This window comes from Schistocerca americana, chromosome 8 (genome assembly GCF_021461395.2).
Source record: "Schistocerca americana isolate TAMUIC-IGC-003095 chromosome 8, iqSchAmer2.1, whole genome shotgun sequence".
Classification (NCBI taxonomy): Eukaryota; Metazoa; Arthropoda; class Insecta; order Orthoptera; family Acrididae; genus Schistocerca; species Schistocerca americana.
The window spans coordinates 516,018,718-516,162,896 of record NC_060126.1 but is presented as its reverse complement, the minus strand read 5'-3'; the positions used below and the strand labels follow the sequence as shown (position 1 = coordinate 516,162,896).

Genomic DNA, 144,179 nt, shown 5'->3' with positions numbered 1-144,179 from the left:
TACGCAAGGCGCGACGTGTCTTTGCGGTTCGGTGCGCCCGAGTCCCGCCCCCGCAACCACCGCTCTAGGAACACGGCCTACGCCGTGTGATATACCTGTAAGATAGATAAGGAAAAAAATTAATTTAGTGATTTATATTTAAAAGAGCGATAAATAATAACAATAAGAGTAGATAATGGTGGTTATGTGAAGGAATGTTAATGTTCAAAATTATTCACCTTCTCCGCTCTGACTCCATGGTTTGAGCAATTCATTGCCAAAATCAAGTAGATCCTCAAACCACTCAGGTAGGTTGATCTCCTCCTCAAACGGGTCAGGCAGGTTGGTCTCCTCCTCCTCTAAACACTGAGTGTCCTGTGTGGCGGGCGCCGTTTGAACGCTACCGTCGCCTCCTTGAACGTTTTGGGTGGTTGAACCGAATTCTGAATTAGGCGCATCTACAAAGAAAAGACCGGCTTATGAGGACTAAATGTATACAATCAGGAAACGGGTATATATTAGATGAAATTATTTAAGTTTAAGAAGTATGATTGTATTATAAATGTACTTACATTCGAGCTGCGCTTGAGCCCTTTCCATCTCGATCTGGTTGTCTAGATCAACCAAGATTTGCTGGAAGAAATCTAGAAAGATGGAGAAGACTGAATAATATCGCATATGGAAAGGGAAGTGTGCTTTCAGTTAAGTGATAGAGAAATAAGCGGACCAGCAAATTTAAAAAAAAAAGGAACGAAATGAAATATTTACAAAGAGCACTGCACAACGAATATAACAGATACACAACACGTGGAAGCTCTATCTTTATAGCGGATACGGTAAATCAATTATAACACATACAACATGTGGAAAGTCATTCTTTACATTGAGATGTGCAAAACGGTTATAAGACTTAACACATACACAAACATAGAATCCGTTAAAAGACTTAGTAAACTTTACAGAGAGAGATCGAAAACGGGTATAACACGTAACATATAACACATGGATGAACAATATTTATAGAGAGCAGTACAAAACAAATGTAACGGTTAAAATAAAAGATTCAGACACCCAAGTTAGAGGTAAAAAAAAGGCGTGGATAAGCAATTTTTATAGAGAGAGAGATTCAGAAGGGTAAAAAACGTAAGCCGGAACACACACAGAACAAGTGGAGGAGCGATCTTTATAGAGAGCATCATAAAAGATATGTAGCACTCATACACAGAGTTAAAGGGTGTAGATATCAGAATTCTGAAAATGTACTTACCAGGGAATGGAACTTCGTCCACATGAGCACGTTTGCTGCTGCTGCTGCTGTCACTGGCGGTTCGTGATCGTTTCATTTTTACACGTTTAATTACGAAGACGTGACAAGTATTGGATGAATGAAGTATACGAGCAGTGTGAGAGTGAGGTAGGTCGGGCATTGATTTATATAGGTCCTGCCTAGCGCGTGTATGTATGCGCGGGGTTGCGACATAGAGAGAGATGGCGCTAACTCTCTCTCTATGTCACAACCCCGCGCCGGTAATAAAGACTAGAGAGTCAACACATGCCGGATACTTTGCGTGCGTAGAGAGAGATGGCGCTAACTCTCTCTCTGTCACAACCCCGCGCCGGTAATAAAGACTAGAGAGTCAACACATGCCAGATACATTGCGTGCGACCTTGTCGACTAACGATTCTTTGGAAAGGTGACGGTGTTATGAAAACATTTCATGTCTAGCGCGTATACGTAGGCGGGAGGGGGGCGGGGGGGGGGGGGGGGGGGTTGGTGACGGTATTTTGGAATGGTACCGGCCCTGTTCCAATACTGAGGTGTAGATGACAGTGGAGGGGGGAGCACTCATAGCAGACGAACGGCGACGGACGGACGGACGGACAGCAGGCAGCAGCGGCGGCGGCGGCGGCAGCGGTTACGGCGACGGCGATGGGCAGCGAGCAAGCAGGCGGACGGACGAACAGCTGCAGCAGCAAGCGGCGGGCGGGCGGACAAACAGGCAGACACAATCTTCGAAGACGGAGATTCCACCCTGAGAGTAGCCCAGGCTTTGCAATCTGACGCTTTCGAAGGAAGGGATCCAACCTTCTAGATTCGAAGACGTTCTCCGCTCCAGCTTATATAGTGCGCTGATAGCACTACCTCGCATGCGGTTCAATTGCGGAGACAGAAGGGCCACACCGACCAGCGGCAGCGCCCTCGCTGGTGGAACTGCAGTAATCAGCTGCCGTCGGTATTCTCGCTGGCCGCAGCTGTCGAAGTCTTCTGGCGTCTTCGTCTCGAGCAAATTTCGGAGATGACGGGATTCCATGCGTTATTCAATAGGTAACCACTGTCACGGTTCATTAGATTTCCCGCAATGCATATTTTAACGGATTCTTTGATAATGGAGTCCCAAAATGTTTTTGCAGTGGCCTAAATCGAAGCTTTGTCGTACTCCATTGAATGTCCGTTAGAAATACAATGTTCCGCAACTGCGGACTTACTGGGTTGCAACAGGCGAGTGCAACGTTGATGTTCTGTACAACGCTCTTCCGCTGTACGCGTTGTCTGTCATATATAGGCCATACCACACTGACACTGTATTTTGTAAATTCCCGCCTTCCGCAGTAACAAATCATCCTTCACCGATCCCAGCAAATCCGAAATCTTAGAAGGCGGACGAAAAACCACTTTCACATTAAAACGATTAAGAACCCTTGCTATGTTGAAGGCGATATTTCCGACAAAGGGAAGAAAAGCTAGGGACTTGGCTGGCGCGTCCTCCTCTTTATCCACTTCCCGGTTCCTGGCTCTAGTTGAGAAGGCCCTGTTTATTTGCTGGGTCGAGTACCCATTGTCTCTGAATGCCGTCCTCAAATATGCCAGTTCCTTAGGCAAATTCTCTGCGTCCGACACTGTGTGTGACCTGTGTACAAGGGTTTTAAGTACACTCATGGTCTGGGATGGGTGATGGCAACTTGAAGAATGTAAATACAAATCAGTGTGAGTGGGCTTGCGATAGACAGAATGTCCCACAGTGCCGTCACTCTTCCGTTTAACCAAAACATCCAGGAATGGAAGGCAGCCATCTTTCTCTAGTTCCATAGTAAATTAAATATTCTCATGGATGGAGTTAAGATGATGGAAAAACTCCATTAACTTTTCTTCTCCGTGGGGCCACACTACGAAAGTGTCATCGACGTATCTCCAGAAAGCAGTTGGTTTACAGACCGCTGATTCAAGTGCTCTCTCCTCAAAATCCTCCATAAAGAGGTTAGCCACCAGAGGAGAGAGAGCGCTGCCCATGGCGACACCGTCAGACTGTTCAAAATATTCCTGGTTAAACATAAAATAAGTTGAGGAAAGAGTATGTCGGAACAAAGCAGTAATGTCCGATCCAAACTGTTGACCAATTAGAATCAACGAATCCGCAAGAGGTACTTTTGTGAAAAGGGAAACTACATCAAAACTCACCAGAAGATCCGAACTACTTAAGTGGAGAGACCTCAGTCTGTTAATAAAATCAGCAGAGTTCCGTATATGGTGTGGACATTTGCCAACAAATGGTCTCAACAAAGAAGCTAGATGTTTGGCTAAATCATATGTCGGTGCGTCAATATTACTCACTATAGGCCGTAAAGGCATACCTTCTTTATACACTTTAGGAAGACCATACATTCTTGGTGGTAAGCTGCCATGTTGTCTTAATCGCTTGATAGTCTCTGGAGATAGCGAGGAAGAGTTCAAAAGTGCACACGTCTTCCGTTGCACACGAGCTGTTGGATCTTGATCAATTCTCCGATACATAGTATCACTAAGTAGGCTATACATCTTCTCCAGATACAACCCACGAGGTAACAAAACGGTAGAGTTACCTTTATCAGCCTTCAGCACCACTATTTCCGGATCTTCACGAAGGTTCTGTAGTGCAGCCCTTTCTTCAGAATGTTCAAATGGCTCTGAGCACTATGGGACTTAACATCTGAGGTCATGAGTCCCCTAGAACTTAGAACTACTTAAACCTAACTAACCTAAGGACATCACACACATCCATGCCCGAGGCAGGATTCGAACCTGCGACTGTAGCGGTCGCGCGGTTCCAGACTGAAGCGCCTTTAGCCGCGTGGCCACACTGGCCGGCCTGTTCAGAATGTCCCAATGGTGGCTTTAGAATGGATCCTGATATTGTTATTTTACCTGCAGACAAGGGTAACGCCACCGTTTTGTTTTTGGAACATCTGAATTCAATCCACCCGAATATTCAGTTCACTATGGAGATGGAGAATGGATGCCTTTCGTTCCTTGATGTGTTGGTCAAAAGGAAGACTGATGGTACGTTGGGACATTCTGTTTATAGGAAGCCCACTCACACTGACTTGTATCTGCGAGCTGATAGTTGTCACCATCCAGCTCAGCGTGAAGTAGTACTTCACACCTTGGTTCACAGGGCCCGCGTTATCTCAGACCCTGAAAGTCTGGCAGCTGAGCTAGCACATCTCGAAGTCACCTTTCGTCAGAATGGTTATAGTGAGAGGCAGATCAAACGTGCGTTGCGCCATCAGCCTTCTGTGCAACGGGTGAGTGGCGATAGCAACGAAGTGGCACCCAAGTCTACGGCCTTTTTGCCTTACGCAGGAAGCATTTCCAACAAGATTGGCCGTATTTTGCGGAAATATGTGAATTGTGTTTTTCGACCACCTTCTAAGATTAGGGCCCTGTTGGCGTCCGTAAAAGATGATCTTGGTTTGCGTAAGGCTGCAGTTGTGGCATGTCATATATTGGGCAGACAATGAGGACTGTGGAAGACCGGTGCATTGAACGTAAGCGTCACACACGCTTACAACAACTGAGCAAATCCGCTATTGCAGAACATTGCCTTGACACCGGTCATCCTACGGAATACAACAACATGGAGATTCTGGCTTGCACGTCCAGCTATTGGGATAGTGTTGTTAAGGAAGCTATTGAAATCAAACTATCAAGCAACCTTATTAACAGAGATGCTGGATTTTGTTTAAATGCTGCTTGGAATCCGGCTCTGTCTCTCATCAAAAAAACAGAGGGACAGAATTAGTGCTACCTCACCTGTTGTTTAATAGTAACTATCGATATTTCTGATGTTGCTTATCGTTGGTTGTGTTGACACTTGTTCTGTGTGTGGTGTCTTCCTTGTTTCTCCTCTGTGAACCGAAGTATTAAATTTGCTTGCATGTTTTTTCTTCCTTGCATTTGTGCCTTGAGAATGGCAGGGTGTGCTCCTGTCGAAATATCGGCAGTGTTCGATGACGTCACCCGGCAGCAAACCCGTACGTTATTTGAACAGCACTGTCATACATTATACACAAATCATATACAGTTAATGTCACAACATATATACATATAGTAGTTGCACAGTACAATAGAATACGCTAATTCAGGTGAGACAGGTTCAAAGTGTTTAATGAAGCCCTCCCACTTCAAATAGCTAGATAAAGGGACCTATTTTGTTACCTATATCTTTCCTTTTGAGTATTATTTTCTTCCTAAAAATAGAATAAAACTTGTTTTTTTTTCCTTCCTTTCCCATATTGCACTTTATGCACCTTGTGTTTTTTGTTTTCTTTTTCTGTTTTTAATTTACAATTTAATTCATATAAAAAACAAGAAAAGTACTAAAATTCTAAAAATTGTCAAGTTTGTGGTAGCAAACGGCCGACTGTGGTTAACAAGGTGGTGAGTCACTCTGTCATGTTGATAAATAAATTAATAAATGAATAAATATCTTCTATAAAACAGGAAAAGTGCTTTTTTACCACTTGTACATATATAATTTTGAGTTTTTAAGACACTATTTACACATTTGCAAACAGGCATCATTTTGAGTATATACTTTGTAACAACATTCTGTGGATTTTCTAGATTTTATGTAATTTAATGCAGTTGTTTTGTTTCAACTTTGTCATCTGAAGTCATATAGAACTAAATATAGAACAGTTATTTATTTCGAAAATGTGCAAGTGGGCATATTATGGTTATGCCTATGAATAACTAATACTGTGTGGAAGACTGTGTGTGTTTGTAATATGTTTCACTTACTTTTGCTGGTTTCACTGTGAAAGCCTGCACTAAATAACTTTTCATGTCACTGTTTACAAACTACAAAAACAAGATGGCAGATAACAGAACAATTCAATCTTTTCTCGGCGGAAGTTTTGAATCTTTGTGGGGTGTATATGTCATTTTCTCAGTTTGTGTGAGTGCATATGCATGTGTGTGTATGTGTGTGTGTGTGTGTGTGTGTGTGTGTGTGGGTGTATGTGTGCTGGCTGCTGTGGCTGAGTGGTTCTAAGCACTTCAGTCCAGACCCGCACTGCTGCTGTGGTCGCAGGTGAGAAACCTGCCACAGGCATGGATGTGTGTGATGTCCTTAGGTTAGTTAGGTTTAAGTAGTTCTAAGTCTGGGGGACTGATGACCTCAGATGTTAAGTCTCATAGTGCTTAGAGCCATTTGAACCATTTTGCGTGTGTGTGTGTAAGTGAGTGGGGTGGATGGGTCAATGTGTGTGAGTTTTATTTATCTAATTATACTTTTTTATTTTTATTTATTTTTTTTATTTGTTGTGCATATGTTTGTGTGTGTGTGTGTGTGTGTGTGTGTGTGTGTGTGTATGTGTGCTGGCTGCTGTGGCTGAGTGGTTCTAGGCACTTCAGTCCAGACCCGCACTGCTGCTGTGGTCGCAGGTGAGAAACCTGCCACAGGCATGGATGTGTCTGATGTCCTTAGGTTAGTTAGGTTTAAGTAGTTCTAAGTCTGGGGGACTGATGACCTCAGATGTTAAGTCTCATAGTGCTTAGAGCCATTTGAACCATTTTGCGTGTGTGTGTTTGGAAGTGGAGTTTGGGGTGTTTATGGGCTGGTTTTGTGTGATAGCTCTTTGAGGAAAGAGATCACAGTTAGGGCTTTTTGTATTTGATACAAAGGTAGCATTTATGGACTGGGCACTAAATTCAGCCCTTCAACAAGATTCTTCGCTGTATCCTCATCAAGAAGTTTGTCAGTGAGATTAATTACTGCACCACTCCCTGCTTTTTGTCTCGATTTTTAACGGAAGTGATCTAATTTTGTTTTCCGACTCGCACAGAATTGCAGCTGCATTCATTTTTCTTGTGAGCCCATTGTATTGTCATCTCATTCCAAAAAATGTACAGAAGGTGTAGCCGACATGTAAAGATGGAGATGGCATGGCACTTTGGCCGCTGGTGTGCTAATAGACTCTAAGACCAAAGAAAATGGACACACAACGAAGGCAATATTCGAATTTGACAGTTATTGGTATATGTAATGTATGTGGACAAACAAACCAATGACTACGATTTCAGAAAAATCGGATGACTAATTCAAAAGAAAGAGCTTCACAAATTGAGCATGTTAACAATCTTTGGCCCACCTCAGGTCCTTGTGCAAGAAGTTATTAGGCTGGCCATTGATTGATAAGATTGTTGGATGTGTTCCTGAGGGATAGCGTCCAAATTCTGTCCAGTTGGCGCATTACATCCTCAAAATTCCGTGCTGGTTGAAGTGGTGACCTTTCTGGCAAGCACGAAGACAAGCAGTAGAAACCCTCATCATTTGCGGTCAGGCATTATCTTGTTGAAATGTAAGCCCAGGATGGCTTGCCATGATGGGTAACAGAACAGGACATAATGTCGTCGACATACCACTGTACTATAAGGATGCCGCTTATGACAACCAAACAGGTCCTGCTTTGAAATGAAATGGCACTGTAGACCATCACTGCTGGTTGTTTGGCCCTATGGTGGGTGACAGCCAGGTTAGTATCCTATCGCTGTTTAGGTTGTCTCCAGACACGTCTTCGCTAACCATCGGGGCACAGTTCGAAGTGGGACTCACCACTAAACACAGTTCCACCGCAGTCAATGAGATTCCAGGCCAAAGACGTGTCTGGAGATGCCCCAGGCAGCGGTGGGATACCGACCTGACTATCGTTCACCATACAGCCTGTATGCTATAATGAATCTTCAAGAGGAGATTGACATCCAGATACATAAGAATACCTTCCCTGACCTAATTCTCAATGCCCAAGCAGAGTCATCAGTACCAAATTTCTAAATAACAACTCAGAGGTCTTCTATCTTTTAAACCAACATAGGACATTGATACTGAACACAAGAAAAGGCCACAGCAGGAAGAAAAGAAATCTTTAAGAGGTATCAGAAGATGGATTTTACTGTAGGCAATACCGGTAATTGTAAGGGGTCTTCGACCTCTTACTCAGAGATAAACACATTTTGCTTAACATAGGTTGATGGTAGGCAGAATCTACTGTCAAGTGCTACAAGCACTCAGCAAGTTAATGTGATAATAGACTGGATCAGTGAACAACGCATGGTGTCATATCCCCACTGGCACAGGATGGCCCTCAGTAAAACACTGTACCAAAGTGTGACAAGTGGTATTACAATCAGGTGTTCCAAAAGTTCATGTAGTGCCAGAAATCTATGTTCACATCAACCATGCTGGCCACACACTGGATTTCAGTGAGTACTGTGTATGCTAATTATTGTTACAGTGTGATATAAAGTACCAAAGTACTGATCTCTCTTGAAATTGACCATATATGACGAAAGTAGTGTCTTGTGTATAGCGAATTATCCAAATAAAAAAAGAGCTTTTCTTTGGGTGGGATCAAATACTTAACCTATGCTGTCAGCTTCGAAGAGTTGATCTTGCTGCACTTGCTATAGAAAACAATAATAAATCGACGTCCTAGAGGTACAAATGGGTGTCAATGCCCACATTAATTCGTGCCACACTTTCTTTTGAGCTTCAAATACGTTTATTTCAGAGTACAACTGTTCAAAGATGGCAGACTGTGTGTTATTTAGAATCGACTGCATGTTAACTGATCAGAACAGGTGCTGTGTTGATACTTCAACCAAAACTGTGCACACAACAGTGACTCCACATGAGCCTTGTATAGGTTTAGTTACACTGATGTAATTCTTAAAAACGGAACTTTGACACATAACAGTTCATTATGTAATATTGAACAAATCATAAAATAAAATTATATTACAGAACATATGAAATTCATTGTAAGGCATTCTCACTAAGAATGCAAATAGTCAAATCCGTAATTATGACAATACATATTACATTTTAGTGGATTACTCGTAAAATACAGAATATAAATTATTCCTAGCATGTTTCCTGGCTTTAATAAAAATGTACCTCTTTTTAGTAAAACAATATTTTCAAAATTGTGTCTGGCAGACATGAAATGTTTTGTAATTTCATAATTACACTTGTATTTTGATTGGGCACTGTTCTTTGTTTTTAATTACATTAGTTTTAAACTATATATATCATCAATACTAACTATGACTAATTTTTCTGCTTTTAATTACTTTGAAATTACTTCTGTTTTAAATATGTTATCAACAGTGATGGTAGCAGAAAGACAAAAATGTTAAGGGAGTAGAAGGCTTTTAAACATTAATACCACTTACATTGTCTACTTGAGGCCTAAGAAATACATTGAGCACGTTTATTTTATGATAACAGTTCCCAAAGTATGGTATTACTAATATTGCTCATGTATGGCTATGCTTAGGATTACTATTGACACATTATTAACTTTTCAGTTAATTAATTTGAATGTGACATTGCTGGTAACAAACCTTAAAAGAAGGGGAAGGCCGTAGCTGCTACATTTCACACCTCCTTCCCCTCCCCATACCACCTGCAGCAGTTATGTACAGTTTTACATTTTTGTAAGTTACAAGTGAAAACGATAATATGAATTTACATAACCAGAATACCACTGGCATAAACATTTCTTTGAAAGTTTACTGTTTTAGCAAAATATGGAGTGTATCCTTCTAACTTGGCACAAAATTGTAAAATATGTAAGTATGCAAAACTCTATCTACGAATTTTGGTGATCAGGCACAGCTCTCCATATTTGAAGGCAAAATTAAATCAATTTTTGCATTTGCAGTAGACCAATATTATACAAAATTCAAAGAAGTAATGATAACATTTAAACCAAATTAAATACTAAGTATGATTAGTGGTACTGTTTTATAAGTTCATGTTTGCATGTAATAATGCAATACAGTTATAAAAAAGAAGTAATAAGTTTTACAAAATGAATATTACAATATGCATTTCTAAACACATGCCACTGTAGTTTAGGTCAAGACATGTCAACGTGCTAATAAGTACAAAGATATTATTCATAGTAATGAATATTACAGCACAAATATTCATTATCTACATACTGGTGTCAGAGGCCATTTAGTTTCTACAACTAAATAGTGTCTTATTGTTTTCTTTTAATCTTTGCAGTCTGAGGAAGTAGGTGACAAAAATTCCAAGTTTGACTTTAGTCACTGATCATTTGTAACATATTCAAGAGTTTAACTCAAAGTTTTCTATTATTGTTTCATCATTTCATTTCATAATTTTTATTTGATCAAGAGGTACAGTACTGCTACTTGCTAGTGTTTTACTCTCAGTCTGCATTTTGCCAAGAATCATAGCATGCGACATGGTAATAGTAATTTTCTGTTGTCCAAGTAAAACTCCACAACAGACATTACTAGACTGGCAATGTTGTATACAGTGTCAGTGTTGTCACTGAAGCCAGTACTTTAGAATAGAAACATGGCAATGAGGGCAAAAGACATATAAACAGCTGATTATTTGCTGATAAAACAGTCACAAGAACTGGGAATAAACTGATACAATTACATTACCTTTAGAGTTTAGACACAATGGGCAATATATTCATCTTATTTGGCTGTAACGTTTCGTACAGAAACTGAAGGTACAAGCAAAGGAACATGTCTCAAAGCAAGCATGACCAGAAACATCTTACATATTTTTCGTTTTGTTCATTGTATAAGCCCAGATGATTGCATTATAGTTTTCTTATCTGAAATACTGGCAGTGTTGAAATAGTTCTGTATATTTGAAAGATTTAATAAATTCGTATTAACAGACATAACTTAATTTTGTGTTTTCAACTAGTTCTGATCACTTTGGCTGTTTCTCGAATAGTATGCTCGCTGTAAGTAGAATATGCTATTTGTCATTGATACCAAGTATCTTCATTCATTTGAGTGTTCTTATGGAAACTACAGTCTGTTTTAAATGTATATATGTGTAACTTAATGTTGTTGTCATAACACAATTCTACATTGTATATGTTAAATTGAAACAGTATGCAAATATCTGCTCAACTGCAGATCTTCTGTGGACCACCTCATAACGCTTATAACGTAATTCATTTCAGAAACTGGCATTAGTCCTGACATGACTGTCTTACCCCACCAAACGTCAGGCTTCAGTAAAAGCTGCGTCTTTGCCAGTCTAGTATGATAAATCTGTGTAAAACTTAACTTCAAAAATCATTTATCTTTTTATATTACTATAATCGACTCTCTTGCTAATGAAATGTCTAAATGTTAGCTTATACACTTATGAAGTATATTTCTCACTTAAAAATTATTGTCCATAAACAAACGAAAGAATATATATATATATATATATATATATATGTGTGTGTGTGTGAATCACAATATTCTCAAGTGAGACTACTAACCTAAATATGTACATACTTTAACAGGGACTTTTTTATCATAGGAACCTAATATTTCCTTATTCAAAAGTGATGCTGTTCCATAGACAAATCTTTATTTTCAAATAAAGCAAATTTTTCCTGTCATGGGCAAAATTCAAAGCTACCCCTACTTCTGTCTTTATGATAATTATTTTTGGTCATAAATAGGGCAAGCCAAACAAAACTTTACTTCTTTCAGTATTATACTTACATCGCAGTGATTATCTCAGTTAGCACAGAAACAAAACACTTAATGTTTTTCCTTTTCCAATAGTATTTCCACCTCTCTTCATACAATGACAAATGTCGAAGTGCAATGATATGTTTTAGTCAAATTTGCATTACGCAAGAATAATCATCAAAATAAGACTTCCACAAGTAAATCTAAAGTTTCTAAAGGGCATGTGTGCAAATTATGTTGCAGTTCCTCTCATATCTTCTTTCTTCACTCACAGCTGTGTAAAGTTACTAAATATGAATCTCTTCCCAGGTATCATAACAAATTTTTCGTTGCAGCATGGCAAGTCTTTTCTTGTCAAATTCTATACGTCTGTATAGCAAATCACGAATGTGTTTGTTTACATGTGTAGTAATTCTTCAGTCTCTCATAACAGTACAAATATTTCAAGTTGTCATAATAATAACCATAATGTTAACAAATATACAAAGTGTGATTCAGAAGTTTCAAGACTTAACTCAGAACTAGAAATTTATTGGACATTTAAGTACAGGAGACTAAGATTCTTCAAAATATGACCCTTCATCATCAACACAGCACTGCCAGCGCGTTTTCCACTGTTTGTAGCCCTTCTGGAAGACCTTGGGCGTCATGCTGTCAAGGACTCTCGTCGAAGCCTGCTGGATGGCGTCGATGGAGTCGAATCGCTTCCCTTTTAGGCCTGTCTTGAATCAGGGGAAGAGGAAAAAATCACTTGGAGCCAAGTCGGGGCTGTAGGATGGCTGCGGCAGTGTTGTCACATTGAACTTTACCAAAACTTCGGCAGCGGTGCTCGACGTGTGAGCAGGCGCGTTGTCGTGGTTGAGAATCCAATCACCCTTGATAGCCGGGCGGACACAGCGAACTCGATCCCTCAAGCGGTGGAGCACTCCAGCGTATAAGTCATCTGTGACAGTCTGTCCACGAGCAACAAACTCCTTGTGTATCACTCCTTTACCAGCAAAAAACACAGTCATCACGCACTTCACACGGAACTTGCTCATACGAGCTTTCTTGGGCTTTGGCGAGGAAGCAGTGTGCCATTCTGAGCTTTGACGCTTCGACTCAGGATCATACTTGCAGACCCAGGTCTCATCACCAGTAACCACTTTCTCCAGAAGGTTCGGATCAACATTCAACCGTTGGAGCATTTCCTGGCAAACAGTCTTCTGATCGACAGACAAAACTTTTGGCACCAGTTTGGGACACACTTTTCGCATCATCAAATTCTCCATCACAATCCTCCACACCATACCCTGACTCAGTCCCAGTTCATCAGCAATTAATCTAGCACTAAGACAACGGTCATTCTTTAAAAGTTACCACACTCTCTCCACATTTTGATCCGTTCAGCTTGATGATGGCTTCCCAGAGCAGTCATTGTCTGGAACATTCCCATGGCCATCTTTGGAACGTTTGTGGCACATGAAAACCATTGCACAGGACATGGCTTCTTCCTTAAAGGCCCTTTGAATCCTACTGAGAGTCTCCGTGGCGGTTTTGTTCAGTCGCAGGCAAGACTTAATCGCATAATGATGCTCCAAGTGCTGCTCCATTTTCGCCTCTCCCACTTCTCGACCAGGGTCAATGACACGCTGTAACAGGATGTAACAGCGGGAGACGTGGTTGGGGTTGTAGGGAGTAGCTGGGCAGAAGAAGGTGGCTGTTTTTAGAAATCTTCCTCTTTATTGTCGGTTCTCCCAATACATTTTCCGGTAGCTCAGCGCCACCGCTAGTGTCGTAGTGGAGACGTGCTGATGTACGCAGCCCAGAGAACGCGCCGCCGCGCTCGGTCAGCAGCTGTGCAGGTGGTAGGAGGTTAGCGGCACGAGGCCCGGCCCAGCACACCTCCTGCAGAGGCTGCGGCTCGTGACGACGCCGGGAGTCGCAGGTGCAGCAGTGGGCAACGCCCTCCGCCGGCCGACTCGCCACGGGGTCAGCGTCACTGATGACGACGACGTGACAGCGACCGAACGCCCAATCGGTCGAACCGAATGCCGACACCCACCTCTGATGCCCTTAAATAGTGCAGGCCGCTTCTGAATCCGCCGGTTACGTGGCAGCGTGTTTATTAGAAGGTTCTCGATGAGTTGGCTAACGCAACCGCGCCACACATGGCCTGCGCCTGCATAATTCTGCTAATGCTGCGTTTTGATGGCTGCCGCACACGTACACAGATACCGATGCTCGCTGCAAAACTGTATCACCTGCATAACGCGCCAGCCAGCCTTCGTCCACCATTTGCCGTGAGGCTGGCACATCACCCACTGAAACACACTGAATCACAATTTCGCACCATATTTCCTAAAAATAATCCCTTGTCTTCTACAACGCACTCACACTGCAAGCAATTCGCATTTTCCAGAGTTCCAGAGGCAACTGCCACAGCGTCTGTTTGTTCCGTGAGTCCCCCCACTACTTTCCCCACCCGGCGGAACCGGTCTGCTCGTGCACTCCTCTACTCAGAAATGAATTAGTCTTGAAACTTGTGAAGCACACCTTGTATGTCTGCACACATTAGTACAAAATTTCTTCTTTTTGTCAAGCAGTTGTGTGTACAGAGTTACAAAGCACATAGTATTGTGTAAGTAAAATCTCATCACTTGAGAATGTCATTACTCTTAACTTCGGTCTTTGTAGTTGATCATAGTAAGAAAACAAGTACGTCATCACAGCTTATATTTCATCCATTGGCAGATGTTTAGACATTAGGTCAACACAATGTGTAAGGCATTATATTTCAGTGTATATACAGTGCAGTCCGATGAGAAAGCAATAATATATTTAATTCTCCCAGAATAGCAATCATGTATGTATTGCAATCGTGTGTGTGTATATATATATATATATATATATATATATATATATATATATGTGTGTGTGTGTGTGTGTGTGTGTGTGTGTGTGTGTGTGTGTGTGTGCGTGTGTCTGTATCTGTGCCTGTGTCTATGTGTGGGTCACATGCATAATACGTAAAAGCAAAATTTGAAGATTCATAAATGCAAACACATAATAAAGGAGGAAATGCCCAACCATATATTCAAACTGATAATGGGTATTCCATATAGATCAAAATTTATGTACGTTAAATGAATATCTATGCATCTTGACCAGTGCAGTTTTTGTGCAACAAAGCGTGTAATTAATGGAGTGATGTTACAAAGAGACACAAAAACAGGTCCGTATAGACAGTTCTTAGTGACAAATGTAGATCTAACCACCCTAGTATGTTTACTTAAGGAAGCTCTCATAATAATATGGATAATAAGAAATTAGCTACTGATATCATATAATGACATGAAGAATTAATTGAGAGACTGATAAACATAACTACAAATGTTATTTTATAGAGGCAAGTGAGCAATAAGCAATGTAGTAAAGAATTCATATACTCATACATGTAATATGTTGATAAGCAAGGCTACAAATGTTAGTTTATAGAGATAAGCATCCAGTCAACATTGTAGTAAAGAATCCACTCAATTATGTGTCTAATATATTGATAGACAAGGCGCAAGTGTTGGTTTATGATGGCAAATGTAAGCATTGTAAACAACAGACATTGCAAATAGACATTCATAGAGTTGGGTAGAGATGATTTTTTTTATTTACACGTCACGTTCTGTAGGACCAAATTGTGGAGCAAATCTCCAAGGTCATGGAACGTGTCAGTACATGAAATTACAACATAAAAGTAATAACAGATAAAAATAAATGTTTATGAACCTGAAAAAAGTCACTCCATAAGCATAAGTAAATGCAATCAACAATACAATAAGAATCAGCTTAACTTTTGAAGGAACTCCTCGACAGAATAGAAGCAGTGACCCATGAGGAAACTCTTCAGTTTCGATTTGAAAGTTTGTGGATTACTGCTAACATTTTTGAGTTGGAGTGGTAGCTTACTGAAAATAGATGCAGCAGTATACTACACACCTTTCTGCACAAGAGTTAATGAAGTCCAATCCAAATGCAAATTTGTATATATATTGAGAGGCCAATGTCAAAATACCCAGACTCGAAAACAGGAGTCGACAAGAGGTTCATGAACTTACACCGCTTGTTGACCCAACCGCCTGTTTCTGAGCCAAAAATAACCTTTTAGAATGAGAAGAGTTACCCCAAAATATAACACCATACGATGTAAGTGAATGAAAATAAGCAAAGCAGACTAATTTTCATGTCGAACAATCACTCACATCAAATACCATTCCAATAATAAAAACTGCAGTACTAAGTCTCTGAACAAGATCCTGAACATCGGCTTTCCACGACAGCTAACTATCTATCTGAACATCTAGATATTTGAACTGTCCTGTTTCACTAATCATATTCCCATTCTGTGAAATTAAAACGTCAGGTTTTGTTGAATTGTGTGTTAGAAACTGTAAAAACTGAATCTTACTGTGATTTAGAGTAGGTTTATCGTCTACAAGCCATGAACGTATGTCATGTATGTACTACACTGTTTGAAACCGAGCCACTGTTGCACACAAGATCCTTTACTACCAACCTAGTGTCGTCAGCAAACAGAAATATTTTAGAGTTACCCATAATACTAAAGGGCATATCATTTATATAAATAAGGAACAGGAGTGGCACCAACACTGATACCTGGGGCACCCCCCACTTGACAGTACCCCACTCAGATCCCACATCACAGCAGTTATCGACATTGTGAATAATGATCTTATGCTGCCTGTTGCTAAGGCAAGAGGTGAAACAATTGTGAGCTACTCCCCATATTCCATAATGGTCCAGATTCTCGAACAATGTTTTGTGATCAACACAATCAAATGCATTAGTTAAATCAAAAATATGCCAAGCGTTAGAAACCTTTTGTTTCAATCATCCATTTCCTCACAGAGAAAAGAGAATATAGCATTTTCAGTTGTTAAACGACTTCTAAGGCCAAACTGTATATTTGATAGCAAATTGTGTGATATAAAATGATCAATTATCCTTACATCACAGCATTTTCAATAACTTTAGCAAACACTGATGGACATAGAAATAGGTCTAAAATTATCTACATTATCTCTTTCTCCCTTTTTATAAAGTGGCTTTAATACTGAGTATTTAATCACTCAGGAAACTGACCATTCCTAAAGGAAAGATTACAAGTATGGATAAATACAGGGCTAACATGTGCAGCACAGCACTTTAATATTCTGCTAGACACTCCATCATAACCATGAGTGTCCTTAGCCTTCAGTGACTTTATTATTGACTCAGTCTCCCTCTTTTCTTTATCACAGAGGAGTATTTCAGACATCCACCTCAGAAAGGCATTTGCCAAGAAAGTTGTATGATTTCCTGTAGAAACTAAATTTTTATTTAATTCGCCAGCAATGCTCAGAAAATGATTGTTAAATAGCATACATATATCTGATTTATCAGTAACAGAAATATTTTTACTGTGAACTGACTTTATATCGTCAGCCTTGTGCGGCTGACTAGACACTTCCTCGACAAATGACCATATGGTTTTAATTTTATCCTGTGAATTAGCTATTCTATTTGTATATCACATACTCTTTGCCTTCCTAATAACATTTTAACACCTTACAATACTGTTTGTAATGCGCAACTGTAGCTTGATTGTGACTACTTCTAACATTTTGATATAATTCCCACTTTGTTCTACAAGATATCCTTATCCTACTAGTCACCCACCCAGGCTGCCTATTACTGCTAGTACTCTGTTTAGAACGCTCTGAAAGAGCATGAGAAACATGTTAAGGAGAGCATTGTATTTGTCATCTATGTTATCCACACTATAAACATCCTGCCACTCTTGTTCCTTGACAAGGTTTAAAAACTCTCTATTGCTGTTGTATTAACTTTCTTACATAGTTTGTAATTAAATATGACATTTGTTGGAGTACAAAAGCCTTTTAGAGTTAAGATTTGTGCATCATGGTCTGAAAGGCCATTCACGCTTTTACTAACACAATGCACATCTAGTAATGAAAAATGAATAAAAATATTGTCTACTGTTCCCCTGCACCCTAGTTGGAAAAAAAATAGTCTGCATCAGATCCCATGAATTTAGGAGACCTACCAACATCCTTTTTCTTGCACCATCATATACAAAATTGACATTGAGATCACCACATATTACTAATTTCTGGTACTTCCTACAAAGTGAATCAAGGGCCCTCTCTAGTTTCAGCAGAAATGCTCTGAAGTCAGAGTTAGGGGACCTATAAACAACAACAATTAGAAGTTTAGTTTCACTAAATTCAACTGCCCCTGCACAACATTCAAATATCTGTTCAGTGCAGTGTCATGATACATCTATGGACTCAAATGGAATACTGTTTCTTACATACATAGCCACTCCCTCACCCCACAAGGAACTCCTTGAGAAACAGCCAGCTAATCTGTATCCTGGTAAAGGAAGCCTCTGAACTGCCAAATTATTTAAGTGATGCTCTGATATACCAATAATTTCAGAGTCAACACCTATAAGAAGTTCGTTAACTTTATCTCTAATACCTCTTATATTTTGATGAAATATGCTAATTCCTCCTATACTTCGAAACATTACATCCACGGAAGGTGAGCCCTTAGAGGGACTTCTTTAAGCAGGTATTCCTATCAGCTGACTTCGATCTAAAAAAGGTGCAGCTCTAACACCAACTACTACAGGTACTTTTCCATGAGTGATCCCACCACCACCACCCACTACACTGTCACCTATAAGCTTAGCCAGCCGCCCCTTCCCATACCTATTGAGGTGCAGGTCATTCCTAATGAAACCATATCTACTGATAGATCCAACTGGCACCACTGAGATGTGACCCATGCCCTCTGCCATCTGCGCCCTCCCCAGCCCCATGTTAGGGCGCGTAACAGCCGCATTAAGGTGAGGCCTATCATGACACTGAAACAGTTGCATGAAATGCACATTAGTGCCACCAGTTTCAGTAGCTATCTTTACCGGGTCAACACCTACATAATATTCCCCGTCCCTATCAAGACTGTACCCTGCTCCACCCACTAGCAGTACCTGATCCTCCTTCGTAAAATTCCTACATAACTCCCCTATGCTGTCAGTCACTTGGGCCATCCCTGCACAAGGCTTCGCAATGATGGTGACCTGGTACTCACTCCCCAATACCTCCTGAAACTGCTGGCCCACGTTTCTACTGTGTGAACCTGGCAGCAGAACCTTCTTCTTTCTGTTGGACACTGCAACTCGTTTATGCCTCCTAACTGCTGAGGACTGCTGCATGTTTCCTACATCTACAGCTACACGAGGCTCCTCTCCACTCAACTCTGACAGTTGGTCAAATCTATTGCATATATGCAAAGTGAAACTTTCTGAATACCTTCTCTTCCCAACTGCCTTCTTGCCAACTGCCAGTTCCCATTCCCGACCACCCTTCACAACCTATCTAGTTCCTCCTTCTCATGTTGATCTATGATCATTTTTCTCAGTTTAAAGTAAAGAACATAGGTATGGTTTTCATCCATGCCACAATCAGTATGCAGGCAGTTCATATCCAATAGTAACATAAATTTTGGTATAATATGCAGGTAGATAGCATATGGCTCAAAATAAATGTTATGAGTTCTGTATAGGTATGTGAATGATGAAATAGTACACATATCCTGACTGTATATTGAAATTTATACATGAGTACATGCTTTGTTGTGTTTGTATAGAAAGAGTATAAAGAATAGGAAAAGAGATGAATGTGACATCAGAGACTGTTTATTTTCAAGAAAATGTCAGCAGCTATGGCCCTATGTTTGCCACATGCATAATGCGTAAACAGCTTGCATCCCCCTGAGGGTAGTAATGATCAAACATGACAAAAGAAAATTCCAAATTGGAATAAAATAAAAATTTCAAAAGGAAACAAGGAACTGATTGATGTGTAAAATGAATCAACTCAGTCAGAATGCTTGTATGGTTTCAATTGTGTTACATTTCTAAGTCCATATAGCTTCCTGGATTTTGGGCAGATGAGCCTTTAAGCTTTAGGGTGTGGATTTTCATAAATTTCAAGAGATTCTATGTAAATATCAAAAACTTTCTTAATTTCACTATTTACTGCTTTGGGTTTAGTACAACTTTTCAGAAGAACGAAATCTCCAATTTTAAACTGTTTTGGTTTTGTTTTCCTGTCATGTCTATGCTGTAATGCTGATTCATGGTTTCTCTTACAATATCCTCTCTCTCAGTGATAAATATACTTTTGCATAATGTAAATTCAGTTGGTTCACTAATGAGATAAGTGGGTCTCTTGTTAAATAAAATTTAGCATGATGAGGATCCTATTGTATTATATTATAATCTAGTCAATACCCTTTCAAAACTACTGATATACTATAACCCATTTGAACGACACTCAGTGCAATAAGTCTCCATAACCATTTTATTTATCCCATGTATCGTTCAGTCAGGTTACAAATTGGCGAGTAAGAGAAAATAAGTATATGTTTTATGTTTCAGTCTTCGATTAACTGTTCCCATACTTTTGCTGTAAACTGACTTACATTGTCAGATGAAATTATAATTGTCTCACAGCAAATCGATATTTTTTCAAGAGGTAATGTCATTCCCCCTAATGTCATATTTTTCTCAGTTTTCTTCGAGGTGTCCATATGCTCTTCGTGGGTTCTACTTGACAATAAAATATCATCTACATATATGGACAATTTTTCCAAAGTTGCCCTCCAAAAACAGAATCTAATCCCCTGACAAATTCTGCTACAGAAACATTTAAACCAAATGGTACAACGCAATACTGAAAGCTTTTCCCACTATAAAAATGCTATATATTTTATGGAGTCGTATTTTAGTTCAGTTTGGTGGAAACTAGATGTTAAGTGAAGACTAGCCATAAAATTTACAATTTCAAGCTTATTTAGCAATTCATCAATATTCTACATCACTATTAGATACCGTTTTTAATGGTTTTCTATGCTGAATTCTATGTGTCCCTATTATTTTCCACTTCTGCATTTTTGCAACACTCTTTCTACTTACTTTCTTTTACATATTGCCCACCAGGGTGGCCGAGCGGTTCTAGGCGCTACAGTCTGGAACCGCGCGACTGCTACAGTCGCAGGTTCGAATCCTGCCTCGGGCATGGGTGTGTGTGATGTCCTTAGGTTAGTTAGGTTTAAGTAGTCCTAAGTTCTAGGGGACTGATGACCTCAGAAGTTCAGTCCCATAGTGGTGCTCAGAGCCATCTGAACCATTTTTTTTTACATATTGGTAAGGTATAAGGCTTAATAAGAAATGGAACATGAGCCTTTAATTTAAGTCTACACTGATAACCTATTACTCTACTTCACAAATATCACTCTACTCCAATAGAAATTTCTAGTTCCTCTGTTAAAGTCTCTACTTCAGATAGTTTTTAGCTACTAATTTGCTATACAAATTAATATTTATTTCATCATTACAAAGTTCATCATCTCCCTCTGTCTCTTCAAATTATTCCAGCCACATGACCAGATTACTTTGGTTATTGTTTCTCCAGAAACCCCGCTTTTTGATTCAGTGAAAATTATTTTCGTATCTCTCCAATTAAAATTTATCTTTGGTTTAAGGTAATGTCCATTTGAAATCTCTGATTTTAATCTAGATAGCTTAATTTCTGACCAAAATTTGTTCATGAAACGTCTTTCAAAGTCTAAAGAACTAATAGTGGATTAATAATTCGATTTGCCCATTATAGTTCATCTGCATGTAAATTATTTTTTTACAAATTCAATTTTCAAGTTATCTGACATGTTGGCGTAAAAATTGTCTTTGCACTGACAAATGAAATCTACAGGATGGATTTTCTTATCACCTGGAAAAATTTTGAAATTGATGCTACTGCAAATATTATTCTTATTACTGCAAAAATTTCTAGCTATAGTACTCTCTTCAGGCTCATCTATTGTTGACCCTTCTTTTAAAATATTCGTAACACATGCTTCAATGTCACTTTTACTTCCAGAAAGGCTGTCATCAAAATTTTTAGTTGTTTCATCTCCTTTTTAAACAATAATGTGTGTTTCATTTTCGACTATTGAATGTAGCAACTTGAAATTTTTGGCATTACTTTCAATTTCATAAACTAGGGTTGTTTCTGACCTTTGTGTCTTCACCTCCAATCCCTCAGTCCTGTTACTGACTTTTTGGTGTTCATTTAAACTAACTATATTATTTTCAAGCATTTTTTGTTTTTTTTCTGATTTCAAATTTTTTTGGTTTTAGTTTTATCCAGGGTAAATGTAGCAAAGAAATATGTTATAGAAGTTGTGTGAAGAAATACTTTATTTCCAGAGCGAAACAGGTAAGAATCACGTTTCAACCCTCTTGATGTAATTCTGGTACTCTGTTGAAGAAGCTATTCACAGTATATGTGAGCAATAGCCTTGAATTCTTTACTGTATTTTGAAAGGCCAGTTTTCAGTCTATACCATACTTCATCGACATGTTTTCAAATGTGATATGTGCTGCCATCTGTTGACTTTGCTCAGAATCATTGTTACTGTACTAAAGAGCGCGCATATAACGCCCTCAAAGAGATCATGCATGCTATTTTGTATACAAGGGTAGTTCTGTACTGCCATGTGTGTGTTGTGGAGCCTGAAGGTTAGGTTTCATTTCAGAAGGATTACAGATTATGTACGAAACACGAACTGAAGAGGTTCTCAGTCAGGCCAGACAATGAATCGAAAATTGAGAAAACAAACAGAAGGTTGCTGTGAGTAGAGAACATAGTTTTTGGCGTTTCCTTGTTAAATGTTCAATATACAGATACACAGGCTATGTTCAAAAAATTCCAATTTTAGGTTGCATTTCGTTTTAGGGCACTGTACCAGTGTCACTAGGATGTTTAAAAATGATTTTCTTAGATGAGTAGGGAGAAGAATAAGCACACTACGTCAGGGATCTTGATGTTAGAGTCTACGGTATCAGCAGGAAGCAGCTCACGCAATTGGCATGTGAGCATGCAGAGGCTAACAAGTTAGATCGCCATTTCAGAAAGACACAAAGACAGTTGGATATCAGTGTGTTCAAGATTACTGCAAAAGTCACCATCTTACTCTTATGACTCCGGAGAAATGCAGTGTAAGCAGGAGACCTGGTCCGAATAAATTCCAAACTGAGTGATTTTTTAAAAAGATTTGAGGCATGTAGTAGGAGAGACCCCCCCCCCCCCCATGAACCATGGACCTTGCCGTTGGTGGGGAGGCTTGCATTCCTCAATGATACAGGTAGCCATACTGTAGATGCAACCACAACGGAGGGGTATCTGTTGAGGGGCCAGACAAACGTGTGGTTCCTGAAGAGGGGCAGCAGCCTTTTCAGTAGTTGCAGGGGCAACAGTGTGGATGATTGACTGATCTGGCCTTGCAACACTAACCAAAACAGCCTTGTTGTGCTGGTACTGCGAACGGCTGAAAGCAAGGGGAAACTACAGCCGTAATTTTTCCCGAGGGCATGCAGCTTTACTGTATGGTTAAATGATGATGGCATCCTCTTGGGTAAAATATTCCGGAGGTAAATAGTCCCCCATTCGGATCTCCGAGCGGGGACTACTCAGGAGGACGTCGTTATCAGGAGAAAGAAAACTGGCATTCTACGTATCAGAGCGTGGAATGTCAGATCCCTTAATCGGGCAGGTAGGTTAGAAAATTTAAAAAGGGAAATGGATAGGTTAAAGTTAGACATAGTGGGAATGAATGAAGTTCGGTGGCAGGAGAAACAAGATTTTTGGTCAGGTGAATACAGGGTTATAAATACAAAATCAAATAGGGGTAATACAGGAGTAGGTTTAATAATGAATAAAAAATAGGAGTGTGGGTAAGCTACTACAAACAGCAAAATGAACGTATCATAGTGGCCAAGATAGACACGAAGCCCACACCTACTACAGTAGTACAAGTTTATATGACAACTAGCTCTGCAGATGACGAAGAAATTGAAGAAATGTAAGATGAGATAAAATAAATTATTCAGGTAGTGAAGGGAGACGAAAATTTAATAGTCATTGGTGACTGGAATTCGAGAGTAGGAAAAGGGAGAGAAGGAAACATAGTAGGTGAATATGGATTGGGGCTCAGAAATGAAAGAGGAAGCCTTCTGGTAGAATTCTGCACAGAGCATAACTTAATCGCAGCCAACATTTGGTTCAAGAATCATAAAAGAAGGTTGTATACATGGAAGAATCCTGGAGATACTAAAAAGTATCAGATAGATTATATAATGGTAAGACAGAGATTTAGGAACCAGGTTTTAAATTCTAAGACATTTCCAGGGGCAGATGTGGACTCTGACCACAATCTATTGGTTATGACCTGTAGATTAAAACCGAAGAAACTGCAAAAAGGTGGGAATTTAAGGAGATGAGACCTGGATAAACTGAAAGAGCCAGAGGTTGTACAGAGTTTCAGGGACAGCATAAGGGAACAATTGACAGGAATGGGGGAAAGAAATACAGTAGAAGAAGAACGGGTAGCTCTGAGCGATGAAGTAGTGAAGGCAGCAGAGGATCAAGTAGGTAAAAAGACGAGGGCTAGTAGAAATCCTTGAGTAACAGAAGAAATATTGAATTTAATTGATGAAAGCAGAAAATATAAAAACGCAGTAAATGAAGCAGACAAAAAGGAATACAAACGTCTCAAAAATGAGATCGACAGGAAGTGCAAAATGGCTAAGCAGGCATGGCTAGAGGACAACTGTAAGGATATAGAGGCTTATCTCACTAGGGGTAAGATAGATACTGCCTACAGGAAAATTAAAGAGACCTTTGGAGAAAAGAGAGCCACCTGTATGAGTATCAAGATCCCAGATGGAAACCCAGTTCTAAGCAAAGAAGGGAAATCAGAAAGGTGGAAGGAGTATATAGAGGGTCCATACAAGGGCGATGTACTTGAAGACAATATTATGGAAATGGAAGAGGATTTAGATGAAGGTGAAATGGGAGATACGATATTGCGTGAAGAGTTTGACAGAGCACTGAAAGACCTGAGTCGAAACAAGGCCCTGGTAGTAGACAACATTCCATTAGAACTACAGACAGCCTTGGGAGAGCCAGTCCTGACAAAACTCTACCATCTGGTGAGCAAGATGTACGAGACAGGCGAAATACCCTCAGACTTCAAGAAGAATATAATAATTCCAATCCCAAAGAAAGCAGGCGTTGACAGATGTGAAAATTATCGAACTATCAGTTTAATAAGTCACAGCTGAAAAATACTAACACGAATTCTTTACAGACGAATGGAAAAACTGGTAGAACCCGACCTTGGGGAAGATCAGTTTGGATTCCGTAGAAATGTTGGAACACGTGAGGCAATACTGACCTTATGACTTATCTTAGAAGAAAGATTAAGGAAAGGCAAACCTACGTTTCTAGCATTTGTAGACTTAGAGAAAGCTTTTGACAATGTCGACTGGAGTACTCTCTTTCAAATTCTAAAGGTGGCAGGGGTAAAATACAGGAAGCGAAAGGTTATTTATAATTTGTACAGAAACCAGATGGCAGTTATAAGAGTCGAGTGGCATGAAAGGGAAGCAGTAGTTGGGAAGGGAGGGAGACAGGGTTGTAGCCTCTCCCCAATGTTATTCAATCTGTATATTGAGCAAGCAGTAAAGGAAACAAAAGAAAAATTCGGAGTAGGAATTAAAATCCAAGGAGAAGAAATAAAAACTTTGAGGTTCGCCGATGACATTGCAATTCTGTCAGAGACAGCAAAGGACTTGGAAGAGCAGTTGAACGGAATGGACAGTGTCTTGAAAGGAGGATATAAGATGAACATCAACAAAAGCAAAACGAGGATAATGGAATGTAGTCTAATTAAGTCGGGTGATGCTGAGGGAATTAGATTAGGAAATGAGACACTTAAAGTAGTGAAGGAGTTTTGCTATTTGGGGAGCAAAATAACTGACGATGGTCGAAGTAGAGAGGATATAAAATGTAGGCTGGCAATGGCAAGGAAAGCGTTTCTGAAGAAGAGAAATTTGTTAACATTGAGTGTGGATTTAAATGTCAGGAAGTCCTTTCTGAAAGTATTTGTATGGAGTGTAGCCATGTATGGAAGTGAAACATGGACAACAAATAGTTTGTACAAGAAGAGAATAGAAGCTTTCGAAATGTGGTGCTACAGAAGAATGTTGAAGATTAGGTGGATAGATCACGTAACTAATGAGGAGGTATTGAATAGGATTGGGGAGAAGAGAAGTTAGTGGCACAACTTGACTAGAAGAAGGGATTGGTTGGTAGAACATGTTTTGAGGCATCAAGGGATCACAAATTTAGCATTAGAGGGCAGAGTGGAGGGTAAAAATTGTAGAGGGAGACCAAGAGATGAATACATTAAGCAGATTCAGAAGGATGTAGGTTGCAGTAGGTACTGGGAGGTGAAGGAGCTTGCACAGGAGAGATTAGCATGGAGAGCTGCATCACACCAGTCTCAGGACTGAAGACCACAACAACAACAACAGTAGGAGAGAAAGTTTCTTGCTCATCATATCTATAACATGGATGTGAGAGAAATATTTTCTGCTCCAAACAAGATCCCAAAGGTCCATAAATCCAAAAGGAAAACAATTGGATGAGAAGGTTGTGTCAGCAGAAAGAGGCCAAGCTGTGACAGTTGTCTCTGCAATGAATCCCATCGGTTTCTTCACACCACCAGCCACGATCTTTCCACAAAAAAGGATGAATCCTCTTCAAAGATGGACCACAGGAACTCTTCCCATGGTCTCAGGCAGTGGTTTCGTAAACACTGATCTCTTTGTTGACTGAATAAAGCATTTCAGTGACAATGCCAGACTAAATAAAGATGGCCCAGTCCTTTTGATACTTGACTGTCAGCCATAAACTCCAGCCCCTAGACAGCGTACTCTTTAGGCCACTGAAAACTGTTAACACTCCTGAAGCGGACAAAGGAAGATGCATAACCACTCAGGGACTGTAATTACACTTAGTGACACCTTGCTGGTATTTATTTGTGACATTTGCTAATTTCATACTCTTTGGGTATGTTTTGCGTAGTCTTAAGTGCAGGTGAACCAAACAGTACGAATTTCCCATTTCTTACATTTTTGAAAATTTCAGTAAAAATATTACCTCCCTGCTGTTGTTGTTTACTGAACCTGTAGATATTGAGTTAATACATATAAACCTAAAACGATTTCCTTTTGGTATTAATGATAACCCAGATACTTAAGGTTATTCCTCAACTGCACTCTCTTAGGTATGTCCTTTTTCACTGTGTCCATTGCTTCTCCTTGCCTCTTAACATAATTTTCTAGCTTATTTAAACTGTTATTGAACTGTTTACTCTGTTTTTCTGAGTTTTTTTGTTAAACTAGCTCATCTTTCAAACAAACTATTGTTACTACTACTTCTCATGCCCTCTCTCTCCTCAAACTTCAATGTCGACAGGATGTTAAACTGAATCTTCTTTCCTTCCTTTTCCCTCCTCAGAGCCAAGTAAAGATGTACAGAATTACTCACTCCGTGATCTATCACTTCATCCTCAAACTCTACACTAATATGACTCTCATCAATACTCTGTGCTACATCCTCCACCCTTCTTTCATTAACGTCTTCTATCTATACATCATTCATCTTTCCTCAGACATTTGACCAATCAGAAATATCATTCAAAATAAAATTCTAATTCTAACCAAAAAGTTTTTCACACGATCTACACTCATTATCACTTTGAAGAAAAGTAGAAACAACTGACATAACCCATTGACGGTGATGTGTGCTGCTGGCTCAATTGTAAGATGTTGTAGTTTGGCTGAATTTTGCATTGTATTTTTGTCCAAACAGTTGTTTGTCTTTTTTTTATTCTCTCCTTTGTCCAAATTTTGTTTCCAATCTTGATTCTCCAAAATATGTTGTCGAAATATACCTCAAACTTCAAAACTGTGTAAGCACTCTGCTCAAAAATTTACACTGAACCCAGCTCTGCTACCAGATCAGAAGTTTCCAAATAAAAAGTGGACTCTTGTTTGGGTGGGAACAAATACTTAACATATGCTGTCAGCTTTGAAGAGTTCACCTTGCTGCACTTGCTATAGAAAACAAAAACAAGTCGACATCCTAGAGGTACAAATGGGTTGCAATACCCACATTAATTCGAGCAACACTTTTTTTAGCTTCAATTTTGTTTATTTCGCAGAACAACTCTACAAAGTTGTTAGAGTGTGTGTCATTTAGAATCGATTACATGTTAACTGATCAGCATAGGTGTCATGTCGATACTTCAACCAAAACTGGGAATACAATAGTGACTCCACATGAGCCTTATACAGGGTGTTACAAAAAGGTACGGCCAAACTTTCAGGAAACATTCCTCACACACAAATAAAGAAAAGATGTTATGTCGATGTGTGTCCGGAAACGCTTAATTTCCATGTTAGAGCTCATTTTAGTTTCGTCGTCCACCTATGCTCAATGGAGCACGTTATCATGATTTCATACATACTCTCTACCTGTGCTGCTAGAACATGTGCCTTTACAAGTACGACACAACATGTGGTTCATGCACGATGGAGCTCCTGCACATTTCAGTCGAAGTGTTCCTACGCTTCTCAACAACAGATTCGGTGACCGATGGATTGGTAGAGGCAGACTAATTCCTTGGCCTCCACGCTCTCCTGACCTCTACCCTCTTGACTTTCATTTATGGTGGCATTTGAAAGCCCTTGTCTACGCAACCCCGGTACCAAATGTAGAGACTCTTCATGCTCGTATTGTGGATGGCTGTGATACAATACGCCACTCTCCAGGGCTGCATCAGAGCATCAGGGATTCCATGCGATGGAGGGTGGATGCATGTATCCTTGCTAACGGAGGATATTTTGAACATTTCCTGTAACAAAGTGTTTGAAGTCACACTGGTACGTTCTGTTGCTGTGAGTTTCAATTCCATGATTAATGTGATTTGAAGAGAAGTAATAAAATGAGCTCTAACACGGAAAGTAAGCGTTTCCTGACACATGTCCACATAACATATTTTCTTTCTTTGTGTGTGAGGAATGTTTCCTGAAAGTTTGGCCATACCTTTTTGTAACACCCTGTATAGGTTTTTCTACAATGATGTAATTGTTAAAAACAGAAATTTAAAGAACTATGAGGAGTGTTGACAGACAACAGTGCATTAAATAAATTATAAAATAAAATCATATTATACAATATATGAAATTCATTATAAAGCAGCCTCATTCAGAATTTAAATAGTCAGATATGTAATTATAAAAATACATATTACATTTTAGTGGATTATTCATAGAACACAGAATATAAATTCTTTGCAGTATGTCTCCAGCCTTAATAAAAATGCGCTTCGTTTTAGTAAAACACTCTTTTCAAAATTGAATCTGGCGGACATGAAATGTTTTGCATTTCATAGTTAGAATCGTATTTTAGTTGCACTCTGTTCTTTGTTTTTTAATTACATTAGTTATAAACTATAAGTCATCAGTTCTGATTAGGACTGATTTATTTTACTTTAATTACTTCCAAATTATTTCTATTTTAAATCTGTTATTGAGAATGATGGTAGCAGAAATATATGAATGTTAAAGAGATACAAACATTCTTACCAGTTGCGGTGTCTACTTGAGGTCTAAGGAAAACATTGTGCAGGTATGATAACAGTTTCCAAAGTATGTGAATGCAAAATTGCTAGTTATAAAATTTAAAAGAAGGAGAATGGTCCTAGCTGTTATGTTTCACTAAGTAGAATATTTTGCTGAAATTGTATAAAATATCTTGACATTGATTATTGCAAAAGCCCCTTTTCATTGTGATTAACATTGCTGAGCAGGCACATTCTGGTTAAAAACGACTCCTGAAGCGATTAAACCTTATTAGCACATATCTGGTAGCTCACATCATATCAGAATTGAATTTAGGCTGCTATTCTGTTATTAAACATGGAGAGAGTTTAATCCAAAGTGTCTCGTAATGATTTGAGTTAAACAAACTTTTTTTAAAAATCATAAAGCTTGAAACTGTACTACATTTCTACAGCCATTTGCATCTACATCTATGTGGATACACTGCAAATTACACTTAGCACTAGAACTGTGGCCTGGTCACTTGTAACCTACTTCTCAATTCTTTCATTTGTCACACTTTTGCATTTTTGGCGTAGAATGCTGAATTTCTGTGGCTTCCTTTGAAATAAGGTAGTTAGCGATTATACTTAATTTTACATTTTATCAGCACCTTAAGAGAGAAATATTTTTGGGGTGCACTCAGCCTCGTGATGCCAATTAAGGAGCTACTCGACCGAACAGTAGCGGCTCCGGTCAAAGAAAACCATCATAGCGACCGGGAGAGCGGTGTGCTGACACACGCCCCTCCTATCCGCATCCTCATCTGAGGATGACACGGCGGTCGGACGGTCCCGATGGGCCACTTGTGACCTGAAGATGGAGTGCTTTTTAAGAGAGAAATACGAAGATTCACCTAGAACTATGGATGTGTCAGTTCTGACACCTCTGATGCAGCTGCTAAAACAATCGCATTTTTCGTGTAGCTTCATGCTTATTGTTAGATTGGGGTTGGAGAAAAATCGGAAAACTCACATTTATCTCACTGCCAGATGACGTTGCAGTTTTCCAGCGAGGGAGAAGAAGGAGAGCAGGTTGAAACATGTCTAACTGTGTTTGCAAGTATAGCGCAGCGCATGCTTAGTTTAATGAAATATGGTTTTAGTAGTGCATTATACTGTGCGGCTGGTCCCGGCGGAGGTTCGAGTCCTCCCTCGGCATGGGTGTGTGTGTGTTTGTCCTTAGGATAATTTAGGTTAAGTAGTATGTAAGCTTAAGGACTGATGATCTTTGCAGTTAAGTCCCATTTCACACACATTTGAACATTTGAGTGCACTATAACTGTGTAAATAGTGTTTGCAACATATAAATTTTTTATGACCAAACGTCTATGAACAGAAGAGGATGCGCTAAATGATATTTTGGATCACGAATCTGTGGACGAGCTGCTGGAGACTTCATCTAAGAAAGAATTATCACCACCTGTAATTTCGGATTCTTCATCAGAAGATGATGTTACATCTCAAGATGTTCTACTGGATATTGATGAGGAAGCTATGCATGTTTATGCGTTTGTTTTCATATCAATTATTGTTTATGAATCTGCTCCATAGACACAGATTTCAGTTACAACACTTACGTTTATACGTTGTTACTTTCTTGAATTTTTACAGTTCTTATATTACCCTAATGAACGTGATTTTTATGTTCTAATATTCCAAAATATATTGAATACCAATAAACGTCGTGATACTAAATACTGCCATTACAGGAACAGCTGCCAAAAAGGCTCATGGCAGTGGGCATCACAGACAACAAAATGACCAAGGTTGTGGACTATTTCAGTTTGCTTCAGTTAAGATGGAACGGCCTGGGAAGTGGAAGTTGTGGGTGACTGTTCAGCAGGTAGATATGGACAACAGAATGTTTTCAAAGACCATGCAGGACCATCGTCACATGCAAAATGAAACCTCAGTGAGACCTGCTACAGTGCTTGGCATCTTTTGATAATGGACAAAATTTTGAAACACGTTGCAAAATGCACTAAGACCGAAGCACGTCGAGTATTGGGCTCAGATGATTGGACTGTGAATGGTGAAGAACTGGAAGCTTTTATAGCTGTGTTGTACATCCATGGTGCTTTAGTTGCAAAGAGCTTAGAACCAGGTACATTTTGGTCAATGGAGTGGGGAAATAATTTTGTGAAGCCAACAATGGCTTGTGACAGATTCATAGAGATAATGCGTTACCTCAGATTTGAAATTAGATCCACAATATCAAAACAACTGATAGATGATAAGTTTGCTTTGGTATCAGGAATCTGGCATGAGTTCACTGCGAATGCAGAGTGTAGCTACATACCAGGTCCAAATGAACAATCGATGAGCAGCTTTTTCCATCAACATGCTGTTGCAGATTCACACAGTTCATGCCATCAAAACTGGGGTACACGAAAGAAGCCTCTTCGAAGATCATGACAGCAATTGGGCATACCCTGGGCAACGTCAGGTTTTTCCCTAACAGCCAATCCTTTCAGCACCAGGATATCACAAAACGGCTTTTGTTAAAGCTAACTTTGACGATAATGTCCATAAGAAAGAAGTATTACTCGCTGAAGCATGTAAAAGATACAACTGTGATCTCCTGCTAATTCAAGAGACCCATAGTGGCCCCAACAATAGAACACCTAAGGTCAACGTAATGAAATTAGTAATCGAAAGACCACATGGGCAATATGGCAGTGCAGTCTTCGCCAAAATCGACTTATACATAATATCTGTAGAACTGACATCTCGAGAAGAAATCGAAATCTTGACTATTGAGATTCAGTCTATAAGCCACCGAACAGTGAGCTCAGATACAATGAACCATCCAGCTTCGGCTTACAACTGATGGAACTAGTAATGGGCGATTTCAACTGCTGTAGCTCAACCTGGGGGTACAGGCACACAGACAAAAGTGGGGAGGACCTCGACACCTGGGCAGACTCAACTGGACTGAAATTAATACACGATCCTAAACTTCCATCCTCCCTTAACAGCAGCAGGTGCAGCCACCGACACAACCCTGATAACGTCTTTGTCAGGGAATACATTGCACATCAAACTGGGCATGTTGTGGGAGAACCCCTCCCACATACACAACATCGAACATAATATGTCTTGTAGAAGCTGTTGTTAAACCAGCAACCACCCAATTCAAAAGACACTTTAACTGCAAGTGTGCTCGGTGGGATAAATTCACCAAAGAACTTGACAAAGAGGTGCACAGCCTAGATGCGAGCCCCAAAAATGCGACGCATTTATAGAATCAGCTAAAACTGTCTCTTGCTAAAACATCCCCCGAGGTTGTAGAACAATGTATATACCTGGCCTTGATAGAAACTCAAAGGTGCTCCTGGAACATTACCAACAGCTCTCTGAGGGAAACTCGTTTTCAGACAAAACAGGTGTAATGGGAGAAGAACTCCTCCAGGCCATATTAGACTCAAGGAAAGCGAAATGGTGTAACTTAATCACAAGCCTAGACATGAAACAGAATAGCCAAAAGGCCTGACAATTTATTAAAGACATCAATAATGACCTACGAACTAACACTCAAAATTTATATAAGGTCACACCAAATCAAATAGAAAATCAGCTCCTACTCAATAGAAAACCAACAGCAAACATGCAAGAAAGAACCTTCAGAGATTCACTCAAGAAGAAGAACTGTGGGTTGTGGTCCCCATCTACAATTTGAAATCTTGAGGATGACGATGTTCCTGGCACTCACTTTCATCTTTGTATCCAAACAGGGTCCCTTGAAGGTGAGAGCGCGGTCGAATTTGACTCCAAGATATTTTGGCCTGTTGCAATGAAAGAGGTGCTGTCCCCTCCAGGTTATGTTGAGTTTTCTCCTGGCCTCTGTACATTGCAGGTGAAAGAGCAAATAAAAAGTTCTGACCCACTACCAGACGATGGTTACTAGCTATGGTGAACAACTGCATCCTTGAAATGAAGATCCCCAAGATCTGGCAGAAGGCAAAGATAGTAGCCATACCAAAACCTGGAAAAAGCCCTACAGGTCTCAAAAAAATTTGGCCCATCTCCCTCCTCTGTCAGCTCTATTAAGTCCTAGAAAGAATTATCCTCATCCACATCTCTTCACCTGTAGAGTAGAATATTATTGAAGAGCAAGCAGGCTTCTGCCCTCAGAGGTCATGCTGTGGACAAATTTTGAACCTCATGCAGCACATAGAGGATGGCTATGAATGGAGACAAATCACAGGTTCAGATTTTATCGATTTTGCAGCCACGTATGACACCATTAATCATAATAAGTTAATATCACAAATATATAACACCACGAAGGATTACTGACTGGCACAGTTCATCCAGTGCCTGCTGCAGAACAGACGCTACTCTGTTACACTGCACACAAAGAGGAGCCAATGGCGTACCCAGAAAAATGGACTACCTCAAGGCAGCCGATTAGTAAAGATGCTCACTCCTTCATCTATGCAGATAACACAGTCATTGCTGCTAAGGGCAAAACATTTGAAGAAGTGGGAATAAAACACAACAGTGCTTGAGAATCTAGCTGATTACTATGACGGTAACCATGTCAAGCCAAAACCAACAAAAACCCAGGTCTGCACTTTTCACCTGCAATGTACAGAGCCCAGGAAAAAACTCAACATAACCTGGAGGGGACAGCACCTCTTTCATTGCAACAGACCACAATATCTTGGAGTCAAACTCGACCACGCTCTCACCCTCAAGGGACCCTGTTTGGATACAAAGATGAAAGTGAGTGCCAGGAACATCATCACCCTCAAGATTTCAAATTGTAGACGGGGACCACAACCCACAGTTCACCGTACATCAGCTCTAGCGTTATGTTTCTCTGCTGTGGAGAACTTGGTACCTGTATGGGAAAAATCCACCCATGTAAAACAAGTAAATATAGCTCTAAATGTGACAGGACGCATCATAACAGGATGCATCCGCCCAACTCCCACAAGCCAGCTGTACCAACTTATGGGCATATCTCCTCCAGACATCAGAAGGAGAACAGCTCCAGAAATCGAGAAAGAAAAACTAGAAACAGATCCCAGGCATCCAATGTTTGGACACTACCCCCAAACTAAAAGACTTAAATCAAGGAATACTTTTCTACAAACAACTGATCTAGCCCCTTTACCGCCTCAAGCACAAAGAGAACAACTGTGGCGAAACTCGGAACCAGGAAGAACCTACAGCTGGCTTTGAACTTCCATAGCCATGTGGAAAGCGTTGAATAGATTAATAACGGGTGCATCACGATGTGAAGGAATGAGGCTATATCAGTATGGAGGAACTCTGCGAATGTGGAGAACTGCAAGACCCACAACATCTACTAGTCTGCAGGAAATTGGACGAACTTTGCGTGATACAGGACCTACTACCAACAAATGACAGGGCTGTACAAGCTGCAACGTACTGAGTTTGGCGTGCGATATAAAGATTGTAATCCCAGAGGGAACCATACCAGCTCTTTTAAATGAATGGTGTTTTCTGTGTTTTCGTGTTTTACTGTATTTAATCTTCACTTCTCTCACTACCATGTATAGTATTGCTTTATGTTTTCTCTTTATTGTAATCTTAAAGATTTTGTAAAAATGACATCTTGGATACGATAAATAAAATCAAAACCGGATAAATACGGACAAAGGTATTGGATGGCAGTAGATAAAGACTGTAAATATATTGTAAATACCTTCCCTTATCTAGGGAAGAATGACACTAGGCCGAGTGATGAACGTCTTGGCGATTTTGTTGTGAAAAAATTGATGCAGCATTACCTCAATAAAGGGATAAATCTCACATGTGACAATTTTTCACCTGATTGGCTGTCTCTGAAATTTTGAAAGCATATGCTACAAGTCTAATGGGCACCATAAATCTCGCGCGGAAATTCCGGTCTGTATAAAGAAGGCAAAAGAAGCGCTACAAAGAAGAATGATGCTGCACAGACAGTTAACCAGGGAAAAATCAACAAGAATGTCCTGATTCTCAGCACTATGAATCCTTATGTTAAAATTGAAGATGGTTTCTAAAATAAGCCAAATAGAGTTACATTTTATAAAGGCTCTAACTACGGAGCAGACATGGTTGACTAAATGGCTCACAAATATTCTGTCAAAGCACCTTCGAGATGTTGACCTGTTCTCGCATTTTGCAACTTACTGGATTTGGCTGGGCTAAATGCCTGGGTACTGTACAATGTTCTAAACGAGAAAAAGTTGAAATGCAGAGACTTCATACTGCAGCTGAGGTAAGAGATTACTGAGAAGTACGCAGCAACTGGGAAGACTGGTACCTCCATCACACCTTATGACGAAGCAAGCTGGCATCTTTTTACTTCCTATCTTGTTTTCCCATCTACCTCCTTAAATTCATTTTTCATTTTTGACTAATTATCATTAACATACATGAGTATTATCTGCATTTCCATAAAACAAAAAGGTTGACCCTCAGTCTTAAAGAATACAGCACCGGGATTAATTTTGTGCCCAGTTTTGTGTAGGTAATTAATTTACTAATTTATTTTGACTATTCCTGGTTAATGTCTTTTGTTATAGGATGAAATCAGTGATTGTTTTGTGACATAGATTCTAATGTTGACTTACAAACAAATATAAATTTTGTACTAATTGTAAACATTTGGAAGAAGAATTACTAGGATTCTTAAAGTATGTATTTGGCTCTATCCAAAAAAATGTTACCAAAGCCAGCCCTTAATTAATTCCAAAGTAATTACTGGGTTTGTCAAAAGTGTTGTTTGTGTAGCTATATCTGTTAATTTCATTGTTTAAACAAATAATTTGGCCTAACCCTTGGGGTAGAAGGAACTGTACAAAAGGAGGTATTTTTCTATGTATTCAGTTAATTGGATGAGTAATGTTTTAATTGTAATTTCTGTAACTTAAAAAACATCGAACAGTGTGTAGTTTCAGTGCCTATTATTGTGAGGATATACAAAGGCCCGATTTTTGGTCCCAAGACAGTCAGTCCGCGGCCGATTTTCAGATGAGAAATCGGTATTGCTTAGGTCAACAACAGTGCATCAATTTAACCGTGGCATAACTGTGACACAAATAGGCTGTATGTTAAAATAATGAGTGCCTGTTCAATAGTGCCACACATACCGTATTATTCTGCAAGAACTGTGTGGTTAGATTTTTATTGCTCATAGATGTTCAATGGTAAACTATTGTATCAGTATGTTGATGTGTGCCTGCAAACTAATGAGGCTTATCAAAAGTTAGCCAATAGTGAACTGGCCATGTTAACTGTGTAATATGGGGGGGTTGTGAACACTGAAAGTAAAGAACTGTGAAGTGGAACTGTGCAGCTGTTGGCTACATCATTTACAGTAGTCAGTGTAGAACTTCCACCCCCCTCCCATTTTTCAGCCAGTATAACAACACAGCACGTCGACACCCAGGACTATCAACGAAGAAATAAAGCAGCAGACAGTGTAGAACTTCCACCCCCCTCCCATTTTTCAGCCAGTATAACAACACAGCACGTCGACACCCAGGACTATCAACGAAGAAATAAAGCAGGCAGACTTCACAACCTGAAGACATTCCCGACAGACAAGAAAAGCGAACACGTTGCCCTGTAAAGTCTAACTGTGAAGGAGAAAAATCATTTGACAAATGGCATATGTGCAAGAAAACTGTTGGCAACAAATGTGCATCAAAAGATTAGTGTTTGTGCTCATTATGTGATGGCAGTCAGTAAAGGCACCCATCAAATGTGCGTAAGTTTTGCAAAATAATAAATGATAATTTGTGAAATCTACTTTATTTTAGTTGATTTCATAATAAATATTCCAGCACTTCAGATTCATTAGAGGTAACAAAATAAGCCACTGACACAGGGTAATAGAAAGGGAAGGATACGTAGGTCATTCGTGACCCAGACACGGTTCTAGGTATATTCAAATATCGGCAGTTCCGGTGTTAAGTACCTGGCAGAAGGTTCATCGAACAATCTTCACAATGATTCTCTATTATTCCACTCTCTAACAGCGCGCAGAGAAACTAACACCTATATCTTTCCCTGTGAGCTCTGTTTTCCCTTATTTTGTTATGATGATAGTTTCTTTCTATGTTAGGAAAGAGTCAAAAAAATATTTTCACTTTCCAAGGAGAAAGTTGGTGACTGTAATTTCGTGAGAAAATTCCATCGTAGCGAAAAACGCCTTTGTTTTAATGGTGTCCATCCCAAATCCTGTATCATGTCCGTGACACTCTCTCTCCTATTTCGCGGTAATACAAAACCTGCTGCTCTTCGTTGAACCTTGTCGATGTACTCCATTAATCCTGCCTGACAAGTATCCCAGAGGGCACAGCAATATACCAAAAGTGGACGGACAAGCATAGTGTAGGCACTCTCATTAATAGATCTGTTACATTTTCTAAGTGTTCTGCCAATAAAACGCAATCTTTGGTTTGCCTTCCCCACAACATTTTCTATGTGTTCTTTCCAATTTAAATTTTTCGTAATTGTATAATTTCTAAGCATTTAGTTGAATTTATGGCGTTTAGATAAGACTGATTTATTGTGTAACCGAAGTTTAATGGATGCCTTTTAACATTCATGCGGATGATCTCACACCCTTCATCATTCGGGGTCAATTGCCAATTTTGGCACCATTCTGATATATTTTGTAAATCGTTTTCCAATTTCTTTTGATCTTCTGATGAGCTTACTAGGCGATAAACGACAGCCTCCTCTGTAAACGACCTAAGACGACTGCTCAGACTTTCTCCTAAATCTTTTATATAGATAAGGAACAGCAGAGCGCCTACAGCACTATCTTCAGGAACGACAGAAATTACTTCTGTTTTACTCGATGACTTTCCGTCAATTGCCTGCAGGTGTGGCCGAGCGGTTCTAGACGCTTCAGTCTGGAACCGCGCGACCGCTACGGTCGCAGGTTCGAATCCTGCCTCGGGCATAGATGTGTGTGATGTCCTTAGGTTAGTTAGGTTTAAGTAGGTCTAAGTTCTAGTTGACTGATGACCTCAAATGTTAAGTCTCATAGTGCTCAGAGGCATTTGAACCATATTTTTCCGTCAATTACTACGAACTGTGACGCCCCTGGGAGAAAATCACGAATTCAGTCACGTGACTCAGACAATATTCCATAAGCATGCAATTTCACCCTAAACTGCTTGTATGGTACAGTGTCAAAAGCCTTTTGGAAATTTAGAAATACGGAATCAATTTGAAATCCATTGTCAATAGCACTGAGTGTGTAAAGAGCTAGTTGTGTTTCACAAGAAAGATGTTTTCTAAATCCGTGTTGACTGTCAATAGACCATTCTCTTCGAGGTAATTCATAATGTTCGAACTCAATATCAGTTCCAGTATCCTGCTGCATATCGACATTAATGACATGGGCCTGTAATTTAGTGGATCACTCCTAATGCCTTTCTTTAATATTGGCATGACCTGAGCAACTTTGCAGTATTTGGATACAGATCTGTCGTCGAGTGAGCGGTTGTATATGACTGTTGAGTATGGGGCTATTGTATCAGCAAATTTTGAAACTAACCTAATTGGTATACAATCGGGACCAGAAGGCATGCTTTTATTAAGTGATTTAAGTTGCTTCACTACTCCAAGGATATCTACTTCTTACTCATGTTGGCAGCTGTTCTTGATTCGAATTCTGGAATATTTACTTCGTCTTCTTTGGTGAAGGAATTTCAGAAGGCTGTGCTTCGTAACGTTGCTTTAACAGCACTGCCGTCGATAGTATTTTCATTGCTATCGCGCAGAAAAGGCATTGATTGTGGTTTGCCACTAGCATACTTTACTTACGACGAGAATCCTTTGGCTTTTCTGCCAGGTGTCGACACAAAAATTTGTTGTAAAAGGTGATTCGTCTTGGAGATTTTGCGTTCTTTTAAATTTGGCAAACTTTTTTCATTGTTTCTGCAACAGAGTTCTGACCTGTTTTGTGAATCGTCGAGGATCCACTCAGTAGTTTGTTAATTTATTTGGTACAAGTCTCTCAATTGCTGTCGATACTATTTCTACGAATTCATGCCACACCTGGTCTACACGGGCATTGTTTATTTGGAAGGAGTGGAGATTGTCTCTCAGGAAGGCTTCAAGTGAATTTTTATCTGCTTTTTTGAAAAGATACATAGTTTGCTTATTTTCGCCCTTTAAGACTGAAGCCATGTCGGTCAGCATGTCAGTTTTAGGAAAGATAGCGAACCTGTGACTACACTCCTGGAAATTAAAATAAGAACACCGTGAATTCATTGTCCCAGGAAGGGGAAACTTTATTGACACATTCCTGGGGTCAGATACATCACATGATCACACTGACAGAACCACAGGCACATAGACACAGGCAACAGAGCATGCACAATGTCGGCACTAGTACAGTGTATATCCACCTTTCGCAGCAATGCAGGCTGCTATTCTCCCATGGACACGATCGTAGAGATGCTGGATGTAGTCCTGTGGAACGGCTTGCCATGCCATTTCCACCTGGCGCCTCAGTTGGACCAGCGTTCGTGCTGGACGTGCAGACCGCGTGAGACGACGCTTCATCCAGTCCCAAACATGCTCAATGGGGGACAGATCCGGAGATCTTGCTGGCCAGGGTAGTTGACTTACACCTTCTAGAGCACGTTGGGTGGCACGGGATACATGCGGACGTCCATTGTCCTGTTGGAACAGCAAGTTCCCTTACCGGTCTAGGAATGGTAGAACGATGGGTTCGATGACGGTTTGGATGTACCGTGCACTATTCAGTGTCCCCTCGACGATCACCAGTGGTGTACGGCCAGTGTAGGAGATCGCTCCCCACACCATGATGCCGAGTGTTGGCCCTGTGTGCCTCGGTCGTATGCAATCCTGATTGTGGCGCTCACCTGCACGGCGCCAAACACGCATACGACCATCATTGGCACCAAGGCAGAAGCGACTCTCATCGCTGAAGACGACACGTCTCCATTCGTCCCTCCATTCACGCCTGTCGCGACACCACTGGAGGCGGGCTGCACGATGTTGGGGCGTGAGCGGAAGACGGCCTAACGGTGTGCGGGACCGTAGCCCAGCTTCATGGAGACGGTTGCGAATGGTCCTCGCCGATACCCCAGGAGCAACAGTGTCCCTAATTTGCTGGGAAGTGGCGGTGCGGTCCCCTACGGCACTGCGTAGGATCCTACGGTCTTGGCGTGCATCCGTGCGTCGCTGCGGTCCGGTCCCAGGTCGACGGGCACGTGCACCTTCCGCCGACCACTGGCGACAACATCGATGTACTGTGGAGACCTCACGCCCCACGTGTTGAGCAATTCGGCGGTACGTCCACCCGGCCTCCCGCATGCCCACTATACGCCCTCGCTCAAAGTCCGTCAACTGCACATACGGTTCACGTCCACGCTGTCGCGGCATGCTACCAGTGTTAAAGACTGCGATGGAGCTCCGTATGCCACGGCAAACTGGCTGACACTGACGGCGGCGGTGCACAAATGCTGCGCAGCTAGAGCCATTCGACGGCCAACACCGCGGTTCCTGGTGTGTCCGCTGTGCCGTGCGTGTGATCATTGCTTGTACAGCCCTCTCGCAGTGTCCGGAGCAAGTATGGTGGGTCTGACACACCGGTGTCAATGTGTTCTTTTTTCCATTTCCAGGAGTGTATTTATATTGCTATTCTTTGTATATACATATTCAATATCCCCTGTTGGTCCTATCAGCATGGGTTCCACACACCTGGGCAGTGTTCTTGGCTAGGTCATACAAGTATTTTCTAAGCGATCTCCTTCTTAGACTGATTGTATTTCGCTAGTATTCCACTAATGAGCTGAAGTCTGCCACCTGCTTCAACTTTGACTGTGTCGATGTGATCGGAACTTTTATTTCTGTAGTGGTTGTTATATCCAAATATTTGTAGAAGTTGACTGTTTCCAACTGTGACTCGTTGACACTATACTCATTTTCATTTTGTGAAGTGCTAAATTTTATATTTCTTAACATTAAATGCAAGCTCCCAATCTTTGAACAACTTTGAAATCTTGTCAAGATCTCGTTGAATATTTGTGTAGCATGTTTAGGTACTATTTCATTATAGACAACTGCACCATCTAAGAAAAGTCTTAGGGTACTATTTACATTGTCCACAAAGTCATTAATATACAACATAAACGGCAAATGGCTCAACATACTTCCTAGTGAAGTTACTTGTACATCTGGCTATGACACTCTATCCACGATAACGTGCTGTGTCCTTGCTGCCAAGATATCCTCAGTCCACTCCAAAATCTCGCTCAGTACTCCATGTGAGTGTGCTTTCGGTAATAACTGCATGTTTGATACCAGCTTAACTGCTTTTTAGATGTCAAGAAATACTACATCTACCTGACACTCTTGTTCAAAAGTAACTGGGTGTCATGAATGAAAAGTGAAAATTATATTTCAAATGATGGATGTTTTCAGCATCCATGCTGGTTGACAGAGAGGAGGTCATTTTGTTCGAGATACCTTGTTACATTTGTTCTAAGGTTTCACCATGAACATATACCAAGGATACTGGAAGTTAGTTTTGTGGATTGTTTCTGCTGGCCTTCTTTTAAACTGGTGGTACATGTGCTTTCTTCCAGACACTTTTTTGTTCGAGAGATCTACATTATATTGTGACTGAAAGAAGGACTATTTCAGCTGCTAATTTGATGTAAAATTTGATCCCATCAAACTCTGGTGCTTTGTTCAGTTTTAACGATTTCTTCTGGTTTTCAAAGCCACTGACTCTAATATGTAGCCATGTGGGGTAGCTGTTCGGTCTGAGGTGCCTCACCACAGTTCGTGTGGCTTTCCCCCGTTGGAGGTTCGAGTCCTCCCTCGGGCATGGATATGTGTGTTATTGTTAGCGTCAGTTAGTTTAAGTTAGATTAAGTAGTATGTAAGCCTAGCCTCAGCAGTTTGGTGCTATAGGAGCTTACCAAAAATTTCCAAATTTTACTAATATCTATTTCACCTACGTTTGCAGTGGCACATGAATTAAATTCGACCTATAATACTAGATTTCATTTTCAAAGGAACTGTTGCAATAAATACACTAGCAATTCAATAATTACCATGTAAAATAACAATAATAATTTTCAGTTAGACAATGGAGTATATCAAACCAACAATGTCCATGACTACTGGTAGTCACAAGCTGCTGCTGCACTGCTACATTCACTTGTTGATGTTTTCACAGTGATGCCAAACAGGTAGGAGCACTTGTGCCCGATGTAAAGATTGAACGTTCACAGATGTGTACACAAGGTTTCCATTTAGAAAAACATTTCTATTGCAGCTAATACACTCTAAAAATTAATGCATACAAATGTAGCCAGATGGTCTCAAAGATATATACTATTTAATTTTTTTTAAAGAAAATGTTATGCATAAATTGCTTAGCACCCAACGATGCAGACTAGGAAAAAGGAGAGGCTACAAGAAAAATACGACTAATAACAATAATAACTTTTTCAAGATAGGGAAAGAAAGAACATCTATAAATTCTAAACACTGTGCTGTTTGGGGAGAGTTGTAAAGTACCGGCCACATTAGGTATTTTTTCAAAACATTTTTTAAAAAGCATGGGAAATGGAAGTACAACAACTGTAACGTTCAAATATTTATTTATAGCAAAAAAGTAGTCATTTTCAGAATACAATACTTTAGTGCTTCAACTAAATAAACTAAAAAATTATCAAAAATGACTGTGGTGAAAAACCATCACCCAGTGTTGGAGACTTTACAGACTCATTAATTACAACTGTAATTATGTATTTTTGGATAACAAATGATACTTTTCATTTATCTATATGTCATTCTAAATAAATGGAATGTGCCATAGACAAATAGGTAATGTTTATGCATGGTAGTTGTCACACTTATAGTAAAGGAGATTTTCTTGGTCCATGAAAAACACATTCCCACCCCTTGCATGATGTTCACTGAACCCAATTTTCAATTGTTGATTCGCAGCAAATAATACACTCTGTAGTGCTGTCTTCTACATTAGTGTCAATTTTAGAACTTCTGTTCTGTGGAATATTTGACTACAAGTGTTTTAGATTTATTTTCACTTTTTTTTCTTTCTTTTCCTGATCACTCTTCTTCTCTTTTCTTAGGGCTACATATACAAGCTTCTCTGTGCATTCTTCTAATTCCTTCTCCAGCAAATCTTCATAGGGATTGTCACTAAATATTTCACTTTTTTCACAACTTCTCTTCCTACTGACATTTTTCATTCTCGCTTTCTCTGACACTGGAGAAATTTTTTCCGTGACTGTTTGGAATAAAGACAAAATGTAGCTTCCATATCAACTGAAGCACCCAGAAGTGCTTGGAGAAGAAGCAGGAGCAGAATCTTCTGTGAAAAGACTTGCTGATGCAACGAAGGGTAACGGAGAGTATGATGGCATAGCTTCAATCACTGACACAGAAGAAGTTGCAGTTACAGAGCCTGGTTCTTCTGAAGAAGCTTTTAGGCCTACAGCACTAAAAACCATGGATCTTGAAAGAGCTATCAGACTTTCCTCAGAGAAGTGAATTGCACTAGGAATTCTAAATTTGTAAAGATGTCTTTCTTCAGTGAGTGAAGCCCAGTGGAGGAAAATCCAGAAGTTGCAAAGTCCATCCTGGAAATAGCCTTGAATGCAACTCCTACAAAATCAACAATGTCCCTTTGAGTTATTGTAAGAGAGCGATTTTGGTTCTTCCATCCAGCACGGACTTCATTGTAAACCACTTTGAAGGGTCTCATCACTGCACAGTCAAACAGAAGTATGTTTGTAGTATGACGAGGAATGTTTATCATATGCACACTGTTATTTCTGGCTCACAAAATCACTTGAATTTCCATGTGTGAGCTGTGGCCATCTAAAATTATAAGAGCAGGACTTTCCTTTTTGCGTTCATATGAGCAACAAATATCTTTAGCCAGAGCAAAAATTAATTTCCTGTGATCCACCCACTTTGTTCACAACCAAAGATACTCCCCTCTGGTGCATCCTTTTTTAGATCATCAACCATTTTCGCTTTCACAAATTCAAATAAAATTGGTAGGAATACATCACCTGTAGCGTTGAGCAGTCATATTGCTTCCTCTTTCTCCAGACATGATTTTATTAACTTGTTTTTTGCCTTTTTGAGACAGAACTATTGTGGAGTTTTCATCAACACTGACACACCAGTTTTGTTACAGTTGAAGATTTTTGAGGGATCAGACTTGCTTTTTGGTAACATTGTCTCATACTTCTTATAAACCAATTCAACTTGTTCTTTGTTGAAACCGACCCTTTGGATACTTGTTGATTGAGATTTTCATAAAGAGAGTTCGGTATAGCAGTCAACAACTTCATACCAAAATTTATCACATGGTGTTTTTCTCCTTTCTTGGATCAGTACAGGATTTTAAATTCCTCAGCCATTTCAAAAACAAATTTTAAAAATTCTTTTTTATTCATTGGCATTGTTCTATTATCTAGCTCTACCAAATCCTCAACTAAGCTTGATTCTAATACTTCTGAAATGATCTGCTTGAAACAACCAAGCAGGGACTTCATTTAAGAATCCCTGTCATGTTTTAAATGCTCTACTGTTTCTACCTGTAACCTCCCCCTCACTTATCGACCTTAATGACAGTGAAAAATTAAATCGCATGTACCTAATTTAATTTAGTGACTGAAGTTAATAGTGAGCTTTCTTTCTGAAGTACATCGAAATGCAGTAAAATACGGTTAGTCTTGGACTACCTCAACAATCACTTCAAAAGCTACTTGAATCTACGCAATTTAGAGATAAGAGATTTAACTTTGAACTTGAATTAAATGATTCTGAACAATTAACAATAGTAAAAATTTAGTATGTACCAAGCTGAGCTGCAGTCACAGGTAAGCTAAAATATGCTAACAAAACTCGCACTCTTAATTTGTGCTCGTGTAACATAAATATTGTAGCCAGCTATGAATACCTTAACTGAACTTTGAAATTAAAGCAGTGAAATCGAATGATGCTGGCGTTTGAATTTCAACAACACTCGGGCTCATTTTGGAAAAGGAAGGGACCCTGCTTGGTAATGCAATTGGGACAATGAGCAACAAAGGTTCATGCTACGTTGCTGTAATTTTGTGATTTGAACAGTTTGAAAAGCTGAGGTCTGCCATACAGTTCTAAAACTTTACGTGCTTCCAGTCTTCCTTGTTGGCTGATTGAAGGTTTGAAGCCGTCGATCGAGGAGGTGGCGACAGTCACTCATTGTCGGCCGTCGCTGTTGCAGAAGCTGGATGTTGGCGTGCCTTCTTCTCGACACGGTCACCAGACGAAACGGGCTCTTGATGTGCGCCAGCTAATGCTTCCCGTCCGTGACACCATGTCAGAAACTATCATCGCAAGTCGAGGGCAATTACATGCTGCCAAACCCCGAAAGCGCGGCAACTCGTGGGAGCTTCACACAACACACTTGCTCCACTGCACCACCCCAGCCAGACTCTCTCTGCTCTGCCCGCACTCCAAGTGCCAGAGTTAACCCTACCAAAGATCCTAAACACTTAGGTTCTCCACACGACCTATCGATGTATTCGTTCGATAGCATAGTTTTCCCTAGTCCAGACCCAGCGTATAAATACAAATAATATTCACAAAACAAACCAACATAAATGCATAAATATATATATATATATATATATATATATATATATATATATATACAAACAGTTAAACAGTTACAATACATAAAGAGACAGAAATGTCATAACTTGAGGTAACAAAACAAGGAAAAAAAATTATAGTACAATGGATGGAAATAGGAGGATATGCATTTACGGCGTTACATACCAAAGTGCTTTTTGGGACAGAAAAATGAATCGAAGCCTGTCCTATTCTCATTTTGTTGAATAGGACTTGCTCAATAGCAATCTTCATGGCATCCTTGGACTAAAGTCCCCTTTTTTCTCTTTATCCACAGAGTGAAATGTGCATTGAAAGGGAAAAATGATATTAGTACAGTTTACATTTTTACTAATACTGTAGTTCAAATACCTGGTACTGAACAAGTAACAGGCAAATGAAGCGTGGGAAGAATATAAATTTATCATCATGAACTAACTTTTAAAACTGAAGTTCAGTTACCTCTATCTATTCACAATGAAAGGGGTGTTGTCACAAAAAATAGTTGAACACATTCTACTTACCTAGTAGGGTGAAACCTTACAACAGGAAGCCGCTCCTTGCACACAAACACATCTCCCACTCACTACTCAGACAACAGTAGCACGAAACTGAAGAGAACAGTATTGAGGCCTTCAGTGGCAAAGAGTTCATCTGCCTGCCATTTATCAGAGTTTTTCAGAAAAACGCTCTGTCCAATACTGAGCAATGGCCAGTACAATTTACAGGCAGTGATGCAGCTTCCTAATTGGTACATGTCAATATTTCATAATAAATTGAAATTACACACTTTTAGTTTAGCAATATATTACTTAAAATAATAATTCTTATTATTATTTTGTATGAAACTAAGGAAACAGCCCCCATGGGTCAACGTTTTAGGTATATCTACCTTTAAATATCTGTAAGAGACAATGAAGATGAAAAGGTTTGTTTACCCAGACAACTGTGTGCAGGGAAAACAACTGTAATTGTATGCCACTAGATTTTTGGGCTGGACTCAGTTAGGCTTAAGATGCTAATTGAAGACCATGTGCATAATGTGGATGATCCTGCCTGTTCTTTAATAGAGAAGAAGATAAAATTCTATTTCACAAAGTGGATGTATCTGCTAGACTTCTTCCACTCTCCAGTTCAGTCTGCAAGAAAGCTTGAGAACACTTCTGTGTCAGTAAATTGAGCCATGAGGACTTCTGTAACTTGAAAGCACTGGCTTGAGACCTAGGTCCCTCAATCTGATAAAATTTGAATCCTCACCAACCAAAAACTTCTAGTGTTAAAAGATCTGTCTTTTGTTTTCTATAAATAACCATATCAAAATAGTTTTAAAGAAGCTGTAGTAATAAAAGGGGAGACGAAAATTCAGAGTAATAAAATCACCAGCTTGTCCTCAGCTTTTGATTCAAAATTAGCAATCTTATTGCTCATTGGTGAGTAAGCGTTCACTTACAAGATATTTCATTACAAATCATCTCTTAAAACTCATGAAGTTTAAGACCTTAGAGAGACAAAACTTAGATGACAGTTATAAACATGTTGTCTTTTTTGTTTTGAGTAATAAAAGTAATATGAGTTATATACTGTCTCCTGCAACTGTGCTTAAGCGTTATTAAATAAGATTTTTATTATAGTTGCAAATACAGGATGTGGCCCATATTACTATATAGTTACAAACTTTTGTGATGTGATAAAATTTAGCTGAATCTGAAAAAATTATTCAGTTTTATAAAATTAGTTGATGTGGTGTAACTTAGTTGATTGTGATGAAATTACAATATTCTATTACTGAATGTGAATGCCAATTCATAATTTTTGTTTTACTTTTAAATAAAGTTTGTACAAAGATATTTTCTCTAAACTACTTCATATTATGAAGTTCATTTTCAGCCCTTCTGATAGTTTATTATTTTTCTATACAAGTATTTGATGTTTGTTTCAACGTTTCATTTTCCTCATTGATAATTTTTACGAAGTTCTGTCTTTTCCCCACATTCTGAAGCAAATTTTGATAAACTGAAATAAATAAATAAATAAAATAAAAATAGGGTGCAGCAGACTTCTAGCAAAGAAACTCACTGTAGGTGAGTACCAGAAGAGAGTAGAAAGAAAAGAGTCTTCTTGTTAGGTAGTAGTCATGGCAGTGGTATAGACCAGTAGTACAGTACAAATTAGGGACAGGGTACCAGATCACAAGTATCGTGAAGCCAAGTGCTATTCTTATCCAGGTGACAGAGGACATAGGAAATTGTGCAAAGCTTTTGGCAAAGAGGATCAGGTTATTGTACTTGAAGAGGACTAAACAGCCTGGATAAGAACAGTAATTACAGCATTAGTGGTGACCTGGATGGAACAGGGATAGCAGCCACACAGATAAATATGAGTTTTTTGGAGGTCGTGCAGCATCATGACCAGCCATATGAACACTGAGATGAGCAGGTGATGATCGAAGCATCCAGATGCAAGCCACCCCTTTTCACTCTGGTCATCGTTAATCAAGAAATGGTCAAAACAGGGGAAGGAATTCAGCGACCAGTCACATATCCAATGTGTATTTAATTTCTGATTTGCATTTCAGGTTAGTGAACAGCTACCCTCAGTTTGTTTAAACTGAGTCATATAGACTTGTCAAGTTAGTGACAACACATGTTACTGAATGAGTTTAACACATACATAGCCAGATTCTAGCTAAATCTGGCTATCTATGTGTTAAAGTTGTATAGTAACATCAGTTGGCATAAGCTTGACGAGTCTTTATGACTCGGTTTAACCACACGTTGTACAGCTTTCAACAGCTGAAATCTATATCTGCAGTAAAATAAAGATTGGATTTGTAGCTGATCTGACTGATTATCAGTAATCCTTCCCATTTTTTAAAATATACCACAGTCGTAAAACTCATGTGCAGACTGTGTAGGGTGCAGCGTACAGACCCGTGCCACAAAGGGACCAACACTACAAATATTTCAAAAAATAGTCTTCATTTCAATATGGTGGTGTGGGCACTCTTAAAATTGTAAAAATACAGAAACACTTTGTATGTGCTTACTTGGCTGAAATTGTGGGTGGGCACCTGATATGAATTCCGAGCAGCCCTCAGTCGGAAATGAGGCATTCCAGTTGGAAAACTCGCTAAGGTTTATAAAAGAATAGTTAACGTAATTTTGGTCTTTTGAAGTGCATTCAATTTTGCAGAAAGCCAATGTCTCACACTCCTTATCTCATCCAAACCAGAAGCCATAAAACTCTTTTTATTCTCGCCAGTAGATGTTGATTTCTAAGTTTTTGAAGCTGGGGGAAATCATTTAAAGACAACTATATTCACTAACAAATACATCGAGACACATAAAAGATGTTGATTTCTAAGTTTTTGAAGCTGGGGGAAATCATTTAAAGACAACTATATTCACTAACAAATACATCGAGACACATAAAAGATCCATAGTGTCTGACAGATAACTTTCTAACTCATGATGTCACAGTAAAGTCATGTGGCCATGATGAGCATTTTAATGAGATATTCAAAAATCAATTTAACAAGTTTGTTTTGTTAAAAAATACTAACACATTTTTATTAAAAAGTATTTTACTCATAGTAGTTTTATTACTACACATTACTTATGATTCAAACATCTTTTGAAAACTGAAATGCCGAATTCTAAAAAAATTTAGCAATGTTTATAAATCATGTTGAACACCTTACTGATTTCGAATCTTCTCATTTTTGAATCTGATCAACTCATTAAGTCACAGAATAACGTAGAAAATTTTAATACACTTACATAATAAACTTTAAATTCTGCTTTAAGGGCTTTTTGTTCGAATATTGCTCTGAAATGGTATTTTTGGTTGTTAGTTTTCATAACATTTCCGGTGCTAGAGCTCATACCACAAGTTCAGCCTACTGATGTGTAAAACCAGTATATGGTACTGTGTGAATTTCCTTTCATTCCCATAAAAGAAGCGCTTTTCTCCCGAATTTAGAAGAATATGTCAAGAATTGTAACTCTACTAAGCCACTTCAGTGCACAGTAATATCACTATTTCCCCTTACAGATGTTGCAAAAAGCCTCTGAACTCGCAGTAATTGACACTGTGGTTTGCCATATAACTCGTTTTCTCTACCATGAGCTTCATGAGCTTCATAATGTTGTCATATTGCTTACTTTTTGCGCACACAGACTCCTCATGGAGTGTACTTCAGTAGGGAGGCTGTGGGGGTCCACAGGTTTTAAAGACATTATGTCTTCATCATGAGAGTGCAGGATGTTATGGCCTACTTCCCTCCCCCTACTCTCCCTTGATTTATGACCCCTCCTGAACCCTCTCTCCCCCTCCTGCTAGGCCAGTTGCTTTATCTATAAATGGTGGTTTTGCTATCCTAATGGTTGGGTTGCCAGCATTGAATTTCTTGACACTATGAAATCCAAACATCCTTCATTCTCCCTCCCCCTCTCACTCTCATTCTAGGACACTTGGTTGTTATCTGGGGTTTATTTAGAATGAAATTTATTACTCATTTAGGACAGGCAGTTATCCTATTCGTTGGAGAGTAAGCGAGGGTGCTTATTTATGATACAAATTATTACTGAGTTAAGGCAGGCTGTGGATGTTTATTTATCATCCTTATCACCATAATTTATTACCCTGTATATCATCCAATATATCTTCCCAAGGATCTCCCCTCCCCCCCCCCCCCAATTAGTGGACATAATCTAGAGTGAAACGACAGGAAAATAATCCAAGTTAGACACCTTGTCTGACAGTTGCACATTGCATGCTCTATTTATTTAAACATTTAGGAATGTTTTTGTGTAATTTAACATAGCACTCCTTTTAACAACATGTGTGTAGCCATCTTTTTTTTAAAAAAAGTGTACCCTTGCTATGAAGCAGCAACATTGTGTATGTATTGGGTTTCATCTTTTTAAACAAAGTAAACTTTTGTTATGTAACAGGTACACTGTGGAGGTGTTGGGATTCATTTATTAAACGACATACACCCTTCCTACGTGACAATTGCACCGTGAAGTTGCAAGCTTCATTCTTTAAAACAAAATTCTTTAAAACAAATTGCACTGATAGCCTCTGGTTCCATATATAACAATTACCACAGGCATTTTTAAGCAGTTGTCCTGTACCATCCAGTTAGAAGAAAGGAAGGGAACAATTACAACGTTTCTATTATGTAAACATCCTTGCAGCATGCCTGCCACTAGCACTCAGCAAGCCCAAACACCAGCCATGCTGTCCTCTGTCGTCTTTGCCATACCCTCCTCTGCCATGCTCTGTTCGATATGAGTGATGCTACAGGTCTGCAGTGTGAGAGAAGTAATCCAAAAAGCACCAGCACCTTATGCTGTACGGTGGAGAGTACTTCTGATGTCTGTGCTATTTAACCCCTGTTCCTTCCGTGAGATGGATGTAAGAGAAACCAATATGCTGACCAACTGTTCACAGAATACAGTCTCTTGGATTTTCAACAACCTGTCCATGATACACAATGCCTCTCGCATACCATCCACCACTGAAGATTGTTTAGCATCTCCATAACACTCTGATACGTACTAAACGATTGCATACATGATGTCTATTTCGGATCTTGTCTACGTCTTTTGTTAATGTAACCTGCTAACAGTGCGAGACTGGTGAGCAATACTCAAAAATTAGTAGAACAAGTGCTTTGTCAGCTGCTGCTTTCATTGATGAATTGCATTTTCCTAAGATTCCTCCAATGAATCTGAGCGTGTCAATTGCTTTTCCTACATTTTGTTTTATATATTCATTCGACTTAAAGTCCCTCTGTGTGGTTACCCTCACGTGGTTTATGTTATCACTGCTTCTAGCAATTTGTTGTCAATAGTGTAAGTGTACAGCATTGGATTTCTAGGCCATATTCAGTGTCAACTCTCAGTCCCTGCACCAGTTATCGATTCTCTGCAGATCTTCCTACTATTAGCTACAGTCGTCTGGCATTGATGTCTCCTTATAGTCAACTACATCACTGATGACCAGCCTCATTAGAGCTTCTGATGTTATACACTGGAACATTTATTTTCGTGTGGAATCTTCACGGGTATGCCACAACCAATCAGTCACGCAACAAGATTTTATCAGTAGTGTCAAAATATGATCCATGTGTATTTTTTTAGTGCTATAGAACAAATAAGTTATAACTTTAACAATTAATTAACCCCACCTTCCCCCCTCTACCACTCCTGCCCCCAACCTCCACCCACCCCCAACCCCAGATGTGATTTCCTAAGTTTTCACATGGGTCCCTGCTTCCTCCCCCTCATACACCTATTCTATTGGTGGGAATTTCGAATTTTGGCGGGGATTTCTACACCAAGGGCTTTGATGACATCCCACCAGGGCATTGGCGCTACATTAAATGAGAGGAAGGTTAGGTTAGTGTACTTTAATTATTTTGATTGGGAAACTGAGGTAAAGATCGCTCCTAACTGTGTAATTAATGATAAAGATCGATCCTAATTACACTATTATATGCACTGTACTACACAAGGAGTGCCTAAAGTCACAGTAAAGCTAAAACATTAACGATGTCATACAGTGTCATCCCACTGGGAGAAAAATTCACAGTACTGTTCGAAACTAGTGGCAGACATACTCAAACTCTACGTTTCACCTACAACATGGCTGGAAAAGGCTGAAGATACTATTTTTGCTGTTTTGTGGGAAATATATTCAACTGAGAAGATGCTGGTGTTGGGACAGAGAGCAGTTTAATAACTAATTGCACACATCAATTGTCCTGAAAAGAAAAACAGCACTCGTAATCAACAGGTCATAATGCAACACATGTTCTGGAGATTGGGAAAAATCATTATAATAACACAACTACCGCAGAAACCGGCCCCAGAAGAATGCAGAGGTGTGACAGTTGCAGCTATGTCCTCCTCGATGGATGGTTACAAACTAACCATCTTAGAGGCAGTCTTACCTTCCCATCCCCCACCAACCCTCATCCCTCTCTCCCCTCACCGAAGGCTGGGATAGAGGGCTGTTCTATCTTGCCACTGATTGTCCACAAAGAGATCCTTCTGGTGGCATTGGTATACTGTCTCCAGTCTGTAGAAATCAGTCACAGATAGACGAAAGACAGGAACACAAGGCTTCATGCAATCTGTTGAATGTGTTTCTCAGAAAGACTTGGCCACCCTGAAACAACAACGAAATTCCAGAGAACTCTCCAGATCGCTTTTTCAAACAGCCAACTCATACTGCTTCTGCGTGCTACGCCCTGCTTTGCTGCCTACCGACATCCGCCGGTGGAGGGATTCGCTGTCGCTGGCCACCTCCAGGCATCGGCTCTTCGCCAGCACAAAAGGACGTAAAGTCAACTAAACAGTATGAGATAAACAGGGCCTCCACAAGCACAACTTATTTGTTTGTCTGAAATGTAGCGACACCATACCGCTCCACACACCACCACCTGACCTACGCACAGCGCCTCCAGGGACCACACACACACACACACACACACACACACACACTGGAGCGTCCACCACACCGCCCCTGCAAGAGCAAGCCGTTCTGAATGTGAAAACACTTCACTGTAACAACTGTAATTAACGTCAACGCGAGTACTATAAGCGAGCATTTATTAAAAATGAAAACACAATTGCGACGATAATAAATGTCCTCTTTCTATGAAAATAGGCGCATTCCATTTTCTTTTACTTTTATGAGCAAAGTCGTTAGAGTTTTTACGAATTCCTTTCCTGTGCTAACCTCTTCATCTCAGAGTAGCACTTGCAACCTACGTCCTCAATTATTTGCTCGACGTATTCCAATCTCTGTCTTCCTCTACAGTTTTTGCCCTCTACAGCTCCCTCTAGTACCATGGAAGTCATTCCCTCACGTCGTAGTAGATGTCTTATCATCCTGTCCCTTCTCCTTATCAGTGTTTTCCACATATTCCTTTCCTCTCCGATTGTGCGTAGAATCTCCTCATTCCTTACCTTATCAGTCCACCTAATTTTCAACATTCTTCTATAGCACCACATCTCAAATGCTTCGATTTTCTTCTGTTCCGGTTTTCCCACGTCTAACAAAGTGTAAAAAAAAACTACAGCACCGCCATTGATTATAGATGATCAAATTGCAAAGGCCTATACATGTCCACCCTACATAAAACTGGGAAAAAAAAACTTCCACTATTTTGCTGCGAAAGCTACTGATCATCGCAGAATGTCCTCGTTATTTTCGAAGCCGTCATCAGAGTAAAGAAAAACGAGAATTTAAACTCTATGTTAAGCAATTTATTTCAGCTTGACGGGCAAATTACACGACCTGAGAGTGTCTCTCGCATTCAAATCAGTGTCTTTAAATTAACTGTCATGTACGTGTGTATTACAAACATTTCAGACACGTGAAATAAGATTTAGAAAACAGCCTTTCACACCATTTGCTCACATGTCGGAAGAAACACAACCATTTTACATTCCACAATAACAAGCTTTAATTTAAAAGGACGTTGCTGTTTTGTACACTATGGCAGATCCCATTTTACCAGTCATCCTTTATCACACTAGAGTTTACGAAACAAATCGGAGAGCCTGTCTTGTAGTAGAACTTTCTATAAGAAATTACCGCGTCGCTCTCTCCCTACCGATACATCAAGAACAAATACCATCTGTGTGCTTACATTTGACATTTTTGATCCACAACTCCCCTCTGCAGACATGCGTGTAATATTTTTTTCATACACCAGACAATCATTCGCAATAACAGCAGATTCTTGCGTTATAGTTTTGTAATCAGTTTGATAACCACAGCCTGTTTCGCGCATTCTTCTCATAAGTCGGGAAAGACACGATCATTTCTAGGTTACAAAACGTGCTACAATTCAAGTGGTGTCTATAATTAGATGTTATGAAATAGGAAATAACGCAGGACGTGCGGTAACACCTGTTTTTAAACATGCAATCTTGACGATAATAATAAAAAAACAGTCATAATTCCACGAGAATAGATACAATTCTATTAATTTTATGAACAAAATCGGTAAAATGGAAATGCCGTGTGGCTAGAGCCTCCCGTCGGGTAAACCGTTCGCTTGGTGCAAGTCTTTCGAGTTGACCCCACTTCGGCGACTTGCGTGTCGATGGTGATGAAAGGACGATGATAAGGACAACACAACACCCAGCCCCTGAGCAGAGAAAATCTCCGACCCAGCCGGGAATCGAACCCGGAACGTTAGCTATGACAGTCCACCGCGCTGAACACTCAGCTACCAAACAAAATCGGTGTAGTTTTGAGAGAACTATATGCATCCAAACTTTAACCAATTATACCACTCCTTGTAATAGAACCACCTACAAGATTTTACTGCGTCTCTCTCTCTTCTGATAAATCGAAAATCAAATACCATCTGCTCGCTGACATCGAGCATATTATGTATAGAAGTATCGCTCCATTGGAGCCAGTGCCCAGTGGTCGAAGTTGCTTGCACAGACCAGCATAAAGGCGGCCGGAGTGGCCGAGCGGTTCTAGGCACTACAGGTTCGAATCCTGCCTCGAACATGGATGTGTGTGATGTCCTTACGTTAGTTAGGTTTAAGTAGTTCCAAGTTCTAGGGGACTGATGCCCTCAGCAGTTAAGTCCCATAGTGCTCAGAGCCATTTTGAACCAGCATAACGCTTTGTCGACTGTACTGGAGGAAGACCATATCTAAAAGACTATCAATCACATGAGTGGTTCCCTGTTTTGTTCGTTCATAAGCAGTTATGTACATTGTTTTTCAGCTGTAACACATCTAAATAGTGTATGACTAGAGCTTTTTACACTGTCATACACTTTGTTTTTCTACCAGGACTTCAAGGTCTGTGTCACTCCAGATCTCTCCTGCTTCCTGATCTGACTTCCAAAGGACACAAATAATTTATAACTTTCACTAATCAAGAGTGCAATCCTTCCATAAAAATCTGTATCCATGTTCTGTGATATTCAAAATATATGCTCTTAAGAGAATAAAGATATTGTGTAATTGTTTTTATGCTTTTATTGATGTTAGATTTTCTACTTTTTAATTCCTCACTAGCATTCCCCATTTTACAATTGAATTATGCTATAAATTTCAACTGTTTTGCTCTATAGCTTTCAATATCAACAACTTTCCGGCCCAATGCTTCCATTTCCAACAGAAAACATACAAACTGGCACGTATTTACACTTTCAACACCAGGACTTAACTTATTAATCAATTTGGCTGCCTCTGCCCTGCTGCTGTTCCTGAAAGTGAAATCACTGACACTGTCGAAGCCACTGCTGATGCCAACGTTGAAGATCTTGGAGTCGCTGCCATAGCCTCTCCATGTTCTAGTTGCTGCCAATTGAGCCTCTGCTGCTGGCTGCTGATATCTCATACTCAGAAAAACATTGTCTTGCAATTCCGCTCCACAGCTAATTCCCCATGCCTGATTCCTTCAACATATTTTTATCCATGCAATCTTTAGCTCCGAGTTCCTATAGAAAACTGCTTATTGTATTTCAGATTCAGTAAGTGGATCACAAAATATTAGTAATCTGTTAGAATCACACTTGCAATTCTAAAGGATTGAATTTATATCCTGGATGAGAAAAAGCCCAACTGAGACTTACACTGGTATTAATGCTTTTTACTAAATACAGTTCCTGAGACAAGATTAAACATTAAACACATTTGGGTGATGCATGGATTCATTGAGTATTTTGGATTGATACAGTCAAAGGATCAAGCCGTTCATGTCTGTTTTCATGCCTAACAGCTAAATGTGTTGCAAAAATATGATCTTTTAGTCTAATTGTCCAAGTGTCTGCATGTAAAGTGGATTTTTAAGTAAAAATATATTTCAATAACATAGAATGATGTGGGTTCCTGTAGTCATGTCCTAGTTCATGAACCACGGGCAACGTATGAGTGGCCAAGTAAGTGGTCCCGACAGTCGGGATACCAGTTACTTTGGAATAAGGCTGGGCATCTCGGACATATTCTGAGTCGTGGTCACCTTTGTGCTCATACGGCAAAGACTACCAAATCCACCGGTTAGTCCCTCAGCCGTTAGGGGTAATACCCAATGGGACTCAGGGCAAGTAAGGCTAGCAACCTGCTTCCCTGGTACTTTGAATATGTTGCTGGCAACAACCAGAGCAAAATGCCTCGGACCTTTGGAGGTGACAGAGTCCCACCTCTAACTGACAAACCAGGGACTCCTAAGATACGACTTGGCAAACAAATGGTAATGAGATGGGGAGCTATTAATATCAATGGGGGCTACTCTTGGAAGAAGGTAGAGCTGGCAGAGGCTGCAAGTAAGATGGGGCTGGACGTTTTAGCTGTTAGTGACATTTGGGTAAGGGGTGAGAAAGAAGAAGAAGTGGGAGAATACAAGGTCTACTTGTCAGGAGTCAAAGCAGGAATAGCACAATGGGGTGTAGGGCTTTACATCAGGAAAGAAATGGAACCCAGCGTAGTTGCAATAAGGTATGTAAACGAACGACTGATGTGGATAGATTTGACAGTGTCTAGCAAGAAAATTAGGATTGTGTCAGTATATTCGCATTGTGAAGGGACTGATCAAGATAAGATGGATAGTTTTTATGAGGCACTCAGTGATGTAGTTGTTAGAGTAAAGGACAAGGACAGTGTTCTGCTCATGGGTGATTTTAACGCCAGGATTGGAAATCGAACAGAAGGGTATGAAAAGGTTATGGGTAAATTTGGAGAGGATATGGAGGCCAACAGGAACGGGCAGCAACTCTTGGATTTCTGTGCCAGTATGGGCTTAGTAATCACAAACTCCTTTTTTAAACATAAGAACATTCACCGGTATACTTGGGAAAGCAGGGGAACCAGATCTGTCATTGACTATATAATAACAGATCAGGAATGCAGGAAGGCTGTGAGGGACACACGTGTATTCAGGGCATTCTTTGATGACACTGATCATTATTTAATCTGCAGTGAAATTGGGATTGCGAGGCCGAAAGTGCAGGAGGTCAGGTCCATGTGTAGGAGGATAAGAGTGGAGAAACTTCAGGATAAGGAAATCAGGCACAAGTACATAACAGCGATCTCAGAAAGGTACCAGTTAGTTGAATGTAGTCAATTACAGTCATTGGAAAAGGAATGGACAAGGTACAGGGACACAGTACTAGAAGTGGCTAAAGAATGTCTTGGAACAGTAGTGTGTAAAAGTAGGAGGAAGCAAACAGCTTGGTGGAATGATACAGTCAAGGCAGCCTGTAAAAGGAAAAAGAAGGTGTATAAAAAATGGCTACATACTAGAACTCAGGTAGACAGAGAAAGTTATGTTGAAGAAAGAAACAAAGCCAAACAGATAATTGCAGCATCCAAGAAGAAATCTTGGGAAGACTTTGGAAACAGGTTGGAGACATTGGGTCAAGCTGCTGGAAAACCGTTCTGGAGTGTAATTAGCAGTCTTCGAAAGGGAGGTAAGAAGGAAATGACAAGTATTTTGGACAGGTCAGGAAAACTGCTCGTGAATCCTGTGGATGCCTTGGGCAGATGGAGGGAATATTTTGAAGAGTTGCTCAATGTAGGTGAAAATGCGATCAGTAATGTTTCAGATTTCGAGGTAGAATGGGATAGGAATGATGATGGAAATAGGATCACGTTTGAGGAAGTGGAGAAAATGGTCAATAGATTGCAGTGCAATAAAGCAGCTGGGGTGGATGAAATTAAGTCGGAACTCATCAAGTACAGTGGAATGTCAGGTCTTAAATGGCTACACAGGATAATTGAAATGGCCTGGGAGTCAGGACAGGTTCCATCAGACTGGACAAAAGCACTAATCACACCAATCTTTAAACATGGAAACAGAAAAGATTGTAACAACTACAGAGGTATCTCTTTAGTCAGCGTTGTGGGTAAAATCTTCTCAGGTATTGTTGAAAGGAAAGTGCGAGTATTAGTTGAGGACAAATTGGATGAAAATCAGTGTGGGTTTAGGCCTCTTAGAGGTTGTCAGGACCAGATCTTTAGCTTACGACAAATCATGGAGAAGTGTTATGAGTGGAACAGGGAATTGTATCTATGCTTTATAGATCTAGAAAAGGCACATGACCGGGTTCCTAGGAGGAAGTTATTGTCTGTTCTACGAGATTATGAAATCGGAGGCAAACTTTTGCAAGCAATTAAAGGTCTTTACATGGATAGTCAGGCAGCAGTTAGAGTTGACAGTAAACTGAGTTCGTGGTTCAGAGTAGTTTCAGGGGTAAGACAAGGCTGCAACCTGTCTTCACTGTTGTTCATATTATTTATGGATCATATGTTGAAAACAGTAGACTGGCTGGGTGAGATTAAGATATGTGAACACAAAATAAGCAGTCTTGCATATGTGGATGACTTAGTTGTGATGGCAGATTCGATTGAAAGTTTGCAAAGTAATATTTCAGAGCTAGATCAGAAATGTAAGGACTATGGTACGAAGATTAGCATCTCCAAAACGAAAGTAATGTCAGTGGGAAAGAAATATAAACGGATTGAGTGCCAAATAGGAGGAACAAAGTTAGAACAGGTGGACAGTTTCAAGTACTTAGGATGCATATTCTCACAGGACGGCAACATAGTGAAAGAACTGGAAGCAAGGTGTAGCAAAGCTAATGCAGTGAGTGCTCAGCTACGATCTAGTCTCTTCTGCAAGAAGGAAGTCAGTACTAAGACTAAGTTATCTGTGCACCGTTCAATCTTTCGACCAACTTTGTTGTATGGGAGCGAAAGCTGGGTGGATTCAGGTTACCTTATCAACAAGGTTGAGGTTACGGATATGAAAGTAGCTAGGATGATAGCAGGTACTAGTAGATGGGAACAATGGCAGGAGGATGTCCACAATGAGGAAATCAAAGAAAAACTGGGAATGAAGTCTACAGATGCAGCAGTCAGGGCGAACAGGCTTAGATGGTGGGGTCATGTTACACGCATGGGAGAAGCAAGGTTACCCAAGAGACTCATGGGTTCTGCAGTAGAGGGTAGGAGGAGTCGGGGCAGACCAAGGAGAAGGTACCTGGATTCGGTTAAGAATGATTTTGAAGTAATAGGTTTAACATCAGAAGAGGCACCAATGTTAGCACTGAATAGGGGATCATGGAGGAATTTTATAAGGGGGGCTATGCTCCAGACTCAACGCTGAAAGGCATAATCAGTCTTAAATGATGATGATGATGATGATGAGAATGATAATAACAATAAATGATAATAATAGTGAAAAAACGGTTAGATTCTGCTAAATAAATTATGTAAATGACACCAAAAGGCTTAGGTTGAATGAACTGGTTTATTCAGTCACTCAAACAAAGAAATTGTTTACAATGCTGCTCCTACAGTAACTCTTTTACACATAAAGTAAAATAATAATAATTTTCAAATGCAGTAAAGCTTGTGTATTTGCACAATTAGAATGGTGAAAGATCCCCAAATAGCAGTTAAACGCTACTTCTATCCAAAAAACACAAAATATTTGCCTTATCTTAAATACAAAAAAGCCCACTGTGTTGATCATCTCATGAAATCATTAGCAGATCCCTGCTCAATATCCAGTATTAATTCCCAAATGCAACCGAAATAACTTAAAGCTCAAAGCTGCACATCACCCATCGAAATTTTATTTCTTTTGGACTACCAGTCAAAATATAGAAAAGTTACATATATGTATATACAGGGTGGTACATTGATCGTGACTGGGCCAAATATCTCAAGAAATAAGCGTCAAACGAAAACACTACAAAGAACGAAACTCGTCTAGCTTGAAGGGGGAAACCAGATGGGGCTATGATAGGCCCACTAGATGGCGCTGCCATAGGTCAAAAGGATATCAACGGCGTTTTTTTAAACAGGAACCCCCATTTTTATTACATATTCGTGTAGTATGTAAAAAAAAATGAATATTTTAGTTGGACCACTTTTTTCGCTTTGTGATAGATGGCGCTGTAATAGTCACAAACATATGGCTCAAAATTTTAGATGAACAGTTGGTAGCAGGTAGGTTTTTTAAATTAAAATACTGAACGTAGGTTCGTTTAAACATTTTACTTCGGTTCTTCCAGTGTGATACATGTACCTTTGTGAACTTATCATTACTGAGAACGCATGCCGTTACAGTGTGATTACTTGTAAGTACCACACTAATGCAACAAATGCTCAAAATGATGTCTGTCAACCTCAATACATTTGGCAATACGTGTAATGGCATTCCTCTCAACCGCGAGTAGTTCACCTTCCGTAATGTTCGCACATGCATTGACAATGCGCTGATGCATGTTGTCAGGTGTTGTCGGTGGACCATGATAGGAAATATCCTTCAACTTTCCCCACAGAAAGAAATCCAGGGACGTCAGATCCAGTGAACGTGCAGGCCATGGTATAGTGCTTCGTCGACCAATCCACCTGTCATGAAATATGCTATTCAACACCGCTTCAACTGCACACGAGCTATGTGCCAGACATCAATCTTGTTGGAAGTACACCGCCATTCTGTCATGCAGTGAAACTTCTTGTAGCAACATCGGTAGAACATTATGTAGGAAATCAGCATACATTGCACCATTTAGATTGCCATCGATAAAATGGAGGCCAATTATCCTTCCTCCTATAATGCCTCACCATACATTAACCCGCCAGGGTCGCTGGTGTTCCACTTGTCACAGCCATCGTGGATTTTCCGATGCCCAGTAGTGCGTATTATGCCAGTTTACGTTACCGCTGTTGGTGAATGATGCTTCATCACTAAGTAGAATGCGTGCAAAAAATCTGTCATCGTCCCGTAATTTCTCTTGTGCCCAGTGACAGAACTGTACACGACGTTCAAAGTCGTCGCCAAGCAATTCCTGGTGCATAGAAATATGGTATGGGGGCAATCGATGTTGATGTAGCATTCTCAACACCGACGTTTTTGAGATTCCTGGTTCTCGCGCAATTTGTCTGCTACTGATGTGCGGATTAGCCGCGACAGCAGCTAAAACACCCTTGGGCATCATCATTTGTTGCAGGGCTGGCCGGAGTGGCCGAGCGGTTCTAGGTGCTACAGTCTGGAATCGTGTGACCGCATGGTAGCTCCTTCGAATCCTGCCTCGGGCATGGATGTGTGTGATGTCCTTAGGTTAGTTAGGTTTAAGTAGTTTTAAGTTCTAGGGGACTGATGACCACAGCAATTAAGTCCCATAGTGCTCAGAGCCATTTGTTGCAGGTCGTGGTTGACGTTTCACATGTGGCTGAAGACTTCCTGCTCCCTTAAATAACGTAACTATCCGGCGAACGGTCCGGACACGCGGATGATGTCGTCTAGAATACCGAGCAGCATACATAGCACACGCCCGTTGGGCACTTTGATCACAATAGCCACACATCAACACGATATCGACCTTTTCCGCAGTTGGCAAATGGTCCATTTTAACACGGGTAATGTATAACGAAGCAAATACCGTCCGCACTGGCGGAATGTTACGTGGTACCACGTACTTATACGTTTGTGACTATTACAGCGCCATCTGTCACAAAGCGAAAAAAGTGGTCCAACTAAAATATTCATATTTCTGTACATACTACACGAATGTGTAATAAAAATGGGGGTTCCTACTTAAAAAAACGCAGTTGATATCCGTTTGACCTATGGCAGCGCCATCTAGAGGGCCTATCATAGCCCCATCTGGTTTCCCCCTTCAAGCTAGACGAGTTTCGTTCTTTGTAGTTTTTTCGTTTGATGCTTATTTCGTGAAATATTTGGCCTGGTCACTATCGATGGAGCACCCTGTATATTAAATTAAAAGTCTTGCTCTCTTGATCCCCCTCAGTCCATTCTATATCAAAAAGTTTAAGCATAACAAATTTAAATATAAGCTTTGCACATGCACACTTATAACAAATGACAAAGAAAAATTTGTTAAAATATTTTCACTTTCAAATAACAATTGTCTTTAATGTACACTGAATTAATTTTTAATTAAATACACCAAAAGTCAATTGATATTGAAGCCATACGTTGTATGGTTAAGTAAGGTGAGGTATGGAGGATACTGTGCTGTGTTCATTTGATGTCTAACGGTGGAGACTACAATGATCTGAAACATTTACATAATGAAAAAAGATATTAAAAACGCAATAACTCAATACATAAAATAATTGTGACTGTCAGGGGTGATTGCTAGTGTTCTAAGTTATCATCCCATACCCTGTTTGTCAAGATAGCATGACGTTTGCGATGATTATTAACTTTTAATGTATTTTGCAACAGTTACTGTGAATACCTGACTTCTTTAGTTTTCATGACATTGATAAGTTAATGTTTCAATACTTGCTCTTAAGCGCTGTGAATATCCTTATGTGATTGATTTTGTGCTATGATGAAACTGTAAATTATTACTAATTTCGAAGTATTTCAAACTAGCTACATTCTATAAGTTACAAGTCGCCATTTTGAAATCCACTTACACTGCAGACCATACTTACTGATGGCCAACTGCTTCCCACAACTCCTGCCGCCAGGGGAAACTGCCAATTATCTGTCACTGGGTGCTCGCCTGTGTATGACTGCGTGACTTATCGTGAAAGCCTCAGCCATCAGCGATCATCCTGCCCCCCCCCCCCCCACACAACACTTAAAATTCCATGAATCAAAATTCAACCTGATGAACAGCTTCCCAGTGTATGCACTTCGTTATACCCTGTGTATTGTGTATACTGCTCTGAAAAACTTTAGACTGAGATAGATAAACAATAGCACATTAACAACTAGATGGAAATGAATTAAAGTGCGGAAACATGTGACCAGAGGTCTCCCAGCCGTGCACAGAAAGCTGGACGTCATATGGCGTGAGGTCAGCGTTTCTATAGAACCAAATGGGGCTGGCTCTGCAATGTGGAAGCAGTTGAAGGAACAGAAAAAATAGTTTGTGCCAGCCAACAGCTGCAGTGCACTGTGAATGTATTTGTCGTTACAATATGACCCAGAGACAATGTTTGGATGATTTCACATGAGGTTAATTTCATTGGGAAACTAGAAGAAAGACTAAGTGTGGTGAGTGTAGGCCAAGAGTTTGGTATTGCTCAGAGCATTGTCTCATGTGCACAAAGAATTTTCTGAATCACAGGAACTCCTACCCAAAGGAGTGAAATTGGTCGACCATGGTCAGCAATAGATCCAGATGACCGCTATGTTGTGTGACAGAAGTTAAGGGATCCATATCAAACAGTAAGTGCTATTGCAACCATACTTAATAGGATTGCAAGGCACTCAGTCTCATGCACCACAGTGGCACAACGACTGCATGGGGTGATCTCGTAGCAAAAGACCAGTACATTGTGTTCCGTTGACAACTGCACATTGGTGGGGCCATTTTCGATGCTGGCAAGAGCATGGGGACTGGACCGATGAGGAGCTGGGTTGTGTATTCTCCCCAGGTGAGAACAGGTTCAGTCTGAGTCGTGATTTTGGATGTTCCCTCGTATGGCGAGAGACAGGAACACATAAGGCACACAGGAACATTGATGAACATTACCATGTTGGTTATGATGTGGAAAAGCATAATGCTGCATGTGCACACTGACTTCCAAATAGTTGAACAAAGTATGCTCATTAGTCAAAGTTAATGTGACACTGTACTCTTTCCCCAGGTGCGTCTTTTCAGGGGTGCGTTGAGCCATGACTTCATTTTTATAGATGACAATGTGCAACTGCATCGAAATGCACAGGTGGACTAGCACTTGAATGAGATGATATTTAGCAAATGGATTGGCTTGCCCATTCCCCTGACTTAAATCCTATCAAGTACATGTGGAAAGCGATGGGGAGATGTGTTGCAGCATGTACAAATGCACCAGTGATTATCCAGCTGTTGTCAACTGCGCTGGTGGAGGACTGGAACACCCTATCACAAAAGCTCCTTACCAACCTTGTGGCTAGAATGTGACCACATTGAAGAGTATGCATTGGCATCTGTAGTGATCATACTCCCTATTAAGGCCCATTACATGCCTTTTGTGATGTCCAGGGGATTATAATAAATCGCTGTGAGGTTAGTGTAATTATTGTCTTTAAATAAAAGTATCATTTCTGTTTCTCTCATTATGTATTTCTTTCAGTTACCTTTCGCACTATACTGCAGAGACCTTTTCTGTGTATAGTGCAAGATTCATCAAGCTATGTCACTTGGCAATGACACATCGTGTAGATGTTACTTTCATCCTTAAGTTTTGCACACCACTTTATTAAACTCTGTAGAGAAATGTATTAAACCTTTGTACATAAATATGACACATATTAATCTTGCACATAATATCATTTTTGCAGAACTAGTAATTTGATGACTATACAAAGTACATACCGTATAAAAAATTTAATATCAAATAAAAAATTAAAATGCCCTCCATATGGAATTCTATTGGGTGACTTACCATTTCGTTTTTTTCATAGTCCATATTCTCAGACTGTTTTTCTTTCTATTTCCTATCATATTATTAAATTCCTGTCTCTCAGAACAATTAAATCATCATCGGCTTTAACGATTTGAGTAATTTTTTTCCTTTATCGTAAGTTATTTCAGTCTCTTCATCATCAACAGAGGGAAGACATATAATCTTGTACTACTGTGGTAGATGTTGTTCTGTGTAGTATTTGTTAGATTGATGTGATAGATTTGTGCCCCATAAACAGCTATTACAATCAAAAATTGCATTAATAATATACACTCGAATAGATTGGTTGTGTTTTTCCTACATTCTGCATGCATTTGCCAAAATTATAAAGGTACAGATTGTCAATGATTTTCCACTCTGCTCCTTGATGTAGTATCACAGATCATGAATAACTACTGCATTTCCTGCAGAAATGAGTCTTTTAGCAGAAGGTTCTAGTATTGCCTAAAGGGGGGAGGACAATGGGTAATTTTGAGAGAAGATATCTTATTTCTTGCACATTGAGATGAGCCAGTGAGACCATCAAGACACAGCACCAATATGAACTATTAACAAATTTGCTATCCTGTTCTGCCAGTTACTAATAATCACTGATAAATGACTGGATTTTAATTAAAATATTAGAAAACCGAGTAAGTACTTGTGCTGATTCATTTAGAACAGAACTTAAATAGAGACAACCGATAATAGTCAGAGAAGCTTTATCTTCCTTAATTGATGACATCTTATACATGATAAAAACTTTGAATGTTATGCTCCCCTGCAGTGTATTTCATTTTCTTTTCTGAAAGTAATCAAACTAGTTACTCTAGATCATTTTATTTATATTATGGAGAGGTCGTTTGCAATCTTATGTCATCAGTGTAGAAGATGACAGACGAGCAGAGTTTTTCTTGAATTTTAACAAGAATGTGAAATTTTACTATGGACAACAATTGTATTTCTATGGATGTGCCTTATTCTCATCATGTTCCGTATACATCTCTGATTATTTAATGACTGTTACTTTTACTTTACAATGTTTTATTATTGTGTATAGTTGTAGATGCCATTCTCTACATTTATGTTGTGCAGCCCTTTTTCACAATTGACATTCTTATGGAATACAGTTCATCTTTACTCTTGTTTTTTCTTGTTGTTACCATCAGCATTCATTGATGCAACATAACAGCTTTTACTTAGAAAAAAAGAGTAATTAATATAAAATATAAATTGACCTTTCCAAAACTAATGTCGTTTTTCATTATAACAATACAGGAATGTGTAATGATAGCTGTATAGGAATGGTAAATAAGGCCATAGGACAGAAAATCAGAGTACTTGATTGTTAACAAATACGCAGAACATAAAATGAAAAAAATTTCAACATTTCAGGAAGCAGTATTCAAACTTTTATTGATCAACTTGTATTATAATAAAAACAAATAACCATGACAGATATGTTATATAAACTAATTAGATGCATTTATTACATATCAATAGCATTTGTGAAGTGCTTTCTTTAATGTGAAAAAATATTTTAACAGATGTGTTACAACTCATATTTTGTCTATAAATGGCAACTTAAGTGTTCTATGTACAATACTTCCGTCATACAGTTTTATAATTTATCAGATTCGCATGTGCGACATTGAATGTAATGTTGTGTATGGTACTAGAAATCTTTGTATGGTGTAGGAAATTATAGGCTCTTCTATTTTTATACAATATATATTCTGGCAAAATCCATGCAGTATCTATAGTATCTTGATAAAGAAACTGCTACTACCTCTACCAGTAGTAGTAGTAGTAGTAGTAGAAGAAGTTAGAAGAGGGGATAACTCACCCTCAAATTCAAAATAGAATCTGACAGGGATTCTGTCAGAGCCTGGAGCTTTGTTCAATTTTAACGATTTGAGCTGTTTCTAGACACCACTGCCACTAATGCTTATTTAGTTTATCTTTTAGTGTTACAATAATTAAACTGTGTAAGTTCTCCTGGGTTTTCCTTTCTAAAGGAATGTTTCAGAATTTTGCTTTGCAACCCTTTCAGTTCCTGTCTCACTCACTAACTTTGGAGTCACTAACGGACTTTACATATGACCACAATTTCTTTGGGTTCTGTGAAGATCACTTGACAATACTCTGCTATGGTAGTCATAGAAGGCATCTCGCATTACTCTCTTGACAGCCAAATGCGTTTCATTCAGCCTCTCTCTATCTATACCCCTACGCTTTGTTTTATACCTATTATGCAGTAATCACAGTTTCTGTAGAAGTTTATTTATAGTGACTATACCATGGAGAACTGTTCTGCTGGGTACCTGTTTACCATGGAGGTTCCCTCTAATTATGAACTGTTCTACTTAGTACAAATCTATCCAGTGCATGGTCAGCTGTTCTTTTAAACTTGAGCCAGAGTTCCGTTTCATGGTGAAAGTTTCAAGTTCCTCATTGAGATATGACGCTACTAATTTTTCACCTAGTTTATTGTATACATCTTTCTGCTTCTTTCAGTTGTCCTTCATATTTTGGTAATCATTGTTACCACAATTACATATGATCAGTGATATTAGTTTCAAAGTGAATATTGAAACTGGACACAGGTCTAGTTGTTGCTATTAGATCCAGTATATTCCAGTCATGAGTGGGATTTCTAACTATCTGTTCTAGGTAGTTTTCAGAGAAGGCATTTAGTAAAGCTTCACGGGATGTCTTATCATGTCCACCTCTAACAAAACTGTAATTTTTTCAATTAATTGTTGAATGATTAAAATCTGCACTGATGATTACAGTATGATTTGGGAACTTATGCATAAGTGAATTGAGGTTTTCTCTAAAGTTTTTGGTTATATCAGTAGATGAGTCTGGTTGGCAATAGAACGATCCAATTACCATTTTATTCCCACCCCTGATACTGAATCTTGTCCAAACAATCTCCCATAGAGGTTCAGTTTCTATCTCAGTGTAATTGAGTTTCTTGAATTCTGCAACAAATACACCACCTCAATTTCTAATTTGTCCACCCTTTTGATATACACCTTATTTTTCCCTAAAAATCTCACTGCTGCGAATTTCAAGTTTCAACCAGATTTCTGTACCTAGGTATTATGTGAAATTCACTGCTTTTCACGAACGCTTCAAACTCTGGCACTTTGTTGCGATTGCTTGGGCAGTTTACAATTAGGATTTTAATAGTCTCACCTGTCAAAAACCTTGTTTTTGTGTAAAAATAAAAAAAATTTGGTGGCCCCTTATTGCACTCCTTTCGGACAAGAGGTAGCTTTAATGATAATTAATACAGAGATATCTTCTAGTCTTGTTCTTGTGGACATCTGTTGGAACATACCCATAAATTTGTAACATTTCAATTGACATCACTGCGTCCTGTTAATGTGCTACATTTGTCATTGTTGTTATTCCACTGACTGTGTATAAACAAATGTGCTGTGGGGTTTTTCATCAAAGCTATGAGATTGGTAGAAAATGTTTTGACTACTCTTCAAAAAACATTAATGACACTTTATTTTATTTCTGTCCCTTTTGCAGAATTATTTATGACAAACATGAAATCTGTCGAAAATGATTCTAATTCTGATTGAAGTATTAATGTGAAAGGTCACTCACACGAATAAAGAACAATGGTAAGACTTAGAGTCTGTTGTAATTTTCTCCAAATATATCTTTCTTTTGTATTTACTTTTGACTCTGGTCGAAAGTAGCCACTTGTTTGTGTATTTACTAATTCCAACAATCCAAACTTTTAAAAAATATCAAAATCCACACAGTCAGATGCTTTGGACAGATCATAGCGAATACATACCTCTCATTTCAGGATTCTAATAAGTGGAGTGGAGTGGACAAATTACGTTTTGACTGGGACAAACTTTCTTGAATCCAAACGCTATCGCTTAAAGTAAATTAGTTCAGTTTATTTTTATGCATCATTGTCGTTTTTTAATTTTAATCTACAACAAAATTTCATTAATATAACCTAATGCCATCTATTCAGAAATTCGTCTATGGAGTGCAAGGAATTGTCAAGCAGAAATGATTTCAGTCAGTTTTTAAATCTTTCGTTATTTGCATGAGCATATTTTAGTTCACAAGGAGGGTGGTTAAATTTTTTTTGGCTGTTGCTCTATAATCGTGTCACTACATTACTATGTCGAAAGTTTTGGGAATAATCTCAGTAACGAATTTAGACCAGTATTATTTACGTCTTGCTTTTACTTTTCGTAAGAAGAAGCTTAACTATAGCACATCGGACTGTGTAGCTTCTCGAGGTTTCCGACGTTGACACTAACTGGCTGGAAAAATTTCGTGTGCTAATGACACATTGCATATGTCACCATTGAAGTATCAGCTACTTATATACTAGGAATAACATTTCAGAATCATGTTCGGCATTCATTTGATAGTTTGCGAAGCTTTTTTCTGGCTAATTTTTCTTTGTATTAATTCAGTCAGGGCCCCTCGTATTTAAACCATATTCGGTTTGAATACCATACTGCTTTACTTTCGGAAACTAAATACGAAAAACATTTGTCACATTGCAACATGATGGAAGGAGGAAGTCGTAAAGGAAAAGCGACTTAACTGTAATTGGAGGTAATATATAATCATTTATTCCATTAATCTGATGCGAAAGTATAAATGAAACTACAAACACACTTTAATTTACGATGGCTTTATTAGATGAGTTTACCTTCACAAGGTCAGATGAATCACTGAAAAAAATTATTTATCTAATACTGTGTAGTAGTTCTGCCGATGTCAGTCCAACGGATTTTGCTGTTTTTTCTGGTTTTGTTATAAGGAAAAAATTATGTGATGTGGAAAATTATAGGGGTGAATGCAACGGATGTTCTCATAAACGATGATACGGACTAGAATTCTGTAGATGGACAATTACCCAAATGTTTTGTAAGCTGAACGTCGGAAATTTCTGTAGATTTGCTTGACATAGAAACAAAATAGAAGGGAATGGAATTATAGTCTATGAAGTGACATTATTCGTATGGCAATTCGTATAGAAGGCCACGGAATACTAGAAGTGCCCGAAGTTCCCGGTAGAGAGCTCAGTTTGTCGGAAGTTTTGTAGAAACAAAATTCTCATACATGTAGCAGCAACTGCCGGAAGTAAAACTCTGTGGTAGCGCATGCGGCCTTGAGATTACTAAACCTGAGCCATTTTCCAAGGAGTGATTGTTTGCCTCTTTAAATTAAAAGTATTCTCTCATTCATGTCAGAGCCACAGTCAGCTCTTTTATTACGGAAACAACTAGCAGGTAAAGGAAGATAAATTTCTGTATTCCTTATAGTCAGGAAATCTTTATTATTGTCATAGCAAAACCTCTACTTATTTGTGTTGTAGATCGGAGATGTTGCCAGACGAACCAAATCTATATTTTGACACTCTAACAGCTGACACATCATTAGATTTTCTATAACTCTAAGATATCTAAATGTGTTAATGACGAAGTATGGTGTATCAAAAGTATTGGATTTGAAATTAGTTTTGTTGTTAACCTAGAGGTAGACTTATTTGCAAGTCGGTATTATTGTTAGAACACGACAACGACATACATTTAGGAACTTATTTTAGTCTCGGGCCGTGCATAAAACCTATATTAAGCGTATGTGAGCCGAATTAAATTATGTTAGCAGGAAATGTTAAATCGATCGACTAGTGTTTGACGTACCTAACCTCAAATAGTGGTACTATTTTGGGCTTTCTTTGATAGTAAAAAGTTTTACGTAGCACCAAAATAGTTTTATTAGCCATTTTAATAAGGACCTGTTATAAAAACTTGTTAGCTAACTGAAATTTTTATTAGTTTAGTTAGGGACAGCCACCTCGAACGACAGTTTATACTATATTTCCTTTTTTTTCCTGTAGAACTTAATAAGAACCCTGTTGAAGGGTTTTCCGCTGGCCTGATTGACGACAATGACATATACAGATGGGAAGTCCTCATCATTGGACCTCCAGACACCTTATAGTAAGTATTATTAGACTGTCATTAATTTAAGTACATGCTTACAATGTATGTTAAATGTTATTTCTCCATATAGTCTGTAACCATTGAAAATAAAAGTGCATGTGTATTATATGGGTGTGTAAATGTATGAAATGTTTAGTATGCAAGGACATTAATACATTGTTGAGTTTGATAGCACTAGTGCTTAGAAAGTAAAGATTGTATTTTGGAGAATGCAAATTTATAGTGTTTACGGTATTTCAGTAAAATGGGAGAAAATTGTTGATTGAAGGATGGGATGCATTTTAATTATCTACCGTATTGTGTCCAGGGGTGGTTGTCAAAATTATCGGATTATATTAGTTTTAATCTCAAAGCAGATTTCTAAAAACAATTATGAAGAAGTCTTGCTGCTGCCAGTAAGTTGTTTTGGGAAATGGGTAGCAGTGAACAAAATAATGGAGTTACTTGTTTTTATTATTCCACTTCCTTCAAAATCAAATAAACTAAATTCAATAAATCCATAAATATCTTTGTATGCAGCATGACAGTTTAGAAGTAAACATTAGTGTTGCAACATTCCACATATGAAAGAAAGATGACATTCGACTTTTATTTTCTGTACAGGGTATTATTTCACACATTCACATTAAATTTCACTGGTTTTCTTACTAATAATATTTCTGTCTGTGCTTTGAGTATGTAATACTTGGTAATCAATGCCAAATGTGCATGTACAACTGCAAGACAAAAACAGAAAAGCATATAGCCACTAATGACAAACTTTTAATTGACAAAACATGTTATAGAGCAAATCTTGGTTTGCAGATTTTTAAACTGAAAGGCAGCAATGGGCACACACGCGTGCCTTTTTGTGACCATTGTTAAAGAACCAAAAGAATACCCAATCTGTTTTTGTGCTTAGGCATGTAGCAGTTGTTTTGAAATTTATTTTGATGTTGTGTAAGTAATTAACATTTCATGTCCAAAACTTAGAAGCTGTGAGTCTTAATTACCTAGTTTTCTGCATGTTACAATTGTAAGAACATAAGTTAATCTGCAACATTTAAGACTTCACAATTTTTTAACCCTTTTGACACCTTTTGAACTTTGAATTTTATCTTTTGTGTCTCTCTTTCTGTTGTCAGTCTATGTACATTCCTTAAGTTAATAGTGTTTCCTAGATGTACATAATGTATTAGAATGTGTGTGTGTGTGTGTGTGTGTGTGTGTGTGTGTGTGTCACTGTCCAACAGTACGTGCTTTTGTTATTGGATAGTGCACTTTTGCAGTAGACAAGTCATTGGACTAGAATATTTTCTTTATCCTCGGTTAATATAGTGGAAGGACCAAACTCGACACACATTGGAACTTATGTCACTTACTTTGTAATTCAGTCACTCTTGCCACAAATCCCTGGGTGCAGTAGCCTTTACTTGTTTAGAAGCGTCTGTAAAAGCCATTTGTTCAGACTTGTAACTTGTCTTGGGCCCAAACCTGGAACAAAATATGCTTGTGCCATTGACAGTCGTTTGTTCCCAGTGATACACCCAGTCAGCGATTGGATGTAGATTCACAGAAATGAAACTTCAAGAGTAATTCATAACATTCTCTTGAAGTAAAGGTAACAACTCACTGAATGGTAGTGGTGTTGAATAGTGGAAAGGTTTTTAAATATGTGAAAACTGTCTTTAGGACAATTTATTTTTTGAGTGAGAAACCACAAGGACTTAATATTACCAAACTTATAAATTAGTCAGTTTGCATTGGTATGTTTTGAACTTGATTGGTACCCTCATTTTATTTTTATATTAAGAGGTGTCAGACTAGATTATCATAGAAAATGGCCTTACGCGCCCCTCCTTGAAATTTAAGTTCGGGTTGATCTTATTTTTAACATTTCACTTAACTTCCTACAATACCATGGATCAGTGCAATATAATACTAAAATTATAGAGTTTAACTTTCTAATGTACAGAAAACTTTGTCAATAAAGAACCTTACCTTAACACTTGCCTTTATGAAAATAGTGAAAATTGCTCTAGACACACGTAAGTTTCTTTTCCCACCAAACAGCATTGTTTTCAGGACCTTCTAACGTACAGTTTTGCCATGCAGTATTAATGAAATTTCCTGTACTAGAAAGAATGGTTTTACTTTCCTTGTTCTTTAACAAAACAAGTGTCAGGCTGGAGTACTCCCAAAGAATGGTGCTGCTATCTTAGTTTGAGTTATTGTTCTGCCTCCCTCCTGTCTCTCCAGGATACTCTTCATTCCTAGTTAGTTAAGAAAAGTTTGAGGTAAATTAAATGCAAGTATTTATTCTGCTTTCAAATGTGAAACAGTACTGATAACTATTCAGCACAGGCTTCATCATCCAGTTGTCTTGCAGCTTCATCAAACAGATGAAAAAATGATTTAATCGATATGATAAGCTTGATCATGTGCTGTGTAGAACTTGTTCAGTCTATAGGTAGATTGGTATTGTCTTAATGAAAGCTAAAACACAGTGTGAGCAGCCCTGTAGTAACATTTAAATACTAAAAATGTTAATATAATGCTCCTCATGACCACATATTTGTACTTAAATGGCATAAAACAAAACAAAGATAAAACTTTTATTCAACAGGGCGCACTTAACAGGTTCTCTCTGTGGTCATTTATCTGCTGATCTTCTAAAAGCTACTAGCGAACCCAGCTATGGTTTGCCATTGTTAAATTCGTATGGGAGTCAGGTATATATCCTAATCTTGTTGGCCCCATTCTCTCTGCTGTATCCTTCCTCTCCCCTGTCACTATATCCTCCTTCCCCACTTCCTCTCTGCCTGCCTTGTCCTTCCCTTCTCTCTCTCTCTCTCTCTCTCTCTCTCTCTCTCTCTCTCTCTCTCTCTCTCTCTCTCTCTCTCCCCCCCCCCCTGCCTCATCCTTCCCCCTTAAAAAAAAGTTGCCTATACCCATCCCAATGCTCAATAGAGTATTGTGTAAATATTTGAAGCAAATTGGTCTGAAACTACTTATCAGGGTTTTTGGTACCAACATTAAATGACAGTCTCTTTATATGATAGATCACATAATAATTCATATATGTAAGTGTTTAAATTTCATTTAGATACCCTATAAGACAGTGTCAGTAACACTGTAGTTTGCACTGAATAATTTCTAATAGCATCAATCAAAATAAACATACCTTGTCAGTGAATTATGTATCGTGTTGATTTTATGGTGTAATATCAGTGAATGATGCCTTTGACAAAAATGTGGAGTGGCGTGATATCAATATGTGCAACATGGCACTAACCTCAACTTTTGCAGACTTGAAGCACCTGTGTGGTGTAAGACCACTTACATATTCAGATACAAGATATTGAGAGGAAGTGTGACATGAAATTAACTAGCAGTAATTAATCACATTAATGTAAATTACTATTAGGGTAACAATGATCGGTTTGTGAAATTTTATTCAATGATTATTAATGAAATAATTTTACTGGTTCAATCTGAAACACACTCAAATGTAACACAGTATCAACATTGAATTGGAGAGAAGTGGCTTCTCTTTATGAAACATGAGAGGGTAGGACACTACTGGGAGACAAGCCACCAGCATATCACAAAGATTTCTCAAGTTGCTGTTTATTTTTGATGTGTGTCCCAAGGAACAAACATTGTATATCTGCTACAATCAATAAAGCTTTACTTGACCCCAACTTCAGTGTTGTTGCAGGGATTACATATTTAAAAAATCATTGATGGCACCCATTACGATAGCCTGAGCAAAGATGTGTGCTGGAACAAATCTGCATCCAGCCTCTTTTGAGGTCAATAAGTCGTCTCCTGCCATCTGCAGGATACAGTGATCAATCATGTGTACAGTTCCTTGTCTATTTCAGGTGTGTCGGCATTCCATGCTCTTACTTGCTATTGCAAAAGGAACCAATGGGCCTGTGTTGGTGGTTCAGTCTGTAACATTAGCATTGACAGTCATGTCTACAAACTGCTGTGAATTCTACACACAGCTAGTGTAGTACAAGCAGTGATAAATTTTCCACATCGTGTGACAGTGTCACAGTGGTGTCAGATAAATTGGAGTTGTTCATGAGGGGTGGATGTGTTTACCTAGATTGTTCAAGTGGCCCATAATTGATTTACTGAAGTGTTTAAGAATATGACACTGTTCTGCAGGTGTTCAGTCCAACTTTTAATGTCACTACACTGAGGTTGGTTAACCATTAAAGCAAGTGATCGTTTATCTAAGAATTTCGAAAGTATCTCTGTTCCAATGCCGCCAGATCGAAATGGGGAAACTTATATTACTTCATGGATACTGTGTGCGTGGGGGGTACTTCACCGCACCATGATGCAGAACACCTTTGTAGTCTCTGCCACTAGTTGGCTGACCATCTCTGTGAAGCTTGTGCTCACCTGTAACAAAACATGCTGCTCTTCTTTGAATCATATATTTCCTCTTATCAATCCTGTCTGGTAAGGATCTGATTGATGAACAGTATTCAGACATTGCTCAAAAAAGTGCTAATTCCTTTTTTGGACTAAATTTCTGGTGGTTTTTTCCAGTGAACCTGTCTGACGTCTGCCTTACTCGAATTAATTTTGTGTGGTTGCTTAACTTCAAATCAGTTTGTAAACATACTCCACGATGTTTACTGGAAGTAAATGCTTCCAGTGATTGTTCTGTTCTCATGTAATTATACAATAAAAGATGTTTGTGTGAATGCATGCTTTCCCGGCATATAAAGCTGGTGAAAAGTTCTCAGGCTTCCAGCCAGGTGATGGTGTCCTCAAACTTGGATGACTCAATGAGTGACATACTCGTCATCTTTTGGCGAAGTGCCGAGACTTTGCGGATGCCGGTCCCTTTATATCTGCGGCGTGCCCCCCACAACCTGGCAACAGGAGGCTGGATCCAGAGGAGCTGGCGGGCCGGGTGGAGGGGAAGCGGGTGCGCCATTCGTGTCTGTCAGAACATTCTGGTCGCGTCTCACAAGCTGGGCGGTTCTTGGTGTGTTCACAGCGTATTGGGGCTAATGCTGGATTCCAGGCCATGCTAAGTTGATAACCTTCATCCCTGTCCACAATTGGGAGGCTACTGAGAAAATTGATCATAAATAGTGTTGTCTGACCACCGCAGAAGACGAAAGAGATGCTGGGCTCAGCTAAAGACCCACTCACTCAACACACCTGGTATATATAGCATTGCCTGTGAGTGTGGTGTAAGTACCTTGGACAAAAACAGCACTGCATCTCGAAAAGGTGTGGGGAACACATCAGACAAGTCAGACTTGGACGGACAGAGAAACCTGCTATAGCTGAACATAGTATCAAAGATAACCTCACCTTTGATTTCAATAACACCAGGGTGCTGTGCCGTGTTCAGAGCTATTGAGACAGCGTCATCAACCTACCGCGGCCTGGAATCCTGCAGTACGCCGTGAACGCACCAAGAATTGTCCAGCTCGCAAGGCGCGACCAGAATGGTCTGACACACGAACGGCGAACCTGCTTCCTCCCTCCACGCTGCCTGAAGTCTCCTGAATCCAGCCTCCCGCGGGTGGGTGGTGGCGACACGCTGCAGGTATAAAGGGACTGGGATCCACAGTCTTGGCACTTCGCCAGAAGATGAGTATATCACTCATCAAAACGTCGTTGTTTGAAGACTCTGCCACCTGGCTGGAAACCCGAGAACTCTTCACCAGCTGTATATGCCGGGAAAGCATACATCCACATTTGACACCTCTATGGGGAGGAGATGCTCTGCAGCTTCAATCTGCTGCAGAAAGAACGCAACTGGAAAGCCAAACTTCTCATCTCATTGGCTTTTCTCTAACGTTGCCGAGACAAGAACATCTTGCTATGATTTTCGGAATCAAGACATCCTGTGAAAACGAAGAAAACCGAACATATTTTACGGCAAGCAAGCGTGGCCATTGTCAGGGAATGCATTCACTACACATGGCAAGAATGTATGCACACTGACTGCATGTCACCTGAAGATGGCAGAAGCATTACTGGCACATACTTGGGAGTGGTTTGACTGCAGATCTCATGCCAACAGTGAGGGTCAGAAACAGTGTGCTTCTGCACAACAGATTGGCAAATACGACAGACTTTCTGTAGTTCAGTTGACTCGGGTGACAAATAGCACCAGAGCTATTGTAAATTTGGCAGATAAGGTGCTAGATGCAGTCATAACTTCTGTCCTCATGAAAGTGTTGAACGTTTGCACCTGTACCAAAGACATACCGAAACGGGACATTATCAGCGGCATAGAGGAAGAAATTTGGGGCCTACCCAAGGAGGAAGCTGAGCAGATCCAAAGGGAGACCTGCAGGATCATAGATAAGTCAAGACTCCCAAAACCAACGTTACTGTGCAGGAATTAGAGGCTATCCGCGCACTGAGGGGTGATGCTGACACAATGGTCCTCCCAGCAGGCAAGGGAAATGAGACGGTGCTGATGCGCATGTCGACTACCAGCAGAAAATCTGCTCTCTGCTGCAAGACCCAGCTTAAAAGAAACTCAACAAGGACCCTACCTTGACAATGACCAGAAACACTGTGGCGCTACTGAAGGACTCAGATCTACCAGAGGCAGTGAAGAAACGGCTGTATCCCAGAGTGCCAACAACACCGCGCCTGTATGGATTGCCCAAGATTCACAAAGATGGGGTACCTCTCCGGACGATTCTGGACACTATTAACTCACACAGTTGTGGACTGGCCAAATACCTGGTGACACTGTTAAAACCACTGGTGGGGGCACTGCAGTCACCACATAGAAAACTGCAGATTTTGTGAGAATACTGAAGGACATTCAAATACAGAGAGATGACCCACTCATGAGCTTAGACGTCACCACCTTGTTCACCTCTACAGGACACCTTGGCACTCCTTAATCAGCACATCTAGCCTTAAACAGTGAGTATGTGCTTATGGCTGCCTACTTAAAGTGCAATGGAGAACATTATGAACAAGTGGATGGAGTGGCCAAGGGATCTCCCCTTGCTCCAGGGATTGCAAATCTGTATATGGAATACTTTGAGGAGGTGGCCCTACAAACTGCTCACTGTAAACCCAGGCACTTCTTCTGCTATGTCGACAATACTTTCGTGATTTGGCAGCGTGGCAGGCAGGCAGGCACCGGAGTAGTTTATGGACCCTCTAAACAGCATACATGAGAATATCACCTTCATGATGGAAGTAGAGGAGAATGGCTATATTCCTTCCCTAGACATATTGATTAGGAAGAAGGTGGATGGCTCGCTGGGCCATTAAGCGTATAGAAAGGAGACGCACATAGAACTGTGCCTCCATGCAACCAGCTGCCACCATCTGGCTTAACCCTTTCGTGAGCTGTGGGAAACATGCTTCCCACTACAACAAACTTGCTCCTAGTCCTGTGGGATTCACAGTTCCCACCTCTGTACGGTGCTACCACCTAGTGAACAGTGTAGGGTACTACTTCCAATCGGAAGTTCCTGCCGTTTTTGCTGTGCTTTAGCGCAGAGGCATTGTATAGCTGAGTGTTGCTCTGTAGAGGAGCCTTTCAGTGCTGTTTGCGTGACATTGGTAAATACTTTTGATTTATCCAAATTTATGAAGGAAAACGTAAGATTGGAACGAGGAGAATTCCAGTTTGAAACAAAAGGAGCCATTTCTGCAGTAAAATAGATTGATAACTGTCCAGTCACTTTCCTGTCCTCAATTCATGACCCATGAGAAACAGCCACAGTGAAAAGGAAAAACAAGGATGGTACTAGTACAGAGATTTCGTGTCCTGAAGTTGTGGCAGAATACAACAAAATAATGGGTAGTGTCAATAAGTTTGATCAATTACAAGAAAGGTATGCTATTGGCAGACATTCTGTACAATGGTGGCACAGAATATTTTATTTCCTGGTGGATGTTGCTGCAGTGAACAGTTTTATGCTGTGGAAAATAAGTAAAAGAGAAAGTGGACAGCATGGTCAGCTCACATACAGGATCCATCTAGCCAGACAATTGATTGCTGGCTTCTCATCCCAAAAAGGCATGGACAAAAACCTGTCTTTCTGGCAAAAAGGGGTAAAGTAGCTGAAGATTTTCTTCATGTGGCTGTAGATGAGCATCAACCCATTTTAGGAGAAAGCTACTGGACGTGCTGTCATTGTAGTACCAAAGCTGCGGAAAAGAGCACTCGCTATGTTTGTACATATTGTCAAATACCACTTTGCATAGACCCATGTTTCAGAAAATTTCATGGCAAGTACTTGTGAACAATCATTGTAACGAGAGAAGTAAATTTATCAAATGACATATATTGAAAAAGTTGTTTTTGTCATTTAACTCCAAGGCAGGGCAGAGGGAAGAATACTTCCCACCTTGTTGTGTGACCTCACTTTCACAGTTGGAGCAAATTTGATATTCTGTATGATAGGTATATTTATCTGTTAACTACTATCTGCTCTCCATTCATTAAAAAAACTACTCGATAATTTTGCCCGCGAAAGGGTTAACGCCAGTCAGTACTGACCACCTTTGTACATAGGGCTTGTCATTTGCGACAAAGAAAGCCTCTCAGACAAATTACACCACCTAAGAGAGGTATTTCGTAAAAATGGGTGTCGATGACGACGACGTGCCTTCCTGGGTATATTGGGGCCCCCTGTCAGTCAAAAGCGGGAGGCTGCTGAGAAAATCGAAAGTAAATACTGTCTTCTGACCACCACCGAAGACAAAAGAGCTATTGGGCTCAGCTAAAGACCCTCTCAAACTCAACACACCTGGCATATATAGCATTGCCTGTGAGAGTGGTGTACAGTACATTGGACAAACGCAGCACTGCATCTCGAAAAGGTGTGGGGAACACATCAGACGCGTCCAACTTGGACAGACAGAACAACCTGTTATCGCTGAACATAGTATCAAAGAAAACACACCTTTGATTTAGAGAACACCAGGGTGCTGTGCCGAGCCGGGAGCTGTTGGGGCGGCAGCATAAGTAAAGAATCGATAGAAATATGGGTCTACGAGAATCTTGTGAATAGGGACGAAGGTTATCAACTTAGCATGGCCTGGAATCTCGAAATACGCCATGAACACACAAAGAACCGTCCAGCTCGCGAGATGTGACTGGAATGCTGTGACGGAGACACGCACGGCGCACCCACTTCCCCCTCCACCCTGCCCGCCAACCCCACTGGATACAGCCTCCCGCGGCCAGGTCTTGGGGGTGCGCCGCAGGTATAAAGGGACTGGTATCGGCAAAGTCTCGGTACTTCGCCAGAAGATGAGTATGTTACTTGTCGAAATGTCACAGTTTGAAGACATTGCCACCTGGCTGGAATCACCAGATCTTTCTATGTATTTGCAATATAATACATTTATGTCAGAAGTCGGTTGCTGTCACTCCCTACACAAGTGTCGATTCTCAGTGAGTCTCTCTGCATTTTGCTACAATTTTCCAGTGTTGACTTCTCTGTACACAGCAGCATTGTCTGTGAAAAGCCTCATGGAACTTTTGATGTTATCTAGATGTTAATTTAGGAATATTGGGATAAGCAGTGGTCTGTAAAACTCTTGGGCAACTAGAATTCAACTTCCTCTGAAGAATTTTCTCTGTTGAGAATAACATGGTTTCACAGAATTAGATATTTACACTGGCCTAATAATGAAATGATTTTGGAGAATTTTCAGATAAGATTCCTAGTCCACTTGGACTAAAATACCAAGATTATAGTTGTGGTGCACACAATTTGCAGTTGTACTGACAACTCGATTAGCTACATAATTCTGCAGCCTATCGGCTGATGCAAATATTTCCAGTGGTTGTTGAATTCAGCCTGCTTGACTCACTTTGCTTAGTAATTTTGTCAGAACATTCTTGATATGATAAAATGTATTGCGATTACTGTGACATTGAAATTACCTTGAACATGACAATACATATAGATGTCACAGCATACTAAAATTTATCTGCACATATTTATTTTTAAATGAATTAAGCAGAACAAAAAATAACTTTCAAACCACTGAAACTTGCTATGAAAGATACTGTTGAAACAACACTGAAATACTGCACACCAAGTGACAAACTCCTCACAATAATATAGAATCGAAAGCAAATTATTTCAGTGTTCGGACTGTTTACTGTCAGCATTAAAATGAGATACCTTCAAAGAAAAGAATACTAGGCTTGTGGCCTGTTGCTACGCAATTGGCTGTTGAGATGAGTAAATCTTCCAAAGGAACAAAATTTTATTTAGTTCTCCTAGCCCTTCTCTGTGGCTTCACTCAAGTACACATTATAAATATTACACACATCTCCTCCCCCTGTGTCCACTTCTACCTCCCATTTCTATCCGTCCATCTCCTCCTCCCAGCTCACTTGCATATACACACACGGTTCATGTTTGGTATTCAGTTTTGCCTGAAGGAATATTTTAATAGGCAACCTATCCCCAGTTATTGTGTTCTATGTCTACATCTATACTCCGCAAACCACCATGAGGTGCAAAGGTATACCCCATTGTACCATTTATTAGTGTTCCTTCCTGTTTCGTTCACGTGTGGAGCATGGGAAGGATAATTGTTTAAAAGCCCCTGAGCATGCAGCAGTTATTCTAATCTTATCCTCACAATCCCTGAGTGAGTGATATGGAGGGGGTTGTAGTATATTCCTAGTCATAATTAAAAGCTAGTTCTTGAAACTTCCCGAGTTTTCATCGGTATAGTTTACGTCTATCTTAAACTATCTTTCAGTTCAGTTCCTTCAGGATCTCTGTGACACTCTCCCATGGGTTAAACAAACCTGCGACTGTTCGTGCTGCTGCCACCCTTTATGTACGTTAAATATCCCCTGTTAGTCCTATCAGGTATGGGTCCCACAAGCTTGAGCAATATTCTAGAACTGGACAAGAGTGTTGTGTAAGCAATGTCCTGTGTAACTAATTACCTCCCCAGAATTCTACCAATAAACTGAAGTCTGCCACCTGCTTTACCCATAACCGAATCTATGTGATGATTCCATCTCATATCGCTACAAAGTTTTCCACCCAGGTATTTGTATGAGTTTGCTGATTCCAACATTGACTCATTGGTACTACAGTCATAGGATACTAAGTTTCTTTCGTTTGGTGAAGTGCAAAATTTTACATTTTTAAATAATTAGAGGAAGTTGCCAATTTGTGCACCACATTCTCTCAGTAATGAGTTTACCACATGCAGTCTACTCTAATACACAGCACTGTTACAGGGAAATTGCTGTTATCACTATTCACTGGGGTTTAAAATTGAAAATTACTAGTCACTCTAAAGTGCCAATCTTAGTCTCAGGATACTGGCATTGTCACATCAGTCTCGTGATGTTGATTGTCAGGAACAGTGATCCAAAACTGCTATGTCTGGTTTTCAACAACTTATTAATAGTGTGCAGTGACACACTGTTATTAGTTTCCTTCTCTGCCTATTGCAACCCACGAGTGTCAAAGGCACTTGAGTACTGCTTGGTGTTTAAGCCCACTCTGGCTCGAACCTCCTGCTAATGACATTTCCAGTGGCCAAATTCCTTCTCTGTGGCCAGTGTATGGACATGTACAAGCAAAGTCATTGTGAGGAAGATGTGTGTAAGCTTAAAATTCTCTTTATCCCACCATACCCCAGTGATTACACATATCAACACATTTTGGTCACTGCGTGTAGAAATTATGGGCATTTTCTGATTGTTATTTCACGATACATTATTTCTGAGCAGTGAAAAGATAATTGTTCGATCTTTTAGTACTCCGAAGAGCTGTTGGAGGATGATCCTGCTTCCACAAAGTTCCACATGACTTGAAAAACACATTACAGGTATGATCATTTCCTGAACAACCATTGTTCTAGTGATCTTCCATGATTCTCCTGATCGCAAAAGTTTGTTGTAAAGTAGGGGACAGAGCGACTCGACTTCGGTAGCTGCTTGAAGAGTTTGGTTCTGAAATTGATGAAGATGGTTTTAAAATTGGCAAAAGTATTTCTGAAATGCCTTTGTCATGCAATAGGATTTCCGGGACTATTCTAAGATATTAGGTTGCCTTAATTCTGCAGTTGTGGGTGCTGACAGACCCTTGGAGGGTGAAATGGGCTTCGTTGGTCGACAACGTTAGGCAACCAGCTGTTTGATTCTCTCATTTTTGAAATACTCACACTGTAAATGCTCTCCATGCCACAAAATTGGTGGGTAACAGTTCATGACACTGGATTTTGTACGCATAGCATTGGAGCATACATCTTAGTGCTCTCCAAACAGCAATGTACAGAATGCTGGTGTGATATGATACTTGACAGTCGCTGACTTCACCATGTGGAGACGAACCCGCTTGTCTCAATTTCTTTTTGAACTGTCAAAATAGTAGTTAACACTTGTCTGATTGCCCACTATGGGGCCAGTCGTCTAATCAATCTATGTCTTTAAACTTCCTGATCACTTTCTTCACAGCAATATTTATCACAGTACCTTCACTGAATCGAATGCCCTTCTTATGGTGATAGGGTCATAAAGCTTCGCCTTTTCTGTTAAGTGACCATGCTGTGATTACTGGCGCATCTCTGATAGCTCGTGCGTTCATATATTAGCTTAAAGAGTTCAAAGCATCTTTTCATTGAAGTATTAGGCTGACAGGCAGGCTTGATTCGTCATATGCAGCAGTATGTTTTTTGTGGTTGTAGCAAATACACAGCATAGACAGTAAAATTATGCAGATTCTTCATTTTGCTATGTGATCAAATTATTCTGATACGAAGGGAGGAATTTGTATTAAAAAAGGAAAAGAGCTACCTGGCTTTGATGTTTGCCAGAAAACAATACATTTTATGTACTTGAAACTGGTTCAGCTGTGTCAGAAGTGTGCTCCAGAAAGGAATTCGTTACCCTGTGTGAAACGTTTGTAAATGATTTATTGTAATTGCACTCAGAGCACAGGCGAACTGGAGACTGTGGCTGTACTACTGATCCTACACCATTTCTCACTAGCTCCAACCAAAATATTCAGCACACTGCCAGGAATCCAGCACAGCAGGCAGTGAGGGGTCACAGACGAAGGGCCCCACCGTAGGTAGTTGGCTTAGGCTGTAATGATGATGCACTCGGCGTGACCTGTGGCAAGCACATCTGTAGCAACAGAAGGGTTAAGCACTTGTTTTATAGTTTAAAATGTATTGCGAATTGTGTAGTTACCGTTATTTAAGCCTAGAGAACATTTTTGTGAGAGGTCAAACGGAAAGTCAAGGTTGGGATATTATGAAAAGGATAGGTAGCTACTCATCATAAAGATGACATGTTCAGTTGCATGCAAGCACAACGAAAAGATTGTTACTACACATTGAGCTTTCAGCCAAAGCCTTTCTCAGAAAAGACACACACACATTTACGCAAGCAAGCATACTTCCTGCGAACATGACTGCTATCTACAGTTGGTCCAGTGTGTTGTTAATGGCCCTGTATCACTTCATTTTCTTTTCAATGAAAATATTTCGAATTTCTATTTATTACGCTGCCACTAAAGTGTCAGATGCATTAAACTAACCACATTTAGGGATGCCTCAAAGACTTAGATCAGTTACTACCTACACTCATTACTAACATATGACAGTTTCTTAACCTAACTTTACACAGCTAAAAAAAAACCAAACATCGGCAATGTGAGGGTGGGTATTCACATATTATCCTTTCTTTGTGTTAATGACAACTTCATTATTATTTACTTTTAAATTGTATTTGTGCAAAATAAAAGTACTCTTATCTAATGCCACTAGGTTGTCAACTGATGATTGTAGTTGGACTTGACTTGATTAATGGTATTTTGCCAATCAAAGATGACAGAACTTCATGGTGATAGCTGATTAAAATTTATGCAGTGCAGTTTTCAGAGTTCAGCTTGATCGGAGGTGACTTTCTGTGTCAATCTAAGATCAAATGCTGTACACAGTTAGCTCTAAAAGTTGTTTCTGTAGTATGGAGAAAAATCCTTCATTTAACAGGAACTGCTGTCCCAACTTCTGGTGAGTTATTTTGGTGACCACATATCTCTTAAAATATTGTGTGGGTAACAGTGGTTCACATTTTGATGTAATATGTGAATATGGTCTTTTGATCCCCACACTTTATAAATAGGTTAACTGTCGTCTTGTGTCCTTCAGCATATATTGCAGGTACTTCATTGCAATTATGTGAGCTTGTTGCAGTTAGAAATCGTCAATTTATGCATGCAAATCCTGGCTCAGGCATTTACAACTTTGCTGTGCATTTCTTACATCTTAGGACTGTGCCAGGTATTTCTGCCAGATTCAGTGAATTCATCTGCAGATATTTTTTATGGAGCGATGAGTTGCTATTATGAAAAATAGATTTCATAGTTGATTTTCATACAGCTGCTCAGTATCTTCTAGCCCCATTTCGTTCAGGATGGTCATTTTTCAACAACTGTGGCTGCCATACTTCATTCAAATTTCCTGAGTTTCCCTCTGGATATCTTTCGGGTTTATTTTTTGCCCAGTTAAGTAGCTTGTCACAAGCCTTTGGTAAGCTCACCCTGTTCCCCTGCGGGTCTGGGGCTTACAATAGGCCCGAGGTATTCCTGCCTGTCGTAAGAGGTGACTTCCACATGTTCTAGCCTTTTTGTAATGGTCCCCTGTAGGATTTGACCCCCATTCTTCAAAATTTTCCCGAAGAGTGAGCCAATTGGGGAAGGGCACCTTACAAGGTGCATTGTGTCCACCGTGCATTGAGATCTTTAGCCCACTTTCTCGTTGCATTGCAGTCTTGCCCATTCTCCATCTCTCGAGCGAGGACGCCTTCCTGGGTGCGTTTCCCACCATGCACTGTGTAGTGTCGCTTTCTGCGTCGATGATGACCATGGACTTCTTTGCACCTGATATCCAGCACGGTAGCCAGTCAGTTGGGGTGGGGCCGCCATGTACCCTGTTAGTTGTAGCCCCCGACCACACAGGGTCTGCTGATGCCTGCGCCGTTAACTCCCCACATATGCCAAGGGGTAGATGCCCATCCCCCTGGGGCATCGGGTCTCCCGCCAATAGCCATCCTGTCAGGTGGCCTTTGCTGTGGCTGGGTGGCACCCCTGGGGAGGGCCCCTGGTTGGAGTGTGTGGCATCAGAGTGGATGGCACGTGATGAAGCTTAGTCCATCATCTCTTGCTGGTTGTGAAACACCAGTAGTCTCTAAGTGAAAAAGAGCTCAATTCAACGCACAGAAGTAAGACACAGAAGTAAGACCCCAAATCATTCCCCTCCCTGGCCACACCATGGGAGGAATGTCAGGCTAAGGATGGCAGTGGATCTTATTCAACCTGGTACCTTGTATGTTAAAGAGCTGATGGGGAATCTTTCATGACGATGAAGCCTCAGTTTTTTGTTGAGCATTTAGAGGACAAGTTTGGGGATGTGGAGGGCTTGTCCAAAATGAGATCTGGGTCATTCTTGATCAAAACAGCATCCTTTGCCCAGTCAGGGGAGTTAATCACTTGTGACAAACTGGGGATGTTTGTTACTATCACTCCCCATAAGAGCCTAAATATTGTTCAGGATATTATATTCCACAGGGACTTTCTGTTCCAGTCTGACGATGAGCTGCGCACCAATTTAAAGTGCAGAGGTGTAAATTATGTCCGGCATGTCCACCAGGGTCTGAGGGATAATCAGGTTGCCACTGGCCTTTGAGAGTGATACATTGCCCGAGAAGGTCAAGGTGATGGTCTATCGCTGTGATGTAAAGCCCTATATCCCTTCCCCAATGTGGTGCTTTAAGTGCTGGTAGTTCGGCCATATGTCTTCCCACTGTTTTTCCAGTGTAACATGCAGAGATTGTGGATGCCAATCACATCCCAATATTCCATGTGCCCCGCCTCCCATCTGTGTCAACTGCAGAGAGCACCATTTGCCTTGCCTGCCAGACGGCAGGATTCTCCAGAAAGAAAGGAAAATTGTGGAATAAAAGACCCTGGAGTGACTGGCCTACACTGAGGCTAAGAGAAAATTTGAACGCTTGCATCCCGTGCGTATGACATTGTCTTACACTGCCGCTACAACAGTTCTGGCACCACCAGCTCCGCCAACCCAAGTCACCTCTGAGTCGGAAGACTACACGTGCCCCATTGATGGTGGGGCCATTTCCCTCCCTATTGCTCCTGCACCACCTACTTCGGGAGCAACACCCCTTCCCCAACCATCGAGGACGTCCGTCCCCATTTCTAAGCCGGAGAAGTGTAAGTCTTCTTTGGAAAGACGATGCCCACCAGTGGCTGAAGAGTCCAAAAACAGCTGGTAATAGGGCTTCATGCTCACCCTCAGTCCTGGAGACTGAGCCAGTGAAGTCCTCCCAGCCAGGGAGTCCCAGGGAGCAGTGAGAGAAATCCAAAAAGAAAATGCCTAAGACAAAGGAAATTGCGGTGGCTCCCACACCACCGCTGCCTACATGCTCTGTGTCTGTGGATGGGGTGGAGATCTTGGTGTCTGCTGAGGACCTAGATCTCGCTGGGCCCTCAGACACAATGGATATGGACTGCTCGGGCAAAAAGTCTGTGGCAGCAGGTGACCCTGAGATGTAAACTGCCTCATTGTGTTTTCCATGCCTTCCCAATCTTACAATGATGTCATCCTCCAGTGGAATTGCTGCGGATTTTTCCACAACCTGGCAGAGCTACAGCAGCTGTTCAGCTTGACACCTGCTTTCTGCATTGCCCTCCAGGAAACGGGGTTCCCGGCAATGTGGACCCCTGCCCTCCACGGCTATAAGGAATATTACAGGAACCGTAGCAACTATAATTGATTGGCAGGGGGAGTTTGCATTTATGTCCTAAACTCGGTCTGTAGTGAAACTGTGCCTCTTCAAACCCCTCTTGAAGCTGTGGCTGTCAGGATAAGGGCGACTTGGGAAATACTTGTATGCAATGTATATCTTCCTCCAGATGGTACAGTATCCCTGAATGTATTAAATACACTGATCGATCAACTTCCTAAACCTTTCCTACTTTTGGGAGGTTTTAAAACCCATAACCCTTTCTTGGGTGACACCGTGCTTACTGGCTGATGGAGAGATGTTGAAATGTTATAGTCTCAGTTCGACCTCTGCCTCTTAAATACTGGGGCTGCCATACATTTCAGTGTTGGTCATGGTAGTTACTCGGCGATTGATTTTCAATTTGCAGCCCAGGACTACTTCCATCTATCCACTGTAGAGCACATGATGACCTGTGGTAGTGACCACTTCCCCATCTTCCTGTCACTGCCCCAGTGTCAGGCTCATGGACGCCTGCCCAGATGGGCTTTAAACAAGGCGGACTGGGAAACTTTCACCTCTGGTGTCACCGTTGAATCTCTCCCACATGGTAACATCGATGTTGTGGTTGAGCAGGTGACTACAAAATTTGTTTCTGCAGCAGAAAACTCTATCCCTCACTCTTTAAGGTGCCAGAGGCTAAAAGCAGTTTCGTGGTGGTCGCCGGAAGTCGCTAAAGGAATCAAGGAGTGTCAGATAGCTCTACAGCAGCACAAGTTGCACCCTTCCCTGGAGCACCTCGTAGCCTTTAAACGACTCAGTGCCTGTGTTCGCTACCTTATCAAACGAGTGTTGGGACAGATATGTCTCGACCATTGGTTGCCATGCATCACCTTCCCAAGTCTGGGCAAAGATCAAACGTGTTTTCACGTACCAGACCCCAACAGGTGTCCCTGGTGTTACCATAAATGGCGTGTTAACTACCGACGCAAACACAGTTGCCGAGCACTTTGCTCAAGCCTCTGCTTCAGAGAATTACCCCCCAGCCTTTCGCACACTCAAACAGGGGCTGGAAGGGGACGTCCTCTCATTAACTATACGCCACAGTGAATCCTATAACGCCCAATTTACAGAGTGGGAGCTCCTCAGTACCCTTGCACATTGCCCCGACACAGCTCCTGGGCATGATCGGATCGACAGCCAGATGATTAAACGTTTCTCATCTGACTACAAGCGACATCTCCTCGTCATCTTCAATCGGATATGGTGCGATGGTGTCTTTCCATCGCAATGGCAGGAGAGCACCATCATTCTGGTGCTCAAACCCGATAAAAACCTGCTTGATGTAGATAGCAATCGGCCCATCAGCCTCACCGACGTTCTTTGTAAACTGCTGGAACATAAGGTATGTCTGCGGTTGGGTCCTGGAGTCACGTGGCTTACTGGGTCCACATCAGGGCAGCTTCCGTCAGGGTCGCTCTACCGCTGATAATCTTGTGTCCATCAAGTCTGCCATTCGAGCAGCCTTTTCCAGACAGCAACACATGGTTGCCGTCTTTCTTTACTTACGTAAAGCATACGACACGACCTGGCAGCACCATATCCTTGCTATATTGTATGAGTGGGGCTTCCGGGGCCCACTCCCAATTTTTATCTGGAACTTTGTGTTGCTCTGTACTTTCCGTGTCCAAGTTGGTGCCTCCCATAGTTCCAGTTTTCAGCCCCAAAGTCGTGTGTCATGCACTTCTGTCAGCGTTGTACCATTCATCCGGAACCAGCGCTCTACTTTAATGATAATCCACTCACTGTAGTGGAGACATATCGATTCCTAGGATTGGTTTTCGACACTCAATTCAATGCCCTCCGTTGCCTGAGCAACAAAAAAATTGAGGTGCAGATTGCTCTACGCTGCTGCAGCTCTACAGAGCCCTTGTCCAATCCCAAATTGACTATGGGAGTGTGGTTTGTGGTTTGGCAGCACCTTCAGCATTGCATTTACTCAACCCAGTGCACCACTGTGGGGTTAGAGTCCCTCCATTGCAGATCAGATGTGTGCAACTGCTCGCCAGTTACGCAGCACACATTCGTAGTTATCGGGAGCATCCGAATTACCGTGTCTTCCCGCTCGCAGCAGTCCATCTCCCTTATCGCCAGTGCAGGTCACGGCTAACAATTGCAGTTTGCGTGCGGTCCCTTCTCTCCGAACTGGAGTCCTTCCCTTCACCACCTCTACTTGCGGTCCATTCACGTACGCCTCCATGGTGTACGCCTCAGTCGCAGCTTCGTCTGGACCTTTCACATAGCCCTAAGGATTAAATTAATCCTGCGGCTCTTCGCTGTCACTTCCTCTTGATTCTTGACGTGTTCTGGGGCTCTGAAGTGATTTACACCAACGGCTTGATGGCTGATGCTCGCATTAGCTTTGCCTACGTGTACGGTGCCCATATTGAACAGTATTCCTTACCCGATGGCTGCAGTGTATTCACTGCAGAGTTGGTGGCCATTTCTCGTGCACTTCAGTATCTCCGTTCACGCCCTGGAGAGTCTTTTCTTTTATGTACTGACTCCTTGAGCAGCCTGAAAACTAGTGTTAACCTCGACATCCTCTGGTAGCATCCATCAAAGAGTGTCCATCTATGCCCTGGAATGGTCCAGTCATTCAGTGGTGTTTCCTAGTGGACCCCTGGTCATGTCGGAATCCCAGGAAATGAACTAGCTGACAGGCTGGCTGAACAGGCTACATGGAAAACATTTCTGGAGATGTGCATACCCACAACTGACCTGTGATCGCTATTACACCACAAGGTTTTTCAGCTTTGGGAGACGGAATGGCAAAATCTCAGTATGCACAACAAACTGCGAGCCATTAAGGGGACCACAAACATGTGGAAGTCCTCGATGAGGGTGTCTCACAGGGACTCTGTGGTTTTCTGCAGGCTCCACATTGGCCACGCATGGGCGACCCACGGCTATCTCCTGCACCCTGAAGACCCACCTCAGTGTTGGTGTGGTACCCGATTGACAGTGGCCCACATTCTTCTACTATGTCCTTCTTTGGCTGCCCTGTGACTTCCTCTACGGTTGCCGGACTCGTTATCATTGATTTTAGCAGACAACGCCACGTCGGCTGATTTGGTTTTACGTTTCATCCGTGAGGGTGGGTTTTATCATTCGCTGTGAGTTTTAGCGCCTGTCCTTTGTCCCTAGGTGTCCTCCACTCTAGTGCTTTTAGGGTGAAAGTTTTAATGTGTTGCAGGGTGACTGGCTTTTCCTTTTTGTTTTCATGCTCGGCCAGCCACTGTAATCTGCTTCCTTGTTTTACTCTCTTTAACTGTTTCTTGCATATCTCTGTTGTTCTCTTGTCCTCTCTTGTTCCTTTTAGTGTTTGTTGCCTTTCCTTTGTTCTAGTGGTCTTTCCTTTCTTTCCGTTTTGTGTTACACGTCTGGTCTATTTTATTCTCACACTTGTGGCATTGTTTTATTAGGGACAAGGGACTGATGACCTCGTAGTTTGGTCTTTTTCCCCCTCTTTTAAACAAACCAACCAACCCTACCAGGTCATTTATTTTTTTACCTCTTGTAGCATTTCATTACACCACATTGCCATCACCCCACTTATACCCAGTCTATTACTTGCTCTGTTGATTCATTCATCCCTCCCCCCTGCAGTGGACCCATGGCCCTTCCTTGCCTGTCAGAAAAAGCAACTAAAAAGTCTAAGTAGGTCAAGTTTTTTACCTTTGTCTTGTGAGTATTCTTCAGAGTTTTGAAGGTTTTTGCTTTTCACTTCTTTAATGCTTTTTCCCCTCTCATATTTTGCATTTTAAATTCTGGTCCCCTCTTTGGGTTTGACCTTCACTTTTCCAAATTTTACCGAAGTGCAGGCCATTTGGGGAAGGACTCCTTACTGTGGTGTGTCACCTCTCTATTGTCTGCTGTTACCTTTTGTACCTACCAATCAAGTGGTCTACCTCTGCATCTGAAATAAACTGCAGTAGACAGTCTGTCATGAGGTTGTCATATATCCTCTCAGTAGCAGCCCCCTGACAACGCAGGGATCGCACTGCAGTGCCTGAGCTTTGACTTTCCTGTGTCGGCCAAGGAGTAGATGCCTGTCCACTTCGGGGTACGGGGACTCAGTGCGAAAGCTACTGTGCCAGGTGGCCTTTGCATTTGGGGGGGGGGGGGGGGAGGGGTGTATATACATGGGGAGAGCCTCCGATCAGAGTGAATGGCGTCGGGGTGGATGATCCTCAGTGAAATAAATCAAACTTCATAGTAGCTGTGCCAACATGGCTGTCTCATCAGTCACGAACAGTGATTTTAATGCTGAAGTTTACAATCCTGCAGCATTTCCATCATTGACCATACCTCAAGACTAGAGACAGGCAAGGAGAAATCGCAGGGGACAGTTTGCAGAGTTCTTGGTTTCTTCTCACACTGACGGTGGCTCTTTCACTTCAATGAAGCCAATGTTTTTCACTAAAATATTGAAGATCGGTTTGGGGAAGCTGTGGCAGCAGAGAAGATAAGAAATGGATCTTTGCTAATCAAAACCTCTTTTGCCAACCAATCACAAACACTTCAGGCGTGCATCAAGTTAAGAGATATAGTGATCACAATTTCTCCTCACAACAAGCTCAGTAGAATTGAAGGTGTTAACTTTCCATCAGGACCTAATGCTACAAACTGATGAAGAGCTGTGTATCAGTTTGGCACGGTGTGTGGAGTCGATTTTGTTTACCACATCCAGAAGGAACCCAAGGATAATAGAGTGGACAGCGGAGCTTTTGTTCTAGCCTTCACATCAACATTTTACCTGATAAAGTTAAGATCATGGTTTATAGGTGTGATGTTGGGCCTTACTTTCATCCTCCGGTGAGGTGTTTCAAATGCTAAAGTTTCGGGCACATGCCGTTAACTTGTTCTCATGAGGCTATATGTAGGGCACTTGGACGGGTGTCCCTTGAGAGCAGCCCTTGTGACCAAGCCCCTCAATGTGTCAGCTGTCCAGAACCGCACCCTCCTTGTTCACTACAATTCCGTGTTAAAGAGGGAGTATAAAACACTTGATCACCTGTCTTATCAAGAAGCAAGGGAGAAGTTTGAAAGACTTCATGTAACTATTATGGCCTCCAATTTTGCGACTGTTGCCACATTCCACACCTCATGCGATGACAAGGTCTCGCACGACATCTGGCCCTGGTTGTATGCCAGGGCGTGCCCCACCATTGGGGGAGGAAACATCAGCTCCCTCATCCCCTGCACTTATAGCACCAGTGTTTCTCACACAATCAGTGCAGCCAGAGATGCCTAGTCATCCTCTGGCATCATCAGTGAGTACACATGTGAAGGTGTGGTCTTCTCAAGACAAGGACCAGCAGCCACAGGCTGCAGGCCAAAGAAAAGTACTGTCATATTCTCTCCCAGAAGATAAAATGGGGAAATCTTCACAGAAATTGAACTTGGTACGATAAGCTACTTTCTGAGGCTTTGGATGTTCTGCTCCCCAGCCCTGCAACAGTAGAATCTATGCACACGGACAATGGATCACACATTCAGATGGACCACTATCTGGTAGTGGAGTAATTACATCCAGATTTTCCATTCACCACTTTCTCAGGCCTGACTCAAACAGCTCCTTCAATGGAACTGTAACAGCTACTATTCTCATTTGATCGAACTCTGCCATTTAATGGCTACTTACTCGGTAATTGGCATAGTGATTGAGGAAACAAGATTTACAGCAACACACCTTCCTGCTCTGAAAAACTGTAAACACTGCTGTACCAATTGTGTTAATGTTGATTGTTTTCAGTGAGCAGGTGCCCCTTACCACTGCACTAGAGGCTGTGGCCATCAGTGTCATACCTGCTTGTATGACAATATGTACTGTTTATCTACCCCCAGGTGGGCCCTTTCATTGTCACAATATGTTAGTTAGTGATCGACAAATTGGTACAAGATACTATTATTCGTGCTGCAGCAGCAAAGCTACACAACTCCTCCGGCTCATCCCGACAACCACCCGTGCCATGGTGGCCTGAAGATACAGCCACAGCTATCAAGGAATGCCCCCAGGGTGCTTAAACACCACAAGCGCCGTCCCTGTACAGGTAGTTTAATAGCATTCTGCACCTACATCTACATAGAAACTCCGCAAGCCACAATACGGGCGTGTGGGAGGGTACCCCCCAGGCACTTAAATGTGATTTGCAGGAGTATCCATGTAAATGTAGATGTACCCTGTACCACTACTTGCCATTTCCCCTCCTGTTCTAATCGCAAATAGAGCGAGGGAAAAATATTTGAGCCCTAATGTCTTATATTTTATCTTTGTGGTACTTGCGTGCAATGTATGTTGGCAGCAGTAGAATTGTTTGGCAGTCAGCTTCAAATGCCAGTTCTCTAAATTTTTTCAATAGCGTTTCTTGAAAAGAATGTCGCTGTCCCTCCAGGGATTCCCATTTGAGTAACACTTGCAAATTGTTTGACCCTACCAGTAACAAATCTAGCAGCCTTCCTCTGAATTGCTTCCATGTCTTCCTTCAATCTGACCTAGTATGTATCCCAAATGCTAGATAGTAGTCGCATCAATGTCCTATATGTGGTGTCCTTTACAAATGAACCACTCTTTCCTAAAATTATCTCAATAAACCAGACTGACCATTTGCCTCCACTGCCACAGTTTTCACATGGTCGTTCCACCTCATTATCGCTTTGCAATGTTAAGCTCAGCTACTTAAATTACTTGACTGTGTAAAACAGGACATTAGTAATACTGTGTCCGAATATTACAGGTTTATTCTTCCTACTCATCCTCATTAACTTATATTTTTCAACATTTAGGGCTAGCTGCCATTCATCACACCAACTGGATATTTTTTAAAGTCATTTTGTCTCTTCCTACTGTCCAACACCTTACCATACATGTGGCTTCATCAGCAAACACAGCAAACAGCTACAGATTGCTGCTCACCCTGTTCGCCAAATCCCCCCACCAGAGGCTCACGGTTCTTTCATGAGTTCGTGTGGGGTGCACACAGGGTGCCGAGCTGTTGCAGCCCATTCTTCTTTCTGTGGCTGCATTTCCTTCACCCTGCTCTCCCTCCCTATCCTCGCACCTTCCCTGTTGCCCCTTCCTTTCTCTCTCTCTCTCTCTCTCTCTCTCTCTCTCTCTCTCTCTCTCTCTCTCTCTCTGTGTTGTGATTTATCTTGACCTGCCTATCCACCTGGTTCCCTATATTGCTTGAAATTTTGTTTCTTCTGCCTGTTCCTTCATCCTTTTTGGCATTTAGGTCCATGCTTGAGGTTTGACCTCCACGTGTAAATTTTCTGTTTTTAGTGTTTGCCGTTCAGGGAGGAACTCCTTCCCTAGCATCTGTGGTGTGGATTCCTCTCCCCTATTCCTTCCCCTCTTCCTTTTCCACTGTAGCCCCCTTCCACCCTGCTAGGTCATCAGCACGTGTAGCCATTCCGTGTGTTTGGGCTGTTATGTACCTATCTGGCTGAGCCCCCTGAAAACACAGGGATCACATTACTGATATCTGAGCTGTTCCCTCCCCATGTGTGCCAACGAGTCATTGCTTGTCTTCTTGGAGTATCAGAACTCCCGGCAATATTTGCTGTGCATGGCAGCCCTTGCTTTGGCTTGGTGGTACCCATGGGGATAGTCTCAGATCGGAGTGGGTGTATCAGGGCAGATGCTTGGTGCATGAAGTGTATCTAACTGCAAAAATTAGCAATTCTTAAACAACTGTCACTTTGAATGATGAAGGATCATTCAATGCTGCATCATATGACCCAGCAGTGTTACCATCCCTAGCTACACTATGGCAGGAGGGCCATGCTTGCCGTCTTGGAATGAAACACTCCCTGCTACCTTGCCTACACTAGGATGGATGGGGACACATTCACCACCACAAAGCCATGGAGAATATTGAGGACAGTCAGGCTCCCTGCTTCTTCTGTCACCCAACCTGCAGCTCTTCATGCTTGTGATTGTCTTGACTCTTCACAAGTTTCTGAATATGGTTCAGGGAGTGATTTTTTTTCATAGGGACCTCACCCTGCAAACTGATGAGGAACTCCAGACTAATCTGGAGTGATGCAGCATTCATTTTGTTCAACGTGTGCCGAAGGTTCGCAAAGACAACCGCACAGATATCAGTGCCTTCATTCTGGCTTTAGTGGGATACCCTCCCAGAGAAGTTCAAGATTATGTGCTACAGGTGAGATGTGAAGTGGTACATCGCACCACCCTGGAGGTGCTTTTGGTGCTTGCATTTTGGGCACGTCTTCCTGCTGTATGGTGGACACTCATTGTGGTGACTGGACACCCACTTCATGAGGGAAGCCCCTGTGTTCCACCATCTGTGTGTATCAGTTGTCGTGACCGCCATAGTGCTCACTAGCCAGATTGCCCAGCTTGCAAGAGAGAAAAGAAGGTCCAAGAGTAAAAGTCTGGATCACTGTCTTATGCTGAGGGTCACCAAAAGTGTCAGGCACTCCATCTAGTGTCAGGCACTCCATCTAGTGTCAGGCACTCCATCTAGTGTCAGGCACTCCATCTAGTGTCAGGCACTCCATCTAGTGTCAGGCACTCCATCTAGTGTCAGGCACTCCATCTAGTGTCAGGCACTCCATCTAGTGTCAGGCACTCCATCTAGTGTCAGGCACTCCATCTAGTGTCAGGCACTCCATCTAGTGTCAGGCACTCCATCTAGTGTCAGGCACTCCATCTAGTGTCAGGCACTCCATCTAGTGTCAGGCACTCCATCTAGTGTCAGGCACTCCATCTAGTGTCAGGCACTCCATCTAGTGTCAGGCACTCCATCTAGTGTCAGGCACTCCATCTAGTGTCAGGCACTCCATCTAGTGTCAGGCACTCCATCTAGTGTCAGGCACTCCATCTAGTGTCAGGCACTCCATCTAGTGTCAGGCACTCCATCTAGTGTCAGGCACTCCATCTAGTGTCAGGCACTCCATCTAGTGTCAGGCACTCCATCTAGTGTCAGGCACTCCATCTAGTGTCAGGCACTCCATCTAGTGTCAGGCACTCCATCTAGTGTCAGGCACTCCATCTAGTGTCAGGCACTCCATCTAGTGTCAGGCACTCCATCTAGTGTCAGGCACTCCATCTAGTGTCAGGCACTCCATCTAGTGTCAGGCACTCCATCTAGTGTCAGGCACTCCATCTAGTGTCAGGCACTCCATCTAGTGTCAGGCACTCCATCTAGTGTCAGGCACTCCATCTAGTGTCAGGCACTCCATCTAGTGTCAGGCACTCCATCTAGTGTCAGGCACTCCATCTAGTGTCAGGCACTCCATCTAGTGTCAGGCACTCCATCTAGTGTCAGGCACTCCATCTAGTGTCAGGCACTCCATCTAGTGTCAGGATCTTAACTTCCGTTTGTTACATCCTTTCCCTCTCCTACCTCTTCCTTACCCCAGCTCAGTTCCCCTCTCCCCTCTCCCCTCCCTCTCTAATGCAGTTCCTACGACCTCCCGTCCGGGAGTCACTCCCCACTCCCCGGCGAAAGAAGTGCTCTTCTTCGGCACCTACCTGTGATGAGGCTCCCCAGGTGGACCCTTTCCCAGGTGTCTTTCAGGGCAGAGGCCTCCTACAACAACTCGGCCATGAGATGCACTATGTGTGCGCCCCAAGGTCGTCTGCTCTCTTTCACTTTCGGATCTATCAGATGCCTGTACTCCATCTGTGCCCTGACCTTCTCCACCTCTGAAAATGAGAAGAAACATAAGTCCCAAGACAAGGCACCTGGGCATCCTCAGAGGTCCATGTCCCCCCTCTCAACCTGAGTCTTAACATCTTATTTATGGATGTCACTCCATCATTCTTGGTGACAACCACTGAGTGACATGACCACCTCTTGGCTTCTTTATGTCCAAACTGGACTCTTGCCACACGATCATCCAGTGGAATTGCAAGAGATACTATCGTCACCCACCGAAAATACGTCTTGTCTCCTCCTACTCTGTCTTGCTCTTAAAGAAACGCACTTCTGTGATGACCACTCTCCAATGTTTTGTGGTTATCAGGCATTCTGTTGGAACCATGTTAGTGCCAGGGTAGCATCTCATGGGGTCTGCACTTGTGTTCGCTCCGATATCATTAGTGACTTGATCCCCCTACGTACCAACCTAGAAGCAATGGTGGTTAGAGTGCAAACGACTCTGGCAATAACTGTTTGCAATGTCTACTTCCCTCCAGGTGGGCTACTTCCTTATGCTGAACTGTCTACCTTAAGACAGCTACTCCTGCCCCTGTTCCTCCTCCATGGGGACTTCAGTGCCCAGCACTCCCATGCAGGAAGGCCACTTAAACACATAGGGGTCTCCTAATTGACTACTTATTACTGATCTCAATTAGTCTTCAGTGATGGTTCCCCTACTCACTTCAGTGCCGCTTATGGCAACTTTACTGCTATCGGTCTCATGATCTCCTCCCCTGTTCACGTGGCTTCCCTGCATTGGTCATCCCATGATGACTTTTGTGGCAGTGACCACTTTCTGGTGATTCTATCATTCCACTGCTGCCTCCAGGCAGACAGGTCCCCATGTTGGGCATTCCGCAAGTCCAATTGGCCTTTATATACACGTGCTGTGTTACACCTCCCTCTTGAATTGCATTGATGCGGTCATGGAAGGCATCTCTGCCACTATTCTTCATACTGCTGGCACTGCTGTCCCCCTATTCACAGGTCCTCCTCATCGTTGACTGGTACTGTGGTGGACAGAGGATGTAGCAGTTGCTGTTCAGGACTGCCAACAGGTACTGCAGCGATTTAAACGACATCCTTCCCACACCAACCTCCTCACTTTTAAGCTTCTGTGCGCAGCTCGTGGTCGTGCGGTAGCGTTCTCGCTTCCCGCGCCCGGGTTCGATTCCCGGCGGGGTCAGGGATTTTCTCTGCCTTGCGATGACTGGGTGTTGTGTGATGTCCTGAGGTTAGTTAGGTTTAAGTAGTTCTAAGTTCTTGGGACTGATAACCATAGATGTTAAGTCCCATAGTGCTCAGAGCCATTTTTTAAGCTTCTCTGCGTTAAGGCTTATTACCTTATTAAGCAAAGTAAAAAGCAGTGCTGGGAGTGCTGCTTCCTCCCTGAGGATGTATGCCTTTTCATAGCAGGTTTGGTCAAAGCTCCATAGCCTTCTGGGCCACCAGCAACAGCCTGTTGCCAAGACACAGACAGCATTTGTGTCCTCTTCCTACCCTGCTACCTCTCTCTGGGAGAAACAGAGTTGAACAGGTGCCCCTCTGTTTCAACGTGCACAGTGTGGTGCCCTATAATGAACCATTCACTGAATGGGAATTCTTACAGGCTCTTACCTCTTCACAAGACATGGCCCCAGACCTAGATTCCATCCACAACCAGATGACCAACACTTGGACGTTTCCCAGAGTGGTGGGATCGAACGTAGTTTTCTGATTTATTGACTTCTTCCATAGATTGTGAAAATCTTCTTTGGTATAACATTAATGCAAGGGTGCTGATGATCTAGCTGTTTAGTGCCCTCCACCATAAATAATATGAAGCAGTGGGTGTCAGGTGTGGATAATTTTACTTAGAATTCCCTCCCCCCCTCCCCCAATGACACACAAAGTATTGCAATTTAAGATTTGTGTGTCCATTAATAGAAAACACATTATTTTATTTTATTACTATGTGTACTGTCTTGGGAATTATTCAAGACTAATTAGAAGTTCCCACCAGGTTGGAAAAATGAGCCTTTCAATGTGTCTGTACTCTTCTGGTAATTGGAAAGTGACAAATACTTTCTTATTGTTCTTTGTAACTTTACTGCTTAACTAATTCATGTCTGTTAAGTATGTGCTTCTCTTAACTTGTGAAAAAACTCCAAATCAAAAGCTTCATAAACACCTGAGTTACGGGCATTTATGTAGATAAGTACTATTTTGCATTTACATGCTTGTAGAGCCAGTTATCTGAATATCGCTACATTTAAAATTAGATAGACAAAAGTTTTAGTGAGAGAACAAAGATTTTGTAAAAGTTCTTATGGTAAAAGTACCGGCAAATGTGCAAAGTTTCATAAAAATCTGAGATGAGTGACAGGAAGTGTGTAATTAGACATGGAATGACCCTCTTATAACCCCTGTGTTCATAATTTTCTTGTTGCACAACTACTGACTTGATTTTACGAAAGTGCTTATAACTGAAAATTAGTTTCATTTGATGGTTCCAGTTCATACACAATTGAAGAGTCGAGGAATAGAACTCTTTCCTGAAGAGCTTAATTTGTGAAACTTTTACAAAAGATCATTGCTGAGAAACAAGAGACCATTGCCAACAAAAATATTAGGTCACAATAATATAATACCAGTAATTGCTGCTGATGACATGGTGGTCGGCCAGTACCGTTGGGCCTTCAGGGCCTGCCCAGGAGTAGTTTTTTTAATTGCTTCTGCTTCAGTCCAGAGACTAGTTTGCTCTGTGTAACCACACTAGTCTACTTGTTGCATATAAATAATTTCTTGTTTCTGAATTTAAATTCCTTTTCCAAATTTCTCCTCGATTTCATCTGTAGCTTGCTGTGTGTGTAGATTGAATTACAGGGGTGAGGGGAGGTTGGAGCTAGAACACGTCCTCACTTCCTTCTCTGGTACTGCCTTCCTTTCATCTCCTTACTCATAGCTGTTGTCTGATTTCTGTGCAAGTTTTAGATAACCTTTTGCTCCCTGAATTTTAGCCCTGCTATCTTCAGAATGTCAGTCTATTCCAGTGTACAAATGCTATAAATGTAAGTTTGTTGACTTTCTTCAGGTTATCTTCTAAGATAAATTGTAGGTTCAGTATGGCCTCACATTTTATGTAATACTTACCCAGAGTCCACATCTGCTTCTAGAAAAACTTTGCCGTTGAAAACCTGGTTTTTAAAATCCTATCTTACCATTACGCAATCTGACTGAAAAGTTGAATTTCCTCCAGATCATCTTGTATACAACCTCCTTTTAAGATGAGTATATGGCTCTAAGGTCAGCAGACCAACCAGGGAAGCCTGAAGACTCAATTGTTTCACAATTCTTAGAAGCATTTTCAAGCACTAAATTGTGTCAAAAAGTGAAATTTTTGCGGGTTCCCATTTTGTTCCCTACATTCCATGTTCTCCTACTTTCTTTTCCCAGTGGCAAATTCCAGTACCACACGATAGTTAATTTTCGTCTCATTAAAAGTGCTTAAATAGTTCATCTCGTTTATTTTAAAATTAATTTTGACAGTGGTTTGATCTTTTATTGGGTATTTTTCATCTAAAAAATGTATGTTTTGATTTTCAGCGAAGGTGGTTTTTTCAAAGCACACCTTCATTTCCCAAAGGAATATCCACTGCGGCCACCCCGTATGAAATTTATCACAGAAATATGGCATCCAAACAGTGAGTAGCAATTAAAATAAGTTATATACCATCTTGCATGCTTAGTCATTATTGCTAACAAAATTAAAATACTGATTTTTCAGTATCTAAAAATTAGTGTTAATTTGCACTCTGAAATCGTGAAAATATTTGCCCTCGGTATTGAAGGTACTTCTTCTGTGTTAGAGTAGTATCAGTGTGCAATTTGGACAATATTGTCTGTATCATTTTCATATGATATACTGTAATGCTCCCTTTTTATACTTTTCAGTTGATTGACATAGTGTTAAATGCAGGAAAGTGTAAAATATAGGAAAACAAATGAAAATAAATTACTTGTACTGTCATTCTCTTTGTGTTGTTCAAAGTATGAAATTAAAACAATTTAAATTTAGCCTATTTTTAAAAAATCTGAAATTGTTTTTATTTCTAATAGCAGTTACCTTAACTTACTCTACACAATATACAAAGCATCAAAACAAATCACTACCACCAGATGCCCTACTAATGTACTGCCTCAAAACATTGATAGCTTCCATGGCAGCTCTGTTGCTTGGCCCAACTGATTCTTGATCATCCTCCTCTTCACAAATCATCTCTCTTCCCTTCTTCAAAATGTTTGGTAATGAAGCTGTTTGCACCTCTGAAGTGATGACTGAGGCATCAACATGGCATACTCTTGAAATGTAGATAATGTGCCTATCACAGAAAAATCTGTAGGCTCAGGCAGATCTTCCAGTGGTTCCAGTTTGTTTTCTGTGAACTTAAATCCTGCTGTCATGAAACAGTTAGGAATAATTAAAGGAGTCATGTACATCCCTGCTTTGGCTGCACAGTACATAGCATCCAAAAGTGATAGTCATTGATTTTATGTCCATGACATTATCATGCATAAATACAGCCTTCTGGACAAGCATTTTTTTATATTTCCATTTAAATGAGCAGATAATTCCCAGATCTAATGGTCGAAGCTATCATACAATTGGAAGGCAGCAACACTAACTTAATATTTCTGAGATGGAAACTGTCAGGGTGTGCTGGACATCTGTCAAGTAGCAGCATTATTTTCCTATTTTTGGTTTCATTTTAGCATCCAGTGCTTGCATAGTGGATGTGAAGATGGAATTGGTCATCCATGCAGTGCTGTTGGAATCATTAGTCATTCACATTTTTTAAACTTGTTGGCTTTTTAAGTTTACCAATTACCAAAGGAGGTAATTTTTCACATCCGTCAGCATTAAGCCCAAGTGAAACAGTTATCCTCAGTTTCCCACTGTGGCATTTATCACCTTTAAGATGTATGATATTACTTGGTAGTGTGTTTAAAAAGACCATTTTCGTCTACATTAAAAATATTTTTAGGACGTAATCTTTAAAGATATATTGCAGTTTGTTTTTCCATTGGTCCACAGTTCCACTATTAACACTTAAACTTTCACTACACAGCTGGCTGTAAACAATGTTCTGGTGAGTTTTAAATAGACTGATCCAACAATTCAGTACTGTGAAGTTTGTGATAACCCATTTTTGCAACAAACTGAAGGCCCCCCCCCCCCCGCCATTCCCCCCCCCCAGTATGTTGCCATCAAGTGGAGTTCTTGATACTCATGCTAACAAACCACTCCGCAATGAGTTTGGACAAACCATCATATGCTGATGGCCAAATGTATTCACACTTTTTTGCCATGGAACCAGGCTGCCTCTCATTGGCTTTGATATAGGTCCTTCAGTAATTGAACTCACAATCCAAAATGTGAATCTATCCAGTGAAGAATCATCATTCTTTCTTCCACAGAAATACATTTATTTTTCTAATCATGTACTTGTAGGCACTGATTCAAGTTACCACAGAATGTGGTTTGTACCCTAGTGTTTGCTTATTATTTTTTAGAGGTACTGTTAGAATTGCAGCTCCCTTTTTACATTCAGAGAAACAGATACTATATGTATAATGCGGAATATAAAATTTACTTACTACCGTTAGTGAAAATTTAATGGTGCATTTTGTTTCAGAATTCATAATTAAATATGCAGTAATCATTTCTATTTTTTAGTGATAAGAAGACTTCTTGCCTAGTTCGTTTCATTACACATTGGCATGATTCAGAAAAACTCCTGTCGACTGTCTTCTGTTTTAAATTGTGGCCATGTATACAGTCAGATGGTAATGGTTATTTTATATTTTACCTAAAAACTAGTGAGATCATTTTCCAACCAAAAAAGTTGGTTTAACATAGATCTATGTGAAGCATTCATTGCAAGCAGTATTCCTCTTCACAAACCCTGTCCTCAAAGGCTTCCTGCACAAATATTACATAATTCAAAATATACTAGATAAACAAACATTGTGTAAAAGTTATATTCTGCAATTTACGTAAGTGTTCTGGAAGAAATAAGCAATGAACTAGATGACAGCACTATCTGGATTTCAATTGACGAAAGTACCTACACTTGTGGCCTTTAAATTGCAAATTTAATTATTGGTTCTTTAAAAGAGGAGCCTTCTTCTTATTTAGCAGCCCACAAAGAACTTGGAAAAAGTAAGTCATTCTATGATTGCCACACTAGCAGGAAAAGCTGTCAAAGTATTTTACCTCAATTTGGTTCATGTGATGTGCTTCGCTCATGGAGTACATAGTCTTGCTGAAGAAATACATTGTATTTGTGTGAATGTCAATAAACTGAGTTCATCCACAAAGAAAGGGTTTCTAAAATCTCGTGCTGGCATAGAGACCTACAAAGAAAAACTACCAAATGTGCCTTTACCTCCCGAACCAATGGTAACTCATTGGGGTATGTTGGTCGAAGCTGTGTTTTTACAATGAAAAATGTAAAATAAATTGCAAATGATACTTTGGCCCGGTGGGAAAGTTTTTTATTAGAGAATAGTACTTCTGTGGGGACCAATAAAAATGAACGGAAGTGGGTAAACATGAAATGGGGAGTGGGGGATTAAAACAGATAAGTGAATAACACTAATAACCAACAGGGGAGGAAGGTTTGAGATTGCTTATGGAGTTTTTCCATGTGATTGATGGACTCGGAAAGGATGTCAGAAAGTTTAAATCTGCATAGTTCAGGGAAACCATACTGTTCAGATGGTTTTGGCCCTTCCACTCAGAACTTTCACATTCTGATGTGGAGGTTGATGGTGTCTCTCATCATCTGCACAAGAATGCTCAGTATATTTTAATCCTACAGACACAATAAGATTGTACATTCAGCGTGGTCCATATCCTTCAATAAATTCGTGAATGGTTAATTATTGGAACATACATTTTTAACAACTAAGAGAATTCCATGATGCAAGCATTGGCATTTCGACTAATGCTGAAGAAAGGTTTATTTTTAAGTAGTTTATAGTGGAAAAGGGTTTTGATTATGATGGCTAGTCCAATGTACATGGTTAGTGGCAACCAGTCAGCCAATAGCCATTCCTTCCTTCCGGCCTTGATCATCAGATCATGTTTACATTTCATCATAGCTGTCAGAGTACTCACTGGTAGCTTTTGGATGACTCCTGTCTCCACAAATGTTTCTACATTAATAGCACTATAGAGCACCTGGATACTTGTATTTAATCACTGAAGTGTTAAATTTGACTCACTTTGTTTCTGGTTCTGGAATAAAATTTTAAATGCACATAGATTACATTCTACATCCAGTGTTGTTGTTAACGTCTTATTTAAATGGCAGGTATTGCATTTTGCTGTGTCATACATAGGTACCTGGTGATGGCTAGTAGTTTCCTTAAAAGCTAGATACATAAAGTGATCGTAATGATGTGCTTTAGGAAAATGAGACTAAACATTACTTCATGTCCTGTTACTTCATTGCGGTATGTTGTCCTCGGAGCTGTAGTTCGTTATGAAGTTAGCAGAGTTGCCACAAGTCCTGGAAATCAGGGAATTTCAAACATGACAGGTAAATCAGAGAAATATTAGGGGAAATTTGAAAAAAGAAACCTGAAAATCTCATTTTGTCTCAGTAATTGAAATAGTTTGTTTACTGAGGTGTTGGGCATTTGTCATTGACTAGGTGCAGCTGAGTACATGCACCCCTTCCCCACTCCCTCATTACTACTGCTTCACCCCTTCCTACCACCCCATTTGGCTTGAAGTCCGTGCTGGCAAACTTCTTGCTTCTAGCCTAGCAGCTGGTGATGAGAGGCAGGGAAGCATGAGGAATGGTTTGTTTGGATCTGATTCTCAGACTGTAGATGCAGTGACCAATGACGATAGTCATGTGTGTGTGTGGGTTGTGTCTGAGTGATTGTGTCAATGTGTGGCATTTTGGTTTTCTGAAGCTATGGCTGAATATTTAGGTGTGTGTGTGATTCTTTCCTATGTACCTGTCTACAGCTCAGCAATCGTCTTTATGGTAAGTTGCTACCTGTCCTCATTGTTATTGATTCTCAGAGTACTTGTTAAAGTTACTTTTTGCATCAACTGGATCACCGTGGTCTCATTTCAACATGTTGTCTGTGGCTCATGAATAGCTGGCCACACAAGGTGATTTCTGTGACGGGTCAAAACCACAGGTCGTTTCTGCTGATACCTGTAATGGATCAGGCCTGCTGATCTGGCACCATTTAGTTCCCACTAATGCGCATGCCGTGCCCGTCGGATCAAGTCTCACCAATCTTCCAGCAGGCCAGGTCTGTTTGTGTCGTAATGCAGCGGATTTTCATGGTTTATCCATGAACCCACAACTGGTGTTCTTCAGCAGGCCAGAGGCCGTGGACGATGGCTCTCAAGAATTGCGACTCTCACCATAAGAACCTATTTTACCTCACCCTCTTAAATTTTGCTGAAAGTTGGTATACTTATAAGTGGGCACTGAGACTAAGAAAAATGCCAAATTTCAATTTTTTATCTCCAACAATTCCTGAAATGTAAACTTTTCAAAACCCAGCCAAAAATGTGTGAATGGGCTTTTTAAATTGTCCTAGGACCTGCCCTTATTGAGCTAGAGAACTGGGAAAGGTGTCATTTTGCATGCTCTTTCCAGTGATATACAACAAAACATAGCTTCTAATTAATAACCTTTTTCAAAATACTAATTAATATTTTGATTTAATTTTAATTTTTTTACAAAAGTACATAATTGAAAATTTTCAAAATATTTCCATAACTACTACATACTATACAGATCACATGGCAAAATATAAATCTGGGATGATGATGGGTTCATTGTTAAAAAAATTATTCCGGACTCTTGTTTTTCAGTAACGACCCTAGTTTGACCAAATTGACCTTTAACAAACAGGAATTTCTTTAAAATATACTGAAAGGTAAGTAAAAAGTATTAGAAATATCAAAACATCACCTTATTAAATCAAAACCAATCAGCATATTTTATAATTAAGTTGATTGCCTATTTTAAGTTCATACAACTTCACTAACAATATATTAACCGATATAACAAAAACAAGAAATTGAGCATTTAACTACAAACTGAAATAAAGTATGAATAAGTACAAGTATTTACATAATAGTTCTGGTCCATGATGTTTGAAATGGAACTATTAAACAAATTAAATACGTAATGCTTGTTTTTTTAGTAACAGCTATCTGTACATAGCCAAATTTAACACAATAGGTACTAACAATTATTTTGAAACAACTTTCTATAAAATATACATTAACACTAACCTGAGACAAAAATGAAGTTTTGAGTTGAAAGCAGTTTCCCAATAAATTGTCTTGGAACTTCACATATTACATTTTAATAAAGCTGACTAGGTTCATTAAGAATGTATGTTCTCCCTGTTGGAGTAAATGGATTCACTTTTGTGAGAACATCCACAATGGACACCCACAGGACACTTGCATGTGCAGGATAAGAGAATGACTTAACTGGTCCACATGGATGAAGAAAAGTTATTTTCACTTAAAGTTCTTAGTTTTTTTTTTTTTTTTTTTCTTCTAAAATGTACCCAAGCCACCAGTGTCTGCCATATACAGTGGTGATGTAGTTACTTCCCTCTCCCAACTCTGCATATCACTGAGAAGTATTTGATTATTAATTTTGATGTAGTGTTGGGAATGAAAGTGTGAAATTGCTGTGTTCCTTTGATTGTCAAGGCCTCTTCAAGTTGACTTTTTAAGAATATTTCTGAAGCAGCGTAGTCTTCTTCAGTGGAATATGCAAAATGAACATTTGTGATATTATGTACTGCCCACTCAAATATATATTGTGCGGTTTGGATCTGATTTTGGTATGGCCTTTGCAAACTTGCACGAGCTGCCAGTCTCTTTACTGAACCCCCTACTCCATCATAAGGCCCTTTCCCATGTGCTGTGGCTGAAAATTGCCACTCAGCTTTTATGTTGAAGTCTTCCTCATGAGGGCAAAGGTTCAGGAAGTTTTTCTAATTTTTATACTGAGCGGCAGAAATGTCAGAATAATAGTATATCTTTTTTAAAATCTTTTGAAATTTATTTGTTAGATATGAAATTAGCTTCTTTTGAAAAGTGTAAACTGCAGTTGTATTGTGCTCCAGGCAGTCGGAAACAATGACAAAGCTCATATGCTCAATTTTGTATTCCTGTTTGTAATATAATCTGTTGTCTTGTCCAGTGGAAACTCTGAGCTTCATCCTGTAGAACTGTACTATATTTTTCTGAAAAATCACATATGACAACAAATTCAGATTCCATGAGGTTTTCTCTTGTGGAGTTAAGGAATGTTCGTTGTTGCTTGGCAATGAAGTCGTGCCGAATCAAAGTTGACATCTTACTACAAAATAAATCTAGGAATTCTTCAGAAGTTTTCTGAACAATTTCCAGATTACATCGGTCAACTGACATCCACTGTCGGAACTGAACTTGTTCAATTAAGTTTTCATGAAAAGTCTTTTAAAATTTTACATATTACAGTTTGTCCTGGGCAGTATTCAGAGTTTCCCATGTTGCAATCAACTGATGATGGGTTGCAAAGCATTTTTGCAATGCATTGCTTATAATTGTTTAAGCTGCTGTTCGTTACTGCATTTAGTTTGGCATTTTCTATCATTAATTTTATGTTTTGGTGAGTTGTGCATACGCAGACAGTGTGTGTGTGTGCGCCACTCCGGCCAGCTAATAAACAATGTTTTGGTATCAACTCGGCAAATTTAGAGAAACCTATATTTATGTTAGGGAACTTGTCTTTAAAATGTTTGTAAGCTTATTTAAGGTTACACAAAATAAGTTTTTTATATTTTTGTTTTATTTCCACTTGTTTCTGTAATTGTCACACAATCTTTATAATACCTGGTATTACCCTGCCAACTTCATCATTTTCATATGTACAGTTTTGACAGTTTCAGTTGGTAAACAGGTAAACACTTCCCTGGTTTTGGGTTTGGAACTTTCATGAATCCTCTCTTTCAGAATTGTTTTGGACTGCCGAACAATGTAATTAGGAGCATTAAATTCCCTCATTATTTTCCTGACACTCCACTTTTCAGGTAAACTTGTAAGAATCATTAGTTTTTGCTCTACTTATAGAATTTTTAAAGTTTCTTTTAAGATTTTCAAGAACGGATTCATCAGTATCTGACGAAGTTCCAGGAGCAACAAAAAGTTTACGTGTCCTAATTAGATTTTCTTCACTTTTGATTTGGCGTAATGCCTAGATGCTAGTTTTCTCTTGTCAGTTGGGGACTCACCTAGTTCTTGAAGTGTTGTGTTATGTTTTAACAGCTACTGAAGTTGGAGTGAAGTCAGGGTCTTGGTCTCGGATGATTATCTCTGATCCAGAAGATTCTTCTTCAACACTTTAATCACTGATGGGCTCTGGTGTATTTTTCAATTTGGTTACATCTTTCCTACATTTATCGCAAATCTTGGCACCACTTGGTATTTGAGGAAATAATTTGGGCACCCATGTTGTGACATTTCAGTTTTTTTCTGTCTCTAATAAAATGATTCGATTTCTTCAATGGAACACTGCACTCTTACAGCACTGCACTTTCTACTTGGTTCCATATTTATACAAAAACCACTTATAAACTGTCCTTCAATGTATAGATTTACTTGAAAATGAACTATTAAATATAATAGATACAGGCTGGTCAACACACAGGTAACAATTGATTTGCACTAAAACCGCAGTGCACAATAATGCTGTAGGCACACAAACCCGTAGAAGGTAACAATGCAGACTACATCATCTCAACAATGGCTGCAGTCTCTGAATTATTGTACAGACATCAAGCCCTATGTATACGATCCTCTACTGACGTACTACCTTAAAGGTCAGTTTGGTCAAACTAGGGCCGTTAGTGAAAAACAAGAGTACAGAATAATTTTTTTTAACAATGAACCCATCATCATCCTACATTTATATTTTGCCATGTGATTTACAAGAGTATGAAGTAGTTGTGGAAATATTTTGAAAATTTTCAATTATGTACTTTTGTAAAAAAATTAAATCAAAATATTAATTAGTATTTTGAAAAAGGTTATTAATTAGAAGCTATGTTTTTATCACTGCAAAGAGCATGAAAAATGCTGCAAAATGACACCTTTCCCAGTTCTCTAGCTCAATTAGGGCAGCTCCTAGGGCAATTTAAAAAAAGTCCGTTCATACATTTTTGGCCAGTTTTTTAAAAGTTTACATGACCATATTTCAGGAATGGTTTGAGGTAAAAAAATTGAAATTTGGTATTTTTATTAATTTCAGTGCCCACTATAAGTATACAAACTTTCAGCAAAATCTAAGAGTGTGAGGTAAAATTTATTTATAGTGTGTTGATTTGAGATGGAATGACTCCAGTGTTGTGTTTTATAAACATTTTACTTGTTCTAGTACATTTTGGCTCTTAAAAAGTAGTTTCTCAGAAAGTATGGACAATAAGAAGAAAATTGTCAGTCGCTGGGTTTTGTATGCTATGTACTCGTATATTTCTTGAAAGAAAAATCACAAAATACCTGTAAAATAATGAATATAACACAGTGGGTAATAACTTGCATAATAGAAGCAACATTTTATTGGTGGTCACATAAGTGTTGGCTTACATAATTCTTCCCTGTCTTATACACTTTTCTAGAGGCCTAATTTTTTTCTGAGGTTATTTCTGAAATCAGTGAAGGTTTTAAATCTGTCGGGCAACTCCAATGAAATGTGCATTTTTCTCACAGAATGTTTCGTTTTATTGAAATAAAATATCAGTGATCTTAATGAAATGCACATACTATTTTGGGTTGCTTTCTCCACCTAAAAACAGTTCCTTACAAAAGATGTTGATGTTCGTACTTAAGAGTTTTTCTGACATAAGGAAACGCCATCTGCTTTCAAGTTTAAAGATATTTCCTCATTCGCACTATTGTCTTTCGTACTGTTGCTGAAAAGACATATTGTCAACTTAAATCTTAATTTACCCTAGATCACTAAATTTGTCGGGGAAAGATGCTAAAACTTGCCTGGAAATCAGGGAAATAGTGGGGAATTTCACTTGGGCAAACTTGTGGTAAGCCTGCTTAGATACCATCAGTTTAGATCAGTGGAAGGTAGAGATCACATAAAATATATTTCAATCTCCAAGTTTTCTTGTGATAACGAATGGTATGATGTACTTTTGCCTATGTAAGCAATTTATATTCTTGTTTATTTTGTGTGCACATTAAAGCTTAGTATTGATAAAATGAACTCATTGTCGATTTTCCTGTACCACCCCTTACTCGCAATTGCTGCCATGATTGCCACCTTGTAAATGGGACACATTTACATCAAAATGAGAACAGTTATATTTAGTATCTCAACGAAAGAAGTGACACTAATTAGATATTCATATAATCAGAGTTTATCAGCTACTGTTTCTGGACTGGTCAAAATAGTTACGGTAATATGTGGTTTCATCAAAATTCTACCTAATGTAGTTTAGGTACCTATTCTTACAATCAAATTAACACCCTTCATATATTTGGAAATTGTTTTATAGACTGGTAACAGTGCTTTATTAGAGATGCCATAGTGTCATTTTAAATATTGGATATGTAGAAATTATTTCCTCTGGTATCTCCTTGTATGCTGTGATGTCAGTGTTAATATGCTTCTGTGATAGGATATTGTTGTAAAATATGTTTGATGTGTGGTTGCCCTTGCCAGTGGCCTTGCTGCAGTGGTAAAATTGGTTCCTGTCAGATCACCAAAGTTAAGCACTGTTGGCTTGGTTAGCACATGGATGAGTGACTGTCCGGTCTAGTGAGTGCTGTTGGTAAGTAGGGTGCACTCAGCCCTTAAGGCTAATTAAGGAGCTAACTTGATGAGTAGCAGCTCCAGTCACAAGATCTGGCAACAGCCGGAGAGCTGTGTGCATCCACTGACAGCAATAGGCTGAGGATGATACGGTGGTTGGTTAGTACTGTTGGGCCTTCAGAGGCCTGTTCAGACAGTATAGGTAGTTTAGTATGATTTCCCACGGATACAGTAGCAGTTCATATTCTTGTCCTGTTTTAATTTGCCTGTTTGCAAGAAGTAGGCTCTAATGAAAAGATACGAAAAGCTGGGAGCATTCAGAAAACCAAGTCCAGTAAAGTGTAATTTAAGACACACTGTATTTGAGGCCACAAATTATTTTTGGAGCTCTTTTTTTTTTCCATTCTAAAACCATTAACGCTAAGAGTTGAATGTCCCTAGAAGGTGGTCCCATATTGGAGCAGTAAGTGGAACTGGATATAGTATACCTGCAGTTTTGTTTTGCTTTTATATTCTTAGGCCATAGCACATGGATGAATTGGAAGTGTACACTGTGCAGGAAAGACTTACATTTTCCACAGAAGTGTATCTAATTGCCGTAATGGGAAAAGAAATTGTCATGCTTGGAGTTACACCAAGGTAGAGTGAACTCACTGTATCCTTGTGATGAATGATCATAAATTATTTTTTGTTGCAAATATCAAACTTAACTGCCAAATTATCCTCAACTTTCCCGTGTTCATATCTGAAATAAGTACTGATACTAAGGAAAAATCCACTGATTCAAAGGTTTTGTGCTATTAAGGAGATCAGAAAATAATAAAATTTCCTAAAAAGTAATTTTTCTCCTGCTTAAACGGGTATAATGTGCCCTTAATGCATAAATATCAGTAAACCTAAAATCCTTGACTTCATGCAACTATAAACAAATTTTCTCAAATTATTTACACCAAAAATTATTAATAAAGTTAAGTACACCAGTGCATAAATAGTAAAATAAAATTATAATAGTCACTTGATTTGTATAAGCATAAATATACTATTTCCTTCAGTCATTTGGAGTGTCATTTTCAATTACTGTGGACTTTGTCAGTGGAAGATAGTGACTTGTTGACCATTTACAGGATTCTCTTAAGATACCCCCCCCCCTTTTTCTTAAACCAGTAGCATTTGTGTAATAGGTCCTGCAAAATTGAATGTGGAGATCATATGTGTTGGATTTAATTAATATTAAAATTTTTCTATGTGTGTGGTATGCAGCTGTTTTAATGACAGCATCATTGTTTGAGCAGACAGTTATATCAGAATAATGCATAGTTCTGTATGAATATAAAAACCACTGGCCATCATTACTCTTTCTTTTTCTGAGACAGGGCTAGGGAAGCACCACAGCTAATAGAGTTCTGAGATTTCATTAGGTGACACCACCCTTGTTTCACTTGTGCTTAAGTTGGGTTATTGAAGCTTGATAATGTATTGCATTTGTTTGGTTTTTTATTTCATGCAGGTGCATTTTTACACTGTGTAAAAGTGCTTGGGTATATGCTACTTAATGTTTCAGCTGTTTGTTACTATGTTCATGCATTTTAGACAGACATGTCCCTTGCATATCGACTTTGAGAAGATTTCTGTTTGAATAAATATAGCCTAATAATTGTCATACCATTCCATGTACATAATGTTTGATGTAGATCGTGTCAGCAATTTGGTTGAAGATTTAATATTGATGAGGCTACACGCTTTGAAGAGTTAATGTGCAGATTTTCTTAAATCTCTTCTTCCTCCTTATTTCTCTGACTAGAAGGTGGTAAGTCATTTGTTTTGTGTGTTATACAAATACTTCAGTGGGGTCATACAAACTTCAAAAATTAATTGAATTTAAACTAACCAACACAGTGGAGAATACAGCTGAAGGGGAAATATTTCACACAAAAAATCACTAGTAGATGACACTCTGTCTGTGGAAGGCAAATTTGTGAACAAAAGGTACTGGACCAAATGTAGAATACGTAGAAGATAAGAGCACACACCCAGATTGAAACTGAACAGAAAATTGGATATAAACTTGGCCAACTGAGTTTGTTTCTACATCCACAAATGTAGAAGTTGACAATGTTCAGTGCAAAGATTTTATGTACTGTTTCTGATGATTAACATAATCATCATATTTTGATGATATTGCTGTGTAGTCCGTCGTAAAGTGTTAATTGATGACTCTTTTGTTCTAGTCGAGAAGAACGGTGATGTTTGTATATCAATCTTACACGAGCCTGGTGACGATAAGTGGGGTTACGAGAAAGCCTCGGAACGGTGGCTGCCCGTTCATACAGTAGAAACAATTCTAATATCAGTTATATCGATGTTAGCCGATCCCAACGATGAAAGTCCAGCCAACGTGGATGCTGCGGTAAGAAAGTTACTCTCTCTGCTTGCTAAAGAAGTGGAAAAGAAGGCTGATAGCTGAATTTAATTGCAAATTTCTAATCTTTTTTTAGAGTTTGAAGTTTATTGTAGTTCATGTGCCTGTTAAGTTTCAGTTAAATGAAATAAAAACATTAACGCTGTATTTGTGAAGTGTCCAAAGACAGTGAAAATAGTAGAGCAAATCTGGTGCTTCATTAAGTGTATAGTTACCACATTTGAAGTGCCAAATGCCTCAGCTGTCACTCATCAAAGCAGTAAGATTTTAACCAAAAGAATAATTTATTTCTGTTTGTGAGATATTTTCAGGAATTATTTTCATAGTAAATGAGGTGTGATCAAAAAGAAATGGAAATTTTTTAATTTCACAGGCATTATAATCAGATTTTCAACTTTATCTTGTTGTTAAACATGCTCCTGATACATGTTGACGTTTTCAGCTGTTTTGAATGTTTAGTTTATTGTTGACAGTTGGAAAGGTTACACATGTTTTCGGGTGCTCGATCTATTTTTACTTTAGAAAAAGATGGACCAAAGAATTTGCATTAAATTTTGCCAGAAAATTGAGTAAAGTGCAGTGCCATTTATGCGATGTTGACTTTGACTTTGGCTTTGGTGAATCTACTGTAAGACAAGAGTTTGGGTGGTATAAACAGTTCAAAGAGATCTGAGAAGACAATGTGGAAAAGTAAAAATGGTTGTGGAAAATCACCAATCGTCTCAATGGAAACTGCCTGAAGGACCAAGGCCAAAAAAGTTGACATGTTTGATCGCACATTGAAGTACTTCAGTTTCACAGTTTTTTTGGATTACACTGACATACTGCATCATGTGTTCCTGTCTTATGATCGTATGATCAGTAAGTAATACTACCTGGAAGTTAAAAGCAGTTTGCATGAAGCAGTCAGAAGAAAATGACCAGAACTGTCAAAACCACTCTTGGAAGTTGCATCATGATAATGCTCCCACCAACACCTCAGTGCTTGTTAATGATTTTTGCAAAAAATACTGTTATTTGACATACATGCCCCTCTTGCGACTTCTGTTTATTCTCCAGGCTGAAAAGAACCATGAAAGTAAGTCATTTTGCCATAACTATATCTGTATCTGGATCCCGCTCCAGCTACTGCTGGGTCTAGGTACTGATGAGTCCTCTCCATTTGGCTCAGTCCTCCCACCACTTTTCTTCCTCCACTTACTGCCAGGTCACACCTCTCCTTTCAACAGATATTCTCACTCCTCTTTTCCACCATGTTCTTGGGTGCCCTCTAGGTCTTTTTCCATCCGTCTTTAGTTCTTCCATAATTTTGGGGAGTCTCGCCCACACATCCTCTTAACATGCTCGTATCATCTTAATTTCCTTTTTCAATTTCTTCTGCTGTACTTACTTGTTTAAGGTCCTTTCTATATCTACATTACTTATGCTGTCCATTCTTGTTTTTCCCTTAACTGCTCTGAGAAATATTTCATTTCCCCTGCCTGCAGTCTGCTCCAGTCCTTTTGTCATTGTCCATGTTTTTCCTCCATAGGTTGACAATAGGGAAGTAATAACCCTTATGCATAAGGAGTTTTGCTTTTTCTGAATCTTCCTTATTCGAAATCAGGTGTTTTATTGTTTGATAGAAATTGCCTTCCTTCTGTAATTTCGTTGGTGATTTTCCATCACTAGATATTTCACTCCCTAAATAAATGAAGCTATCTACCACTTTGAGGGGTTCTCCATTCAAAGTAACATTTCTGTTGATCCCTTTGTCTCTTCCAAATACAATTACTTCACTCTTATCTTTATTTTTAATGCATACCTTTTCATTATTCCCTTTCACACACAGTTTTAACTGTACATCTACCTCTTTATCACCCCATATTACCATATCTACAAAAATCAACTTTGTCTTTTTCTTTTACTATATCTTTAACTGCCCTATTCATTCCCTCCATCACAACATTAAAAAGTGCAGGAGATAGAATACTTCCTTGTTTAAGTCCTTGTCTTATTTCGAAGTATTCAGAGTTCCCCAATGGTGTTCTAATTCTACTGTTGTGTCCTCTGTACATTGTCTTTATTACATTAATGTATCTATCTTCTATATCTATCTTCATTTCTTCCCAGTGTCTTTCCCTGTTAACGGAGTCATATGCCTTTTCTATGTCTAAAAATCATCACCCTTTTGTTACACTCCCAACTTTTTTCAGTCAGTTGACGGATAGAAAATATCAGGTAAATTGTGCGTCTTCCTTTCCTAAACCCATGCTGTCCTTCACTCAGCTCCTTTTTTATTGTTTCACTTATTCGATTTAGTAAAATTCTTTCAAAAATCTTAGCTGTGTGCCTCATAAGGGTTGTTCCTCTGTAGTTTTTATAAAGGCTTTTATTGCCTTTGTACTATTTCTCCACACTCTTGATAGTACTCTATACAGCCACTACATTCCCACTGGATCTGCTGCTCTTATGTCCACTGATACTTCAGGTCCTGGGGCTTTCCCCCATTCATCTTTTTCACAGCTATTTCTATTTCTTCTTGGGTAATTTGTCCTAGTTCTGCTTCCCAACTGCTCTCAATTTCTCCATTATTTGTTGTTTCCTCGTGTACCTGCTTCTCAGTGTTTAACAGTTTCTTAATACGTTCTTCCCAGAGATCTTTCGCATTCCCTGGATCTTCAGTCTCGGTACCATCCTGTTCCATCTTTACTGATACTTCAGAAGCCTTCCTTTTATTTTTCATAATTTTGTACATCATTTTCTTATTGCTGTTCACATCAAGCTTTTTTGTAAACTCTTCCCATGCCTTTTCCTTTGCTGTTTCCACTGTTTCTTTGCACTTCTTCTTTTCCTCTATGTATATTTTATGGTTCTCGTCATTTTTAGTTTTCCCCCACTTTCTCCATGCTCCATTTTTTCTTCTAACTGCTTGGATTGTGGCATCACCCCACCAACTTGTCTGACTTCATCCTTTCCAGATGTTCTAGTGCATACTTTTTGTGCTGTTTCGACTAGTGTCTTTGAATGAACCCCATTCTTTTTCTAGATTGCAGAAAACTTCTTTTGGGAATTTTTGTGTGATTCTCTGTGTACTTGTCAGCACTTCCACTCTCCTTCAGTTTCCAATCCTGTATCCTTATCACTTTCTTTTGTTTTATATTTTTCACACACTCATTCATTTTCTATTGTCCCACCAGTAATATATGGACTCCATCTGCACTCACACTTTGAATTACCTTCACGTTTGTTACTTTCTCACCCCATTCCCTCTCTACTAGAATATAATCAGTTACACTCTTGGTTCCTCCATCCAACTGTATTTGGTGATAACATGACTTTCTCTCTTCATAAACCAGCTGTTTGCTATTTTCATTCCATTCCCCTGGCACAAATCCAGGAGTCTTTCTCCTTCTTAATTTCTGCCTCCATATCTAAAACATCCCAACACTTGCTCAAATCCCTTTCTGTCTTTCCCTACCTGTGCATTAGAATCTCCCATCACTATATTAGTACTCTCTATATAGTTCTCTAAGTCATTTTCAAAGTCCATCTTCTCTTCTTCACTACATCCCACTTGAGTTGCATAAATCTAGATAACTTTAGTGATTCTTTTTGAAATATCAGGTTTAAGATTATAATCCTGTCTGATATGTATCTCACACTTTCAATAAGCTTTGTACATTCTTATTCACCATCACTGCCACACCATTTCTTCCAAACCTGTTATTCCCACTCCAGTACAGTTTTCCTCCTCCTCCTCTCTAATTATTCTCACCTTTTCCCTTCCACTTCGTTTCGCCTAATCCCAAAATGTAGGTTATTTTTAGTCCATTTGGTTTCATCTTGTACTGATGAATATCATCAGGTCTCCAATCATTCGTGCCAGTACTTGAAGAAGCACTGGAGTCAAATCCTGAGTGGTTTGTTCCAAGGCTCATCTGTGTTTTGAAAGTAATATATGAAGACTTTCCTGCTGGCTTGCTAAGCCTAATGCAAGAAAGGATTTTCTGTTCGGGTTGTCTGCGTTAGGAGTTTCTCTGCCACCACAAGGCTGTGGTTCCTTTCTCATTTAATCTCCAGAAAGAAGGGTTGCCTCATCTGCCAGCAATGCTGTTCAGAAGTCTTTCTTCTCTGCCATTGCTGCCATTAAGGTCTTCACCCATAACCCTGGGCATGAGTTCCATGTTATACCCCACGGGATTCCCATCACTGAGTTAACAACAGAACAGAAGCACTGAAGGAATTGAACACACAACAAAGAGTGAGTTCCAGAACTGCTTCCAAGATGTATTTATCCGAGGCGCATTACTTTAAAGGGGACAAATGTGATGATGAACAAATAAAGATTCTATAGGAAAAACAAATTACCATTACCATTACAGTGTGTATTCAAAATTAGACTGAAAATTGTGGAAGTTTAATTAAACATGTTGAGTAGAATCACTTGCCTTCTTAAGACAGAAAATAATGCATTGGTCTCCTCTGCCTTTTCTCCTTTCTTGTCTGTCGTATTTCTTTTTAGCATTTTAGTCCCCTGTTCACAATCTCATTTGATTGTTTTTTGTCCTATCAAGGATGTTTGAAATCACTCTAATCTTCATAGTAGCTGAACAACAGGTCTTGCTTTGCTGGAGCTGTTACTCTCACCAGTCAATTTTTTTTTATTATTATTTTTTTTAAATCCCCCCCCTGAAAAGCTTTACACGATTTTAAAGATTTTCGAAACTGTTCTGACAATCCCACTACATCATGTGAGAACCTGCAAAAAAGACTTTCTACATTTTCACGGTTCGTGTGATAGGAAATCATTGCCAGGCACAACATTTTAAATTATTACTTCAGTACTACTCACTCTATTTGCAACATATTTGCAGACAGTATCCACTTACACCACTGAATGTACCTGCAAAAATTCTTTGACGACACATTGTTCAGGAGATATGTCATCATAAACATTTCAGATGTGTGAAAATCTAGGTTTTGCTTAAAATGGAGTGCAAATTACCCAGACTATACTCATCCTGACTCCAGTGGTTTGTAATGAGAGCACGTAGTGACTGCCAACAAACCTGAAACATAATGTCAGACCTTTCCTAAACGTCCTCACTTGCATTAACACATTTGTAATCAGACATCTGACACTGCTTTATATATGGGAGTTAAATTCTTTAAAGAATTTGAAGTTGGGGGGGGGGGGGGGGGGGTTACTGGTATTAAATAATGACACAAGCACATTGTCTTTTGTTTGTCTGCCTAGATTTCATTTCAGGCAAATAACATAGTTTTTATTGCAAAGAGCGTGCTATGCACTTGTATATATTATTTGTGATGTGTGAATAGAGCATCACCTTGTTACCATACGTTCTCGTGCAAACCCCCCTGCGGGTTGGAGGTTAGAATACGTCAGAGGTATTCTTGCCTCTCGTAAGAGGCGACTAAAAGGAGTCCCTCCCCCTCAAGAGGGTAGTTTACGCCTGCGTCCGGAGACGGACGGTTCCAAGACTTATATTTGTGGTCGTTTTGGTTTTTCGCTTATTCTGGTTTCTTCCTTCTTTGTTTCCTTCCTTTGTTTCCTTTCTTTGTCCTCCCTCTCTCACTGTCTTCCTTACTTTTTACCTTGCCTTCTTCCCCTTGCCTTCTTCCCCTTGCCTTCTTCCCCTTGCCTTCTTCCCCTTGCCTTCTTCCCCTTGCCTTCTTCCCCTTGCCTTCTTCCCCTTGCCTTCTTCCCCTTGCCTTCTTCCCCTTGCCTTCTTCCCCTTGCCTTCTTCCCCTTGCCTTCTTCCCCTTGCCTTCTTCCCCTTGCCTTCTTCCCCTTGCCTTCTTCCCCTTGCCTTCTTCCCCTTGCCTTCTTCCCCTTGCCTTCTTCCCCTTGCCTTCTTCCCCTTGCCTTCTTCCCCTTGCCTCCTTCCCCTTGCCTCCTTCCCCTTGCCTCCTTCCCCTTGCCTCCTTCCCCTTGCCTCCTTCCCCTTGCCTCCTTCCCCTTGCCTCCTTCCCCTTGCCTCCTTCCCCTTGCCTCCTTCCCCTTGCCTCCTTCCCCTTGCCTCCTTCCCCTTGCCTCCTTCCCCTTGCCTCCTTCCCCTTGCCTCCTTCCCCTTGCCTCCTTCCCCTTGCCTCCTTCCCCTTGCCTCCTTCCCCTTGCCTCCTTCCCCTTGCCTCCTTCCCCTTGCCTCCTTCCCCTTGCCTCCTTCCCCTTGCCTCCTTCCCCTTGCCTCCTTCCCCTTGCCTCCTTCCCCTTGCCTCCTTCCCCTTGCCTCCTTCCCCTTGCCTCCTTCCCCTTGCCTCCTTCCCCTTGCCTCCTTCCCCTTGCCTCCTTCCCCTTGCCTTCTTCCCCTCCCTATGGTCTGTCCTTTCTCTCCCTCTCTCCCCCTTTTTTTTCCTCTTCTTCTTTCCTCCCAGTGCATGCCTGAAGGCCGACCCATGTGTTTGCACGCGTAGCCGGTAACGGGGTAACGCGTAATTCCCCGCCCTGGGTAGACAAGTAAGGCACGCATGTACCCCCTGGTAAAGGCCAGGTCCAGGGAGGGGTGATTGCCTGAGCTGATACCTTCTGACCATGCCGATTGGTCCTTCCGTCCATTTCTCGGGAGGTGTGACCTGTGGTGTAAACATTCACCTAAGACGGGAGTGCCCTCTGAGAGGGTCCCCACAAGGAAGGAGCGCACCATCGGAGACGCTGGTAATCATGGGGGATTCCTCCGCACTGGATTTCTCTTCTTCTTCTTCTTCTCTCTCGACTTCTGCCCAAAAACGGAAACTTGACCAGCCACCAGTGACAAAAGTACTACTTCCTGCCCCAAAGTTACTCGTAATTTCTAGATCTGAGGATGGAAAGGATTTTTCATCTGTCAACCCTTTCATTATTCAGAAGGGCATAGATGCCATAGCCGGACCTGTCAAGTTTTGTACCAGGATGCGTAACGGTACCTTGTTGTTAGAAACTGAGAGCGCCTTTCAGACACACAAACTACTTCAGTCCACACTCCTGTACACGTTCCCTGTCTGGGTGGAGGCTCGCCGCACTTTGAATTCGTTGCATGGTGTGGTATACACTAGATCACTTGACGGTTTGACTGACAAGGAGATTTGGTCTTTCCTCGCTGAGCAGGGCGTGACGGCTGTCCATAGGGTCATGAAAAGGGTCGACAATGACCTTTTACCGACCCGGACACTTCTTGACCTTTGATAGTGTTCAGCTGCAGTCGCGTGTCAAAGCGGGCTATGAGGTTGTTTGTTTGCCCCTATGTCCCAACACCTGCGCGCTGCTACCAGTGTCAGCATTTTAATCTCACCTGCCAGTCTTGTTCTAATGCGGCTAAATGCGTCACTCGTGGCAGGGATGCCCATGAGGGTGACTGTCCCCCTCCGTCTCCTCGTTGTGTGAACTGTCAGGGTGACCATTAAGTGTCCTCCCGCGACTGTCCCATCTACAAGGATGAACGCTGTATACAGGAAATTCTGGTCAAAGAGAAAGTGTCAACCTCGACTGCTGGCAAGCTATTTGCTAATAGGAAGCCCAAACTGCACCCAGTGGGGAAATACAGTACTGTCCTTGCCTCTCTTCAGCCTACCAGGGATGTGTCGGCGCAGACATGCGATTTGACCTGTAGCGCTACAGTCGTCCGTTCGGCCCGTGCCAAGATCGCCCGGTCAACGTCTCCTCCTCCCGTCACCCCTAAGATACAAGCACCTTCATCAGCTTCTGCCAAGACTAAGACCCAGAAGTCAGATGCACGGGCCTTCAAGAAGGAACTGTCCCGTGAAGACTTCCTATGTACCCCGAACTACCAGCCATCGGCCAGTACTTAGACTAAACAACCTTCCAAGAAGGCTCATAGGAAGCAAAGTTCTCCTCCTCCGCCTCGGTGCGTTTCTTCTCCTGAGCCGCCCAGCAGTTGCCGCCCCAGGCCGTCATCCATTTCGCCTGGCCCTCACCGCTGGTAGCCGAACATCTGGCTGTTCGCCAGCGAAGGAAGCTCCCCCTCCCAGCCATCTTAACATAGTGGCCAACGAACCTCTTGAAAAAAAATGACGGTGACACTCCTCCTATTGATAGCGTCAGCAGTGCTCACTCGAAACAAGGCCCTCGGCAGCCTTCGAGGTGACCCCTTCTTGCTTCTCCTTTTTCTTCTCACGATGGCACTTCTTCAGTGGAATATTCATGGCATTCGCTCCAACCGAGAGGACTTAAAGTTGCTGCTACGCTTCCACTGTCAGCTCATAGTAGCTCTGCAGGAAATGAAGCTACGCCCATGTGATCAAATTGACTTGGCACACTAGGCCTCCGTGTGTTTTGACCTACCCCCTGTGGCAGGTATTCCGGCTCATGGAGGGGTTATGTTGCTGGTCCAGGATAATATCTACTACGATCCCATCACATTGCACACCGATCTGCAGGCAGTTGCCGTCCGAATTACTCTCCCCACTTTTCCATTTGCACAGTTTACACTCCATCATCGTCTGCTGTTAGACATGATGCAAATTATTGCTCAGCTACCTGCACCATTTTTGTTGACTGGAGACTTCAATGCCCACCATCCCCTTTGGGGCTCTCCAGCATCCTGCCTGAGAGGCTCCCTGTTAGCAGACCTTTTCAACCACCTCAATCTTGTCTGCCTCAATACTGGCGCCCCTACTTTTTTCGGACACAACTCTCACCTATTCCCATTTAGCCTTCTCTGTATGTACTACCCAACTTGCACGCCGGCTTGAGTGGTATGCTCTTTCTGATACGTATTCGAGTGACCACTTCCCTTGTGTTATCCATTTCCTGCATAATACCCCATCTCCATGCTCAACTAGTTGGAACATCTCCAAAGCAGACTGGGGGCTCTTCTCTTCCAGGGCGACATTTCAGGATCAAAACTTCGCAAGCTGCAATAGTCAGGTCGCACACCTCACGGAAGTCATTCTCACTGCTGCTGAATATTCCATCCCTCGTACTACTTCTTCTCCACGTCACGTACCGGTCCCCTGGTGGACCGCAGCATGTAGACGCTTTACGTGCTCGTTGACGTGCTTTACGCACCTTTAAATGCCACCCTACGATGGCGAATTGTATTAATTATAAACAATTACGCGCGCAGTGTCGTCGTGTTATTAAAGAAAGCAAGAAAGCAGCTGGGCTGCTTTCACAAGCTCCTTCAACAGTTTTACTCCCTCTTCTGTTGTCTGGGGTAGCCTGCACCAGCTATCTGGCACTAAGGTCCACTCACCAGTTTCTGGCTTGACGGTCGCGAATGACGTCCTTGTGGCCCCTGAGGATGTCTAGAATGCCTTCGGCCGATTTTTCGCAGAGGTTTCGAGCTCTGCTCATTACCACCCTGCCTTCCTCCCCCGAAAACAGGCAGAGGAGGCAAGATCGCTTTACTTGCACTCCTCGAATTATGAAAGTTATAATGCCCCATTCACCATGCGGGAACTCGAAAATGCACTTGCCCGGTCACAGTCCTCCGCTCTGGGGCCTGATTCTATTCATATTCAGATGCTGAAGAACCTTTCTCCTGCAGGTAAAGGTTTTCTTCTTCGTACTTATAATCGCATGTGGATTGGGGGTCATGTTCCCACATGCTGACGCGAATCTATTGTCCCGATTTCTAAGCCGGGGAAGGACAAGCACTTGCCTTCCAGTTATCGACCCATCTTGCTTACCAGCTGTGTCTGTAAAGTGATGGAGCGAATGGTTAACTCTCGTTTGGTTCGGCTGCTAGAGTCTCGACGCCTACTTACCACTGTACAATGTGGATTTCGTAGGTGCCGCTCTGCTGTTGACCATCTGGTTACCCTGTCTACCTTCTTTATGAATAACTTCTTGCGGAAGCGCCCGACCGCGGCTGTGTTCTTTGATTTGGAGAAGGCGTAAGACACCTGTTGGAGGGCGGGCATTCTCCGCACCGTGCATACATGGGGCCTTCACGGTTGCCTCCCTCTTTATTTGTGCGTTTTTAAGGGATCGACAGTTCAGGGTACGTGTGGGTTCTGTCGTGTCAGACGCCTTTCGCCAGGAGAATGGGGTGACACAGGGCTCAGTTTTGAGTGTCGCTCTCTTCGCCATAGTGATCAATTCAATAATGGATTGCCTCCCAGCTGATGTATCAGGCTCCCTTTTCATGGATGATTTTACCATCTACTGTAGTGCACAATGTACATGTTTCCTGGAGCGCTATCTTCAGCGTTGTCTTGACCGTCTTTACTCCTGGAGTGTCACCAATGGCTTCCGTTTTTCTGCTGAGAAGACGGTGTGTATTAACCTCTGGCGCTACAAAGTTTCTCCCACTGTCCTTACATCTCGGTCCCATTGCTCTCCCATTCGTGGAGACAACAAAATTGTTAGGTCTTACATTTGACAGGAAACTCAGCTGGTCTCCACATGTCATATTTGGCTGCCCATTGTACCCGTTCCTTAAATGTTCTCCGTGTTCTCAGCAGTAAGTCGTGGGGAGCGGATCGAACCGTCCTACTTCACGTATATCGGTCGATCGTCCGCTCAAAGCTGGATTAGCTTTGTATACTCCTCTGCACGGCCGTCCATCTTACGCCGCCTCAACTCTATACAACATCGGGGGTTATGTCTTGCGATCAGAGCATTCTATACTAGTCCCGTCGAGAGTCTTCATGCTGAAGCAGATGAATTGCCACTAACCTACCGGCGCGATATACTGCTTTGTCAGTTATTATCAGTGCCCAACCACCCGTCTTACCGTTCCTTTTTTGACAAATCTCTCGACTGTCAATACAGGTTGTATGTATCTGCCCTGCTACCCCCTTGAGTTCGCTTTCGTCGCCTCCTTGAGCGCCTTGATTTTTCACTCCCTGCAACCTTTAGAGTGGGCAAGAGCCAAACACCACCTTGGCTCCAGGCTCAGGTTTGCGTTCACCTTGACCTCAGCTCGCTCCCAAAGGAGGTTATCCCAGCTTCAGTATACCGCTCGCGGTTTGTCGAACTTCGTTCGAAGTTCATTCATGCGATCTTCATTTATACAGATGGCTCTAAGACCAATGACTGTGTCGGGTGTTCTTTTATTGTCGGGGCACACGGTTTCAAATACCAGCTCCATGGCCATTGTTTGGTCTTCACAGCTGAGCTATTTGCCCTCTATCAGGCTGTTCTTTACATCCGTTGCCACCGACATTCTGCTTATGTCATCTGCTCTGATTCCCTGAGCGCCATCCAGAGCCTCGGTGATCTGTATCCAGTTCACCCATTCGTGCACCAGATCCAACGCTCTCTGCAGCAGCTGGTGGACGACGGTTGTCAGGTTACCTTTGTGGGTTCCTGGCCATGTTGGTATCCCTGGGAATGAAGCTGCAGATGCCGCGGCCAAGGCTGTGGTCCTCCAACCTTGGACAGCTTCTTGTTGTGTGCCTTCATCTGGATTTAGCAGGGTCATCTGTCAGCGCATTTTATCGCTGTGGTATGCCGATTGGTCTACACTTACTGAAAACAACCTTCGGGCCTTGAAACCTCTCCCCACGGCTTGGACGACCTTTCCTCGGCGGGAGGAGGTTGTTTTGGCCTGGTTACGGATTGGACACTGCCGGTTCAGCCATTGCCATCTGCTGACGGCTGCACCGGCACCGTTCTGCCCATGTGGGCAGTTGCTGACGGTACGCCACATTTTAACATCCTGTCCGAATTTAACACACTGTGCGTTGATCTTGGCCTGCCATGTACTCTGAATGACATTTTAGCGGATGACCCAGGAGCAGCTGCTCGTGTTCTTCATTTTATCCACTTGACAAACCTGTCTAAGGACATTTGATTATGCTGTCTTCTTTTAATCCCTTGCCAGTTAATGTGTCTTTTATAGTGTTGTCCTTTTTAGTTGCAGTTTCAACCTTGTGCCTCGCAGTGCATTCATAACTTAGTCTGGGCGCTAATGACCACTGTAGTTGTGCGCCACAAAAAAGCTCATGCAAAACACATCCCCTTTTCTATTCTGTTGTTCTGTTTACACTCTTGACTAATTTGAGTAGCAATGGAATGCAGCAGTTTTCTTTCATATTTTGTTCCCACAACTAATTATCTTGATGTTTCCTGTCTGAGTCCTAATCATTCTGTACTTATAGATGTATTCAGCCAGTGCTTCAGTAAAAGTAACTAGTTTCTTCCAGTCCTTGAAAAATCACTAGGATTATAGGATTTCTGATACTTATTTAGAAGTAGACAAATGTAGCAACCATCATTATATGGTTGCTAATCCATATTTTTTTGTTTGTTGTCAGAAGTAGGGAAAGTTGATTATAATGTTATTACCCTGAATTAACATTTAAACATTTCATAGCACTGGCAGTTTTTCCACACATCCGTAAAAGGAACTGTACTTTGAGTCAAAGTAATTTATACTGCAAATTTATTCCATTGATCACAAATTAACATTTCTGTGAAACATTTTCAGACTTGTGTTCTATTTCAGTAATTCATGCACAGCTTTAATTTGGGATATTGCATTGAAATTATCTGTAACTAATAGTTTGAGTAACTGTCAATTAGTGCATAAAATTGGCACAACTCTTTCCTGTTACAGAAAGAATGGAGAGAAAACTACGCAGACTTTAAGAGAAAGGTTGCCAGGTGTGTACGAAGAAGTCAAGAAGAATGTTTGTAGGGCATTTTTATTTCATTTGGGGAGACTTGAGAAAGAGGTGTGTACTTGCAAGACATATCTGATTAATCAGATACATGCACACAATTGCAATGTACTGCTCTTGGACTGAGAAATTAAATTAACTTTGTTACCTTAATTTGTGTGAGTGATCTTTGTGGGCTTTCCATGAAATTGTTTTTTATTTTTTTAGGGGACACCATGATGAGGGCTGGATCTCTGTGGGCAATGAGTGTGATAATTTAAACTTTTCAATTGTGGAATTGTGAAAAATAGTGTGGCCATCACCTGTTTTTGGGAACCGAATATGCACATTAATCAGCTCAGTGAGAAACTGAATTACCATTACTTCCATGCTAGTGCTTGTGGGGGTGGGGAGTAGGTAGGAGAGGTGACGGAAAGAGTCACCTGTGCAGTCGCAGTCCTCCGTCGGCTGCAAGCTGTTTCCACCGCACCGACAGCACTGTGCAGGAGCCCTCGCTCCCGTCACCTGGTGTGCTCCGCAGGAAGACATCGCCTGGGTCTCCCCGGTATTGAGAGGAGAGAGAGGAAAACCTTTTGTGCCAGTGGCACCGTTTTGGTGTGGACATCAGCCAGACAGTTGCCTTCTTATTGTGTTTTTTTAATCAAAGGGAAACGAAACTATTTCTGGAATGATAGCCTGTGCAGGAAGTGCTTCATTTGTGATCTGGGTGACAGCAGGAAAAGAGTATTTAGCTGCCTTCTCACCCCAGCCCCATTTGCTCATTAGGCTCATATGAAATGCAGGCCATTACTGCTGACCATGGAAACTCCACATGCCCACTTTAAGTATGAGGACAATGTGATGGGGGGAAGGAGTTAGCCTGTGCGCATGTTGAGAGTTTGTTTTTACTATAATTTTTACATTGATTTTTCCTGCCTCAGAATCAGATTTTCCGTGACACGCTGTATACTAGCTTTGTCTGACTTGTTTGGCACTGTGGCCTCTCGAGCACAACCTTGCTAGAGGTCTGTACAGATATTGTATATAATATACACATGGTCCAAATGTGTTTGACTGGCATCTGTACTGTTCAACACTTCATAATGTTTCTCTTACCCTGTGCCCACGCGCAGTGTGCAGCGAAAGACTTTTCAGTGAGTGTGCTTTTTTTTTTTAAGTTGAATACTAAAAGATAAATAAATGCATCTAAAGTTTGAGTGTAATTGAGATTTCATCTGAAGCATACTAATTTCATTCTGTGACAAATGGAGACACAGCTATAAAATTTGCAATACACTTGTCCTGGAAAGTAATGACTGCTGTATTCAGGGATAAAATTAGTGTACTGCATGTACTCTTTACCCTCACATTTTTCCTTTTTTATGCTCAACAAATTAGATAACATTAGCTTAAGTAAGCATAAAAGACGATGGTAAAAATGGAGGTTGTACATTTAGATTTTGCATTTGTCACTTTCATACTTCTGAATCTGCAGTGTGGTCATTTTTAAATCTGTTTGAAAACAATTTTGTATGCTGTTGTTGCTGTGATTCATTAAGGCAAGACCAGTTTTGTTTGAACCGGTACAGCAACTTATCTGCATGTTTCCCCCAGTTGAAAATTGTTAATTTCAGCTTGTAAATTTGTTTCAAGTAATTGGTGTCTGATGATATATTTTAACTGCCCCTGAAGTGTAACTTAGGGATTTTTTTTTTTTTTTTGTTTTAAGCCTATTGCTCCATTTTTCCAATAAAACATGCAAAACTGAAAGGCCAAATGCTGAATGTTATTTTGTTACCTCTGTTCCTCTTGAATTTGGTTTATTTGAAACACAGATTAGTGGGTGCAATGTTTGAAAAGTGCTAAAATAATCTGATGCTTGACGCTGAAGAGTGAAATAACAAAATTTTACTGTACTGTGTAAAAGTATATAATACACCTTCTACCGTTTGGCTATTACATATACCTGTTATTATGTAATGGGTTTCAGTAAACAGATGTCTAAAAAACATACATAGACATCTAACAGCATGTACTGTGTGCTCCAGAATCAAAAACAGCTAAAATTATTCTGTGATATTTTATACCAGTCTTCATGACTAAACCTTCCAAGTTACAACAAATGTTAGAATAAGTAATGGGGCCCAAAATATGTCGTGTGGACCAGAGCGACTTGGTAATATTCAGTTGACCTGGCTATGGACGTCAGGGAAGAAATGTTATTTCGCCTCAGTTTTACCATAAATTGTATATTTTTTCATAAAATACAGATATGGCTTATTGTATTTGTCACAATGCTTGTACTGCAAGAGTGCTCACCATTTGCCAGTTGAAAATGTTAAGATCCAGTTTCTTGGTAGATCACACCTGAACACAAGGAGAAGCATTGGCAACTCAACACACTTAATTTTATAGCGCAAGGAGAAAACGTCAGTGCCTGATGATAGTAAATGAGCTCTGAAAATGTTTATTCCATTATGTTCATATTGCTTAGCCCACTGCTATGTTTTGGCAACAGCCTAACCTCAGTCTGCATGTGCAAAGTGTACTACTGCAGTGGTCTGAGGCAGTATTTATAAGCTAATTACATTGACCATGTGCACATTCTGATGCACACGTTTACAGTTGTGGTTCAGGGATTAAAGATAATCTTGCTGGACATTGTTAATAAGATATTTTAAACCTTCACATAATTATGCTTCTGTTAAATAATCAGTGTTCTATTTGTGCATTCTAAGAGGCACAATTCAACTACTTTTGTTGCCAGGACTCTTTACATTCTGCATAATCTATTCTCAAGATAATAAAAACATATATGCAGTGGTATGTGAATAACCCTGAAAAAATGTAAATGTTGCATCCTTCAAACACTGACAGAAACAATAACTTTCTAATACAGAAAATATTTTTTCTGCTTTCCTAGGAAAATGGGGATTGTTTGAGATGTGTAGAGCATAGTAAAGGTGATTAATGTGTTTTGAGAGAGCCAGAAAGTAAGTTAGTAATGGCAGTAACAATCTAAAATGAATTTGGTGAAATCAGCGTTGTTGGAGTACTGTGCAAGTAAGGATTCTTTCATACAATGTAGTCCAGCCATGGGACGTTGCTTGTAGTGGAAACAGTAAATTTTTTCATGCTGAACATGAAATTTGTGGTTGCAGTACAGTAAGGTGCAAAGTGACAAGAATGAAATGTTAAACTTTATTACCTATGTGTTTTCAATTTATTAGACTTTAGTATTCCAAAGTAGTGAGTGTTCTTTATACGCTTCCCCTCCTTGGGAAGGAAAATAATTCTAGCTGTGGAAGGTTACTGCTGTTGTTTCATCTTCCATTTGCTTTTGGTGTCAATCACTTCTTTCATTGGAGCAGAAAATGAGAGTGCTGTTCTAATTGGCAGGTGTTAAGTACAGGGTTATTACAAATGATTGAAGCGATTTCACAGCTCTACAATAACTTTATTATTTGAGATATTTTCACAATGCTTTGCACACACATACAAAAACTCAGTTTTTTTAGGCATTCACAAATGTTCGACATGTGCCCCTTTAGTGATTCGGCAGACATCAAGCTGATAATAAAGTTCCTCCCACGCTCGGCGCAGCATGTCCCCATCAATGAGTTCGAAAGCATCGTTGATGCGAGCACGCAGTTCTGGCACATTTCTTGGTAGAGGAGGTTTAAACACTGAATCTTTCACATAACCCCATGCGATTTCTTTGTGGGCTTAAGTCAGGAGAGCGTGGAGGCCATGACATGAATTGCTGATCATGATCTCCACCACGACCGATCCATCGGTTTTCCAATCTCCTGTTTAGAAAATGCCAAACATCATGATGGAAGTGCGGTGGAGTACCATCCTGTTGAAAGATGAAGTCGGCGCTGTCGGTCTCCAGTTGTGGCATGAGCCAATTTTCCAGCATTTCCAAATACACGTGTCCTGTAAGGTTTTTTTTGCAGAAGAAAAAGGGGCCGTAAACTTTAAACCGTGAGATTGCACAAAACACGTTAACTTTTGGTGAATTGCGAATTTGCTGCACGAATGCGTGAGGATTCTCTACCGCCCAGATTCGCACACTGTGTCTGTTCACTTCACCATTAAGAAAAAATGTTGCTTCATCACTGAAAACAAGTTTCGCACTGAACACATCCTCTTCCATGAGCTGTTGCAACCGTGCCGAAAATCAAAGCGTTTGACTTTGTCATCGGGTGTCAGGGCTTGTAGCAATTGTAAACGGTAAGGATTCTGCTTTAGCCTTTTCCGTAAGATTTTCCAAACCGTTGGCTGTGGTACGTTTAGCTCCCTGGTTGCTTTATTCGTCAACTTCCGCGGGCAGCGTGTGAAACTTGCCCGCACGCATTCAACCGTTTCTTCGCTCTCTGCAGGCCGACCCGTTGATTTCCCCTTAGAGGCATCCAGAAGCTTTAAACTGTGCATACCATCGCCGAATGGAGTTAGCAGTTGGTGGATCTTTGTTGAACTTCGTCCTGAAGCGTCGTTGCACTGTTATGACTGACTGATGTGAGTGCATTTAAAGCACGACATACGCTTTCTCGGCTCCTGTCGCCGTTTTGTCTCACTGCGCTCTCGAGCGCTCTGACGGCAGAAACCTGAAGTGCGGCTTCAGCCGAACAAAACTTTGAGTTTTTCTACGTATCTGTAGTGTGTCGTGACCGTATGTCAATGAATGGAGCAACAGTGAATTTATGAAATCGCTTCAATCATTTGTAATAGCCCTGTACACTTACACTGTAAGTATTGCTTAAATTTCATAGTGTTCGTGAAGAGCAGTTTCAGTACACCAACTCACCTGTCACTGGCTTCTCGTTCATGTTTGGAGATCTCGAAGAGAGGAACACTGGAGATCTCGAAGAGAATTACAGTTGAAACTAGCTTTTGGAATTGTGAATATACTTTCAATGATGCCAGTGTTCTAACTGGAGCCATACTTCAAAGAATCTGAGGAAATGTGATCAGAAAGGAAATAAGTAGGCCTACACCACAGGAAAGACCATGGGATGGGTTACGTTGTAACAAAATGAACAAGAGATAAGAAAAAATGATGAAAAGAATACAAAAGGACAGGTAAATATCAGTACAAATGAAATAAATGCAGATGTATATACAACCTTAGAAATGACACTGTGGCATTTACATGCTGAGATAAAGCCAATTATGTGTGGTTTCTGCACAGAGCTGGGCAGTTGCCACATGCCATTACAATAAATTATTATACAGGGTGAAAAGTATTTAAAATGACAAACTCTGGGAGGTTGTAGGGGACATCAGAACAAATATTTTTCCCTAATGTCATTTTTCCCTAATGTCATTTTTCCCTAATGTCATTTTTCCCTAATGTCATTTTTCCCTAATGTCATTTTTCCCTAATGTCATTTTTCCCTAATGTCATTTTTCCCTAATGTCATTTTTCCCTAATGTCATTTTTCCCTAATGTCATTTTTCCCTAATGTCATTTTTCCCTAATGTCATTTTTCCCTAATGTCATTTTTTCCTATGAGGATTATTTAAATCAGTGGAGGCCGTATTACGCTCTTCAGTTGTAGGCAACTGCTGTCCACCAGTGTAGTAGTGTATTGTCTCTGTTTACTAATGGAGTGAGTACACTGATATGGTTGGTGCGTACTACGTAGCGCACCACAACGGACGAGATGCGCAGCGGGTTTAACAATAATAATATCCTGATCACTGTATCCCGCATCATACGACCTTTGCTGCTGTGTACCAACGTCTGTGTGAGACTAGGTCATTTAGCAGATTACCTGGACAGGGACGCCGTCGCATGGTAAGAACGCTGCAATTTTAGGAAGCTGTCTTGCAGCATGTGGAGCAGGATCCTTCAATCGGCACTTGCGCAATTGCACATAACATGGGGACGAATCAGACGAACGTAAGAACAGTTCTTCTAGAGCAATTGTTAGGTCCATTTCACTTAGTGTGTCCACAACCTGAAACCAGTTGATTATCCACCCAGAGCAGTTTTCGCAGTGGTACCTGGAACAGTGTGAAATGCATCCTACATTTCCAGCCTCTGTTTTGTTTACCGATGAAGCAACATTCGGGCTTGATGGAGTCTTTAACGTGAACAATTCGCATGTTTGTAGTGAGGATAACCCACATGCCACAGTTACTAGCGCTCAGAAAGTGTGGTTCTTGGCTAATGTGTGTCGGTGTTGTTGGGGACTGTTTAATTGGTCTGTATCTGCTACCTAGGCCATTAAACGGCAGGCACTATTACAATTTTCTCACCAGACCATTGCCAGAATTGCTGGCAGACATCCCGCTCCCTACAAGACAATGCATGTGGTTCCAACATGACAGGGCGCTGGCACATTTCAGTCATCGTGTGCGTCGATTCCTGGACAGACGGTTCCCAGAAACGTGGATTAGCAGACATGGTCCTGTACCATGGCCTGCTCGATCCCCAGATATGTCCCCTCTGGACTTTTTGTGTGGGGGAGAGATGCACAACCTTGTTTACGCAACTCCTGTTGCATCAGCAGAGGATCTGGTTGCCCAGATAGTAGCAGCAGCAGGAACAATTCAGGATAGTCCTGGGTTTTTTTTGACCATGTCAGACAGAGCATCATCCGACTGTGTAACCTTTGTTTACGTGTCAATGGAGATATTTTTGAAAATCTACTGTAATTGAAATTGGGTTGTGTTAATGTGTTGTCTCTTGGTCATTAAAAAAAATGGAAAAGTGTTTGTTGGTTTAATTAATTTGCCGCCAGAGAAATCTTCCTCTACCGGTTTAAATACTCCTCATAGGAAAAAAATATCAGGGAAAATATTTGTTTTGATGTTCCCTACAACCTCCCAGAGTTTGTCAGTTTAAATACTTTTCACCCTGTATATGTAGATTTTGTAGTGTGGTTTGGAAAGGGACAAAATTCTTCGGAGTTAGAAGGCATCTGTGGTCCTGCTCCCCCTCACCTCCTCCAATCTACCAGGAGTTTCAAAAAGATTATGAATCTGATTTAACTTCTACATGAATGAAGGTAGAGACTTGGGTATGCATTGGAATTAAATTTACCTTTGCTCCAGTTCTAAGATGATTGTTTTTGTGGTTCCCAGTACAGGGGTCTCCCTGATAAGCTGCACTTGCTCATGTACCCACTGTTGGTCAATTGGAGGTGGCAATGGAACAACAACAAAAAGCATTTTGCATTACTGTGTCAACATGGCCGAAGGTGATTTTATCAACCCAGTCCTTTAACAATAGATAAACTGTAAGAATATGTTGATCTCATATTGCACCATTGTCCTGCAGAGTTATGGGATCTTGCATTCTGAAACGATGCAGTAACTTCAGATGTGCTCACAAAAGTATGGGATGAGTTTGACTATAATCGGGCTGTTTGTTGTTCATCCAGTGGGGGGCACATTGGACATAGTGGGATGTAAATGAAAACTTTGGTCCTAGTTCATACTGTAATAGACCACAGGGTGGGATGGTCTAAATTCTCTTCATACTTGGCACATGCTTCTCGTTTGTTTGCAATAGCATCTATTCTGCATTACGATGTAGTGGAACACTGGAAAGCCTTTGCAGCATTAGCTTTGTGTCCATAGGCTGAACTAAATTGTATGTAGTAGGTTTTGTGTAAAGTTCTTATCCTTTTCAGAAAAGGGGGAGACCATTTCAACACAAAAATGTTTTGCAGTAGCCTGATAAAGCCCATGATGTTGAGCATCAGTTGCTTCCACGTTCCTCGGCCATCGTGTAGTGTAGTTTTCTCAAGTTGTGGAATCCTTTGTGTGCTTCAGTTGTTGCTGTGGTTTAGTGTTTTTTGTGTTAGTGGTGATATGGTAGAAGTATGTGTCTCAAGACAAGGTTCGCCCTAAAAGAGGTTATCCAAGAACACACAATCATCAGCTTCATACGTATCAAGGGTTAGAGGGGAAATTATAATCAGGGAACAAAATTGCAGATTTGTGTGAAAGTATTAAATCTGACATTTCCCGCTGAGAAAAGTAGACATGGGTTTGGAGATACCAATACCTGCATGCAGTGAGCATTTAGTTGAGGTTTTGCGAAGCATCAGTTAATGGATGTCATGCATTGAAAAACAGTGGCTGCACTGTGTGCAACCAAAAGAACAACAAAATTGGCTTGCTTCTTCATTTTAAACTGTTTATTTGTTCCAGAAAGCGAAGTAACTCATGAGGAAATAAATACCACAGTTTTCTAATTTGTTAAAATATTCTTTAGAATTCAACAGTAGTAATGGACAATGTACAGTGCCATTGTTACATTTGATAAGCCAGCTAAAACATATCCCAGTACAAAATATAACTACGTTATGTATAGTGAGAGAGAGAGTGCGAAAACTCTTGTGGTTTTTGAAGGTGAGATATAGAATTATGGGGTGCATAAAATATTGGTAGGGGCAGCTGAATCCCTGTACATATGTTCAGTCATTGGTGGGATTTGTTGGAGCTTTGTTTTAAATAAAGTAGGGATGGAACCACACCAAGCATCCTCCAAGGGCATTATGCTTGAAACCAAAAGACAGGTTATTTCTGAATTGTCTTCACTGATAAAGATGAGTTAGGGTGTAATATCCAAATGAGAATGGGCTCATTGAAGACTGAGTGTGCGTTTGTTCTTTTGGACAAGGATGGTATACAAGAGAGAACTGGACATGTCCTCCTAAATTAAACCAAACCACTGTTTTATATAAATTGATTTTGTGAAACAGCTAGAAACATCTAAATGGTGGGATGTGGATTTTAGCTCCCTTCATGGCATCCAGTATCTTAAATGCTGTGCCCCCACACACACACACACACACACACACACACACACACACACACACACACACACACACACACACGTGTGTCTGCAGCCTCAGAGAGCTGAGACCACACTGCGAACAGCAGCACCAGTGCATGATGAGAGTGGCGACTGGGTGGGGGTAAGGAGGCTGGGGCGGGGAGGGGGAGGGATAGTATAGTGGGAGTGGTGGACAGTCAAGTGTTGGAGTTTAGACGGAGGGCAGGAGAGAAGGTGCGGAGGGGGTAAGTAGTGGAAAGGAGAGAAATAAAAGAAATTAAGACTGGATGTGGTGGTGAAATGACAGCTGTGTAGTGCTGGAATGGGAACAGGGAGGGGGCCTATTGCGACTCAGTATCTCCACTATATAGTGAGTAGCAACTTTCCTTCTCTGGATTGTTACATTCCATCCTGGATTTTCCATTGTTTATATATATATATATAATCATATAACTGCATGACCAATCTACAAATGCATATGGTGCTGTCTGATAAAATAGGAAGCTAAAAAGGGAAGGAAAGAAAGAAAGGAAAAAGGTACAGTACAGGTCATCTGATATTTTAGCGGAATCTAACTGCAACAAAACATATCCAGATTCTGACAACCTGGTGCATAATGTAGCTGATAACTAGAAGAAACTGTAAAACAGGAAAGATAAAGTGCAGTGACATGGAAGGTCAGTGGAGACTGCTCAGTTGAGACTGCTGCACATTTGTAACAAAGGAAGCAGTGAAACATGACTAAAAGTACTTGAGTCTTCTAGGGTGTACTCACTGTGATAGAGGGGCCTTAAGTGACCCATGTGTGAAGTGAATTATGACTCTGCAGTCTACTAAGCACTTTGTCAATGCTATTAATAAATAGTACCTTACCATGGGATTGTATTTTTGTGCACTCGAGGACCAAACTGTTAGAATGTTCATTACTTATATTGTCAGTTTTGCAACATTAACCAGTATGAGTTCTCACAGTTAACAAAACTGGTGAAGAGAGTATTTGTATCTCATTAGAGCTGTGGACAGTAACATGGTTGCACAATTCTTGAAACCATGGCAATGCAACCATCAACATGTGTTACAATCATTAAGAACCGAAACCACCAATGGCTCTTGTCTGTCGGTCATCATTACCGCAGCAATTAAGAGTCTGGAATTCTTCCAACATCTTGAGTACTTTCTTAAACACTGACTGCCATGTAGATGCTGCTGGCCACAGCAGAACCACATGCCTACTTCGTGTTGTTGCTGTCGGGCACAGCAGAGCCTCGCACCTGATGCCATGGGCTTAGTCTGGCTGTGAGACATCCATCACTAAGCATGTGGCAGTCAATGTGTTAAAGCCCATTTTATTCCAATTCAGTTATCCTACCTCCCCTCACTCCTCTTCTCCTAGAACCATTACAGTAACCAGATTTTGGAAAAAAATTGTCTCCAGTTAACTGCACACTTCAGTAGCCAGACTACAACCTTGCTTGAAGTTTAAGTTTTTAATAGTTCAGAAATCAATGCAATCATTTGCTGTGTGCCTTGGTAGTAGATAACTGTAGCTTAAGCCAAATATGCAGGTGCATCTGCTGTAAGCACTGTACGAAGAGGAATTATCTGTGACTGTGTATCCCATTTAAGGAGATTCAGAAAGATGTGCTAACAATACCTGACCCCTCTTCAAGAAGCATCCAAAGTGTGCAGGGAACAAATAGTTGCAAGAACAGGCACTTTTCAAAGCTTAAAGGTCTTCAGTCTCATACCTATCCAGAATACAATAGCCTTACTTTTCTTGTCACGAGCTGTGGCACAAGTAGAGTGTGATTATCCTTTTATTCACATTGTGTTCTGTAAATTCCATCATGAACAACTTTCTGGGATGTAAAATGAGTCAAGTTATACATTCGGTTGTATGAATAAAAACGAGAACATTCTCCAGAGTTGACACTCAGAGCAAAAGAACATTCTTAAAGAAAGTTCTCAGTTTCGTATGAATAAAAACTAGGAAGCATAATCTCTGACCCTGGAGTACTTTCTCTCTACCTCCCCTCCTTACTGAGTAAGTTCTCAACAAAGAGATTAAAATCCAACATCTTTGGTTCTCAGTTTGTTTCGTTTGCGACTTTGCGTGTGTTTTGTGTTAGCGAAAGTTTTCTGAAATTGTTTCTGTGCCAAAATGGAAGACTCGGAATTAGCGTTTGTTAACATTATTAAAGATTACCCCGCAATTATCAGCAAATCACAAACTCCGGCCGCAAGAAGAGAGAAAGCGGATTGTCTTAAAGAAGTGCAACACCGTTACATGGTTAATTTCGGGAAAGAAATAACGGACGTGCAGATAATGAAGAAACTGCACAATATGAAATCCCATATCAAGGCGAAAACGCATGTGGATAAGATGGGAAACATCAAGATTTCCCTGAAAAATTGGGAGCAGATATTTTTAAAGTTTTTCGACGGAGATGACTGCAACCCAACTATCCACAGAGTTCCTGGTAAGTCCCATACTTTTCGATTTTTTAATTACGCGCTTAATGCTTTGAAATTGTGATTCAGACAAATATGTATTTTTAACATGTGAAAATGAAACAATGTTTGGTAAATTTCGTCTACTATATCACCACTTTTCAGTAAAAGTATCACAGTGTACTATGCATGAAATTGGACGAACCTCTCCCACATTTCTGCGTAAACATGTTTGGTATATTTACTAACTAGAAACTGAATCCTGACACACCACTATTACTTTAGGATCTTGTGCAGTAGGTGGTGGTTCAATTTCTGTCATCACATCACCAAGGAATTCGGAGGTAGCTGACACAGACTGCATGTATGAACAAGAGTAAATTTTGCAGCTACCACTAATTGTTCCAGCCGACCATATGGATCTCGTGGGCCCCGAAGTCGTCGTACCTTCACAATCGCCTGCTTCGGGGCATGAGTGTGTGCTTAAACATCGCCGATTAAGCATGGAAACGGATGAGACACGTAATTTGTCTACTCCAGAGCTGCAAAGGCTGGTGCTATTGTATCAATTGGACATACTCAAACGAAAGCAGCAGAAATTGATGCGCGAAGAAGATAAACAATAAAATGTGTAGTGTCTTATTTACATAACGAATTTTATTAATAAAAACATGTTTTTAAAGTGAATGTTCATTTTCATTCCTCATTTTCCAAATTTCATATCCTCTTACAAAAATTATTCAGTACAAATGTCTTTTCAATGAAACAATAAGAGTAATATAATCCAATCTGAAATGTTAAAAAAAGTGTATGCTCTTATATTGTTGTCTGGCCAGTATCTTCACCACATCCTTGAAACAATTTCTGGTAAAGTAAAGCAAAAAGAGTAACTTGTTTTACTGTAGCATCTGGCAAATAACCTTCACCACTAATTTTTGGTACAGTAAAGCAAAAAGAGGAAGTTGTTTCTATTTTAAATGCTGCAGGTAAGACAGTTGTGCTCTTATTTACTGTAGCACCTGGGAAATATCTTCACCACATCCTTGAAACAATTTCTGGTAAAGTAAAGCAAAAAGAGTATGGGTGAAGTGGGGTAAGTGTAACCACGGGGTTAAGTAACCATGACTCATGGTGCCTTAAAGAAGCTGTATTTTTACCTCTGATTTATCACACATGTTAATTTACTCCATTCTTTGTTATATTTAACCATAAGTTGTCAAATCTGACATAAATTGGTAATTAATTTTTGGACTTGAATGGACGTCTACATTTTCACTCTGCGAGAGAGTGACACTCAAAATTTGGTGGTCTGTCATTTTTGCAGTTTTAAAGATAACTGCACAATTTTTTGGTTACAAACTAACTTTTGCATGATAATTTCAAATATGAGATTCGTTTTACTCTACTGATAAAGCTCTTGTTATGCCAGGCATGGTTACACTTACCCCAACTTTTTCCCAAGTTGGGCAAGTGTAACCAATCGGCTGGGGCACGTGTAACCAGCAGGGAGGGGGGGGGGGGGGGGGGGTTACACTTGCCCCAAACAAACTTACCGGAACCTATTTATTTATTTAAGCTGTAACCTTGTTTTTGCCATCCCACTAGATCAACTAAACTGGCCTTCCTGTACACATGGACGCCAGAATACCTGATGTGCTGGATTTGTAGGTCTACTGAGTTTGTGTGAGATATATTTTATTTTTTATTTACGTCTACTATATTTTTAAACCACGTTTCCTTTTATAAAATATGACACAGAACTGTAAAAAATGTCGCCATTTCAATTAAAGTACAGTATGTGAACCATTGTTTGACTGACAACAATGTTGAACCTGATAATTCGTCCTGCAGCCAATGGGTGTAGCAGTGTTTAAGAGTGTGAAATCCACTTGGGACCAAAAGTTAACTCGTCACCAGACACATCATCAAGAGATAAAAATTAGCAAACGTGACTTTTCCAATCTCCTCACTGCTGTATGGAATGAAACACCACCTGAATTGTTGAAAAGTGGTTTTCAAAAAGCAGGAATATTCCCTTACAGTAAAGAAGTAATTGATAAAACGATAATGCAGCCATGGACTGTGTGGAAGCTACGTCCCTAACAGAAAGTAGCTCAGATTTTTGGGAAGCTTCCAGCTGAACAACCTCCAGAATTTTATAGGCCTACATCTACTGAGCCCTGCAGTTCTCCCAGTATCAGAGTTCTTTTTCAACCATTCCCGAGCTAACCAATGTTTCATTATGTTCTGGAACTTCTGATTTGTCATTTGAAAGCTTATTATTGGAAACAGTCTGACAGTGTAGTCCCACTGGTAAAACAAAGAAGAAAAGGATTGCACCAGGAGCTGAAGTTATCACTTTTCAAGATGCCATCTATAAAGAAAAAGATTTTAAAGGAAACAAGAATAATAAGGAGAAAGCAAAACAAAAAGGCATTACTGGCATAAAAAAGGGCTTGGTAATGAAAAGTAAATCTTCCACACAAAGTGCTGTTACTTTATCCGAAATGGCATCTCAGAATGTTATAGAAAAAAATCCCTGATTGCTCATGTGGGTAACAAGGAAAAAAGACTGGAAGTTGAATCAACAAGTGAAGAATGTGAAACTGAAGGAGGCCTACCTTTAACAAGTAGTGATGAAGAAAATGGGACCATAATAACAATGGACAAACTCAGGAAAGAAATGATACTGTGAAGAAGAAGAGACAAACTTTTTTGAAGCCAAAGATAAAATTACAGTTGGAAACTACGTTCTGGTAGCTTTTGCAACAAAATGTAAGAAAGTTCATTTTACTGGCAAAGTTACCAAAATTAGTGATTTAGGAGATCCAGAAGTGATTTTCCTCAGATGCAAAAACAAGACAAAGCATGGCACCACATCCTACTGGCCTGATAGAAGAGATGAGACGGAAGTTCCATCCTCTGATGTCATTTCAGTGCTGCCTGAGCCTACTTTGGGTCACAAGGGAGACCTGACATTTGGTGTTACGTTTGATTCATACAACGTTCAGTGACTAAATAATAGTTGGGGCCTAAGTGTGAATATAATAAGTTGAATTAGGGCAGTTTAGCATTAAACACAAATTGCCTACAACTTTAGTTCAGTTTCCATGAAAAATAATAGAAAGTGAACTTATAAAGTGAATTTCTCTTGAGGCTACATATTTTATTATTTTTGTTAAATTGCCTAGTAAAGAAAAAAAAATTACTTTTGTAGAATTTAAACTAATAAATTACTGGCCTAAAACAAAAATAAATCATCTATGATGCATTCTGTTTCAGTGTTTTATGGTTTAGGCTAACACTTATTTTTTAGTTTAGCTAACATTTTCTGTGTATTTCATAATATACAAAGAGGCGTGTGCTAAAAAGTTGATATCTTGAGTAAAATTTAAGATATTTTAATAATTTAAAAACCTTCAAATTCAGTAAAAATTGGGCAATCAGGTCACTTATCCCAAGTCTCTTTTACAATGCTCTGTATGGGTACAACAACGCGGGGTTACACTTGCCCCGAACCATGGGGCAAGTGTAATCTCACAACACAAAATTTTGAAAACAATTATTTGACCATATTATTATTTTTTTTTCAAAAACAAAATGTGTATTGTTTAAAAAGACAGTAAGTCAAACTTTAAGCATGAGAAATTTCAAAATCATATCTTCAATAACAAGTTGGCAATTTGGTGTCAAAGTTGAACTATGCCAAAACGTGGTTACACTTGCCCCACTTCACCCTAACTTGTTTGTATTTTAAATGCTGCAGGTTAGACAGTTGTGCACTTATTCACTGTAGCACGTGGCAAATACCTTCTCCACATCCTTGGAACAATTTTGGTAAAGTAAAATAAAAACTTGTGCCATCAATCTGCTGAAGTTACAGTACAGAAATTACAGTAAGGTTCCAGCAGTTCATATTAACCTATTGTGTCCAAAGCTATTTACAGTAGTATCTCTGTTCCAAATAGTTACATGTTAAACAATTTTTGTTGAAAGTAAAATCGATGATAGAGAATGAAAAAAAAAAAAAAAAAACACTAAACAGCATTTTATTACGTAACATCAGAGCACTGCTTTATTTTCATGAGGGAATAATTACAAAAAATATCAAATTGGGTTTAATTATTCAATGTTTGGGCAGACGCCCATACATTACAGTTGTCGTATTACATTTACAATTTCCCGTCTCCTATTTGTTCCACGTACACGTACGTTTGCTGCTTCCTCTTCTCCCAGTACTGGAAGATTGTTGTCGTCATCACTAGGTGCCTCAAAATCCTCATCCCCTATATGTTTTGCTACGTTGTGCAAAACAAAACAGGCTACTATCACACTGGGGATTTTTGTTTGGGCAAGCCTTATTTTATTTTGCAGAATTGGGAAACGCCTTTTCACCTGTCCAAAGCACCGTTCGATTATCACCCTTTCCTTAGAGTGAAGTCTGTTGTATGCCCTCTCATCACGTGTTTCTGGATTTTGAAATGGTGTCATTAACCACGGTGCAATGCCATATCCTTCGTCTCCTAAAATTAGGGCGTTGCACTGGTTCTCACGCAATATACGATAGACATCCGAGTTTCTCCATATCCTAGCGTCATGTACAGACCCTGGCCATGAAGCATCAACACTTGTAAACATTTCACTGTTGTCACACGTCGCCTGCACGTTTATTGATGGAAAGCCCTTTCGATTGACGTATTCGTCTCCATGTGAAGAAGGTTTCATTATAGGTATGTGAGTGCAGTCTAGGGCCCCTACCGCACATGGAAACTTGTATCTCGATTGCCATTTAACTTTCGCTGTTTCTAGTTCGTTAATATTTCTCGGAAATCTGATTCACAACGGTGCTTTCCTGTTGACCTGTTGCAGAACATAAGAAAATGTTAGTGATACTGTAGTCTGGTGTACTCCCAAATCTTCTCCTACACCTATCTGAAAACCTGGATCCGCTAAATAGCGCAAAAATATTTTCATTTCTACAGTTCCTTTCTTCTGTGTTCCTGCGTACTACGTATATCTTTTCTTGCCTTTCAAGAAACATAAATTCCGCCATTTTCGCTAAAAACACTCGGTAACGCTTAATCACAACACAACCCAACACACTCAGCTCGAAGTATGCTATGGAGCTCACTCACAAAAACAGAGAATGTTCTCCGCTTGTGAGAAACTTCTTTGGCTTTATTCGTACGAAATCGGAGAATATACTTTGCTTTGAGCAACTTCCCCCACCCTTCAACCCACACTGAGAACATACTCGGGTGAAGTATATTCTCAGACTCGCTTTATTCATGCCAACCAGAGAACTTTCTCCGAACTTCTGAGTATAAAGTATATTCTCTGTTTTATTCATACGACCGATTATGTGTGTGCCTGTCAACATGTTGACTGCTACGAGGTTGCTGGCAGACACAGCAGAGCCTGATGCCTGACACTGTATGCCCACTGGCAGCCTTGTGGCAGTCGACATGTTATCGGATAGAAGCAACTTCTGTAAAATACACTTACTTTGATCTTAGCAAAATGATGAATATGATAGCTGGATTATTCACGTATGGATGTCGGAGGAAAAACAGGCATTTTGAGAAAGAGCCACTGTTCTTCCGCCTGTACTACTTAGCTGCTGTTCTCATCTAATATTTTAAACAAAGCATTTATGTAACTTAACACCTGTCTATGTACTGAAGAAGTTAGGATCTATCTGATATTTGTTATGCAGAATTAGCATTCCTGAGCCCAAGTTTTCTGATGAAGTGTAAGAGGAGTGGCAATGAGGTGTTTTTACTTTCTCCAATCATGGGATTTTCAGTTTGCAGCCTGATGTCAAATGGCAACTTAGTATATACTTTTGCATCAGAAAATAAAACTTCATTGGAATCCTAGAGATGACTCCATTATGGAAACTCTTTCTATTTCTCGTATTGTGATTGTGAATTACCGAGTTCATGTACATTCACGAATACCGTTATAGAGTACTCCTATCTGATTGGAAGTATCCAGACACCTATTAGTGGATGTAATATGGGATATGTTCGCCATTGTCCATTATTCTGACTTGAACTCTGCTGGGAATGCTTTTAATGAGGTGTCCGAATGTTTGTGGAGGAATGAAAGGTGAAAATCTGAGGGTGCAAGGTCAGGTGAATAAGATGTGTGCAGAA

At 40.5% G+C, this 144,179-nt stretch overlaps 1 protein-coding gene across 1 annotated transcript; it reads left to right on the top strand.

Moving 5' to 3' along the window:
* Positions 1–70,575: 70,575 nt before the first annotated feature.
* LOC124544666 (ubiquitin-conjugating enzyme E2 G1-like) lies at positions 70,576–128,550 on the top strand. The gene is made up of 6 exons (XM_047123284.1): positions 70,576–70,766; positions 71,378–71,480; positions 101,544–101,641; positions 114,034–114,212; positions 126,731–126,848; positions 127,002–128,550. Exons 1-5 carry the CDS (start codon positions 70,721–70,723, stop codon positions 126,809–126,811), a joined length of 507 nt encoding a protein of 168 aa, XP_046979240.1. The 5' UTR covers positions 70,576–70,720; the 3' UTR covers positions 126,812–126,848; positions 127,002–128,550.
* Positions 128,551–144,179: the final 15,629 nt, after the last annotated feature.

Excerpts from the sequence above, each read along its gene's own strand:
- LOC124544666 (XM_047123284.1), top strand. The coding sequence starts at position 70,721 with ATGTCAGAGCCACAGTCAGCTCTTTTATTACGGAAACAACTAGCAG. Across the intron at positions 71,481-101,543 it reads GGACCTCCAGACACCTTATA|CGAAGGTGGTTTTTTCAAAG; the intron begins GTAAGTATTATT and ends TTTGATTTTCAG. Across the intron at positions 114,213-126,730 it reads CAGCCAACGTGGATGCTGCG|AAAGAATGGAGAGAAAACTA; the intron begins GTAAGAAAGTTA and ends TTCCTGTTACAG.